General features: G+C 36.1%; 7 protein-coding genes, 1 long non-coding RNA gene and 2 pseudogenes across 14 annotated transcripts in view; 7 read left to right on the top strand and 3 right to left on the bottom strand.

Moving 5' to 3' along the window:
* The first annotated feature begins 1,266 nt into the window (after positions 1 to 1,266).
* LOC120492079 (protein FAM177A1) lies at positions 1,267 to 4,188 on the top strand. Its single transcript, XM_039690185.2, has 5 exons — positions 1,267 to 1,701; positions 3,326 to 3,436; positions 3,530 to 3,596; positions 3,725 to 3,819; positions 3,930 to 4,188. Exons 1-5 carry the CDS (start codon positions 1,690 to 1,692, stop codon positions 4,095 to 4,097), a joined length of 453 nt encoding a protein of 150 aa, XP_039546119.2. The 5' UTR covers positions 1,267 to 1,689; the 3' UTR covers positions 4,098 to 4,188.
* A 94-nt stretch (positions 4,189 to 4,282) lies between these two features.
* LOC120492078 (uncharacterized) lies at positions 4,283 to 8,566 on the top strand. The gene is made up of 2 exons (XM_039690184.2): positions 4,283 to 4,976; positions 7,926 to 8,566. The coding sequence occupies exons 1-2, from the start codon at positions 4,835 to 4,837 to the stop codon at positions 8,405 to 8,407; spliced, it is 624 nt and encodes a 207-aa protein (XP_039546118.1). The 5' UTR covers positions 4,283 to 4,834; the 3' UTR covers positions 8,408 to 8,566.
* Positions 8,567 to 10,916: 2,350 nt separating this feature from the next.
* On the top strand, positions 10,917 to 74,771 carry disp1 (dispatched RND transporter family member 1). 4 transcript variants are annotated; one of them, XM_089118930.1, is made up of 9 exons: positions 10,917 to 11,327; positions 20,592 to 20,805; positions 50,695 to 51,134; positions 63,629 to 63,658; positions 64,933 to 65,056; positions 65,883 to 66,010; positions 68,425 to 68,522; positions 69,158 to 69,255; positions 69,355 to 74,771. In XM_089118930.1, exons 3-9 carry the CDS (start codon positions 50,719 to 50,721, stop codon positions 72,844 to 72,846), a joined length of 4,386 nt encoding a protein of 1,461 aa, XP_088975056.1. In that variant the 5' UTR covers positions 10,917 to 11,327; positions 20,592 to 20,805; positions 50,695 to 50,718; the 3' UTR covers positions 72,847 to 74,771. The 4 variants fall into 4 exon arrangements, with proteins under 4 accessions (XP_088975056.1, XP_088975055.1, XP_088975057.1 ...); XM_089118929.1 differs by lacking the exon at positions 20,592 to 20,805 and having other exon boundaries at positions 10,918 to 11,327; XM_089118931.1 differs by lacking the exons at positions 10,917 to 11,327; positions 20,592 to 20,805 and adding an exon at positions 45,044 to 45,346.
* Positions 18,625 to 45,704, top strand: LOC148976886 (uncharacterized; annotated as a pseudogene).
* Positions 71,909 to 77,801, bottom strand: LOC148976885 (toll-like receptor 5 pseudogene; annotated as a pseudogene). Its single transcript, XR_016146100.1, has 2 exons — positions 77,535 to 77,801; positions 71,909 to 76,626 (listed from the first exon to the last, which is right to left on the bottom strand). The product of XR_016146100.1 is annotated as a toll-like receptor 5 pseudogene (transcript).
* A 1,761-nt stretch (positions 77,802 to 79,562) lies between these two features.
* tlr5b (toll-like receptor 5b) lies at positions 79,563 to 83,862 on the bottom strand. The gene is made up of 2 exons (XM_089118933.1): positions 83,429 to 83,862; positions 79,563 to 83,232 (listed from the first exon to the last, which is right to left on the bottom strand). Exon 2 carries the CDS (start codon positions 83,220 to 83,222, stop codon positions 80,586 to 80,588), a length of 2,637 nt encoding a protein of 878 aa, XP_088975059.1. The 5' UTR covers positions 83,223 to 83,232; positions 83,429 to 83,862; the 3' UTR covers positions 79,563 to 80,585.
* Positions 83,863 to 84,120: 258 nt separating this feature from the next.
* Positions 84,121 to 103,286, top strand: LOC120491981 (uncharacterized). Of its 2 annotated transcripts, XR_005625376.2 has the most exons (7): positions 84,121 to 84,272; positions 89,719 to 89,781; positions 92,990 to 93,040; positions 93,190 to 93,242; positions 93,357 to 93,418; positions 94,658 to 97,520; positions 103,091 to 103,286. It is a non-coding gene; the product is annotated as an uncharacterized LOC120491981 (long non-coding RNA). The 2 variants fall into 2 exon arrangements; XR_016146101.1 differs by having other exon boundaries at positions 93,357 to 97,520.
* Positions 84,188 to 86,499, bottom strand: thbd (thrombomodulin). Its single transcript, XM_039690212.2, has one exon. It carries the CDS (start codon positions 86,360 to 86,362, stop codon positions 84,878 to 84,880), a length of 1,485 nt encoding a protein of 494 aa, XP_039546146.2. The 5' UTR covers positions 86,363 to 86,499; the 3' UTR covers positions 84,188 to 84,877.
* A 5,070-nt stretch (positions 103,287 to 108,356) lies between the features above and the next one.
* si:ch73-91k6.2 (alpha-1,6-mannosyl-glycoprotein 2-beta-N-acetylglucosaminyltransferase) lies at positions 108,357 to 113,563 on the top strand. The gene is made up of 2 exons (XM_039689980.2): positions 108,357 to 108,486; positions 108,619 to 113,563. The coding sequence occupies exon 2, from the start codon at positions 108,728 to 108,730 to the stop codon at positions 109,970 to 109,972; it is 1,245 nt and encodes a 414-aa protein (XP_039545914.2). The 5' UTR covers positions 108,357 to 108,486; positions 108,619 to 108,727; the 3' UTR covers positions 109,973 to 113,563.
* A 2,325-nt stretch (positions 113,564 to 115,888) lies between these two features.
* rnf8 (ring finger protein 8, E3 ubiquitin protein ligase) overlaps positions 115,889 to 120,686 on the top strand; it is an 11,050-nt gene continuing 6,252 nt past the window's right edge. For both annotated transcript variants that reach the window (XM_039690291.2, XM_039690292.2), the window contains exons 1-3: positions 115,889 to 116,146; positions 116,478 to 116,606; positions 118,109 to 118,801. In XM_039690291.2, the coding sequence (XP_039546225.2) occupies positions 116,018 to 116,146; positions 116,478 to 116,606; positions 118,109 to 118,801 (951 nt within the window). In that variant the 5' untranslated portion in view covers positions 115,889 to 116,017. The remainder of the gene's footprint in view (positions 116,147 to 116,477; positions 116,607 to 118,108; positions 118,802 to 120,686) is intronic.

The raw sequence follows: 120,686 nt of genomic DNA, 5'->3' as shown, positions 1-120,686 counted from the left end.
TCAGTAGCGGACAGCCAATCACATGCTGAGACTGAGTTTAGGTGTGACATCAGTAGCGGACAGCCAATCACATGCTGAGACTGAGTGTAGGTGTGACATCAGTGGCGAACAGCCAATCACATGCTGAGATTGAGTTTAGGTGTGACATCAGTAGCGAACAGCCAATCACATGCTGAGACTGAGTGTAGGTGTGACATCAGTGGCGAACAGCCAATCACATGCTGAGATTGAGTTTAGGTGTGACATCAGTAGCGGACAGCCAATCACATGCTGAGACTGAGTTTAGGTGTGACATCAGTGGCGAACAGCCAATCACATGCTGAGATTGAGTTTAGGTGTGACATCAGTAGCGGACAGCCAATCACATGCTGAGACTGAGTGTAGGTGTGACATCAGTGGCGAACAGCCAATCACATGCTGAGATTGAGTTTAGGTGTGACATCAGTAGCGGACAGCCAATCACATGCTGAGACTGAGTTTAGGTGTGACATCAGTAGCGGACAGCCAATCACATGCTGAGACTGAGTTTAGGTGTGACATCAGTGGCGAACAGCCAATCACATGCTGAGACTGAGTTTAGGTGTGACATCAGTAGCGGACAGCCAATCACATGCTGAGACTGAGTTTAGGTGTGACATCAGTGGCGAACAGCCAATCACATGCTGAGACTGAGTTTAGGTGTGACATCAGTGGCGGACAGCCAATCACATGCTGAGACTGAGTTTAGGTGTGACATCAGTAGCGGACAGCCAATCACATGCTGAGACTGAGTTTAGGAGTGACATCAGTAGCGGACAGCCAATCACATGCTGAGACTGAGTTTAGGTGTGACATCAGTAGCGGACAGCCAATCACATGCTGAGATTGAGTGAAACTGCGATTCGTTTCTCCCGAGATTCACTTCTCTCTTCTGCAGAATATTACAAGATTGAAAAATACAAAAAAAAAATGTAAACAAATTTACACTAAAAGAAAAAGAACTAAAACAAAAAAGTCTTGATATATCAGTGCAAGTTAAAGCCATGAAGTTTTATAAATTTATAAAACCTTTAAACTGTGCGCAATAATAATTGATAAACTAAAATTGCACACGTGTGATCGATTAATAATTACATGAACATCTAAATCAGAGTAACTAAAAGCCGGACGATTTTGTCTTTGAAAATCATTTATTATTATAAACTTTATTTAACCAGGAGAGAACCTCACTGAGATCGCTGAATATACCTCACTGAAATCTCTTTTACATGAGTGTCCTGGCCATGCAAACACACATATAACAATAAAACAATAAATTCGTATAAAAATGGGCCATGTAGTGATCTTTAGTTTGGAGTGGAAACACGTGCAGTGACTTTATCGCATCAGACATGTGACGCTTTGCTCACAGCTGATTGGTCCAAGTCCCGGACCGGGTTAGCCGTGGAGAGTTAGTTACTATGGCGATGAGCCAAGCCACTTTCATGGTGCCTAAAACCCAGGGTAGCGCCAACTAAACTAAAACAAGTCTTTCCACCTAAACCGGCTTCTTGCTACAGGCTACAGAAGTACTTAGACAAACAACATCCGTGTACATGAAACTGACGTCCTCCTGCGATGAAGGAAACACGATCGTGTCATAAAAACTCTTCCACTCTTTCTTAAGATATTCTCAAAGAAACACGAAGATTCTGGCAGGAGATCCACAGCATGCACACAGACGTAAGTGACATCTTGTTAACCATGCCTTTATTGAATGTGCACACACACTCCCTCGGTAAACACCTTCACACTCCAGATATGCACGTTTAAATGAAGGTTTACTCGGTTAATGTCACCAAAGCTGCATTTATGTCATCAAAAATACTGCAACATTGTGAAATATTATCACAGTTTTCTATAGTAAAATCATGTAATTTATTCCTGTGATCAACACTGTATTTTCAGCATCATTACTCCAGTCTTCAGTGTCACATGATCCTTCACTGTAAAAAATATTTGCAAGATTTGTTATCATAACATATTTTCTTTTGTCAAATCAACTTTATAATAATTTATTTAGTTGAGATAACTTATTATTTGAGTTTCTGATGATTAAATTAATCTACTTCATTGTATTAACTCACTTTTTCCAGTTCAATCAACTTCAAATTTTAAAGCAACCCAGGTTACTTACTTTTTTAAGTTAAACCAACAGTATTTTTTTTACGGTGTAGTAATCACAACATTTTTTCTTTTGTCAAATCAACTTAAATAATTTATTTAGTTCAGATAACATAATAATTTTGAGTTTCTGATGGTTAAATTAATCTCCTTCATTATATTAACTCACTTTTTCCAGTTCAATGAACTTAAAATTTTAAGGCAACCCAGGTTACTTACTTTTATATGTTAAACCAACAATATTTTTTTACAGTGTAATATGAGGATTTAATGTTTAAGAAACATTTATGATTATTATCAATGTCATATTTTTCATGTGGGAACTGTGACACATTTTATTTTTCAGGATTCTTTGATGAATAGAAACATCAGAAGAATTGAAATAAATTATAAATGTCTTCACTCTCACTTTTAATCGTTTTAATAAAGACTTGCAGAATAAAAGCATTAATTTCTTACCCCAACTACTAACCCCAAACTTTTGAACGGTTGTGCATATATTTGAATTGCATTGTAAGATTTCTAATTGCAACATAAACTAATTAACTTAATGTGCAATTTTGGAATATTGCTTCGCTAGCCATATTTCAACCACATTTATACTTTTTAACTGAAAAAAAAAAGTTTTCCCAATGAAATAAGCAATTGAAATCAAACAAATGCATATTTCGTAATAAACTGTGCGTGCTAAATGTTAAATGTACTTGTTTCACTTGTGTATGCATCACTATTAGTGTATGTCAAAAGTGTGTCATCCAAATGAATGGAAAATGCATATGCTTATTCAAATACATAAATCTTAAATTTAGGCCTAAATGAGTGTAAAGGGGAGAACGAAACAATGCTTAAATGCTCAAATGCCCTGTGTCTGATATATAATATATCTGAAAAAAAAAATATGAAGAAAAATACAGCTGCAACATTGTTTTTAAGTTAAAGTCAGCATGAAACTGAAGTCACGCTCGTCTTTGCTCTCCTATTGTGTCGTATAAACGAGTGAAACCACATTTGGAACAAGAATGTGGGCGGGGCTTGATTGGATGGTTGTTGTTTTCTATTGGCTGATGTCATGTGAGTGACAGATTGCCCCGCCCACATCATCAGAGAAGAGAAGAGAGAAGATAAAGAGAATGCATGAATTCAACAAAAGTAATAATGTGCACGGATCAATCATTTATTATAGAATAAGAGTGGTGACGTCAGACGGTTGAAGGTGATTCACTTCTCCAGCGGAGAGACTCTGACCGAGGAAGAGGAGGATGATCTTCATCAAGAGCCCAGTGCTGCCGACCCGGTCAGTGTGGATGATTATAATAATAACAGACCGTTTCTAAAATCTGTCCGGTATGAAAGTAATCAAAGGTTGTTTCGTATTTTGACCGTTTAGAGAAGCTGGACGTGGAGGGATTATTCTCGGTTTTGGGGAACGCAGATTTTGAGAAAGTCTTTGAGACGTAAGAAGCACTTTTATTTCAAAGCTCATTGTGTATTTTTAGCACAATACATCCCAGACACAAATGTTAAGTCACAAATGTTGTGTGTAATCATATACGTCGTAGTAAATCACTTCATTTCTTTATAGTTTGTGATTTTCTTGGAGAGAAAATGGCCGGTTTACTGGGACTGAATTCTGCTAAATATCAGTATGCTGTTGACCAGTATCACAGAGAACATAGGGTAACATATACACACACACTCACACACAGAAGAGGCTACAAGACTATGTTAGTTACAAATGTGGAAATGTTTGGTTGTAAATGGTTAACTGGAGTGTTTTGTTTGTGCAGAATGAAACGGAAGAAGAGGTTTTGTCTTCAAGCACCAGCGTGAACGAGGAGAGAATTGATCTGTCAAAAATAGAGCGCAAACAGTATGGAGCCACAAATGAGCAGGACCTGATAGAAACACTACAATATGAAGGAGAGCAGAATGAAGGATACAATTCTAACGAATAATGGATCTAAACGAATGAGATTTGTAAACATTTTTTTTTTTGTTTGTTTAATATATGACCATTAAACTAAATTTGCTCTCTCTTTAAAGAGACCATCAGCTTAATTGTTTTCATTTTCAAACACAATATAGCTGTTTTAATTTTACAGTTGTGCACCTCTTTCCATTTTAGGCTGCTTACGCGTACTACATTTCCCAGCTTGCACTGCGGTAACTCAGTATGTGACTGAAGAGTACGCATGCGTGAGCCTCGCGCTACTTCTATCAGCCATAAATCGCTAAGAGATACTGATAGATAGGCTAAAATGGCGGGAACGTTATTTATGACTTGTCTGGTAATCCTATTATTTTAAATCACTTTTAAATTCAACATTCAGACGTAAATCACCGTCAAGACGCAACTGAAGCGAATGGGTGTCACGTGGCACGCGACACGTTTCTCAGCGCTGGTTGTTATGAACCAATCACAGCCGTTTGCGATTAATAGATAATAATTATTTAACAAAATCGTATATGGAAATAGCTTTAACCGATTACTTATTGTGAAGCGCTGGTCAGCTATTATAAAAAAAATCATTTAAAAAGATTATACGACTTTTTGTTCAAATGCTTCCAATAAGATAAAAAACGTGTTGAAATTTAAATACAAATCAATGAGAAATCGGAACTGTGGGCCATCGAGCGCCCTCTGGAGGAATAACCGTTAATACAGTCATTAGCTAAGAACGTTTGCCGCTCAATGCTAACAACAATGGAGGAGAGGTTAATAGCAGCGGTGTCCGACTATCCCGAGTTATACAATTCTACAATAAATTCATATAAGGACGCTGCTAGAAAAGCCAAAGCATGGAGAGCCGTCAGCCTGCAAGTTGAAATACCGGGTAAGAGTTGATATTTCTAAAGTCGTTTCTTGCTAACTAAACTGCTAACGTTAGTTATCTGCTGTTAGCTTGTTGCAGAGTAGGCTAACAGGAATCCAGGGTTGAAGATATAAACTATATCTCACGGATACTGTTTCCATATCATCATACAACTAACACAACGTGTTTTTGAGTCGCAAATACATTTCATGGGATAATCGGATAGATTTGACACTTTCCCACGGGAAAAGCTGAGTTGTTTTGAGTTTGTTGATGTGCACTGTAAACTAGTCGTGTGTTTTGATTTCATCCAAAGTTTGAGTTGCATAACTGCTCATTTTGATGCACAACAGATTTTAAGTTAAACCAGAGTTGCATCAGTCATATTTGTTTTTGTGTAACTGTTATTCAAATATAATAACAATGTTCAAAGTGTTACATATTTAGTGATTTTTCTGTCAAGTATGATGTACATGCATGCATGTTTGTTTGTTGCTGTGTGCATATAATAATGCCAGGTTAGACCATAACTTACAAAAGTACATTTCTGAATGATTTTTTTTTTTATATGCTGGGAAAGTTTTACATTTTCATTATTACATTTCGTAAATTATGGTCTAAAGTCATTTTCCATGCAAGAAACTTTTATTTCTGTTCATTTTAATGTCATTTTAATTACGTATTATAGATAATGTTTTAAGTGACTGTTGAGTGATTATAATAAAATGTATTGTTACTTATCAGGAAATTAAATATACATTCTTAAATCCCTGTTTTTTGATTATTGTAGAATTTATTGCAAGTAATTTAATACACATAAGCTTAAACCATGTATGTATTTATTTATTGTTAATTTAATATATAAATATAAATATAAAGATATATTTAATAATATATATATAACATATTTAAATATATATTTAAATATATATATTATATTTAAATATACTTGTGCTAAAATTACTACTTTTTGATTATTGTAATAATTATTCTTAATTATATTAAATAGAGACATATGTGTTGTGCTTACATCACTATTGATTATTGTAAAATGTAATATATTGTTAATAATATTATTACTAATTAAATATCCATTAACTTAAATGACTGTTTTTATATATTGTTAATTATATTATACATATGCTTCAATTGCTACATATAGATTATTGTAAAGTTTAATTATAATTAATTATACTTGTGCTTAAATTACTATTTTTTGATTAATGTTATTTGCATTATGCATAAATCAATATTGATTATTGAAAGATTCATAGTTAAATTAATAATTAAATATGCATGTGCTTAAATTACTATGTAAAATGTATTTATTTTTTGTTAATTATTCATTTAATATGCTTTAAATGTTACGTATTGGTTATTGTAAAGTTTAATTAAATATACTTAAATTACTACTTATTGATTATTGTAAGATTTATTGTTCATTATATTAATTAAACATATGCATAAATCACTTTTTTATTGTAAAATGTATGAATTATATTATTAAATATCCATGTGCTTAAATCGTTACATATTGACTATTTTAAAATATATTGTTGATTATATTATTAATTAAGTGTTCATATGCATAAACAGTAAAATGCAAAAAACCCAAATAACCATGGTCTTATTTAGTGATGATGATTAAAGTCATGTGACCCTATATCCTTTTTCTGCATCATTTCAAGTTCATGTTTATGTATAGCGCTTTCCACAATACACATCTTTTAAAAAGCAGCTTTACAGAAGTCTATACTGTACATTTTTTTTATTGCATTTTTAACCCAACATTTGGGTTTGTCCATATTTGACCCACATTTGGGTTGAAACAACCCAGCATTGTTTAGAGTGTGATGTAGAACTGAAGCCCTGCACACACTGATGTTAATAACAGTAAAACACTGATGTTCTTGTCACAAAAACAGTGTGAAACACATATTTAGGTTATATAATTTTAAATATATTTTTAAGATAATTTAAGTTTACACACTTTAAGCATTAACGTCACGTAATATCGAATATTGCATTATTTCATGAGTTATCGCATTTTTCTTTAATATTTATGAATGAATCATTATGATTCATCCACCCAAACGATTCATTTAAACACTGAACTGAACGGACGAGTCATTGAATCATTTACTTACTTTCGTTGTTCAACAGGAACGAATGAGTGAATCATTATGATTCATCAAAAACAATATATTTAAACACGCTGAATCATTTAGGAACTTAATGGGCGAGTCATTGAATCATTCACTCACTTTCATTCTTCAACAAAAGGAATGAATGAGTGAAGCACCCTGGCAACTTATTTGTGTCTGTGTATTTTGCTGTAATTTTTTTTTCTTTCTTTTATATATGTTTGTATGTATTGCTTAAATGTTTAATAAAAAAAAAATAAAAAAAAAAAATGAATGAGTGAAGCATTATGATTCATCCACCCAAACGATTCATTTAAACACGCTGATTCATTTAGGAACTGAAAGGGTGAGTCATTGATTTGAATCATTCACTGCCTTTCGTTCTTCGACGGGAATGAATGAGCGAATCATTATGATTCATCCACCCAAACAATTCAATTACACATGCTGATTCATTCAGGAATGGAACGGGTGAGTCATTCATTGAATCCACTCACTTTCGTTCTTCAACAGAAATGAATGAGCTAATCATTATGATTCATCCACCCAAACAATTCAATTAAACACGCTGATTTATTCAGGCACTGAATGGGTGAGTCATTGAATCATTCACTCCCTTTCGTTCTTCAACGGGAATGAATGAGCGAATCATTATGATAGCGAATCATTATGATTCATCCACCCAAACGAAGCATGTTTTGTCTGTATCTGGTGATGAAAATGGAAACGTCTTTAGACATTTTACGATCAATCGATTCATTGAACACTTTTGTCTCAAAAATCGAACCGTGACAGCCCTGGTAAACGTGTTGCCGTCTCTTCACAGAGGAGGACTGTCGCAGACGATGGAAGAGTTTACGGGACATGTTCATCAAAGACAAGCGTGCCGAGCAGCGCAGGAGAGCGTCGGGAACGTCCCACCGGAGCTGGAAGTACAGCTGGCAGATGTCCTTCCTCACGCCCTTCATCCAGTCCCGATCGCTAGCCGTAGACGAGCCGGAGGAGGACCGAGACGAGGAGGAGAAGGAGGACGAGGAGGAGGAGGAGGAGAGGACGGCGCACGGGAACTCCTCCTTCCAGGACTTTGAGGCGGATCACGGGATGCTGGACGGATCCTCGCATTACTCCGCGTCGGGGTCGCAGGGAACGGGGCGCAAGAGGAAGTGGCAGATGGAGGCCAACGAGGACTTGGAGGACGAGATGTTCTTGTTTAGTTTATTACCGTATCTCAGACGCTTGCCTTACGCCAAGAAGAGCGCCGTCAAGTTAAAGATACACCAGCTGCTGTACGAGGCCGAGTTCAAGTGACGCTCTCTGTAGTTTCTAAATATTTTTCTATCTTTTATTGATATCGAAATTCTATCCGCTGGATTTTTTTTTTTTTTTAACATTGATAACATATTGTATCGATGCTGGTAGATGTTTGTTTTGATCAGAGGTCCGTGATTAAACAGACAAATGCACACACTCTTCTATCAAGCTCTGTGAATGTGAAACACACACTTCTGCTGTGCTCTTATAATGCAGATACTACTGTAGTTTTATACATATTTTGAATTCCTTTTGTTTTAAAGGAGTAGTTCACTTTTGCTGATAATTTACTCACCCCCACATCATCCAAGATGTCCATGTCTTTCTTTTTTCAGTTGAAAAGAAATGAAGATTTTTGATGAAAACATTCCAGGATTTTTCTCCATATAATGGACTTCAATGGGGACCAAACGGTTCAAGGTCCAAAAGACAGTTTCAGTGCAAATGGCAAACTGTTCAAAGGGCTTTAAACGATTCCAGATGATTAATAAGGGTCTTATCTAGCGAAACGATCGCTCATTTAATAAATAAATAACAAAGTTTAAGTTTTATAAGCACAAATGCTCGCCTTGCTCTGTTCTGTGACGCGCGTTTGTGACTCTCCTGTTCGAATCTTTTTTCGTCTTATTTGGTTGATTCAACGAACAAAATGAACAAATTGACTCGGAAAAAGATGTCAAATTAAATTATTAATTTGACCCTTATTCATTGTCTGGTGTCGTTTAAAGCCCTTTGAAGCTGCACTGAAACTCTCATTTGGACCTTGAACCGTTTGGTCCCCATTGAAGTCCATTATATGGAGAAAAATCCTGGAATGTTTTCATCAAAAACCTTAATTTCTTTTCGACTGAAGAAAGAAAGACATGGAGATCTTCGATGACAATTATCAGCAAAAGTTGTTTTAAAAGTGAACTACTCCTTTAACATTATCATTCATTCATTTAGCAGACGCTAACTTTTATCCAAAGTTGAGGAAGTGAAGTGATTCATCCTAAGAAGTGCCGGTAATAGTGCAGCTGTGTCCTGAACATGTGACGGATTTGGCTTAGTTTTATAGTTTTCTATTAAATTTAAGTTATTTCTATGTAGCTATTATTAATTTTTAAGTACATTTTTTACTTAAGCTAAAAAGAGAAATGTCCACTCTAGTTATCATTTAAAAAAAAAAATATATATATATTTTACTCTTTTAGTTGAAGGAAACTTTTTTTGTTATGGTTTTATTTTTAGTTAAAATATTTTCTAAAAGCACTAGTAGTCTGTAGTGTTTGATAGATGTGATCCGAGGTTACATTTGGTTATAATATCCATTGAAAGCCATCAAATACAATAATCCTACATATTTCTGCTTTTGTTTATCATTTATTAACAAAGAAATTTCAAAGTATAATCAAATATTTTAACAACATTTAATTTAGAACCTGTCGCACAAACCAAACCTGTCGTGAGAGAGAGAGAGAGAGAGAGTATATGTGTGAGAGTATGTATAGAGAGAGAGAGCGAATGTGTATGTGTGTGTGTGTGTGTGTGTGTGTGAGTGAGTGAGTGAGAGAGAGAGAGAGAGAGAAAGAGTGAGAGAGAGTGAGAGTGTGTGTGAGAGAGAGAATATATGAATATATATATATATATATATGTGTGTGTGTGTATACGTTTTTCTATGCACACACACTCTAATTTGACTTGAGGAAACAAACTTATGAATCATACAGAATGATTTTTTAAAAAAATGTAAAATATGTGTGTGTGTGTGTGTATATATATATATATATGTGTGTGTGTGTGTGTGTGTGTGTGTGTGTGTGTGTATATGAAGAGTTCAGATGCAAAAGCCTCTATGTGCCATTTGAAATTTTCTTCTAGAATGATCATTTTTATCAAGCTTGTATATTTAAGTTCAGTAATTTCACTTAAATGGCAATGATAATTACCTATTAATTGTTATTTAAGTGGAATTACTGAACTTAAATGTACAATTTTGATAAAAATCATCATTAAAGAAGAAAATTTCAAATGGCATTTAGAGGCTTTTGCATCTGAACTCTTCATATATATATATATATATATATATAGTCACAGACCTCTCCACATCTATTTTGATGTATTAAATGTCACAATAAAATGCATTTTGCATGAACCATCAACTTTTTGAGGGAGGACTAATCCTCAACATCACTATATAAAACATTGATACTAGACATTTATCAAAACTGCAGTTTATTTGTGTTCAGTATGCATATACGAAATACTACCACTCCTACAATAGTGAGTGTGCACTGAATCACAACACTACATTCCCAAAATGCAATACGATAATTACTTACGATAATTATATATATATATATATTAGACTGCCAAAAGTTAACTCAAAATACATCATTATGGTAACAAGCCTTTAATGCATTATTTATAATGCATTAATTGTGCTTTAAAATGCATTATAGTCTTATGAATAATTATAAAACAGTATAATAGTTATCTACTCATTGAACACTTCTTCGGGAAGTAGGCTATAATACATTAACAGAATCTGCTAATAATGTATTTTAACTTTGGTAACAGTTTGCACATCATGAACAAATTTATAATGCTTTAACATAAGGGCTTTATGTAAAATGATTTCTGAGATAATAACTGCATCATGAACGCACAGGCTACCGTTTAATAAATAGCAGTCGCCTATTCGGTCAACTAGTAGAGCGAACATGGCTTTTGTGTGCATTGCGCATGGCAGACTTCTCGAAGGCTGCGTGTAGTGTGGTAGTGTGTGTTATTTGGGACACGGCCCGAGTGTTGTGTTGTGTCCGGCTGATGTGCGCAGGTCTTGCGTGTTCTCGGGATCTGCCCCTCACTTCCTGTAGTTCCTTCCCACATTCCCATCAAACCAGCCTGTCCCATCGCACATCGTGCTCGCACTGAGGTAAGAAGAATTTGGCGCGCCCGCCACTGTTAGTTTGTATCTTTTAATCCTTTATGACGTGTTGTCCATTATGACGCACACGCGCGTTCGTAAATCAGTGCGCGCGGCTACGAGCACTTTCTGCGCTGGCACCGTGTTTTTCACTCCCTGTTCTGTTGTATTCAGATTTTAGGGGGCGAAACATGTCTTGCGAGTGTATTAGGGCACAACTTTTCCGTTTCACCGGGTTGTTTTGACGCGTTGCTCTAAGGTTGTGTGTAGCCATGTTTGTGTGACCGCAGCTGGATGTGTATTGGTGTGTGTTAGTGATGTGAATGTATGGGATGGTTGTGTCGAGTTGTATTGTTGAAGAGGGATGCACTGCTCAGTATTGTTATGCAGGTCTCTCTCTCTCTCTCTCTCTCTGTTTACTCTTCCCACCAGAGAAAACTTGCAGTTCACTTGACCCCCCAATCTTACATGCATGTATCCCTTTACTAGATTTCACCTTTATTGTCATGATATATAGATACAATATCATATCGTCAAAGAGTGTGACGTGTATTGAGATGAGTTCATAAAACATGATATTTATATTCTGGATTATTAAAATATTTAATTGTAAATCTATCTTTATGAGTATGTATGACTATTTTTAAAAACCCTTCTCTCTATATGAATAACTGGAACAGTGCTAAAGTCATAGAGATGTGTTGAGGACTCGTGTTGACCTGATCTCCTCATCATGTGTCCTCTGATATGCTGTTTGACCCAGATTGTTAATGTTTCACTGAAATGCCCTCGTCTCGTCGCTTGATGTTGAAGCGTCCACTCAGGGATATGTATATATAGTGTTATGACTTCAGGAGCTGCTTGAGATCTGCTCATCTGTGCACATGGTTGGCCGGTTCATTTCCCCCATTGTTTGCTGTTATACTTCATCAGCGATTCCAGGACAGAGAAAAATGGGAATAAGTGGCCGAGAGGTTATAGACGCTGAAAACTCAGCCATGTTTCCCCAAGCTTTTCCACTGAAAACATGGAAATGTTTATATCCCTGTGCATGTCGTGAGAGTTCGCCATAGGCTGCCAGACGTGCTCGGAAGGAAAAAATAGCAATGAAATGGGAATTTAATTGAAGTTGACAAAATGATTTTTTCCCTCAAGCCAAAATTTTGTAAGCGTAGCCAAAACAGAAAGAGGAAAAGGTTCAGTTCCCCTCGATTTAAAACACTTGATGTGTGCAGAACAGTATACGGGAACTTGATTTGGGGATTTTCCGTTTGGGTCTTAATGCTTTTGTAAGGTGTTTCACAGTATATGTTGGTGAATCTCATGAAACTTGTAAAGAATATGTTCAGGTCATATTTGAATATTTTTTTATTGTAATGTTTTTAAATTAGCAAGAATATTGCAATAACATTGCAATGAAGTTTCAATACTATTAACATTTTATAATGTATATAATCAGGATCAGAAAGGGGGTTTATTCGCAGACAAGGAATTTACTTTGGCTGGAGGGTGCATACATATAACATACAACATATAGGGTACATGATATAAGAACACAAAAATGTGCACACATGGGGTACATATTAAGGCAATGGAGTGCAAAAATAGCAATCAACTAAGAATTTTTCATTTAAAGCTAAGAGTTTTTAATTTAAAGTGCGTCTGAGGAATGTTTAAGTTTATAATAATCAGTCTAAATACAGCATGAATAAGAGTTTATATGTATATATATATATATATATATATATATATATATATATATATATATATATATATATATATATATATATCACTAAACACTTGAGTAATACAGTTTGTGTGGAAAATGCCCAGTTAATGCTTAGTTAATATGACAATATTACAGTGAAAAAAACTCCTAATGGTTTTACAAAAGACTTCTTTATGAAAAACATTAAATATAATTTCTTGTTTGTGATTAATTATGAGCAGGACATGTTTTCGGTGAGCGCACCCACTCATCCACAAGAGGGTGCCAGTTTACTAACATGCCATGACGAGTCCGTATCCTTTAGTGACCTGGAGTAAAAGGTAAAGTTAGTTACCATTGAGGCTGAATGTGAAATATAGCCTGACGGACCAACTATACGAGCCTCAAATGTGTTTTTGCTGTATTGAGTCTTTACCCTGGACGACAGTAAACACTGGCAAACAACACAAAGACCTTGAAATCTTATATCCAGAGATTCATCCCTGCTGATTTGTCACTTGTGTCCCTTTTCATTGGCAGGATTCTGGCTGGGTTTTTCTTTCCGCTTGCGCAGTATGTGTCCCCTCGAACGGGACCTTCCAAAAGGGATAAAAACCAATAAGGAAAACAGATGTTGTTCTGTTAACTGTAGGCTTTCATGATAAGAGGCTGTAAAAGTGATCTGGGACAGAAACAAGTCCAAAGATTCATACTTCTCTTCTGCTGTAGTGCGTCTCCCTACGATCCTGCAGTTGAACTCGCCGGTTAAGATGCTCTGAGTTAAATCGTGGATGGTTGTTAGGGTGTTGCCGGGTGTTGTGGATGGTTGTTAGGGTGTTGCCGGGTGTTGTGGATGGTTGTTAGGGTGTTGCTGGGTGTTGTGGATGGTTGTTTGGGTGTTGTCGCTTGTTGTGGATGGTTGTTTGGGTGTTGTGGATGGTTGTTAGGGTGTTCCCGGGTGTTGTGGATGGTTGTTGGGGTGTTGTGGATGGTTGTTAGGGTGTTGCCTGGTGTTGTGGATGGTTGTTAGGGTGTTTCTGGGTGTTGTGGATGGTTGTTTGGGTGTTGCTGGTTGTTGTGGATGGTTGTTAGGGTGTTGCGGGTGTTGTGGATGGTTGTTAGGGTGTTGCTGGGTGTTGTGGATGGTTGTTAGGGTGTTGATGGGTGTTGTGGATGGTTGTTAGGGTTGTTAGGGTGTTTCCGGGTGTGGTGGATGGTTGTTAGGGTGTTGCCGGGTGTTGTGGATGGGTGTTAGATTGTTGCCGGTTGTTGTGGATGGTTGTTGGGGTGTTGTGGATGGTTGTTAGGGTGTTGCCTGGTGTTGTGGATGGTTGTTAGGGTGTTTCTGGGTGTTGTGGATGGTTGTTTGGGTGTTGCTGGTTGTTGTGGATGGTTGTTAGGGTGTTGCGGGTGTTGTGGATGGTTGTTAGGGTGTTGCTGGGTGTTGTGGATGGTTGTTAGGGTGTTGATGGGTGTTGTGGATGGTTGTTAGGGTTGTTAGGGTGTTTCCGGGTGTGGTGGATGGTTGTTAGGGTGTTGCCGGGTGTTGTGGATGGTTGTTAGGGTGTTGCGGGTGTTGTGGATGGTTGTTAGGGCGTTGCCGGGTGTTGTGGGTGGTTGTTAGGTTGTGGCTGGGTGTTGTGGATGGTTGTTAGGGTGTTGTGGATGGTTGTTGGGGTTGTTAGGGTGTTGCCGGGTGTTGTGGATGGGTGTTAGATTGTTGCTGGGTGTTGTGGATGGTTGTTAGGGTGTTGCGGGTGTTATGGATGGCTGTTAGGGTGTTGCCGGGTCTTGTTAATGGTTGTTAGGCTGTGGCCGGGTGTTGTGGATGGTTGTTAGGGTGTTGCCGGTTGTTGTGGATGGTTGTTAGGGTGTTGCGGGTGTTGTGGATGGTTGTTAGGTTGTTGCTGGGTGTTGTGGATGGTTGTTAGGTTGTTGCCGGGTGTTGTGGATGGTTGTTAGGGTGTTGTGGATGGTTGTTAGGGTGTTGTGGATGGTTGTTATTAAGTTGTTGTGGATGGTTGTTAGGGTGTTTCCGGGTGTTGTGGGTGGTTGTTAGGGTGTTTCCGGGTGTTGTGGATGGTTGTTAGGGTGTTGTTGGTTGGTTTCATACTCTGCAGACATATTTGATAAGTTGCATAAGTGCACAGAGATGCTTATTGATCAATCGTGTCGCTTTATGCTTGACATTTGAAACAATAATTTTTTTGACTTGTTTATTAAATGTTCACTTGGCCTGTTTGGATTATATATGACAGAATTGATTGAATCAACCATAAAATAGTTCAGTTTGACACTCTCTTCTAGGTTTGGGATGATATTGATCTGAGAGTTGATGGAGGCCAGACTCGGGTCACTGGATTTGACCCTGGATGATGTCGTTTGACCTTTGCTTGTAGTAGCACCAGATTGTGTTACAAATGAAACCCAAACACTGGCAAATAAACGCCAAGAGAACGAGAGGAAATTAGTCATTAGCCAGAGTTTGCTTTCGGAGGGTTCGGTTTCAGGGTTAGATGTGATGCTTCGATTAAATACCCAGCCGAAATGTCCTCGGATTGTAGAATTATACCTGTCATAATAACACTCATACAGGGGCTGGCATGGCGAATTAAACTCTGTGAATATCACAATGATTCTCATGTGCTTTAATGCGTTTTCTGTTAACTTTCAGGTGCAGTTAACTAACGCAAACAATACATTTTCTTGCTAAAATTTTTTTTATTTGAAATATAAATATTTTTTGACATTGACATTTTAAATGGCTATAATGTCACTTTTGAGCGATTGAATGCTGAGAGGCGAGCCGTGACGTACACTAGCGGACGATCAGGTCAGTTTCCTCTGTCCCGAATCCTCATGGATATTGGATATCTATCACTTTGACAGTCCTGGTAATTGGAAGCAGTGCGTCCTGCAAACGTGAGCCTATAGATGGAGAAGTGCGTCCAGAAGTCATGTGTGAAACAGACGAAGCCTCAGGTTTGTCTCTCAGCTGTCACTGTGGGTGTGTGTGATATAATGGGGGCTGTTGAGGAGAAACAGGTGTTGTGTATTAGTTCCACTTGTTCCCCTGAATGTCACCATGCTGGATAGAGTTGTCAGAGCGCATTATTGGGATGTACAGCTATTGCCACAATATTTTCTTTCGGTGTGTGTACAGAGAAAAGATTTACCTCAGAAGTGAAATATGGCATCGCTTGTTACGCTTCGTTTTGCTGGTTGTCCACATTATAGTAGTAAACGGGTCGCAAATTCCATTAGTTATTGACTTTACAATGTTTATTATTATAAATATATATCTTTATAGCTTTTATTCCTATTTTGAATGTTTTTATTATCATTTGTTAAAGTGCCTTTGTCATTTTTATTACTTTTACGTTTTTATAAATTATTATGGAACTTTTTCATAAAAATATATATATTTTTTTTCAATATTTTTTATTCATTTATTTTTAAATATTAGGCCTACTATTTAGCTTTATTTTATTTTAGTTCAGTTTGTTTTTATTTATTTCAGTTTATTTTATTTTAGTCATTTTTCTTTGTGCTTTTTATATTTTTTTATTGAATTAGTATATTTTTAATAAATTAATTTTATTAAAATAAAAATATTTTTTGTTTTTAATATTTTTTTATCAAAGTTTCTTTCTTTCTTTATTTATTTAAAATTATTTGTTTAACTTTATTTCAGGTTTAGTTTTCTGTTTTCATTTGAATTTTAGTTCAGATTTAGTCATTTTGGTTTGTGCTTTTGTCTTATTTAAATTAAATTATAACCTTTTTAAATAATAATTTTAATAACTAAGGATTTATTATTAATAGTTAAGTCATTTTATTAAAAAAAATAATAATAAAAGTTTGTTTTATGTATTTATTTCAAATTATTTTTTTATATGAAAAATCAGATCAGAACGTCGTATAGAGATAGGGATTGGTTTTATATCGTTCCCACTGCCTTTGGAGTTTCATGATTGGTGGCTGCCCTAGCAACTAAACAGAGTACCCTAGCAACCGTTTAGCAAGACCTAAATCTCTGCCGCAGAACATCGAAGAGACATGGGGGTTCATAGGCTCTTTTGACTCGTGCAGGAAAACAGCACTTCCAACATGCTAAACATGCTAGCAGTGAATAGCTACATGCTAATAGCAATTAGTTACATGTTAATATAACTAGAACATGCTAAGGACTCTACCAACCACCTAGTAACACCATAGCAACCAGTCATAACACCCTAGCAACCGCCTAGCTACACCAAAGCAACCACCCAGAACACCCTAGCAACACCCTAGTAACCACCTAGAATAAAGATTATAAATAAATATTCTGCTTTTGTTGATAATTTGGTGATATATTCAATGGGCTTTTTGCAGGGAAATGTTGGATCAGATCATGCTGTTCATGAGATGCAAATGCAAAAACATTACATCAGATCCTTTTCTCAAAACTGATCGCTCTGTGGCTCTGTGACCCTCTGCCCCGAAATTCAGTTTCATTGCACAACCTGTTCGCATTTATCATGTTTTCAGCTGATGCCTTGAAGACGGATGGCTCTACTCAAGGACTCGCTGCAGCGTCCAAAAGTCTGCACTCCTAATTCAATGAGATAAATTGGAAAAATGTGCAAATGCAAGTCATATTTACTAGCCAGCATTTGGACGCAGTAAATCTGGCCAGAGTTTCAGAAGGGCTTGAGAGATCATTAGCCTGACACTAACCAGAGGAACGAACTGGGACGACGAGCACCAAACATCCCGTCTGTGAAGGTTTCTGATGGCCACGGTCTGTTGGTCTGTAGCCTACTGAAAAATTTCCGAAATAAATGTTTGCAGAGGCAGTTTTTTGAACGATTCTCTTGAATTAATGATGTGATAAACACATTTTTAGCAGTACTGCTAAAAATGTGTTTCACCTATTTTTACATCGTTACATATTTTACATCATATTTTTACATTACATCGTTACACCAGTGGGTGGCGATAAGAGACGTCTCTTATCGCCACCCACTGGTGTAACGATGTAATGACACAATCTGTATTTGAAGCGTCAAGTTGCTTTCAAAAGGTGATTTACTCGATTTTGATCACTGCCGTAGACATCAGTGTTTATATCCGAACTATAAACTTATATCTCTTTTTTTATCGTCCTTTATAGCCTATCTTTTTTATGTATACTGTATGTGTACTGCTTTAGATTTAACTGGGAAGGGTCATGTAAGCCACTTTGGATAAAAGCGTCTGCTAAATGTAAAAATCTCAGTACTTCTGTGATAATATGAATATTTGTAATAGAAATAATGATACTGTGTGCTTGAAAAGACTGTGAAGCAGTTTCATACTTGCACATGAATGGATCAACACAGATCTGAATGTTCAGATTTTTAAGGACTTTTATGTCCTAAAAAGCTTGTTTTTGTGGGGCCACAGCTCATAAAAACTTATTTCTGGGTGTTTTAGCTTGTTTGCTGTCCACCTTGTCATATAGCAGCTTTTAGACATTGTTTTGTTTTTGTTATAAGTCATAAACGACGACGAGGAGGAAGCTTCTCGCAAAGCAGTCACTGTAGACAGTTGGATTGTGGGCGTGGCCTTCAGATAATGGCGCGTCTCACAGAATCAAAGAACGAACTCCCAGTGGTCCGCGGCGATGATGTAGTAGGGGGTGTGGCTCTGAGGCTCCGCCTTCTTTCAATTGTACTCTACTCTCTCTGCCTGGTCCATTTCTTCTGTTGAGTCGTCGAGGCCATCGTGAGTAATAACATCTGCTTTATAGTAGAAAATTAAATTGTAATTTTTATTGAAAGCGACAGTCACTTTTTCTTCCAAGTTTAACTGTAAAGCTGCTTAATTTGAAGCAATCTATTGTAAATAGAGCACTGGAGCAAGCATATCATTATCAGATGCTTTCTGAACCGCTGTTTTCTCACCGCTGTCATTTCTGTTTTTTATTTCGTTATTGAGAGGAAAGCAGCACATATTTACATATTCATCTAAACGTCTGGACGCCAGTATGTCACATATTATAACCTGTTTTTACCCCTAAGAACTTCGTTGTGTTTTCCTGAGAAGATGTTAGCAGAACAGTGTTAGCAGACGCCGGTTCTGTAGTTCTCCATACGGTCTTTCACTTTGCTTTATAAAAACAGCCATTAGGATTCTGGCTTTATGTGGAAAAAAGTGAAAAGGATATTTGAAAGATGGACGTGCTTCTGATGCCAGAGGGAGTTGAGATTGAACAGAGCTGTTTTGGAGAAATGTTTTGTAAGGTTTTAGGCTAAAGCGTTTTTATTACTTGGAAGTTTCACCATTTCAATTAAACGGAGTGGTTTGTTTAATTTCTGAACTTCGATGCTCCTCATGACCCGATGTCCTTTCATTTCTCCTGAAACACACTCTCTTGATTAAGTCCTGAAATATGCTTATTTTTTGTCTGAAAATGAATCGATTCAAGTATTTATGATTCTAAAATTGGCTTCATTTTTTAAAACTTCTAAAACTAATCTATTTGTTTTCGATTATTATAGACTTTATGTTCTGTAAGTATTTATTATAATTTAATTGTTTTTAAATTATGAATGGTCCTCAAGTAGGCCTAGGCTTTGTGTTCTTTAAAAAAATTATAATAATAAATTAAGCTTTTTAAAGTGTTAATAATTTAATTTTAAATTTACGTATAATCTTTATTTTCTTTCAGAAAAAATATGACATTATGTATGTATTTATTTATTTAAAATGATTAATTTTCCTAAAATTGGCTTCATGTTTTATAAGTAAATTTATTATTTGTTTATACTAAATTATGAATGGTCCTGATGTAGGCTTCATTTTCTATCCGAAACTAAATAAATACATACATTTTTAGATTATTAATGATCCTAAAATTGGCTAAAATTCTGTTGTTTATTTATTTAAAATATTAATAAAAAGGCTTAATGTTCTATAAGTATTTATTTATTTATTTTTAGATTATATATGGTCTTGAGTTTGATATAGGCTTCATTTTTTTAATCCAAAAAAAATATTAACTTATTAATTTAAAGTATTAGTAATCCTAAAATTGTCATAATTTTCTATAATAAATTATTTCTTATAAATTAATTAAAAGAATGTTTCTAAAATAGGCTTCATGTTACACATATATGTATTTTAAATAATTAGTGATACTAAAACAGGCTTCATTTTCTATATGAAAATGTTATTTATTTTAAATTATGTCTTATATTTTTTATCAGAATTTCTTTTCATATTATCTATAAATGTATGCATTTTTTATTCATTTAAAAGGCTTAATGTTCTATAAGTATTTATTATTTATTTATTTTAGATTATTTATAGTCTGATATAGGCTTCATTTTTTTATCCAAAAAAATATTAACTTATTAATTTAAAGTATTACAGTTCCTAAAGCTTTGTGTTCTATAATTATTTATTTATTTATAAACATATATATTTATTAATTAATTTCAAATGAGTAATGCTCCTAAAATAGGCTTCATGTTCTATAAGTATTTATTCATTCATAGTCCGGATTAAACACATTAAATGGTGTGTGTTTTCCTCTCCAGAAGAAGCTGTTTGTGTATTCCTCCTGTGCTCGGATGCGCTCATGTTTGGCAGGACGAGACGAGACTGATCTCACTTTCTCCTCACACACACTCCTGCTGATTCACTTCTCCCGTCTCTGCTCCGCAAACTCACGCCAGACTGAACCTTTTAAAGGGCAGAAGGTCAGGATCGATCCAGATTGTGTTGAAAATACATTTTCCTCAGAGCCGGACTGTAAGTGAAACAATACGAGTCTGTTTTATCCATATTTTGCACAGTCTGGTCTTTAATGCAAGACATTACTTGACCTCTGACCTTCACTACATCACAGCATCTCAGCAGTAACATATAGAAATCGATATTTCTCAGGTTTAATTCATGCAACAGAACAAAAAACGTTTTTTGACCTTCCAGAAAGAGACTCATTTTTGTTTTCGAGCGCAAACACAACTTCCTCTTCCACTTCCCGCTAAACAAGCCAATTATCCGAGACCGTTCCTAATGAAGGGGATTTATGAAGTGAATCCGCTCTGATGTGAATAACGCCTGTTTGTTCGCCCACATCCCAGGTGTCCCGACACATTTTCCCACTTCCATTTTCTCCCGCTCTCCTCATCGTTATTGTTCTACATGTGATGCATGACTCTTGCAGAAACACAGTGGTGTCTTTACTCATGTTTCCAGCATCATTACTCCAGTCTTCATGTCACATGATCCGTCAGAAATCACTCTAATATGATGATTTGATGTTGATGTTGATAACTTGAGATGCCCGATATATCGGCCACCATATCGGTATCGGCCAGTATATGTTAACTTTTAATGTTATCGGTATCAGCGTAATAAGACAGATATATTAAAGCTGATAAATAATGTATTATTTCCTTTAATTCAACATGATGGGTTTAAATTGCTTGAATTATGATTGGAATCACTTCAGAAAAGAAAAAATGTTTAACGACAGTCTGTCATATCGGCTAGATACAATTATTATGAGAACATCATTATAATTGTGTTTTGGATAAAGATAAATTTTTTTTTTTTAGATTATTTATAATTTTTTTTTAATTTGCATTTCTTAATTTACACAATGAACAAACAAACAAAAATAAAAATAACAGCAACAACTAGTAGGGTGCTACAAATACAGGTTTTCCATTTGTTTCATACATTCGAGTGAGTTACATAACAAGTCCATTTCTATTGGATAAAGATTTTAATGTTTTTGTAATCAGGTTCTCAAAATTATATAAAAATTTGGATTTAGATTTATCGGCCAATATATCGGTTATCGGCTTTCAAGAATTATCGGTTATCGGTATCGGCAGAAATGTTCATTTTGTTGCATTCCTAATCATAACTTGTAGAAAAATTCACACTCTTTTCCCTTGTCTTTGTTTTTGCTGCCTGGACAACAAAATAGTAATGTGGTTTTGAGCTGACAAGGTGTGTGTGTGTGTGTGTGTGTGTGTGTGTGTGTGTGGAGGAATGGAATGTCTCTGTTTACTAGGCAAACGTTGCTGTCAATCCACAGAGACGGATTCTCTCAGGAATGGGAGAAATGCAGACATCAATCACAGGCGTTTCGCTGTAGGCTGGGGGAGATGATGATATTATGCCACATTGTGGAAACTATAACTATTTTACAGTGTTTTTTATTGGCTAATACGTTTCCTAATGTATGAGGTATTCCTAATAATGTATTCCTAATCGCTTCAGTAGCAGAAATGCTGATAGACTGCGATTCATTTTGTGAGTCACTTCAACATGTTCATTCGAATAAGTCAGTGCCAATCTCTGAATCTTTGACTCGTTTGCATCATAACTCAAACATGTGCTCAGAATTCTCTCCCTTTTCCATATGAAGAGTTCAGATGCAAAAGCCTCTAAGTGCCATTTGAAATTTTCTTCTAAAATGATCATTTTTATCAAGCTTATATATTTAAGTTCAGTAATTTCACTTAAATGACAATGAAGATTACCTATGAATTGACATTTAAGTGAAATTACTGAACTTGTACAATATACAAGCTTGATAAAAATGATCATTCTAGAAGAATTTGCATCTGAACTCTTCATATATTGAGTTGTTTTAGTAAACGTATGTAAGGAATAATTGACTACGGCCCGTTGAATTATTAGAAAAATAATGATAGTTACACCTCGGGTGTGCATTATATTTAGGGTTGGGTATCGAGAATCGAGTATCGATTGGAACCGGGACTAACTTTTCGTTTTTCCCGGAATCGTTCAAAAGTTAAAATTTCGATTCCTAGTTTCGATATTCACAGTCCGCCGAGCGCGAGCGGAAGAAGAAACCGCTGAACAAAACGAAGAAGCGTCTACCGGAAGTGTTGGCATAACCGCGCGAGTCGAACATGAGTAGCTTACGTCGGCGGTCCAAAGTGTGGTTTCACTTTTCTAAAAATTAACGAAATCTCGGCAAAATGCAAAATTTGTGACAAGTATTTGTGACAGAAGGAGTATTTCCTTCAGAAAGACCGTTGGTTAGCAAGGTTAGCTAAACTTTTTTGACCCTGCCTCTTAAAAGAATCGGAATCGAGAATCGTTAGGAACTGGAATCGAAACAAGGAATCGGAATCGGAATCAGAATCGTTCAAATTCAAACGATACCCAACCCTAAACAATAATTCAACGTCCTTGAGTCAATTATTCATCTTATATGGTTACCACACCTCAAAACATTGTTCAGATGATGCATTTCAAGACATTTATCTGGTGTTTGTCCTTAAAATGCTCTTGTGTGTGGGACGTCTTCATTGCTAGTCATTTTAGATCTAGTAACAGCGGCTTTAGCCACTGATGGCAGTTATGAGAGAGAGAGAGCTTAAGCATGTTTAAATAGCCTGATTCTGCTAATATTAAAACTGTAAGTTTATCTGCTTCAATAACAGCGGCGTTATTCCCTCGCTAGTGAGAAATGTCATGTAGCTTTTAAGTTTCTATTTTACAGATAAAATCATCAGAGCAGCGCTGATGAAAAGTGTGTGTCCTTACTGTGTGTTGAGCAGGAGAGAGAATGTGCTTTCTTTTCAAAATAATGTGGCAAAAAACATGGAAACAGTTTGACATTTTTATCCTATTGTTTACTATTTATTTGCTTGGTTGTGGGTTTTGGTTCATCTGTTGTTGTCGGCTGTAAGGACATTTGAAATCACTGAAATCATTTGGCGAAGTGATATAGAACTGTAACGCGGTCAAAACCTGCTGGAACTACTTTATCCGTGCATAATGGCACACCTTAGAACATGCGTCAACCAATCAGATTCAAGCATTTAACTTAGTATAGTGTAGTATTTAACCCCGTAGTATAAATGTAGATTAATATAGCTTTTTATTCGAGCCAGACCGATATATCGGCATGCAGATAATATCGGCCGATATTAGGCATTTTCTAAAATATCGGTATTGGCAGTTATAATGGCCGATAAATTAATATTTAAAAAATAAAATAAAAACGGACGAATTACGCTTCAACCAGGTCATGAGTCTTGTCAAAAAGTGCAGGTAAAGGGATAAGCAAGCTGACATTGTAATTATAAGGTAGCTTAGTTATAACTATAAGGCAATGTAGGGAGTAATTATTATTTTATTTATCAGAACTTTAATGATGTTAATAACTTTTGATGTTCATCCGTTCTGTTGTGACAATAGAAACAAGTTTCTTTTTAAAATGCATTATCATATTATTTTAATTAAAACTTATAAATGAATAACTAATGTTAGGGAAATCTGTTAATATTTTGTTGCGGGATTCTGAAATAAAAATAATAATAATATCGGCCGATATATCGGAATATCGGATTTTAAAACCAACAAATATTTGTATCGGTATCCACCTTCAAAATCCTTCATCGGCCTGGCTCTCCTGTTTATTGCTATATGGTTTGTTATATTTGGCGCATATAAATGCAAATTATTATATATTTTGTTTTGTGTATATTTAGCAAAAATCTGTGGTGAAAACATTAATTTTACAGTATTTTGCATTAAACATTTTGAATGTAGGAAACAAATCACCTGTTTAATGTATTTCATAACAAATACATATGCATCGACATATATGTTTTTCAAAGGCTTTTTCAAATGTTTGGGATCAGTAAGATAAAATAAATACTTTAATTCAGCAAGGATGCATTAAATTGATCAAAAGTGACGGTAAAGACATTCATGTTACAAAAGAGTTCTATTTCAAATAAACGCTGTCCTTTTGAACTTCTATTCATCAACGAAACCTGAAAAAATAATCAGAAACGTTTCTTGAGAATCAGATCATCATATTAGAGTGATTTCTGAAGGATCATGTGACACTGAAGACTGATGCTGAAAATTCAGCTTTGATCACACAAATAAATTCAATTTTAATACATATTCACATAGAAAAACGTTATTTTACATTGTAAAAATATTTCACAATTTTACTGTATTTTTATTTATTTATTTTTTTATAAATGCAGCTTTGGTGAACAAAAGAGAAACATTGGAAAAACTGAACCCAAACCTTTGAGTGCTAGTGTTTTAGCCATGCAGCTCCATATCTATACATTAAGCCATATATTAACGCCATATGTCTATAGTGAAGAATAATCTGGCAGGTATCTGAGTTCTGGTCCTGTAAACACATGTGGCGTCTGCTGGCGATCAGCGCGTCAGACTTCATTGCAGTAATTGGCCTGACTGCAGGGGACGCGAGCTTCAAATATTTTCTTAGCGGGATATATGCGATTTAGACTGCCAGGTCTTATTTAATGTAAAAAGACACAAGTTAAATGGTTTCTCTGCGTTTGTTCTTTGAGGAATTTAAGCTTGATCCACTTTGAGTAATTCTCCGCAGATTTGACAGCTGGTGTTTAATATCTGTGACTACAAACATAAGAAATGCGACTCAAAGTCTGTAAATATGATTACGGGTCACGATTATTATGGAAACTGTTAGTTTAGTCATATTTATTTTAATGTTTTGTTTTTTTTTCGCTGTCAAATGCTAATAATGTGACTTGCCTCTGTAATGTGGACCACATGCTTCATGCCGTAAACATCTGCAAATGAATCTTGGATGCTGTTGTAAAGAAGGAAATGGGTTCCTATAGGAAAAATGCATTCATGTCTTGTAGTTTGGATGAATGACGTATGAATGTAGTTAGTTTAAATTGCTAAGTCAAGCATTACTGTTTGTGCTACTTCTTGAGTATCGTGCACTAAAAATAATGTAGTTTTAATGTTGGAACCATTTTCACACAGAAATTGCTGGTAATTTTCTGACGGCAAGTATAGTGAATTAAACATAACCTTTTTCTAGTTCAAATAAATGCAGTTCTATTCATCAAAGAATCCTGAAAAACAAAATGTGTCACGGTTTACTAACTGTTTTTAACATTGATAATAATCATAAATGTTTCTTGAGCATCAAATCATCATATTAGAGTGATTTCTGAAGGATCATGTGACACTGAAGACTGTAATTATGAAAGTTGAAAATTGAGCTTTAATCACAGGAATACATTACAATTTACTATATATTCACATAGAAAACTATGGAAGCTTGTTTCCGCCACAGAATGAAAAATAAAAAAGGTAATTGAGACTTTTTATCTCGCCAATTCTTTATAACACACAATTGCGGCTTTATATCATGCAATTTTGGATATAAAAAAGATATAAAGTCAGAATTGCGTGATATAAAGTCGCAATTGCGTGATATATTTGCAACTGTATGTTATAAAGTCAGAAATGCATGATATTAAGTCGAAATTGCGTAATATAAAGTCAGAATTGCTTGATATAAACTATTCTGAGGGAATTGGCCTGATAACTCGCAATTGCCGGTTTATATCTCACAATTCTGAGAAAAGATGTCAGAATTTCGAGATATAAAGTCAGAATTGTGAGATAAAGTCTCAATTCTGTCTTTTTTTTCTCACAATTGCGACTTTATTTCTCAGAATTATGACTTCATATCTCCCAATTGTGAGATAAAAAGTCGCAATTATTTATTTATTTTATTCAGTGGCGGAAACAAGCTTCCATAGAAAACAGTTATTTTACATTGTAATAATATTTCATGATTTTTACTGTATTTTTGATCAAATAAATGCAGCCTTCAGATATGAAAAATTTAATTAACACATTGAATTAACAAAAATGTAATTAACCCTTCAGACACATTGAATTAAACGTGAAATTTAGAAAGTCTGGAATAATGTTTTCTTTTAAAACTTACTCCAGTAATAAATTTTTTGTTACAATGTGTGTTGTTGAGAATGTCTGTTCATATATATATGATCATTTTTAATGTTATCGGTATCAGCCTGATAAGAATATTTGGCTGATATATTAAAGCTGATAAATAATGTATTATTTCCTTCAGCTGAGACGCTTCAGATGCGACTGTTCAACATGATGGGTTTAAATAGCTGAAATCACTTCAATAAAGGAAAATAGAGTTCATCGCAAGTCTATCATATCGGCTACATAACATTATTAAAATTGTATGTTTGGGTCATGGCTTTAAATATTTTTTTTTTGTTTTTTTTTTTGTTTTTGCAATCAGGCTCTCAGAAACTAGCCTATATAAAAATGTGGATTTAGATTAATCGGCCAATATATCGGTTATCAGCTTTCAAATATAAAGAATTATCGGTTTCGACCAATCGGTGCATCTCTCGTGGAAATGACTAAAAACGCTGTGTTTCTGCTGCCAGGCCAGTAGTTAGCAACGTCACTTTCTACTTTGTAAAGAAACTACGCGTCTGAACACATAATACACATGACGTGACGTTACCGTTTTCACAAATTTGCATTTTCATAGTTTTACACATAGACGATAACAGTATCGTTTTCAAAAACTTGCACTTTAAAACCAATTTTCAAAAGTTTACGTTTTCAGGCGCCCAAACGCAGTTGTCGTGTACATACATTTCCGAAACGCTTACGAATGTTTTCAGTTTTTAGATGAAACATACTTTTTTTTTTTTTTTTTTTTTTACATATTTGTCTGTGAACTTCTAAATTATTCTCATGCATGTAACATGATGTTTGTGCATTCATCGGTTGGTTTGTGGGAAATCTCCCGTGTTTTTAGGAGACGTTCAAGTGTCCGCTCGGTTTCTGTAATCTTCACTTTGACCCTTTGAAGCCTATTAGTGGCTCAGAAGGGCCCTGACCCGCTTCGGCCCTCGAAGGAGCTCCATTATAATGCAAGTCTTGAAGTGGCATTCGAAAACCCCGGGAGGTGTGTAACACTTTTTTCCCCCCTTTTCTTTCCAATTAAACTCATTTTTACTCCCAACAAGAGGCCTGTATTAGTGAAGACTTTGTTTTTTTTTTTTTTTTACAGAAAAGTGCAGTTAAGAATACAGTTGTGCAGAGAAGAATACAGTACATAAATATGTAAATATCACCGTTCAGACGTTTGGGGTCAGTATTTTATTTTTTAAGAAATGAATACTTTTTATTCAACAAGTATGCATTAAATGAGCAAAAGTGACAGTAAAGACACTAACGTAAAACTAGACTTCATAACGAATATTTACACTGTCTGAATCGTTCCCGATCCTCTATATAGTGCACTATGTGCAGTAAATGTGTGAAAAAGTGAACAATTTCATCCGCAGTATCTATTTATAATGTAGGGGGCGGAGCTTCAGATTGTAGAGCGTTTGATTGGACAGAAAATCTGATGAGAAGCTGAATGCAGTGATGTCATCAAAATCATTGATCCATAATGGCGGAAGTGAGAGACTGTAAAGTTTTGGACGCTTATATTTTCTTAATGTGATTTGTGTCATTGTTTTGGAGCACACTAGCTTCTAGATAACAGTAAGACTAACATTATACAGACTCTAAAGGTGAGACGCCTGTGTTTAATTGGAGGACGAGACGAGAGGATTGGTCTCGTCTCCTGGTGTCACACAGCTGTGTTTGAGGCGCAGTCGTGGATTACTAACAGCAGTTTCCAGTGTTTCTGCGCGAGGACGAGCTTTGATCATCCGCCGCCGTTAAACTTGGCGTCAGATAAAACTCCTGATTACTGTCTTAATGACAGGGTTGAAGTCCGATGGAGATCCCATGATGCTCAGCTTTCAGTGTTTGTTGTTTATGCCAGTAATAACTCCAGTGGCTTAAAGTATGTAGTTAAATGTTTTAGTTGAGAGATGTTGCGTCAGTGTTTGTGCTGCTGGGCAATATAAAGCTTTTCTTGATCAAAGAGCGGTTGCTTTTTTCCACACTGGTTTTTACTAAATCGGTGATTTTTTTTAATCTCTTCTGCTCACCAAGTATGTGAAAATACAGCAAAAAATTTGAAATATTATTATAATTTAAAATAACTGTTTTCTATGTGAATATATAGTAAAGTGTAATTTATTCCTGCGATCAAAGCTGCATTTTCAGCATCATTACTCCAGTCTACAGTGTCACATGACCCTTCAGAAATCACTCTATGATGATTTGATGCTCGAGAAACATTTCTCATTATTATCAATGTTGAAAACAGTCATATTTCTGTGGAAACCGTAATACATATTATTTCTCAGGATTGTTTGAAGAATAGAAAGCTTAAACGAACATTTACTCGAAATACAGGTGAAATTTAAATATCATTTATTTCAGGTGAAACTTCTTATATCGACTCATTACGCAAAGTGAGATATTGCAAGCAAAGGCTTGTTATAATTGTGATGAGATATTCAGATCACAATATTCTAATTTTTAATTTGGGGTTTTCATAATGTGTGAGCCATAATCATCACAAATTAAGGCTTGAAATATCTCACTTTGCATGTAATGAGTCGATATAATATATTCGTTTCATCTTTTAACCCTCAGGTGCTCTTCGTTTCGGAGTCACACTTGTTATCTTCCCGGTCAAAAGTGACCGGACACCTAAACAATAAATTTCCTCCATCCCAGTAAAACCAATGCAATTTTTCTTTATTCTATAATATTTATTCGTTGTAATTTAGTATTTTGAGACAGTTTGATTGAATTTATTAATATTTATGCAATATTTATGGTCTATTTTAGCCATGGAAAAATATATATATTTTTCTATATATATATTATTTTTTTCCAAAAATTATTAATGTAGTATTTTAGTTTAATATAGAGTCTAGGCTTTCAGAAAAAAACATTTTTTTTTTGAAGAAAATTAGCACCATCTGGTTACAGTATAGAGAAAAAGCGTATAATAATGGTGTAACCATACAGCTCTCTATGGAGAAGCATGTGAATTCCCCAGATGTTTATGAACACTTTTTTTTTTTGTGGTGGTGGATTTGAATATAGTTGAAACAATCTCAAAAACTATTTTTTATAAATTAAAAAAAAAATGTAAAAATAAATAAATAAATAAAAATTTGTGAATTTTTGTGTTTTTGTCAATTTCCCATTCATTTTCTATGGGGGTCATTTTTGACCAAAGACCAGAAGTGTGACTATTTCTTTTAAGACGTGTGTGTGTGTGGGTGGGTTTGTCTGTTTTGCACTCTAGATGTTGTAGAGTGTCACCCCTTTGTAGAGTGTCACCCCGATTTGTAGATTGCACGTACAAAAATTCAGATAATTTTTTTCTTTTTGTCAATTTCCCATTCATTTCCTATGGTCGGTCATTTTTGACCAAACACCACAAGTGTGACTATTTTTTTTAAGACCACTTAGCATGCTCGGATCATGACCTCATTTTTTTTTTTTTTTTTATTCACATACATAATGCCATAAAAGTCACCAAGTTTCATAACATTCCGATGAAGCTGTGATTTTTAGAAATTCAAAACAGAAAATATTTCGGTCAGAAATGACCGAAGAGCACCTGAGGGTTAAGTTGAATTAGTGGAATAAATTAACTTTTGCACCATATTCAAATTTTTTATTAATATAGATGTCATATTTTATGTTTTTTAATTTAATGCAACACTTTTGAGTGTTTTTTGTGTGCTGTTCTGTTTTGTTTTTCCATCCACCGAATTGATCGATGGAGGTTTGCTCAAGCTGTTTTCAAAGAGTTTCTCACTGAAAAGAGTCAAAGCTTTCCACTAATTGAAAGAGTGTAAGTGATGGTTGAAGATGCCGAGATCTCCGGTTTGGTCCCAGGAAAGCGATCGAAGGCCTTTGACCTCTCGCCACAAAGAGGCTCTTCTCATCCTAACATCCTAAGCTGGGAAGAGCAAATATTTAGCAGCCTCACAACAATGACAGACTGGGAAAAATGGATGGCTAAGTGTGTTTCATTCTTCAAGCCCTCTATAGCTCTTCAGAACGGGCTGGAAAAAGTGCTAAGAGTAATTATTGAGGTTTCCTCTGTGCTGGATTTGCTTTAATAGCCAGTGCATTATAATGGCGATTTCTTTACTTTATTGAAAAAGTGTGTTGGGTTCCTCCTATAAATCTCTGAGGTGGATATTCGACTCAGCGCTGTTTGGAAAACTACTTAAAGCCCATTATATGCCACGAAACGTCCCTCCCGTCTCGGACGTTAACACTGACTTGATTGTCTGACACACTGGTACTAGTTTTATGGCTCTGGTTCTGCTTTCAAAACGTCCCTTCCCGTGTCGTCCACGTTAATTGCTTGTTCTGTTCAAATATGCGACTGTGCATCAAAAGAATGGCCGTCTTACAGCACCAGGAAGCCTTTAAACAGAGCTAAGCTCATTCGTTGGGTCAACGGGGTGATATATTGAATCTTACACTCTAAAAAATGCTGGGTTGTTTTAACCCAACTTTGGGTCAAATATGGACTAACCCAGCCGTTGGGTTAAATTTTTACATTACATTTTTAACCCAACATTTCGGGTTTGTCCATATTTGACCCAAAATTGGGTTAAAACAACCCAGCATTTTTTAGAGTGTAGTAAGATATTGCTGCATTGGTTTATGATTAGAATATCCCAAATCCAGCTTTCTTTAGAGTATAGCAGTTGGGTTCAGGATGCACAATGTTTTTTGTTCGAAAGTTTGGGGTACAGTAAAATTGTGAAATATTACCATTTTCTGCATGAATATTTTGTGAAATGTGAAATTTATTTTCAGCATCATTACTTCAGTCTTCAGTGTCGCATGATCCTTCAGAAATCACTCTAAGATGATGATTTGATGCTCATGAAAAATTTATGATTATTATTATCAATGTTGAAAACAGTCATATTTCTGTGGAAACCGTGATACGCTTTATTTTGAAATAATCTTTTGTAACATTATTAATGTCTTTACTGTTATTTTCGATCAGATTAATCAATCATTACTGAATAAAAGTTCTTACTGACCCTCTTTAGTTTAAGTTGGAGTACTAAATTAAACTAAAACTAACAATTTCTTTTATAAATACTATATATATATATATATATATATATATATATATATATATATATACGTAGGTGGAAATCAAAAAATTTGAATATTGTGCAAAAGTTCATTTATTTCAGTAATTCAACTTAAAAGGTGAAACTAATACATTATATAGACTCATACATACAAAATGAGATATTTCAAGCCTTTATTGATTATGGCTTATAGCTTATGAAAACCCCAAATTAAAAATTAGAATGTTTTGGAATTTCTGAAATAAATTAACTTATTTTTCTAATTTTTTCGAGTTCCACCTGTGTGTATATATATATATATATATATATATATATATATATATATATATATATATATATATATATATTAGAGCCTTTATATATATATATATATATATATATATATATTTATTTATTTATTTTAGAGAGCCTTTATATATATTAGATTATAAATATATATATATATATATATATATATATATATATATATATATATTAGAGCCTTTATTTTTAAGCGAGTACTGAAAAATATACATACAAGACAGATTCATTTTGAATGAATTCTGCATAAATGATAAAACGGTATTACTTCATGCAATATTTCTATCCTTATTTCATCAGTTCAGATTATTCGAAGTAATAAAATGTTAATTTATCTATAAACTCAACCCTCTTCTGAAATGCCTTTTCTCTCAATTCAGTCAGTTCCTAATGGATAAACAGTAGGGCTGTCAACCGATTAATCGCTTTTTATAATCGTTTAAATAATTATACACAGTGCACCCACTTATATTATGTAAACACAAACTTTTATTTTGGATGCGATTAATCGTTTGACAGCCCTAATAAACAGTCCCACCCTTCGTTTTCTTCTTTAATATCTTGTTTCTGTCATGAGAAGATTGGGTGCGTCTGAAGCGTCTCAGCTGAAGAAAATAATACATTTATCAGCTTTAATATTTCGGTCAAATTTTCTTATCGGGCCGATAACAATAACATTAAAAGTGATCATATATCGTCCGTTACCCTCTAAACTGTGAATTCAGACATGCTTCTTTTGTCACGTATTGTTTTTCCTCTTCTGATGTGATTGTGAATGCAGACACAGTGTCCTATGAGTTTTCTCACACCACACAGAGAGTTTGCCTAAGATTCGTTGAGTTCTGGAAAATCAGTCAGGATTTTTCCTATTTCTCAACTTCACAGTTGTAGTTTTTCTTCCTGGGAAAGTGTCACTGATCGTCCGCTGAGGTTTGCTCCTGTCAGGTCGACTCCTGATGTCATGGATGTTAATGTGTTTTGAGCTCATTTAGCAGATGAAGGATTAATCGCAGGTTCAGGGTGGAGAACGTGTTGTTGTCGACTAGTCATTTTTACGGCAAGTTCAGTTCAGCGATCTTCTCGCACACACTTGTATAATCACCTCATAAATCCAAGTATGGCAAGAGCGTATGTGTTTCTCGGGTTTAGGGTCTCGGATATCAATATTTAGCTGCCAAAAGCACTACACACACCCTGATTATTGTGAAAATTAGTGTTTTGGAAGGACCTTCGCCTGTTCATACAAACAGAGAGGAAGATTTAAGATGGACTATATACTCACAAGTCAACTGCATGAATAATCATTACAAGATCGCGATCTCGTTTCAAACACAAGCGATCTTAATCCGACAACGATTCACCTCTTTCTATTGTCATGTAACGTTACAATATAGGTCCTTCTTGCAGTTTTTCAACATAGTATCTTTATTTTGTTTGTGTTTGTCTATGTTTGGGACCACGGATGGAAATTAGCATTGTGCTAAATCCGGCGTATATGTTCAACTTATATGGATTGTCCCATATAAAATAAAGACAATATTAATATTAATTTCTGTCTTACAATAATTCAAATGATCACAGAAGTACTGAGATAAAGGTTTATAGTTCGGATAAACACCGATGTCAACGGTAGCGTGAGTAAATCACCTTTTTGAAAATAACTTGCCACTCCCTGCGTCCCAATTCGCATACTATCCATCCTAAATAGTATTCGAAAATAGAATTAGTACGTCCCAAATCGTAGTATGTTGAAATGAGTGTTTCAAAGATACCCGGATGGTCTACTTTTTCCGGTCAGAATCCGAAGTGTAGATCGATGCACACTCTAACGGCTGATAATGCCCACAACCATTGCGCGTTGGACGAGGATTCGGTTAGAACTACAAACACGAGTAAAAAGTGTTAAAAAAAACTACAGACACGAAGTCGATACGGAGGACGCGCGAGTCCCCGCGGTTGTGTAGAGAGGTTTAGATAAAGAGCTTTGAGTGATTAATTATCAGTATCTAACCTGACGAAAATGAATTTATTAAATCTTGTCCACATTATATTGCATTTGCAGCAGCACTGTGAACTTTTGTAAAGACACGTTTAGCTATTACGTTTTAAATGCATCATTATATTCAAATTGCAAACACGAGGAGAGCATGAAAGGCCCACAACTGGCAGATGAACGTGCTCTCCGAAACGGTAGGAAATAAAATTAGATAGAATGGAGGATTTTAACTGTGACAAGATGATTGACAGGGCAGTTTACGGTGACAGGATGCACGCAGCACGCGACAGAGCTGTCCATTAAAGATGACGTGATAGTATGTCCCAAAGCTTGCCTACTCTTTTGCTACACACTCAAAAGTATGTACTTTTTCCTCACAAAAAGAGTACATACTTTTAGGGCGTAGTATAAGTAAGCGAATTGGGACGCAGCAACTTATTGGCATACAGATTGTCATTACATCGTTACACCAGTAGGTGGCGACAAGCGACTGCTAAAAATGTGTTTATCACTGAATCATTTATTCAAAAGACTCGTTAAAAAACGCTGAATCATTGGATCATTAATTCAATCCATTTAAAAACGAATGATTCAAAAAAAATAAATATGTATCTTTAAACACAGCATTAACATTTCATCCAAACTTATAGTAAGTTTTAATTTTTTAAACTTACTTATAGTAAGTTTTAATTTTAGTTTTAATTTTTAATTTTTATTTTATTTTTTTTCTCTCTCTCTTTTGTGTTACATGATTTATGACATGATTTCTAAATGACTGACCGAAGAAATAAATAAATACAATACAATACAAGTTCTACGTTATTGTTATTATTTTTTGGTTTAGTTGTCTGTTCAGAGTTGCGCGAAAATCACGATCTCTGTTTGAAAAATTTATCCAGAATTATGCAGCTCTACGCAGAAAGCGAGACAACATAGTATAACAGTGTATAGCCTATAGATAACACATTTTTTTTAACACGACTTTTATTTAGTGTGATTTCCACTATGAGGGCAGCTGTCCGTTTTGTCCTGTACTGACACCTGATCTGTTCTTTTGAATTACCCAGCGTTGCACATTCATACACATCCGGATTTCCCATTTCCTAGCCTCTATTACTGTACGAGCGTGTCGTTCTCCTGCCTCGGTATCACCTTTCTTACATTTATTTGTCGTTAAATAGAGGAGGAAGTGAAGGCAAGACCCTGGGAACCCTCCAAACACGTCAGAAAATCAGACTTGTGTGTTTTAAATATTGAAACAATGACACACACTCATGAGTGTGACAGACAAGAGTGCACACATGTTTGTATTTATAGGACACGTTTGTCAAAGCACACATTCATCATTCGGCCTGCTCGTGTGTGTGTGTGTGCTGGTACCCTGATGATACGCTTTAATTTAACCAATTTTACTTCCATAATGTGACTTTTCTTTTAATATTGTGCATTTATGAATCAAAGGCCCGTTCACACACGTATATTGGCGTCCACAAATGCGGACAATATCGCCTGATATACTATATATTTCGGAGATCTGACTTCCCCTTCTTGATTGTAATTTTTTTTTCCTGATGTTGTAAATAAAGCAACGATTAGTGTTAGTATTAGTTTGTTTTTACAAGAAAATACTCTATCAATCTTTCTGCTTCAACATTTGTATAAAAGATATACCATATTCATATTCAAGAAGTCTAATTCAATGCCATTTCTTGAATCATTTGTGAAAATAGTTTCAAGGGAAATCCTGCAACAATTCATTGTTCAATATCCTGCCGCCCACTGGTGTGTGTGTGTGTGTGTGTGTTTTGCATTGTCAGCATGCTTGGAAGCGATAACAAATATGCGATAATAAATCTCATTTTAATCTTCTTTCCCCCCAGAAGGACTGTTGTTTAAGGGTGACTCTTGGAACAGGAAAGTGAGGATTATGAAACACTATATTATCAGCAATACATTAAAACACACTGTTATTAAAAAGAGAATCGAGAACATCGGCGTCTGACACTACCGTTTCAAAAGTTTAGGGTCATTTTTTAAAAGAAATTAATACTTTTAATCATCAATCATAAGAGTGACATTTGTAATGTTACAAAGGTTTTCTATTTAAAATAAATGCTGTTGTTTTGATCTTTCTATTCATCAAAGAATCATGAAAAACAAAATTTATGCTGGTTTTCACAGAAATATGACTGTTTTCAACATTGATAATAATCATAAATGTTTCTTGAGCAGCAAATCAGCATATTAGAGTGATTTCTGAAGGATCATGTGACACTGAAGACTTAATGATGCTGAAAATTCAACTTAATTTTTATATTTAAGAAAAATTAAAATGATAAATAAATTAAATTAATTATACAGAAATGTAAATACAAATGTTTATTTTGGATGCGATTAATCCCCAGCACTAATTTTAACATAAAAAAAAAATTGTGTTCAATTTACGGTAAAATACCGGCAGCTGTGGTTGCCAGAAATTTACCGTATAAAATACGGTAGCAAGATTTTACGGTAACAAGGTTTTACAGACTTAACTTAAAATTTACAGAAAGAAACCGTATTTCATTATCTGATATAATGTAAAATTATCGACCAATTGAAGTGTTAATTTCTGTTTTGTACCATTGTAATAAACTGACATCCAGCAATCACAGAAGTAATGAGAGTCACATGATGGAAGCTCATCACATGTAGTTTAGGGCTGTCAAACGATTAATCGTGATTAATCGCATCCAAAATAAAAGTCTGTGTTTACATAATATATGTGGGTGCACTGTGTATAATTATTTTATTTATATAAATACACACACATGCTTCTATATATTTCAGAAATATTTTCATGTATATACTGTATATAGATTTATATATAATTTATATTATATATCAATATAAATATTTTATCTATAAATAATATGTTTTCTTAAATATACATGCATGAGTGTGTATTTGTATATATACAAAATAATTATACACAGTGCACCCACATATATTATGTAAACACAAACTTTTATTTTGGATGCGATTAATCGCGATTAATCGTTTGACAGCCCTAATGTAGTTCTTCCATAAGAAACTTTATATTAATATATACAAGTGGCACAGTGTCATTCATTAAAACATTAAACACCATCATGGCAACACACATGAAATTTTAAAAAGGTAACATTAATTTAACAACATTAAATGTCACATAAAACCCTAATGCACCTAACTGATTAGAGAAAAAGACTAAGCAAACTATGAAGAAACAACTTATTTCAACAAAAATACATCAAGTGGAGTGTCACGCAGGGAATTGTGGGAATGTCAATTTACGTTTTTTCACTGTAAATTATACAACGAGTTGTTCTTTTTCACTTTCAAAAACTGTAAATTTAACGGTATTTTGCTGTAATTTACCAATACATCTATTTACCGTATATAGTACGGAAAGGTTCTGTTAACCAATTAACAGTTTTTCACAGTAGCATTTTTACAGTTTTTTTACCATTAAAATCACGATCATTTTTTACAGTATATTTAGATAGAAAACTCTTATTTTAAATAGTTTTTTACTGTTTTTACTGCAATTGATCATAAAACTTAGTAATTATGCAACGATTCAAATGCAATGCAAATATGGGTTAAAATCTTGAAATAACTTCAGCGATGAATTCATATATATATGAAACTCAGCACAGAGGCAATAAAGGGTTTGTGTGTGTGTGTGTTGTTGTGTTATTTTCTCATTTTTAATGTGGCCAGCAGGTGTTGGTTCCCGATTCTCATTGGAAACATGACACAGGCATGAAGCCAGCAGTCTTTCCCCAGCCGAGCGCTGTTAGTACGGGCCTGTTCATTAAAATCAGACCCAGCACACACACACACACACACACACACACACACACACACACAGTTTCCTGGAGCCGCTGAGTGAAATCATGCAGGGTGAGGTGATTCGGTTTGTGTTGGCATGAGAGCGGAGCGAGACACAGTCCAGGCTGCAGGGTTGCGGGTGTAACCGCGTGGCAACAGCTGAAATTTATTATGCACTTATAATATTTTTGTGTTTTGTGGTCATTTATCACAAATGTACTCATAATTTTTTAAGAGCTTTTTTTTGCGTGGGGTAGGCTTTCACAAAAGTTTCAGTTAGGGATTTATGATTGAATTCCGCTGTGTGGAATCAGCTTTATTAACACCGTGTGATATTGGTTTTTAAGGCTAAAGTCGTCCCTAAAACGACAAATTGATGTGTAGAATTTTTTGTGTGTGTGTGCGTGTCTAATTTGTCCATTTAGGGACTACTTCATTATTTATGCAAATCCTTTTAATTGAAGAAGTCCTTGTATTTGTAAAGGTTTAGCAGTTTTAAATGGCCATGACACACTCACCGTCACCGTCGCCACTTGCTAGTATCGGTTTTGTCTTCAGAACTGCTTTAAAGGAGTAGTTCACTTTTGAAAAAAACGTTTGCTGATAATTTACTCACCCCCATGTCATCCAAGATGTCCATGTCTTTCTTTTTTCAGTCGAAAAGAAATTAAGGTTTTTGATGAAAACATTCCAGCATTTTCTCCATATAATGGACTTCAATGGGGACCAAACGGTTCAAGGTCCATATGAGAGAGTTTCAACATACAAACTGTTTTCAACATTAATAATAATCATAAATGTTTCTTGAGCAGCAAATCATCTTATTAGAGTGATTTCTGAAGGATCATGTGACACTGAAGACTGGAGTAATAAATTACAGTTTACAATATGTTCGCAATATTTCCCAATTTTACTGTGTTTAACTGTATTTTTGATCAAATAAATGCAGCCTTGGTGAGCAGACGAGACTTCTTTCAAAAGCGTTGATAGAAATATCGATAGAATTAAACCCGAAAGATTCTTTTTAGGGGAAAATAATTGATTTAGTTTAAAATTGGATTGAGTTTGATATTGAGGTAGAAAAGTGTATTCTTAGTCTAAATGTTGACATAAAGCTCCTGCTAATACAGTCAGACTGCTGTTTCTCTTCATTTTGGCCTTGAGACATCATGTCAGAATCCTTCTGGCCCCTGATCCTCCTCGCTCTGGAATCTGAGGCCCCCCGAGATATTTCACATCCACACTCCAAAAAGTGTGTGTAAGTCCAGAAGACTGTGTGTGACAGACGCAGTCCTCCTCCTCCTCGCTGTTTGCTGATCCGCTGCCAGATCTCAGACGGACTCGATGGCCGGCGCAGCGTTTGGGACGTTCCTCAAAGGAAGAGCCGAACAAACGCTGAAATAGATGGACTCTCTGATCTCTCGTCTGTCTCTCTATCAGTCTGTCTGTCTGTCAAGCCGGACACTTTTGTAGGGAACATGATCAAACTATCTATCTATCTATTTGTCTGTCTGTCTGTCTGTCTGTCTATCTATCTGTCTGTCTATCTATCTATCATTTTATCTATCTGTCTATCTATCTATCTATCTATCTATCTATCTATCTATCTATCTATCTATCTATCTATCTATCTATCTATCTATCTATCTATCTATCTGTCGTCCTGTCTGTCTGTCAATCTATCAGCCTGTCTATCTCTCTGTCTATCTATCGGCCTGTCTATCTGTCTGTCTGTCTTTCTATCTATACATCTATCTGTCTGGCTGTCTGTCTATCATTTTATCTGTCTGTCTATCTATCTATCTATCTGTCTGTCTATCTGTCTATTTATCTATCTATCCATCCATCTTTTTATCTCTCTGTCTGTCTATCTATCTATCTGTCTGTCTATCTATCTGTCTGTCTGTCTTGTCTGTCTGTCATCTGTCATCTGTCTGTCGTCCTATCTATATATCTATCTGTCTGGCTGTCTATCTATCATTCTATCTGTCTGTCTATCTATCTATCATTTTGTCTATCTGTCTGTCTGCCTGTCTGTCATTTTATCTATCTATCTGTCTGTCTGTCTATCTATCTATCTATCTGTCTATCTGTCTGTCTGTCTGTCTGTCTATCTATCTATCTGTCGTTCTATCTATCGATATATCTATCTATCTATCTGTCTGTCTGTCTATCTGTCGTTCTATCTATCTATCTATCTTTCTATCTGTCTTTCTGTCTGTCTGTCTGTCTGTCTGTCAGATAGATAGATAGATAGATATCTATCTATCTATCTATCAGTTTGTCTATCTATCTATCTATCTATCTATCAGTTTGTCTATCTATCTATCTATCTATCTATCTATCTATCTATCTATCTATCTATCTATCTATCTATCAGTTTGTCTGTCTGTCTATCTATCTATCTATCTATCTATCTATCTATCTATCTATCTATCTATCTATCTATCGATCTATCAGTTTGTCTATCTATCTATCTATCTGTCTGTCTGTCTATCTATCTGTCGTTCTGTCTGTCTGTCTGTCTGTCAGATAGATAGATATATAGACAGACTATCTATCTATCTATCTATCTATCTATCTATCTATCTATCTATCTATCTATCTATCTATCTATCTATCTATCTATCTATCTATCTATCTATCAGTTTGTTTATCTATCTGTCTGTCTGTCTATCTATCTATCTGTCGTTCTATCTATGTTTCTATCTATCTATCTATCTATCTATCTATCTATCTATCTATCTATCTATCTATCTATCTATCTATCTATCTATCTATCTATCTATCTATCTATCTATCTATCTATCTATCATTCTTTGTATTGTTCCATTGTTCTATCTTGTTCTTTCTATCTTTCTGTTTATCTATCTATATATCCATCTATCCATATTGCACAAAATGTAGCATAACTAAATGATCATTTGTCACACACAGGACAGGGTTGTTGCTCTCGTTCGCACCTGAGAGCCGTTAGGCAACACTTGTATGAGGAATGTAAATCAGGAACACACTCCTATATTTCAATTCCAGCCAAAAGTCCCATCCCTCCCTGCTTTTATGGATCTACATTTTTGCAGCATAGAATAAAAGGCTGCATATGAATTAACTTGCACGAGCCGCTGGATGCACTAATGCTTGCTAAACAACAACGATTAATACAAATGCTTTGAGTAAATTAAACGCTACTGTCAATATACTTTTCTTATTAGATGTCTAAATATTTACTCAAGTCCTCAAGAGTTCCCGACTGTTCTGCTTTGATCTGCTCCATAATTTGGTCAGCATGTATTGATCTTTCTCCAGCGCAGTAAAACACATGTGGGACTCAAAGGGCCCGAGGAACCAGCCAGGACTCGCCCGTCCCATTCAGAGAGGCGTCGGAGAGATTTTGGTCCCCTACAGTTTCGGATAAACCTCAGAGACATGAAAATTCACAGAGAAACTCATTGAGAGTTGCAGATTAGGAGTGAGCATGTACAGGGGTCCCAAACATCACTCAAACCCTTTATGTATGGTTCAGTTACGATAATTACGATAGTCACTGAGCCAGATTATGCGATTTTGACTCCTAAACTTTTAGTCGATTGACCATTCGCAAAAAGACCCGCCCCCTTTAGTTACTGTTGCTACGTCCAACAAGCCACGCCTCTCTCACGCCACACCAGAAAGTGTTACGTTTGATATGAAACAGTCTCAACTTTCAAATTTTGTCTTTTAAAAAAAATACATTTAAACAATTAATATTGCTTTGTGGCTCTTTAAAGTTTTGTGACAGATCGCTTCAGTTAAAGCTGCTCGTGAACTGATCACCTCTTCCTTCTTGTTAATTTATATCGTCAAATAAACACGAATGAACCATACAAAGACGCCAGTACACACAGTTTTTCAAGTTCAAGTCCACCGACGTTAATCTACTAATTCTCCTGACTGCTTTGTCGGACAAAATGGCGGATTATGATTGGTCAAATCGCCTGTCAATCAAACTCCCGAAGGGTATATCTATGTCAGACCACATGTTGCTTCCCAACCAATCATCGCTTATTGTCTGTAACGACATGTGTGATGTCATCGAAGAGGCGGAACCAGTGTAACGGAAGCAAGCTAGTAAGAGCTGTGTGAGTAAATGTCACTCCCCTGGCTTCAAAATGTGCGCTGGCGGCTAACGCTAGTATCTGCGGTCTTTAGCGTCTTTGTTAGTGCCCGCCTCCCATTCCAGAGATGCTATCCCGCTCGAAACGGGGCGAGTAGGACCGGTTTCAGGTGGTGCCGTGACCCGAGTGGGAGTGAGTGAAACGTAGGTCAGTAAGAGCTGTGCATGTAAACCTCACTCCCCCGATCTGATTCAAGCGGCTGCAGCCTTTAGCGTCTTTGTTAGCGCACCCGCCTCGCATGCCAAAGATGCTGGTAAATGTGTTTGTTCTGTAAATGTGTTTCCATTGTGGTTTATGCGCATGTTTTCTTATCGGATAAAAATGTATCTGACTCAAAGGAGTGCATGCATGTTTTTTTATGTGTGTTTTTTTTAGAATTTATGCACATCTTGGCATTTCAAAAAAAGGCATTAAAAAAGTTCCACTTTCCTGCTAACTTTCAATTTAAACAGACTTTAAGCTGTTATTGTTTTGCATTTTGAAATAGAAGGTAGTATCCAGGGCTCAGACAACAACATAACACACCCTTCCTCTGTGACCCTCAGCCTTCCGTGATTTTCTTTTCTCTTCCCTTCTTTTTTCCTTCTCTCCCGCTGTGTTGTTGGCTGACCTTGTCAGCTTTGATGAACTGCTGGCGATCGATTGAGGCTTGTCCCGGAGCGCTTTGATTATGGTTGATCCAGTTACAGTGCCCTCTTCTCTTTGAAGCTCAGCTGCTGGTGTTATTTCAGTGGAGCATCTTCACTCAGACCCTCATAGTCCCGCAGCTGAGCATGAACATGTGTGGCGCCCTGTTTCTCTTCATCTGTCTGTCCGTTTATCCATCCGTCCATCCATATATCTTTTTGTTCGTTCTTTCATCCATCTGTCTGTTCATCAGTCCTTTCATCTATCTATCCATCCATCCATCAGTCTGTCCATCCATCTCTCCATCTATCTGTCCATCCATCTGTCCATCCATCCATCCATCTGTCCATCTGTCTATCCATCCATCATCCATCCAACTGTCTATCCATCTTTCCGTCCATCCATGCGTCCATCTATCTGTCTGTCCATCCATCCATCTGTCCATCCATCAGTCTGTCTGTCCATCCACCCATCCATCTGTCTGTCCATCCATCCTTCTATCCATCCATCTGTCCATCTATCCATCTGTCCATCCATCCATCTCTCCATCTGTCTGTCCATCCATCCTTCTATCCATCTGTCCATCCATCCATCCATCTGTCCATCTATCCATCTCTCCATCTGTCTGTCCATCCATCCTTCTATCCATCCATCTGTCCATCCATCCATCCATCCATCCATCCATCTCTCATCTATCCATCCATCTGTCCATCCATCCATCCATCCATTCTGTCCATCCATCCATCCATCCATCAGTCTGTCCATCCATCTCTCCATCTGTCTGTCCATCCATCCTTCTATCTATCCATCTGTCCATCCATCCATCCATCTATCCATCAGTCTGTCCATACATCCATCCATCCATCTCTCCATCTGTCTGTCCATCCATCCTTCTATCCATCCATCTGTCCATCCATCCATCCATCCATCCATCCATCTATCCATCCATCTGTCCATCCATCCATCCATCCATCCATTCTGTCCATCCATCCATCCATCCATCCATCCATCTATCCATCCATCTGTCCATCCATCCATTCTGTCTGTCCATCCATCCTTCTATCCATCCATCTGTCCATCCATCCTTCTATCCATCCATCAGTCTGTCCATCCATCCGTCAATCCATTCATCAGTCTGTCCATCCATCCATCCATCTCTCCATCTGTCTGTCCATCCATCCATTCATTCTGCCAATCCATCCATCCATCCATCCATCTGTCTATCCATCCATCATCCATCCAACTGTCTATCCATCTTTCCATCTATCTGTCTGTCCATCCATCCGTCCATCCGTCCATCCATCCATCCATCTATCCATCTGTCTATCCATCCATCATCCATTCATCCAACTGTCTATCCATCTGTCCGTCCATCCATGCGTCCATCTATCTGTCTGTCCATCCATCCATCTATCTGTCTGTCCATCCATCCATCTGTCTGTCTGTCCATCCACCTATCCATCTATCTATCCATCTGTCCATCAATTCATCCATCTGTCCGTCCATCCATCTATCTGTCTGTCCATCCATCTATCTATCCATCCATCATCCATCCATCTAACTGTCTATCCATCTATCCATCTATCTGTCTGTCCGTCCATCCATCCATCTATCTATCCATCTGTCCGTCCATCCACCCAACCATCTACCCATCCATCCATCCATTCGTCCATCCATCCGTTCGTGCATCTGTCTATCCATCTATCCATCAATCATAAAATGGGGGATGTGAAATATTGTAAATAAATGAAATCGTAGATATGCATCCTTTGTGAACTTTTCAGGCGTGTCTTGGAAACATCAGTTTCAGAAAATCCATCTCCTATAAATCACCACTCACATCCTGAATTTGCAGAACATATCACTGTTGTCAATTTATAACAGCAACGATCCAAATATTTACCATAATATTAAATAATTTCATTTGTAAGCTGCTGTATTACAGGCTACATCACCTGAGTTAATGTGTCAGTGAAACAAATGGAGATCTGTGTTGGAGATTCATTTGAAGCTAGAAAGGAAAATGTCCATGGTACAGATTTTTGCCTCGTGTGTCATATTTACTGAGGTGTGCGACTATACTAGAACGCTTTATTATAATCAATGCAGCTCCGTCCATGATTATAATGAGAGCGCTCTGGTTGGTCAGCGAACCGATGACGTCAGGGACTCCGTCGCTCGCGCTGTTGGCTCTATGGACGGACGCGCGCGTTGTAGTTTGTTTGTGTCGCGACGCGTAGATGGAGTGTTTGAATACGCTCCGTTGTTCTCGGCAAACGTGTGATATAACTCACTCCTTTCGAAAGGATTACCGCGTTTTATTGTGATTGAGGACTATGACTCTGTGTCCGCTCATAAAACGGCTCTTATAAAGCGGAGTTCACGTTTGTTTACGGAGTTTACGGACGCCGTTTGTTTGGATGTTTGTGGCGCAAAAGTTTGTCGAGTCCAGAAGTAAATAACGCGGTTTGGAGACACATTTGGCGCTTGAGCAGAAGATAAAGGTATCTGAACATAATATATGAGTAAATCTTAGCCTGTCTCACCAAAAGGCTCTTTTAAATCAGTTTTGAGTGTGAAAGTAATGGAAACCTGGAATCTGTCCTAACTGTAAGTGACCAGAAATGTGTCTTTTATTTTTGTGTAACCGTTATGACTGTCTATCTATCTATCTATCTATCTATCTATCTATCTATCTATCTATCTATCTATCTATCTATCTATCTATCTATCTATCTTTTTTTTCCTTTAGCCTCTTCATGCAGTTGTGTTGGGATCTTCTATTAATTACTGTCTTTTAGTTTAATTAAAGGACTGAAAGAATGGGTTTTTTTCAGGTTTCTGCTTGTCCTGCTCTTATCCTGCCAATTATGTAAAAAGAGTGGTTCAGTATGACTTTTTTTGTTGTGCTTATTCAATGTTGGTCGTCATGGTGCAGTTAGCCTATACAGTAAGTTACAGTACCAGTCAAAAGTTTTGAAACATTACTATTTTTAATGTAAAGTTTATAAGTCTCTTATGCTCATCAAGCTTGCGTTTATGTGATCAAAATACAGAAAAACAGTAATATTTTTTAATATAATATATCTCTGTGATCAAAGCTGAATTTTCAGCATCATTAGTGTCACATGATCCTTCAGAAATCATATGCTGATTTGATACCTGGTTAATATCAGTGTTAGTAATAGTTGTGCTGCTTAATATTTCTTTGGAACCTGTGATACTTTTTTCAGGATTCATAGATAAATAAAAAGTTTTAAAGAACAGCATTTATTCAAAATACAATCTTTTTTAACAATATAAAAATCTTTACTATCACCTTTTATCAATTTAACACATCCTTAGTGAATAAAATTATTCATTTCTTTCATTTCGGTCGTTTCGGTTCTTTATAATGTTGCAAAATATTTCTATGCTGCATGTCTTTTTACTTTTTATTCATCAACATTCATCATAACAATCACAGGTTATAAAAAATACATCTCAACTGTTTTCAACATTGATAATAAATCAGCATATTAGAGTGATTTCTGAAGGATCATGTGACACTGAAGACTGGAGTAATAATGCAGAAAATTTTGCTTTGATCACAGAAATATATTATATTTTAAAAAGTCTATTAAAATTACAAAACCATTGTTGAATTGTAATAATTTTTTTCCCAATATTAAATTTTCTTTCTGTATTTTTGATCAAATAAATGCAGGCTTGACTAACTTAAAAAAAAAACATTAAAAATAGTAATGTTTCCAAACTTTTGCTTGGTACTGTAGGCTATTAAATATTTTTTTAAGAATGATATCACATACACGTATAGTTGTATAATTTGGATTGAAAAACAATACATCAAGTGTTGAAAATGAAGACAAACAGTTTTGTGTCCCTTTGTTGCTAGTTAATGATGAATTACAGCTGTGCTTCCTCACCTGTGTGAACTTGAGGAGAACCGACTTCACACATCCACTAAAGTCTGGGAGACTTCCCGATGGAAACTGATTTAGATTCAGATCATTTATTATTTAATGCAGTGGCATTCATACACACTCATAAGTGCGACTTTAAGGCACAATATGTAATATTTTTGATTGAAGTGAGAATTGTGAGTTAAAAAGTCACAAATTGTCTTTTAAAATGTTTTATTCTGTGGTGGTAACAATAGGGTGATATTAATTGTGTTCATTTATTATTAGGGATGGAATGGATCGCAGTTGATCCATGATCACATGATTTGACACGCATTTGATTCGCGGATTAACTGCTAAATTTATCCATCATAGAGTGGAAGTTTATCAATTGGAAGTGTTTTGACTTCAGTTTACACATTCGAACGATTTTAAACGCACAAGTAGTGGCGAAAATCGTGAGAGAGGCGTGTTTTAGACAGCGCTCGAATACAGAATTTATTCGTCTTTCGCGTTTACTTGCGCTTGAACGGACATCTCAGCTCAGGGACAACATGTGCTATTCTCAGTAGTACACATAACCGGACTAAATTAATGCAGTGGCTTAAACGTGAGTGTTTTGAACATAAGCCTAAAACATAACATTCGCATTCGGTCTTAAAGTGACAGCAGCCTAATATTTCTTTCTGCGCATTAATGTTAAATAAACTGACAAAGATGAACCTATATTGAATTTGCACAGTGAACATGGTGTTATTTTACGTTTAGGCAGCTTGTAGGATAAGTACCTGGACCAAAAAGATTTTTAAATATTATGACTCTGAGCGTTCATAGTGCTGCGTGTGTTTGCCTCCCATGGGTTTCCCTTCTCAGAAAGCTCTCTCTATCTGCCTGCTTTTTAAATGGATGCGGTTCAACTGCGAACACAACCAGATTTGTTGGTGTGAGAAGGTATTTCGGACAGTGTGTTTACAGCACACACACACAGGGCCGTCAGAGAGGGGAAACCTGCTCACCACACTGCATCAAATGAGATCTTTCATGCACTTATTTTGGATGCTTCATGCAATGTTTCGCCCTGAGGTTTGAGACTATCTTCAGTTTCCGATGGAGTCTTGCAGGTCTCCACCTGTCACGCAAGAACGTGGGTGATTTACTTCACTAGAAAGCACTGACCATGGCGTCAGTGTGTGTGTCTGGGCAAAGTTCCAGTATCACAACTGTGCGTCGTTTACCTGAGTTAATACGCTTGGGTCTTATTTTACTGCGATATGCATGGCGTGAACTTTAAAACATCCAATGCAACATTTAATATCGGCCCGTGTCATTCCTCTGCAACAGTTTCCTGGCCATGGGGGCTGAAATTCAAGCATGCCATGAAACGTAGACGACTCTGCTGTCTGTCCAATGTGTTTGAACCTGTTCTTTTCAATCAGACAGCGCCTTTGAAATTCACTTTGTTCACAAAGCCATTCTTCCTGATATTCCCCTAGTGTTGGTAACCGAGAACCGGTTTGCTGTCTGAAGTGGCTCTTTTTTTTCTTCCTGAGATTCAATTATAATAACAAACCACTGTGTAGTGGAACTGCGAATCCCATTTAGCTTCTTCATAGAGAAAATTAATTTTAGCAATAACGTTATAGAAATACCCTCCTGTAGAAACTGCATGTCAATTGTTCCTTTTTTTTAATAGCATAAAGCATGTTAATAGAATAATTATTTAATAACATATAAATAATGCATGTTGTAATTTGCATTATTTGCAAAAACTATTATTATTATTATTTATTTACTTATTTATTTTAATCTTGGAGTTTGTTGGTTTTGGTAAAACTTTTTAATGAAGAATAAATAAAAAATAAATGAGCAAAATATTTTCAGAATCAAGGCTGTCAAAAATGACTCGGTTCTTTTTAATGATTCGGTCTCGAACTCCTGAATTATTGGTTTGAATCAATCTAATGATTCACTCATTATGTGAATAATAAAGGAGCTGGAAGGATGATGAGTTAATGACTAATTATATTTCTTATGTTTTTTTTTTTTGCAAGCGTTATTATAGTTAAAAATAATAAAACCATAAATCAAATTAATAAAAAAAAAATATTGAAATAAAATAAATTTGAACTCAAATTATTTGGAAAAAAACGTACAAATATTTTAATATTTTCTAGGGCTGTCAACTTTAGTCGTTTAGTCGACTAATCGGTCGATGCCGTCGTGGTCGACTGACATTCTTATTGGTCGACCAGTTGCATTTTTTTTTTTTTTTTTTACCAATAGAAGGAATTTTTCAATGACTTACTCCTTGATATTTATTCATTTATAATCAGTTATTTATTACTGTATTCTAAATATAATTAGCCTATGTTTTGTCCCCAACTTTAAAATGCTTTAATTTAGGCTATTTTTGTAACTGCGCCACAGTTTAGCGCACACACATAATACACTCGGGAACCGCACCTGTGGCTGGCTGCGCTGCTGCTCGCGCTCGGTAAGGGATGCTGTATTCATTCTGTTAGAACGCTGCTTGTTTTGGCTTTAGTCGACAAAATGTCCAGGAAATATAAATCTTTTGTCTGGCTGCATTTTAAAACAAAGACGACAAGACTGTGGAGGGAGGCGATCGCGTTGCCATTATGAGCGCGCAAGTCGCGCGCCTACATTTAAAATCGAACTTGAGCGCGCAAAAGCAGCCTTTTAACGGCTATATCATGCAAACTCAATAGATTGTGTTTTCTTAATGTTTTCGTTTTTATTTGTACACTTGACGCATTTGAAAATAGCCTAAATAATGCAACAAAACGAAAATAAACCTATACGCGGTACAGCCTATTATAGGATTGTTTTTAAGTTATTTGGGTTTTTTTGAGTGTTGTTTAAAACGCCTTGATCGTCAGGACTAAAGTTAACCCATAGCTTTGAAAGTAAAGAAGAATATAAAGCCTGTATAAACGAGAGTTTTTGTTGGGATTTTTCATTATGTGGCACAGTGGCAGATATTTTTTGCAGCGTGTGGTGTGGTCAGGTGCGCGATTGTGACTGTTACTATAGATCTAGGACAGAGCTCTTCACTTTTTGCAGTTAAAAAATCACTTAATTTTCAAAGAATTATATTATTATTATAGTTTTATTTATTTGTGATGTTTTTTCGTTGTTGTTTTATAAATGCTCAATGACAATTGTTTAAAAAATGTTTAATCAAAATATCACGTTTTTTTATTTTTATTTTTTTTTTTAGTCGACTAATCGTCGAGCAGGACTCGACTTTGGTCGACTAAGGATTTCTTTGGTTGAATACAGCCCTAATATTTTCAAGGCAACATTTCTCATTTTTATTTACTTTAATGCGCTAAAATATAAAATGTCAAAAAGATTTGTGAACAACTGACTCTGAGTCGGTCGTTTTAATGATTCGGTCTCGATCTCCTGAGTTATTGGTAACTAATGATTCACTCATTATGTGAATAATAAAGGAGCTGGAAGGATGATGAGTTAATGACTAATTATATTTCTTATGTTTTTTTTTTTTTTGCAAGCGTTATTATAGTTAAAAATAATAAAACCATAAATCAAATTAATAAAAAAAATTATTGAAATAAAATTAATTTGAACTCAAATTATTTGGAAAAAAAAACGTACAAATATTTTAAAATTTTCAAGGCAACATTTCTCATTTTTATTTAGTTTAATGCGCTAAAATATAAAATGTCAAAAAGATTTGTGAACAACTGACTCTGACTTGGTCGTTTTAATGATTCGGTCTCTCGATCTCCTGAGTTATTGGTAACTAATGATTCACTCATTATGTGAATATTTAAAGAAATTAAATGATAAATAATAAATAATAAAATTAAAAATGAATAAAAGCTAAAGACACTGATGGATTTTTAGTGGTTATGGTGTGTGCATCTGTACGTGAGTGACCGTGATTGTGTGTTTATCTGCAGATTAAGTCCGGATCAGGAAGGATCATGACTTCCGACCTCCGGCCCCTCAGCAACGGCGGATCCGCCACAGGTTTCCCTGCCGCTAATGTCAGTGAAGACCAGGACCGGGACCAGGGAGTGTCCACGCATCCCGATGACCAGACCCGGTCGAGCCAAAATGGCGGACTCAAAGCCAACGGAAGCGCACTCCCGTCTTCGCCGAGCTCCTCGTCGCATGATTCTCCGAGGTTGGCCGTTCTGTTGCCCAACTCCCTGCCTCCGGCGTGTTGCGTGTACTGCTCGCCTCGGCCTGCCGTGTGCTGTAACGGGACCCCGCAGGACCTCGCGCTCTTCCAGAGTGCCCACATGGGCTCCTGCTGTGTGCAGGGCGTGCGCTGTTTCTGCATGCAGCATCACTGGCAGGAGCATCTCCAGAACCAGCCCAACATGCCCACGCTGAGGTGAGCATCTCCTCCGCACTGTATTTGGGGAAAACTACTACATTTTAACATTAATGGCGCTTTTCCACTACACAGTACCAGCTCGACTCGGCTCGGCTCGCGTAAAAGTTGTACCTGTACCGGGTAAATTTCTTTTAGTGATGTTACGTTCGTGAACGAATCGTTCTTTTTGAACGAATCTTTTAGGTGAACGAATCATTCTCGTTCACGTTATCCATTGACTCATATTTCTCGTTCACTGAAATTCCCCCTTCTACCACTGCGCGCCGCTATTGCGCGCATGCACAGCTCAATGAACCGTGTAGCTCTGTGGCCCGTTTCATCTGTCAAAGACAAAGAGTGACTAAACCTCGAGCCAATAGCCGTCGAGTATGATACGAGGACGGAGCATGTGATTTGTTGAATCTAGTGAACGAATACGCCCTTTATTGAGTTGCTTTGAGTTTGAACGTGTCCAATGAACTGTTACATACATCTCGTTCGTGAATGAAAGAACCAGTTGTTTGAACGTCAAGATAATAATGACGACGACGTTAACAGTGCAAGCTGATGGTTTAATTTAATAAAAGACAGCTTAAAATTTTCGTTTGTACTAAAATCTACAAACTACATCAGGTAATCTGCTAACTTCAATATGAGTGGCACCACTAGCACTGTTGTTTTGTGTGCATTTTGTATTATTTATTTTTATTATTGTTGTTTTACGTTTCAACAGTTTTATACTTTAAAAAATAAATATATATGTCATGTCATGTACTTTTGTTTGTTTAAAAACTGTAAAACATTTAAAAAAAAATAGAGTATTGATTATTTGCGTCACGTCATTCCAGCTCATTTGCGTCACTTGACTCACGTCAGCTAATAGCATTTCAGCTTGGGCTTAGAAGGCGCATGTAATTGGTTGGATCTACTCTGCTGAATGAGTCTGAACGAGAGAGAGATCTCCCGTTCGTGAACGAATTGAACGAATTGAACGAACTGGTTGCTATACCCAGTTCGTGTACCAGGTCGGCCATTCTGTCAATCTAGTTCATCAATCAGCAGAAAGTGAATGCAAAGCACAGGTATCCGTACTGTGAACGCGCAATTCATAACTTACATACAGAAAATAACTCCTCGTTTAACTCGTTATGACCAAACAAATAAAATGTTAACTAGCCTGCCTAGTATGCAAACAGATTAAAAAACACTTGTGATTTGGTCATCCGAAAAGAGTGTAATTTAAAAGATAAAAAGAGTGTTGAGACTTTGATCGCTTATTTAGACTTATTTTATCAATTTAATGAGTAGCCTAGGGCACAATTTTTAATAAAGTCAAATCAGTTTTTATTTTGTAACAAGTAAATACGTTGTTAACACATTTTGCCGCACCTGCTGCTAATGTATATGGAAAAAAAAACTGAACGAATCAGTGAACGAGTCTGAACGAATCAATTTGGTGAACGAACTAAAAATGAACGAGTCTCTGAAAAGAATCAAAATTTCCACCACTAATTTCTTTGTATCACCTCCACTGAGTTTATGAGCGAGCTGAGCCGGTACTAAAATGTGACGTGAAAACAATGCCGACTGCTGATTGGTCAGAGAGAATCGTCACCATTCACTGCGTCGTCATTGCACGCGCCAGATGGAGTACCCAGAATATCCCTGCCATTTTTAAATAGTTTGGCCAGAGATACTTACTAAACTTACTACTATTATTAAGGAAACTTGGAAGAATACGAGGAGGTGCAGACTTTCCTTTGTTTGGTTGCGCCATTTGTACGATTTTTTACCTTAAAATAATGTTCCCAAAACGGTTTCAGTGGTTCATCGAGTCGTAACAGGGTGATAGGCACCGATATCTGATTGCCAGATCGGGTCGTGGTTCTGTAGTTCTAATGAGACATAAGAAAACTACAAATTCGACTTGCTTTACGTCAAGCGTTACAATAGTCATTATTTCATTAATCGTTTCACAGCCCTAATATCATAATTAGATTTTTTTTAGTAATAGACACATTTATTTTTTGAGCACGTTGAGATTATCAGCATCACCGTTTAACATCTGAAGCTGATCAATTTGTTTAAAAAAAAAAAAAAAAAAAAAAAATATATATATATATATATATATATATATATAAATGAAGAGTTCAGATGCAAAAGCCTCTAAATGCCATTTGAAATTTTTTTTCTTGAATGATGATTTTTATCAAACTTGTATATTTAAGTTCAGTGATCTCACCACTTAACTGTCACCGTCCCACAGGTGGGACGTTTGCCACTATATTTTTAAAACAATAATATCTTAGTAAATACCTTAAATAATATTGACAAACTATATATCATTTGAAAGCTTACAATCTCTAGTTTCCATATTTGGTGACTGATTTTCAAAATATATTACAGAGGAGCCATAATTTATCAATATACAACAAGAATATTATCATACTCGTAAGGCGTGTTCAGACCTTTATTTTAAAATAGCAGTAAACATGAAAAATCATGAAAAAATGGTAGATACCTCAGTTTGTTTTCATGCCAAAAGTTCAAAAGATAGAATCCATTCAATTGTTTTGGAAAAAAAGGTCTGAAAAGTTTGAAATATCAAGAAAAAAATAATAAATTCACCATTTGTGACGTGTCAGCTAGCTATGACTTACATGCGTGTTCTTTGTATGTGTTTCTTAGAGGTTCAATTCATATCAAAATCTGCCAAACTTCCCATGCTACTTCTGAATAGGATCTCTACTTCAGAAATTGTATGAAAATTGTGAAAATAATGGTTCATATCACTCAAAACACGAATGGAAATGCAGACGCCCTTATATGGGCAGTAATGGAGTCTGATTGTGCCCTAGTGAAAAAGTTTGGTACTGCGCTCAAACAAAATCTCACTGAAAGCTCATTTTTTGAGATATCAACCTAAAATTTGAAACACAACTTGTTCAGATTTTTGGCTTTGATCTTTCTGCCATTTTAGAGTAGCCCAGGTTGTAAAAAAAATATATATTTTATGTAAAATATGAATAATTAATATTTTTACATTGTACATTTCCATAAACTTAAACTTCTATAACTTTTTTTCTGTTTCACTTTCTTAATTTATTTCACTTCTACAAAAATCTGCCAAATGTCTTCTTTAAAACAAGACCAATCATATGTCTATATTCCAAAGCGTTCTTGAATTACAACCATTTAAGTTCGAAATGTGCATTTTCATGTCTATTCAAAAAAGGGGGGGGGGGTGACAGTTAACAGGTTAAATGGCAATGATAATTACCTATTAATTGTTATTTAAGTGAAATTACTGAACTTAAATATACAAGTTTAATAAAAATCATCATTAAAGAAGAAAATTTCAAATGGCATTTAGAGGCTTTTGCATCTGAACTCTTCATATATATATATATATGCGTATGTATTATAATAATTGCCCGTACCCACAATGTTTTGGGCGAGATATATTGAGCCTCCCTATTGTCAAAGCACCTGCAGATCCTCCAGGCCGAGACTGACGGCAGCGGATCTTCCCGAGGAATGATTGATGGTTTCGTTGACTGAAAAAGAGGGAGCTGACATGTAGCCATCTGGGGTCATGTGACATGTTTAACTCTTCCTGACACGCTTCATTTACCTGACCCGAGGTTCTTCGTTTCTCCGACCAGGTGCAACACAGAGAGTGAGAGATCTGGATGTGCCGATGACATTTAGTTTGTCATTTCGCATCTCCTGATAATTAAACATCTGATATGTTCTGATTAGTTGATTTTCACTGAGGACAGAAGCCAGGCTTGACGCAGGGAACTTGTCTTGTCGTGACTGGTTAAGTCAACAGATGCTTCAATCTGCTAGTTCAGCAAGATGTTTAATCAACGTCAGAAACAGAAACTTTGATCAGTTCGGCCCAGTGTTGAAAGATTCACGTGAAGCTTCCAGGTCTTTGTTGCAGGACAGCCAGGCCTGGAAGATACTCACAAAACGTGTGTGTGTGTGTGTGTGTGTGTGACAGCTGCAAGCCCCGACCAGCCAACTAGCCTGAAAATAATCTGTGTTCTCAGTTTCATGGTATCTTTTCGAGAAGCCTTTACATGTTATCGGGAACAACAACTGTTTAGCTCGTGTCTCTCAATCTTCTGAACATCAGTTCTCAGTCTGATTTCTACATTTGATCTAATCATTGAATGCAAGCAAATTCTCAACTAGACTAAATGCATACAGAAATCTTTCTAATACTGTTTTCTGTTGAAAACCATTGTGAACAAATTTTGTTCAGGATACTTTGAGTATAAAGTTCTATTTCATTTATTTGTAATAGAATCTTTTGTAACATTATAAATGTCTTTACTGTAACTTTTGATCAAATTTAATGCATCTTTGCTGAATAAAAGTATTGATTTCTTTACCCCCCCCCCCCCATAAAAACTGTAGTGTATAATGTTACAAAAACTTTCTGTCAGATTTTTTTTTTCATCTATCATAAATATATCATTAAATCTATCATTAATAATCATACATATTTTTAAACATTAAATCATCATATTAGAGTGATTTCTGAAGGATCATGTAACACTGAAGACTGGAGTAATGATGACTTTGATCACAGGAATAAATTACACTTTACGATATATTCACATAGAAAACAGTTATTTTAAATGCTAATAATATTGCACAATATTACAGTGATAATCACTGAAATTAACAGATTAAACTAATTTGCAGATGAATTTATCTCTAAAATCATTTTGGCTATTAAAGTTTAAATCAGAGACTTTTTAGTATTGGGGAAAGTTACTTTTAAACGTAATGCAAAAATAATTTGAAATTATAATTTGAAATAATAAATAATAATAATAATTTTTATTATTAATAAAAAATAATTAAAATAATAATTATTCATTATTATATTAAAATAATAATTTGAAATTCATCGTGATAATTATCGATATTGACTGACATTAAAAAATTGTATTGCGATAATTTTTTTTTTTTATCCGTATTGCCCAGCCCTACTCTCATTCGAGTTACAAATCCGCAATGGATTTTTTATTAATTTTTTTTATTACATTAATACACTTATTGAAAGTGTTATTTAACTCATCTTCAATATACAGGTGAAACTCAAAAAATTACAATATCATGCAAAAGTTCAGTAATTCAACTTAAAAGGTGAAACTAATATATTATATAGACTCATTTCATGCAAAGTGAGATATTTCAAGCCTTTATTTGTTATAAGTTTGATGATTATGGCTTAAAGCTTATGAAAACCCCAAATTCGAGAATAGTGTGAAAAGGTTTTCATATCTGTAAGCCATAATCATCAAAATTATAACAAATAAAGCCTTGAAATATCTCACTTTGCATGTAATGAGTCTATATAATATGTTAGTTTCACCTTTTAAGTTGAATTACTGAAATAAATGAACTTTTGCACGATAGTTTCATCTGTATTGTTGTAAAAAAAAAATGTCTCTCCCAGCCTTAGGCTACACTTGTGTTTTTGGAAGCTGAGTTTTGCTTAAATGCTTTATTAATGCTACATTTGTTTTTTAAATATGTCACAGGCCTAGAAAGATTTCCAAACACTACAAGCGTTTAATCCCTAACCGGCGTCGCTTTAGCTCTAAAGTCTGCTCAGAAACGCATGCAGTCGAGCAGAACCAGTGTTTCAAACCCCCTCGCTGCTCGTGATCCACACCGCCAGTCACTTACATTACTTTTGGCAGCTCAATTGCACTGTAACACCAGCCAAAGGATGTTTTTTTTTTTTAGCTAAATGGTGCCATAAGCATTTCTATTCCATTATTCAGTGTATGCATAAATGTCAAAGTTTTGGATCTGCTTTTTAGAGGTCTTGTCAGGTTCTCTTCAATGTTAAGAGGTTTTGAGATCTTTGAAGGTTGTTTTGCATTGAATGAGCATGAATGAAACATTTTCTGGTGATGCATCTCAGGTCTTTTCGTGTCTAACTTGGTCCGGGTGCGTGAGGAACCCGTAGAGCCGGTGAAGATGCCCAGTGAAGATCAAAGCCCACCTGATAAACCCATAAACCATGATCAAAGACCCAGAGCAAGCAGGACCCAGTCATAACCTCAAATTAGGCCGATGTCTAGCTTGCTTATTCTCGTTTACTAAACAGATTGAAGCCTGTAGAAGGGTGAGGGAACAGCTGGAATGCATTAAGTCGATCTTGTATTTGATGCTAACGCTACAGGTGCAGTTATTATTATCCCGATCAAAGAGAAGATCCTTGCAGCAATTGCCCTTCAACATTTTTTGGTCCACTTCTAATAAATCGTGGCTTTATTCAAAAATGTTTCACTAGGCACCGTCGCAGCACGTACAGTTTTCATCCTGAATGTACAGATATGCAGCAAGGGAGTCGAAATCGCGGAAATAACCGGTTTCTCACCAAATCAGGCCAAAACGAAGTTCTTCTGGAGTTGCCAAACATTTCCTCTATTCAGTCCGTCGAGATCCGATGATCTCAATGAAGACACTGGAGAAAAGGAAGTTGTATAAAGCTAGTTTTCCACTAGTTTTTTTTTATATATCGCCTTCCCGTAGCTCAAGGTTGCTTTACATTGTACATTACAATACGTTTACACACATTACAAACAGTGTTGGGTGTAACTAATTAGTTACTGTAATTTAATTACTTTTCTCATGAAAATGTTAAGTAAGGGATTACTCTTCATTTATCAGTAATTTAATTACAGTTACTTCTGATGTAATTGAGGTAAATACTGTGTATAGATCAATCCGATCTCGCAGCGATTCGTATGCATTTTATGAGGTGTCTAAATCGTACGACCACACTCGTACAAATTCGTATGAATTATTGTAAAATATGTATGAAAAAAGTGTAAAATGTCATGAGATCAGACATAAAACAATAGTGGGTTTAACATCAAAATGTCTTGTCTGATGTTAAAAAGTATGTTTTTATAATGTAACCTTCTCCACCTTGGTCAGTTTAAGGATAATTCATGCAATTTTATAGTATTTATTTGAAAGAATTAAAATAGATTCATGTCTATCCTTGTATTATTCAGCTGGTTGAGATTGATATGGGATTTTGAAAGTAATTAGTAATTAAAAGTAATTAAATATTTTTTAGAGAGAGTAATCTAATTACACTGTTGAAGAGGTAATTAGTAACTAGTAATTAATTACTTTTTTAGAGTAACTTACCCAACACTGCTTACAAACACATTATTATAGTCACATTATCCAAAATAGATGTCCTGTTAAAGGCCCGTTCACACCGATAACTATTAAAGTCCCCCTGTAGTCAATAATTGTATCCCTTAAAACTCATGTTTAATCTCTAAAATTATATATTTAAATGTTTCCTTGAGAAAATCTAACTTTCTTAACGTACTTTGCGACCGTTAAAAAAGTACGTTAGTATAGTATGAATTTGTCCGGACGTACTACATGCGCCATCGCCGACATGTTGTTGTCGCGTGACATACGCTGTCACAACAGTGCGAAAATTTAAAGCGCCGTGAACGTGAACTTTCTGGCTCGTAAGTAAGTAGCTAAACTGAACGGTTCTACGAGCTTAGCGGACTATAAATATCTCCGGTTGCTAAATAAACCACCAGGCGAAACCAAGTTATTGTTTGTGAAAACTTTAGATTTCGATTGCAAAACGAATTAAAATTCAAATTATAATTAAAATTATTAAAAAAAGGGATCTAATATTACTAAACTAATGTGTTATTTGGCAAGTGACGATAGTATAAGCGGGTTAATGCCCGACGAGGTGTCCATCGTCTAGGGATTAATGGGAAACCGTCCGACGCACGTCATCCATTAATATCTGACAATGGACACCTCGTCGGGCATCAACCCTTACTTCACCAAGTCAAGATTTCAGTTTCATTTCCATTAAATGTTCCGGTTAGGAATTTTCCATAGAAATCCATCTTGAAATCTCTCAAAGTTTCGCTATCTTGTCTGTCTCCTCAAATTTCCTGGCTTCTCCTTTCATTTCCTCTCTTTTCCTGTCCCATTCACACTCAACCTTCTTTCTACCTCGAATTGCACACCCTCTTTTTAGTGGAGCTTGTGACGATGTTGTTTTCCCCGAGTGTTGTGTTGCTAAGACTCATGGGAAATACACTAGTACAGTACTGTCTGGCTTTGCGTCTGGGGTCGTGAACTTCTTTCTTAGATCCTGTGGCCTGAAAAAAAAAAGAAAAAAATGAGTGAGAGAATCGAGCCCAAGCCTTTGAATCTCAATCAAGCTTTGGTAAAAGAGATGTTTTGCAGGATTGCCTGTCTGATGTTTTGCTGAAGCTGAATCTGGATGTTGTACGCAAACAATGAACTCTGCCTGCGGTGCGCTTGCTAAATGAGTTTGGCCCATGTCTAGACATGCTTGATATTAAAGGAGAGTCCGTTGCTATTCACACACTCTTAGAGTTGAATGAAATGATTCTTGAGGCTTTAAATTGGACCTTTTTTTTTTTCAAAGTCTTGTTGTTTCTGCTTCAATGTTCATTATTCTCCTCATATTCTCCATTGTTGCGGCTCCTCTCTTCCCAGTCCGTCAGTAACGCTCTGTTTAGTTCCTGTCTCTATGAGGCTCCTCCTTCTGAAAAGCACACTCTGCTCTGATTGGTCAGCTGGATCAGTGTGTTTTGATTGGTCGAGTGCTTGGAGTATATTTGGGAAATGTCCCGCCCCTTACCGTAAACGCCAGTTTAACACACTACTAACTAACTCAACCAGGCCCCGCCCCTTTTATTCTGCGCATTAATTATTATAATGAGGAATATTGTGACGTGTTTGTTCCTGGTTCATTCCTGTATTGAGAAGTGGTTTTATATTTACACTTCCGTTTTTTATAAATAGTGGAAAAGAATGGTGTAATTCGATTCCAAAAGGCAATTCTATTCAATGAATTGAAAACATACAGTGATTGAGCCATTTCTTTTAAGTGAATCCAACACATACTGCTTGGTGTTATGTTGTATTTAAAGGGACAGTTCACCCCAAAAATGAAAACACTGTTATCATTTACTCTCCCTCATGTTGTTCCAAACCTCTATGAGTTTCTTTCTTCTGCTGAACAGAAAAGAAGATATTTTAAGGAATGTCTTTAACCAAACAGTTTATGGACCTCATTGACTTCCATAGTGTTTAACTATGTGGCGCATCAGCAAATAAATGGCACATTTTAAAAATTATTTAAAAAAAAAAAACCTCTTGAAAATAAGTGCAACAATCACTTATTTCTTTGAAACGATGACGTTTTAGCCATCTCAATGTTGACTTTGAGTCGAAACCTCTACAGTTAGATAAACATCATACATTTTTTTGGTTTGATTTTGGTTTCAGAGACTTTTATCCAAAGTGGCATTTCTTCATCAAAAGCACTAAAGTTATAGTTATAGTAATAAAGAACTGGAATCAGAATCGATAAATTCCTTATGATTCATATATTTATGTGTTCATGTTTAACTGCTGATCTCTAGCGATTCAAATCATTTGATAACAATATTCAAATATGAGCAATTGGGTAGTCATAACGATATCACTCTAATAAACAGAGGTTAACGTTTACATCAACTGAACAGACATTTATTAAATGTGCTGTAAATAATCGTTAATTAACCAAATATCTTGAGTTTAGTACTTTATTTGGGTATTTTGGTCAATTTAGATGCATTTTGCCCATTTTAAGTTGAAATGTGTTAATCGGGTTATTTCGCAATGCATGTTTTATTGTGCGTTTTGTATTTTGGCGTCTCAGCTGTCGAATACTTGCAGTAGGAGGCCAGTAGATAATGAAGATGTTTCTTGGACAGCTTGTAACTGTTTGCCACAGTGTTGAAATCCAGCCTGGAGTCCATAAATCCACATATGTCAAAGCAGAGAATGTGGAGATATCAGGCGTTGACCTCCAGACCTCGTGGATTGAGCCTTCTCCATTTCTGCACACGTGTGCACGTCATTCACATGTGCGTTGTGGTTTGTTCTCAGCTGTTGTGTGATTATAGTTTCAGCCATGACAAATAAAAGCTGAATTTCAGCCTGAAGATTATTCAGATTTGCAGTGTTTTATACACTGAATGCTGCATGTTAACCATTATAATATATGCAGTATATGCATGTTTTTGTTTTTCATCAAGTGATTAAAAACTAAAAATTATTTTAAAAATAAATTGTAATTTATTCCTGTGATGAAAGCTGAATTTTCAGCATCATTACTCCAGTCTTCAGTCAGTGTCACATGACCCTTCAGAAATCACTCTAATGTGATGATCTGATGATCAAGAAACATTTCCTTTAAGAGTGAAAGACACAGCATTTATTTTTATTTCCTTTGTGCAAGAACTTTCCGTAAACAATTGAATCCTAAAATCGAGAAAAAAAAAAAAAACACAAAAGATTATTGTTGCCACACTGTCACTTTGATCAATTTAATGTATCATTACTGAATAAAAGTGCTAATTTCTTTAAAAAAAAAAAAAATCTTACCGACTCAAACTTTTTGAATGGTAGTGTATAGATGGCTTACATAATTATATCTAAATATTTGCTAATATTAAGTACATATCTAAATATTTCAGTACTTTTGGCGGGGTTTCTCTTAACCCTCTTGTTTATTTCAATGAAATAAATTAACCATATTTTAGTTTAATCTTTTTTTATTTAATATTTTGTATTTTTTATGGGATTTTCTGGTGCTATGCAATAATCAATTTGTTCACATTTTGAACATAGACTTGAAAATTTAATATTCAACTTAAACAGTCATAAATCTTGAAAGTTTGGTCTCTTTTTAAAGTTTAAAAAGAAGTGAACCTAAAAAAAGTTAAAGAATTTAACATTTATAATTGTTATAAAACAAATGCTGTTTTATATTTTTATATGAAAAATATATTTTCTAAAACTGTGAGAAAATCAAAGCCACGATCTAAACAAGCAGTGTTTTAAATTTGAGGTTGATATCTCAAAAAAATGAGCTTTCAGTCAGATTGTGTTTGGCTGCAGTACCAAACGCTTCCACTAGATGAAATTTGCTTCCCATTGATTTCTAATGCAAGTAAATTTAATTTATAAAGCACATTTACACACGGCATAAAACTGACCAAAGTGTTGTACAGTGTGAATAACTAAAAAGACAAATAATACAATATTTAAAAAAAAAAATTAAAACCTTTTCGTTTTGGGTGTGTTCACCTATCAAGTGCCAAAGTGTCACACCATTCTGATGAAGTAAATAAAGAGAAAAATAAAATGTGTCCAAATTGACTGTAGATCACCAAGTGTGCATGTACTGGACTCTTTCAAGCCTCTACACTATTTTCCATCTTCCTCGTTTGACCTCTGACCTTCACTCCCTCCGCAACCGTTGTTTCCTCATTTTCTTTAGTTAATTAACCTTTTTAGCTGTAAACATTTCTCCACAAAGCAACCAGGCTGAAAAATTCCTATTCAACCGAAGCAAATGAACTACACCTAATTAAATTTTTTTGTTTTTTTTCTGGCTAACCAGAGAACAAAAGTTGCATACATCCAAATATGAAATCACACGGCTCACTCCCAAATAGCTTTCAAGAACTGTTGCACTCCAGTGGAATAATCCGTCCCGATATCTCATAGACGTTATTCCACTTTGGACCATCTCTCATTCACGCCCTTGAATTCCTCCGTCCGTGGCCCAAACATGGAGCGTTCGCTGATAGCGCACCTTATAAATCATCGCATTGGTTTTTCCCCTCGTCCTCGCTACGTTAGCACAGGAAGCGGAGGAAATCTGGTCCTCGTTATTTACTCTTGGCTTTGGTTATTTGATTATGGTCTGTCTGCATGTACTTCTCTCTGATTGCATGGAGAAGGACGCGCACCTCTCCGTTTTTTTCTTCTTAAAGCCTAATGGGACTCACCTTGAGCCGAATATGCAGATGCTTCAAAGTCTGAGTGCTTGCAACATCTGGTTGTTGTATTAACGTGTCCGTTGAACTTTCAAAGGGATTTACGGCTGCTCTAGAAGTCGCCCTGTGGTGAAAAATTCTTGCCAATGGCTTTTGTTCATATGTGCCTCCCAGTGCCATAGCAACCACTAATTATAGCATTCCTTGGATTCCCTTTTAAGACGACGAGGAAGAAAATTACAGCCACCTCTTGGCCCTGTGACCCCACTGCTCACTATGTGATATAGCAATATTGGTTGCCTTCAAAGATGTCCTGCCTTATGATTTGTTTGTTTAGGCAGGCTTTTGCTCATATTTAGAGTATTAAAAAGCATCCTGCATCTGTGTGTGTGCATGCTGATGCCATTTTGGTCCTCTAATATGAACATCCGTGATGGTTTTGATTCAAAGGAAAGGAGACTGCTGTGATTTCCCTACAGGAATGTGTATGTGGTCTGGAGATCGCTCTGTTCAAACACTGTCATGAAAAAACATGTCTCTCCACGCAGGTAGTTTTAATCCACTGTTTGGCTCTTAAATCTAATTGATTTATGTTTTTTTTTTACTTGTGTCTTTCAGCCCTCCGAGGCCTTTTCGGTTTCCCAAAAGGTAAGCTCACTGTTGAACTCGATTTTTTTTATTTATGAGATTTTGCCAAATTTAGCAAAAACATTATTAGTTCTTTTAAATTATTTAATTTTATTATTTTGTTTTGCATGTATTTAAGTGGTAATGTATGGAAGTTTGTTTCCACCGTTGGATAAAGCATTTAAAAGGTAATTGCGACTATTTTTTTCACAATTCTGACTTTTTTTCTCGCCGTTGAGTTTACATCTGTTTATTCTGATTTTTTTATTCTTCAGAATTGGCCTGATAACTCGCAATTGTTGAGTTTATATCTCAACATTCTGAGAAAAGAAGTCAGAATTTCAAGATATAAAGTCACAATTGCAAGAAAAATGTCAGAATTATGAGATATAAAGCCCAATTTTGAGTAAAAAAGTCAGAATTGCGTGAAAAAAGTCAGTATTGTGATATATAAACATGCAATTGCCAGAAAAAAGTCAGAATTGCCTGAAAAAAAGCCAAAATTGTGGGAAAAAAGTCAGTATTGTGAGAGAAAAAAACTCAGTATTGTGATATATAATCATGCATTTGCCAGAAAAATTTCAGAATTGCCAGAAAAAGTCAAAATTGCAGGAAAAAAGTCAGAATTGCGAGATATAAACACGCAGTTGCCAGAAAAAGTCAGAATTGTGATGTATATAAAGCCCAATAATGAGGAAAAAATGTAAAAATTGTGGGAAAAAAGTCAGAATTGCGAGATATAAAACACGCAATTGAAAGAAAAAGTCAGAATCGTCCTAATAAAAGTCAAAATTGTGTGAAAAAATTCTGTATTGTGAGAAAAAATTATCAGTATTGTGATATATAAACACGCAATTGCCAGAAAAAATTTCAGAATAGCCAGAAAAAGTCATAATTGCAGGAAAAAGGTCAGAATTGTAAGGGATAAAGCCCAGTTTTGAGAAGAAAAAAAGTCAGAATTGTGAGAGATAAAGCCCAGTTTTGAGAAAAAAAAGTCAGAATTGCGGGAAAAAAGTCAGTATTGTGCGAGAGAAACTCACAATTGCCAGAAAAAAGTTAGAATTGCAAGACATAAACACACAATTGTTAGTTTATATTCTGTTTATATTCTGTAATTCCGACTTTATTACCTCACTATTCTGACTTAATAGCCTCACAATTCTGAGAAAAGTTTGAATTCTGAGATAAAAAGCAATAATCTTTTAAATCGTTTTTTTTTTTTTTTCCGTGGCGCAAACAGGCTTCCATAGCAATGTGCATTAAATGCTTGATGAATGAATCTTTCTCAATTGCAGTTATGCAGAGCTCATTGCTGATTGGCCGGTGGTGGTGTTGGGGGTGTGTACCGTTCTCATCGTGGTGTGTGCTCTGGTCGGGATTCTCGTGCCTGACCTGCCTGACTTCTCAAATCCACTGCAGGTGAGCGTGAGGAACATTGGCAGCGAAATGTTTTGGTTTTGTCCTTAAATAGTTTTTCGAGGGCCGAAATCAGGACGCATTTACATTACATGGTTCAAGTGACCCAATTCTGATCAGATATGACCCACGAATGTGTACACAGGAAAAATCCACACATATCTTGATATTTTTAGATCGGTTTCAGGCCTCATTCATATGTGTAATAGAAAGGATATAAGTGGACAGATTGGATATTCCCATCATTGAAAAAGCGACGGTGAGGAATGACATCAGCTCTTGTTAACTCCGCCTTAAGAGACCAATGTTTTGACCTTTAGAGATTGTGCATCCATTTCAAATTGTTTTTACTTCCTTTTTGGCTGCAGTTTTTCCCGGTTCAGTACGTCTACCTTGGCTTGTCGGATAATGGGGCACTTTTAAAAGATGATGTAAGCTGGTCGTGAAATCTGATATAGTCAACAAATCAAAATTGGGCGTAATTAGCTCTTCTCTAATGGATGTTTTGACCGTTCAGCATCTATTTTGTGTATCTAGTTTAACACCAATTAAACTTGTCAGCTGTGTAGACACAAGCTCTGGATCGACAAAATCAATTTCTAGATTTTAATCAGCATTTATATGCTTTTCTAAAAATCCCCCTGTAGTCAAAAAAAATTATTTGATCACCAAAATGTCATATTTTTGTAACTTTTATTTGATGAACTGTTAATTGACATCCCTGCTCTTATTGTTGTTATTAATCCCTACATGGATCAAATCCTGATGGAAAAATGTCTACAGAAGAACGGCAGTCTGAGTGAAGATTTGTTGTCATTTGTCTTATTAGGGATTTGAACCGAGGGGCACTGCAATAGGCCAGCGACTTGTAACATGGAACAACATGGTGAAAAACACGGGATACAAGGCGACGCTGGCCAACTACCCCTTCAAATACGCAGATGAGCAGGCCAAAAGGTAACAGAGTCCACTTCTTTCTTATCCGATAACCATATTTTCCTTCGTATTAGTCATATTCATTATGTGAGGATTAGAACTCAGACTAGGATTGGTTGAAATAGTTACTGGATTGCAGTGTCTACAGGATTTTGGTTTTGTAGTAATGGCCTTTATTTATGTTTAATTAGAAATATGCATCTTTAAGGAGTAGTTTTTAAAAAAAAAATTTACTCACCCTCATGTCATCCAAGATGTCCATGTCTTTCTTTCTTCAGTCGAAAATAAATTAAGGTTTTTGATGAAAACATTCCAAGATTTTCTCCATATAATGGACTTCAATGGGGACCAAACGGTTCAAGGTCCAAATGAGATTTTCAGTGCAGCTTCAAAGGGCTTTAAACGACACCAGTCGATGAATAAGGGTCTTATCATGCGAAACGATCACTCATTTAAAAAAAGAACGAATCTTTCCGTTCATGGAATCAACCAAATGACTCGAAAAAAGATTCGTTCATTTTGATGAACGAGTTCGAACAGGAGAGTCACGAACGCGCATCTCAGAACAGAGGCGACCATTTGTCCTTATAAAACTTAAATGTTTTTTATTTATTGTTTTTGAAATGACCAATCGTTTCACTTGATAAGACCCTTATTCATCGTCTGGAATCGTTTAAAGCCCTTTGAAGCTGCACTGAAACTCTCATTTGGACCTTGAACCGTTTGGACCCCATTGAAGTCCATTATATGGAGAAAATCCTGGAATGTTTTCATCAAAAACCTTCATTTCTTTTCGACTGAAGAAAGAAAAACGTGGACATCTCGGATGACATGGGGGTGAGAAAATTATCAGCATATGTTTTTTTTAAAGTGAAATACTCCTTCAAATGCATAAAATTCTGCACACCAGCGTACTAATTTTATGTATCTGTGAAATCTAATACATTGACAAGCGGTCCATGTGACTACTGGAAATACTGGAAAACTTTTTTGCTCCTGAATTTAATGAGATGTGTGTTGGCTCATCTGATCCGGATCATTGTAAGTTGGATTAGAGATCATGACAGAAGCGAGTGTGTGTATGGCACGGCTCCGTCTCAGCGTGTGTGTATTAGGCGTCTTCCCTCTGATTAAAGAGACTTCCTGTCTGTGGAACAGGATGTGCTGTCAGAAACAGTCCTGCCCTCTGTCAGTAATAATGATAACGGGCATTTCAATCGCGGATCTCTAATGGCAACAACATGAAGAGGGTTTCCTGTGGCTGAAATTGTTCTGGAATTAATAATTAGCGAGGATTTTCGGTTCCACTTTATTTTGATAGACATTCTACTTGAAAGTTACCCAAATAAAACCTCAACTCCCTGTCACACGAAACCATAATCTAGCGGTTCTTAACTTGCGATCTGATTCTTGTCAGATTTAGACAGCTTTGATGAATTAAAAATCATAACACTTTATTTTAATAGTCCACTTTAGATATTCTGCTAACTATAAGTAACTTTGCAACTGCATGTCAGCTAACGCTCAGAGTATTAGTAGACTGTTAGGTTAGGGTTAGAGTTCGGGTTAGTGGAATAAAGCATGCTGTTATGGGGTTAAAATTGTTGCATTATTCCAAATAAATAGATTGAGATTCACAAATAAATATCAAGAGATTCACAAAAAATATATATAAAAGTCACAATTAAATAAAATGAGATTTTGCAAACAAAGTTTTATTTTTATTTTTTGCAAATGTGTTTTACATCACAAACACAACTCTGCTTGGCATTTATTTGTGAACTGCTTTCTGTGCATTTGTAAATCGCTGCACACGTTTGTGAATCTCTTCTTGTGCATTTGTAGTGCAGACAAATTCACAAATAAGCGGACTCCACCCCCTGTTTCCTCGAGCCAATCAGATAACGGCCTCATTGAGCTGACCAACCATAGCATGTTTTCGCTACAACCAATCCTGTGTTTGTGTTTCAAAATCTACAAATAAAACCCATTTGTGAAATATATATATATATATATATATATATATATATATATATATATATTTGCAAATCTTATTTAATTTATTTGTGAGTTTATATTTTTTGTGGAACTTTTTACATTTATTTGTGGATCTTAATCTATTTATATATGAATTTGATACATTTTTGTGAATCTCTCTACATTTATTTGTGAATCTCAATCTATTTATTTGGAATAATGCAACAATTCTAACCCCATATGTACTTGTAAAGTTACTTATAGTTAGTAGAACATCTAAAGTGGACTATTAAAATAAAGTGTTGTGATTTTTCATTCATTAAATCTCTCTAAATCTGACAAGAATCAGATCGCAAGTTAAGAACCGCTAGATCATGGTTTCGTGTGAGGTTAATATTGAGCCATATTTTGAAATGCATTGATTTAAGTTGCAAATACTCTCCTTTTCTGTGTTTTAGTCACCAAGATGACCGGTGGCCCAAGGATCACTATGATAGAAAAAAAAGACAAGCGGAGTGGGATTTCAGTAAAGACAGTTTCTTCTGTGATGTACCAGGTGAGTTTTTACATTCACTCTTATGATAATAGAAATTACCACACTCCAAAACCATTGGTTCGGTTTTCAAAAATACAATAAAATCAGTATTTCAGATTGTAAAATGTTACAATTTAAAGATATTACTATTATTTTCTATTTTATTTATTTATTTTGAACACATTTTCAAATGTAATTTATTCCAGCATCATTACTCCAGTCTTCAGTGTCACATGATCCTTCAGAAATCAGTCTAATATGCTGATTTGCCGCTGACAAATGTATTTTGGAGGCAATATACGTCAAAAATGAAGCACAGATCTATGACATACGCTATTGGAGATGTGGTGACATGTATCAAATCTGCCACCTAGTGGACCAATGAGAGGTTTTTCTTAGTTTTAAGGGTCATGAAACCCCAAAACACATAGGGTTATATCTTTAAAATGCATCAAGATGCCCTAAAATCATTTTTTTTTTTCTCCGTGGTCATATTTTAATATTCATCTCTGTATAATGTGTTTTATTGGTTGTTTTCTCCCCTTTTCCCACCTTCTATTCTCCCACTTTTACATTTTTTGAGACTTTTTCCAACTCAGCCAGACTAAAACAGGTTGCATTTGATGACACTTTAATTAAATGTTGTCTCTCTACAGGTGACAGCTATTCCCGAATCGTATTTGCCTCTGCAGAGGGAAAGAACTTGTGGAATATACAGGCAATAAAGTCCATGTGCAATTTTGACAATACACGGGTATGTAGCATTGCATTGCATCTATTGGTTATACCATTTGCAGATGCATGATGTAGGAAATGTGTTTTATATTAGTGTTTTTCATGTCTGATTCTTCAGGTTCGCTCCCATCCCCAGTACTTGGATCTGTGTCAGCGCACAACTGCTGCCTCCTGCTGTCCCAGCTGGACTCTTGGGAACTACATAGCCGTGCTTACCAACAAATCCTCCTGCCAAATGATTACTGAGCGAGATGTTTCCCACACCCTAAAAATCCTGCGCTCCTGTGCAAAGTATTACCACAACGGCACCCTTGGTCCTGAGTGTTGGGACATGACCACCCGTAAGAAGGACCTCAAGTGTGGCAACGTGCCGCGAAAGTGTACAAAATACAACGCCGTCTATCAGATGTTTCACTTTTTGGTGGATAAAGACTTTCTGAACCCAAAGAACACCGAGTACCTTCCACCTAACCTCAAGTATAGCATGCTCTTCGCTCCCACGGAGAAAGGAGAAACGATGATGAACATTTACTTGGACAACTTTGAGAACTGGAACTCCTCGGATGGGATCACGACCATCACAGGAATCGAATTTGGCATTAAACACAACTTGTTTCAGGACTACCTGCTAACAGATACCATGTATCCCGCAATAGCCATTGTGATTGTGCTGGTGGTTATGTGCGTCTACACAAAATCAATGTTCATCACCCTCATGACCATGTTTGCCATCATTAGTTCTCTGATTGTCTCGTATTTCTTATACCGTGTGGTCTTCAACTTTGACTTCTTCCCCTTCATGAACCTCACCGCGCTCATCATATTGGTGGGAATTGGTGCAGACGATGCCTTCGTCCTCTGTGACGTCTGGAACTACACAAAGTTTGACAAACCCAATTCTGAGCTCTCTGAAGCGGTTGGCGTCACGCTTCAACACGCGGCACTCTCAATGTTTGTCACCAGTTTCACCACAGCCGCTGCCTTTTACGCCAATTACGTGAGCAACATCACCGCGATCAGATGTTTCGGTGTATACGCTGGTACTGCCATCCTGGTGAACTATATACTGATGGTCACCTGGTTGCCAGCTGTGGTGGTCCTACACGAGCGCTACCTGGTCAATGTCTTTACATGCTCTCGGTCACAACACCGCCAGACGTTTTGGACAAGCCTTTGCCAAATGGTCAACAAGTGTCTTTTTAGCATCTCTGAGGCCTCGCGGATTTTCTTTGAGAAGGTTTTGCCTTGCATCGTGATCAAGTTGCGCTACTTGTGGCTCTTGTGGTTCCTGGGTTTGACGGTGGGCGGCGCCTACGTTGTTTGCGTGAATCCCAAGATGAAACTGCCTTCCCTGGAGCTGTCGGAGTTCCAGGTGTTTCGTTCCTCCCATCCCTTTGAACGCTACGATGCGGAGTACAAAAAACTCTTTATGTTTGAACGGGTCAACCATGGGGAAGACCTACACATGCCGATCACCATAATTTGGGGTGTTACTCCAGTTGACAGTGGAGATCCCCTGAACCCCAAAAACAAGGGTAAACTAACTCTTGACACAACCTTCAATATTGCGAGTCCTGGAAGTCAGGTTTGGATTCTCAATTTCTGCCAGAAGCTCAGGAACCAAAGCTTTGTGTTCCAGTCGGAGGAGCAAGACTTCACCAGCTGTTTCATGGAGACTTTCAAGCAGTGGATGGAAAACCAAGACTGTGAGGAAGCATCCGTCTATCCCTGCTGTAGCCAGTCCACGTTCCCTTACCGGCAAGACGTCTTTGAGTTGTGCATCAAACGAGCCATCATGGAGCTTGACCGAAGCACCATCTACCACCTCGACAGCAAGACCCCAGGCCCAAGGTTTGACATCAATGACACCATTCGAGCAATTGTCCTCGAGTTTCAAAGCACCTACCATTTCACTCTGGCGTACGAGAAGATGCATCAGTTTTACAGAGAGGTTGATGCTTGGATTGAAGAGGAGCTTAGGGATGCTCCTGAGGGACTGAACTACGGATGGTTTGTGAGCAACTTGGAGTTCTACGACCTACAGGACAGCCTTTCGGATGGGACTCTCATCGCTATGGCGTTATCGGTGGTGGTGGCCTTCAGTGTTATGCTCCTGACCACCTGGAATATCATCATCAGCCTCTACGCCATCATATCCATCGCAGGAACCATATTTGTAACAGTTGGGTCGTTGGTGCTCTTGGGTTGGGAACTAAACGTGCTTGAATCAGTGACGATCTCAGTTGCTGTTGGTCTCTCGGTGGACTTTGCTGTTCATTACGGCGTGGCATACCGTCTTGCCCCGGAACCAGACAGGGAAGGAAAGGTGATTTTCTCCTTGAGCAGAATGGGCTCGGCTATAGCTATGGCGGCACTCACGACATTTGTAGCCGGTGCAATGATGATGCCATCCACAGTTCTGGCCTACACCCAACTGGGGACGTTTTTGATGCTAATCATGTGCATTAGTTGGGCCTTTGCTACGTTTTTCTTTCAATGCATGTGTCGCTGCCTTGGTCCTCAGGGCACCTGTGGACAGATTCCTTTGCCAAAGAAACTCCAGTGCTACTCCTTCACGGAGCACACGCCTGAAAGCCAGTCTAATCCAAGCCAAGGTAAACTTGGTGCTTGCTACACGACCAAGTACCAAATAGATAACTCACGAAGTGAGGGTCGACATGAACACTACGAGCTTGAGCCCTTGGCGCTGAATGTCAGAAATGAGGAAAAGGCTTCCGACGAGGAGCAGGAAGCATGTACGCAGTTGCACAATGGCATCACTTCTCATCATTCACCAAAAAGCAATACCGACTCAAGAGAACCCAATCCTGAGCTTGAAAATGTCTCTGAACTTTCTCAGTATGCTTACAGTACAAGGTGCACCTGTGAGAACTCAATGCATCAATATATGGAGCGACAGAGGACTCCTTATCATCCTTGCAGCCAGTCCCGAGAGACCCAATGCTCCGCTAATCAGACCAATCGCTTACCTGTGGGTCAGAACTTTCAGTCCTCATGGGATACGACGCACGCTCCCACTAATTGTGGCCACTTTTGCTCTCAGAGCCAAACATCAAGACCAGTCCCTCACAGATGTTTCCCTGGAGGCTACAGCATGCAAACAGTCCATCTTTTGCATCAGGCACTGTTGTCCGATACTGCCGTGCACGACGAGTCTCACATCAGTGCATGTGGCCCCAATTCGCCTCTACCAGAGAACCAGAACTTTCCAGCTCACATTCACTTTCCAGATGTTCAGCGATGCTCTTTGCCCGACACAACTGTTAATCATGATACTCAGAAGACAGGAGACCTAGGATTAAATTCCCAGACCCCATTGAACCATGTAAAAACAAAAGTAAATGGCACTTGTGTTTTAATACAGGACAGTCGTGAGATTCGCGAAGCGATTCCAGTGGTACCGGAAGAAAGTGTCAAATTCAATCAAGGTAACGAAGACAATAATAAAAGGGCAGAGCCTTTCTCTCCCAAAAAAAACTGTTTTAAAAAGACTGTAAAAGTGAAGTGCAATTCTGCAGAGTTTCACAAGCCAAAAACCAGCGTGCCTACTATTGCCATTAATTCGAAAGAGTCTGAGAGTTTATGCTAACGTGTAAAGACTGCGATATCAAAGCATATTGCTAAGATTTAGCACAGAAAAGCAACTAGGAGAGCGTTCCTTGTGAATGCTGACATGACGTTCAAGTAAAACATTTATATTTGAGAACAAGTCTTATTTAAGAAGACACTATTTTAACCCACTGGCTGGTTTTTGTGTGACCTCTCATATTTTTTTAATATCTGGCTACAGGCCATCACTTTTTCATGAGATCAAAAAAAAACTTATTCAGAATTTATTTTCCTGCACATTTCATATGAGCTTGTATATATATATTTTGTGTGTGTTGTGTATGTATTTGAGTCATGCACTTTTTTTTGTTGTTGATTTGATTGTTTCGCCTGTAAAGTAAACTTCAGTAGTTTATGTGCTGGTGAATTGAAAGAGTGATTGTGCTTTCTTTCAAATTTGTCGTTTCTTCCTAGTTTATTCGATAAAAATGCCCCCTTCAGCAGTGTGCAAACATTTACATTAGCCTCAGGACATCAGGATAATTTAGTCAGGTTATGACTTTACACTGAAGAATGTTTTGTCAAATATACTAAGTGTGAATTTAAGTGTACACGTCATATATGGTATGTCTCACCCAAACATTTATTTATTAGTTAGGGAGTTTTTTTGTTTGTTTGTTTTGTTAAAGAAAGATGATCACCAATTTTACATTATTATTTATTTTATATACAATTGGTTTTGCTTATTTAATATTGGGTCTACAAAGAAAGGCTGCAATAATAGTAGCAATAATAATTCAAATTTATAATACAGTTGTAAAGTATATGAACGTGTCACCCGAAATGTGCTTTTTTTTTGGAGTAACCATCAGGTTTATTTAAATAAACTAAAATCAAGTCACGTTTTAACAAGTGGTGTCACACAGATATTTGGACGCTTGGTACAAATTATAAGACTTGCCAAATCCTGGAACACTATGAAAAAATAAAACGTGTAGCTGTCAATCGAGAATTTACATAATAGCTAAAAAGAACATACACATTATGGATTATACAAAAGTCGTTGTCCAAAAGAGAGAAGGTCAACACCGTAGGATGGATGGATGGAGCAAAGCAAGGTATATACCATAAACATTTGTGCAAGAATCATACACAAGTCCTTCATAGTTACACTGCAGTGTCTGCAAGAACGTTTGCTTCTTCAAGATGTTTTTCAACCTCATTGACTTTAGTATTTGTTTGTGTTAACTTGGTGTTTTTTCTAATTTTATGCAGAAGTTGGTCATAAAACCACTCCAAGTCCTGGATGTCATCGGGCCACAGAAGGTATCTTCTGTTCTCAATGTAGGATCTCACTTGTTCGTACTTCAGTAACCTGTACTGCGGTATGTTCCCTACAACCAGCACCACCAGAATGTCCTTTAGCTCCAATAGCATCCTGCACTGTGCCAGGGTGAAGGTTTCTAGGCACCAGCCGTCCTTCAGGAAACGTTCAGACACCACACAAAGGGTTTTATGACTGTTCTGGATTGCATTTCGCATGTTGGTAAGATGGTCCTCCCCGGGTATGAAGTCTCGCTCCTCGAAGCAGCAGCGGAGTGTGTTCTGCTCTGAGAACTGAGAGTCAAGCCTGTTCAGCAGCGCTCTTTCTACCCACTTCATATCACTGGAACTAAAACAAAGATACACGTCGTACAAGAATTGTTCAGGATCAGGTTCCTCTCGCTTTCCATCCACAAGTTTGCCAGTGAGCTTTTTGTAAAACTTGAAGATGTAGCCACGTCCATGGACATAAATGATGGCGCTAGCAGTGAGTAATATGACAAGTGTGGAACAAAAAATAAAAAGTACAAGTCTCAGTTTTTCAGATCGCCTCTCGTCCTCTTCATCCTCGCAGTGTATGTTGGATCTCACAACCGGAACCATGTACTGATCCTCAGGACTGGCACATGTCACATCCTCAATGGGGTGAAAAATGGTTACGTTGGTTTGATTGAGCCATGTTTGGAAATCCCTTAGCTTGCAATCGCAACGGAAATCGTTTTTGATCAGGCTGATGTAGTGGAGGCTGCTAAAGAGATTTGGATCTACTGAATAAATAGAATTATATTCAAGATTAAGTATTCGAAGACTTTCAGGGAATACACCGTTTGGAAGGTACTTCAAAGAGTTGAAGGACAAATCCAATAAGAACAAAGAGGCAAGGTCTTTGAAAATGTCTTGGGGAAGTGACTGTAGCAGGTTGGAACTCAGAAAAAGCTGTTCTAACTGGTGAAGATTGTTAAACACATTTAAACATTTTCCTTCTGACCAGATAACTTCCAAACCTGCAAATGCAAGATCAAGGATTTGCACTTTTTGTGAAAGCACGTTATGTCCGTCATTAGGGCAATAAACAAGCTCGTTACCTCGAAAAACAATTTCCACAATTTGAGGAAATTCCTCTAGTATTGTGTAGAGTTCAGACATGGAAGAAAACTTGTTAAATTGCAGGTAAAGGGTTGTTAGATTTTTAGAAATGTGGGGTAAACTATACACGGATGTAATTTTGTTGTCACCCAAGTAGAGTTTCTCCAGGTTTGGTAAGGTTGCAAATCTATGTACTGCTTTGAGAGCATTTCCTGTTAAGTTCAGGTTTACTAGATTTGGAAGCCCTAGAAATGACTGAAATCCAAGGATCCATATATGATTATAAGACAAATCAAGCACCTCGAGCTTCTCTAGGTTCTGAAATGTATTGGCATCAATATTACCTATGAAGTTTTTGGACAGGTTTAGCTTCAGTAAATTTGTCATACCCCAAAAAGCACGGTTTTCAATCTTATTGATATGACTTTCTGCCATTGTAATTTGTTCTAGACTTGACAAATAACTAAATACTGAATTTGACAGAGCAAAAATGCTTGAATTGGTGAGGTCGAAAATCTTAATACCACTCGCCTCAAGACCCTTGAATGTAAATTTGTCTGGATCTTTTGAATTATTACCAGAAGATTTGCCCATGCTGTAGCTGTTACTGAGAATGAGACTTTGGATTTTGGTACCAGTGATTGCATTAAAAAATCGCTTTGCCATGTTAACGTTAAAGCCGTTTCCAGACAGGTCCAATGAGGTCATGGACATGTTCTTAAATGGCTTTCCACACTTGTCCCATCCTGACCAGTACTCGTTCATGTCTTGCAGATTCACGGAGGACATTTTCAGAAGAGTGAAATGTTTGCCCTGAAAGCCGAGGAGCTCTTCTTCACAGATGCTCTTCAGTTTGTTGCGAGAGAGATCGAGCCAATGGAATCTCCTCATGTTTAAAAAGAATGACGCCGGCTGGATTCTTTGAATGTTGTTCTCCCGCAAGTCAAGCATCTCCAGAGACACCAGAGGTTTGAGGAAGTCACCAGACAAAATAGCTTCATTTAAACTGCACTGAGTGAGAGTGAGATTTTTAAGGTTGAATAATCCATTAAACGCTCCTGTATCCATTTTCAGGAAGCGGTTGTAGTCTAGCCGAAGTGATGTTAAATTAGCTAGTGTTTTGAATGTATTGTTTCTGATCACAAGTCCTGGTTTTTGGTGCATCAGTATAAGGGCTTGTAGTCCATCCAGAAGAGAAAAGGATGTTTCGTTGAGTTCAGCAATACTGTTGTTACTCAGATCTACTTTATTTACATGTGTGGAAAGCTTTGGCACCTCTTGAAGACCTTTATCGATGCAGAAGGCGACAGAGGCGGCAATTGAACACACTGAGGTGCATTTCACAATTTGAGTGCTGATGCATAATCCAAGGAGGATCAGAGATAATCTGTGTTTTGCCATTCTGAGATCCCTGTAGAAAACAAGTTACAAAAGTTACCCAAACATTTGTTTACTTTTGATCATTTACTCTAAGATACTCCACACAGCAGCATACAGGTTTGGTACAACACAAGAATAGTTATGTAAACATTTTCAGTAACACTTTACTTAAAGCCTTTATGAATTGTGCACTATGAAAAAAAAAAAAAGATTATTTATGCCTCGTAATGCATGTCATAATGCATAGTGGTTTCATGCATAATTATTGCCACACATGTATAATACATTTCTTATATTATTTATTCGCCTGTAGAAGGTATAATGCATTAAAACATGTCAAATAACCAATTTCAGATGTAACAATCAATCTGCAAATATTATAATGCATTTTAACTTTGGTTACAATGGTTTATGAAACGTTATAAAGTACACTATGCAATACATAAAGGCTTTCAGTAAAGTGTTACCAAATTGTCATTGTTGGGTAAAGTATCCCTTCCGAAAATGACTACAAATAATAATAATAATAATACAACCTATAGTTAAACCATGACATTCACAAAATAACAATGGCTTTTTTTTCTAACCTAAACACTGACCATAGTTTTGCCATGGTATAGTATTATACAAATGGTAAAAAAGCTTGAGTTTCTAAATCCAGTGTGGTAAGTAAACACGGGTTTCTGAATATGAAATGCAAATCTTATATGTAGCCAAGTTCAGACTAAAACTACTGGATAAGGCATAAACAAGTCAGGACAGCCACGTCAGTAGAACTAGTTTATCTTAGGCTACTAATAGTTTTAGTTCAAGGTTCAATGACTTACGAGAAAAACACCACAAAGTAGATTTAAATGTGGTATTCATTTTATGATACAACCATATATCGAGATTTGCAACAAAAGTAATGGATAATAATAACTGATAGATTGAGTTTACCTGTTCGACCACAGTTTCTGAAGTCATTTGAAGGTAAAGTTTCAAACGTTCCTTACGGTGATAACGCGGAGTTGAGCTGCCCTCTCTCTTCCTTCGTTTCATTGTGTTTCCCAATGTTTCTGAAATAGGAAACGACTTTCTGACCCTGCAGTGACTCGTTTTCCGGTGAAGAGTCCTTCAGTGAGAGAACAGAAACTCTTACAAACTGTAGATTCAGCACAGCAACGTAGTTTCATTAGCCTTTCCTCCCCACAAAATGTGAAGTATTCCTCCGCCAGCTCTGTGCTATGTAAGTGTGTTCAGTCTTGACAGTCTTAGCCTAACTTACTATGGTAAGATCAGACAAGCAGCAGTACATAGGGGCAGTCATTATTTATACAATTATGTTTTATGTATTAAAGAAACAGATCTAGAACAGCGACTGATGCAGTCATATTTCGTAGCTATTTTAATACGTTATAGTGCCTGTGAACTGTTCCACTGTTAATATAGGATACTGACAGTGACTAAATTAAACATAGTGGAGTTCATCATATAAATTATTTAATTTAGATCCACGTTTTTAATCTAATAATTAAATCGATTTAGACTATGCTTTAAAAAAACTGCCGCTCGAAAGAACAAAAAAGCGCGGGCGCAAACAATTCAAAAAGTAACGGTCATTGTGGAGAACAACAGACACTTTATTCTCCGGGCGATTTCTTTAATTTCCAAATCTCTTGTTTGTGGTTTATCAGATTAAAAAAAAACCTGGTAGGCACATCACATTGTTAGATAAGTCTAGCTGTTTTTCTTTATTGGAAGACTGAATCTGGCCCCTGCAAACAAAGCTTAAAGGTAAGACAAGACTAGCATTGTTAAGATTCGTTAAAGTGATTTGTGCATTGAAACAAATATATTTGGCTGTATATGAAAGCTATAAAGTTATTTTAATGTCAGGTTACATAAGGGGCCACCTGAAGGTAGTTAATTTATTTTCAGAAAACTTATTGGAGAAAGTTGTATTTCTCTTTTATATTAAGGAAATTGTGTCACAAAGGTTCTAGAAACTGTAACTTATATATTTATCGTTTTATAATTTATTAAAATATTTGATGTATTTATATGATGGCCTATATTTTTATTTTTTGCAAATGTTCGTCACATGTAGTTGCCTAATACACGCAAGGTGGAGAGATAACAAAGAGTCTTTTTAATGAAAAAAAGAAAAGTGTGTGTAATGGTCGAAACTAGTCCGAGACATAAACACAAACAATACCAGACAGTTAACTAACTCAAACTGAAGGATTAATACACAACAAACCAAAGCGCTAACAAGATCATGAGAACACAGGTGAATGGGTGATTAATCAAAAAAAGTGATCCGGGTCAAATGAAAGGCACAGGAAAAAACATGTCTGTCAATCAGAAACAAAACAGAGCTCTTTTCAATATAGAAATCTATGTTAGCTAAAAACCTGGCCATGTTAAAAGTATTATGTTAATTTTGCATAATATATGACCATAATTAATGTACTTGTGTGTTTGCATATTATAATTCGAATAATAAGCGGTCATTTATGTAACAGCAAAATTAAATTGTGTACATTAGTCATTAAATCACTGTTATGTAAAACGCTGCATCCAATTTAATAAAGTTTTATTAAAGTTTTATTATATATAAATTGTTTCATAAATGACTATAATGTGAGGGGGAAAAAAGAATGAGTTTTTAGATATTAATTTACTTCTAAGTCATGGTCTTTCATGTTTAGTTATCAAAAACAGAAGAATTACCATTCAACACCATGGTGTAAGATGGGAGTTAAAACAAAAAGTAACTCTCAAAGCCAAAACAATGAAAGTAAGAGGGTTTTCGATTGCACAATGCCTGACATGGGGATGTTTTTAAAAGCAACTTCCTGCATGTGCCTAAAGAAAGATACGAGGCTTTCAGTCTGATGTCACAAGTGAAATAAATGAAATATGAATTCAAAACAGTTAGTGGGTGACAATTAGATTTTATTTTTATTTTTTTCTGGGAACAGGAAATGAATTTGAAGGCTATTCTATGGGCAGCTGTTTACACAAGGCACTGAGAGATTGCTTTCTGTGTAAAGCAGAACGGTAATATAAGTTTTGCAATGTTGTCTTCTTTTTCAAACTGCCTTATTACAATGAAGGGATCATAACAGGAAATTTGGCCAGATGGCATTCTGAGGTCAACTAAAGATATAATATTATCAATTTTTGACCACAGAATAGTTGACAACCATGGTGAGATTTCAATTCAATATTTACTTAATCAGACATGTGACCCGGGTTGTGCTGTGGGGCCTTGTTGTACTATACTATTTCCTGTTCAAAGTACACAGGCCATGACCAAATGTGTCAATACTGAGGTTTCTTTACAAATTACATTTACAATGTACAAACTGAGATTGCTCAAAAACACAAGGCCAGATTGTGTCATCATGTTTTTTCACTACTGGCTTCCTAGTTTTGCCATTTTGCCTGTAGGACATAACGTCCAAGTACACTGAGTGTCTTTTTATTCAGTTACCATTTTTAGGTTGTACATTTATTTACAGACTAAGCAGGAATTTGCTTAATTTCTTCATTTCTAAGTCACATATCATTATGAATTTGCAAGCTCCATTTGGAAGCGGTTGAAAATGTTTAGGCTTTGCAAATTTAGTGCACACATTCTGCTATAATTAGCATTTCAGACATTTAATGAAAATAGCAGCAGGTTCACAGACAATATTTTATATCAGCTATTTTGTGAGAGAATACACATAGAAGACACAAGATGCATTCTAATTACTAATTTACATTGATTCATTTAGCTGACGCTTTTATCCAAAGCGACTTACAATTGCTATATATGTCGGCCGCACGCCTCTGGAGCAACTAGGGGTTAAGTGTCTTTCAGGGACACATTGGTCTCACAGTGGATTTGAACCCGGGTCTCTCACACCAAAGGCATGTGTCTTATCCTCTGCGCCATCACCACCCCATGATTGGAAACCATAGGTGATCAGGTAAGGTTTTACAAAATGCATACAATAATTATACTGCGGTGTTTGCATGGACATTCAATGCTTCAGGCTTTGTTTGGTTGGTTGGTTGATTTGTTTGATTAACCTTGGTATCTTTTCTTATTTCATGCAGAAGTTGGTCATAAAACCACTCCAAGTCCTGGATGTCATCGGGCCACTGAAGGTATTTTCTGTTCTCAATGTAGGATCTCACTTGTTTGAACTTCATTAACCTGTACTGCGGTATGTTCCCTACAACCAGCACCACCAGAATGTCCTTTAGCTCCACTTCCATCAATCTTTGTGCCAGGGTGAAGGTTTCTAGGCACCAGCCGTCCTTCAAAAAATGTTCAGACACCACACAAAGGGTTTTTCGACTATTCTGGATTGCATTTCGCATGTTGGTAAGATGGTCCTCCCCGGGTATGAAGTCTCGCTCCTCGAAGCAGCAGCGGAGTGTGTTCTGCTCTGAGAACTGAGAGTCAAGCCTGTTCAGCAGCGCTCTTTCTACCCACTTCATATCACTGGAACTAAAACAAAGATACACGTCGTACAAGAATTGTTCAGGATCAGGTTCCTCTCGCTTTCCATCCACAAGTTTGCCAGTGAGCTTTTTGTAAAACTTAAAGATGTAGCCACGCCGACGGACATAAATGATGGCGCTAGCAGTGAGTAATATGACAAGTGTGGAACAGAAAATAAAAAGTACAAGTCTCAGTTTTTCAGATCGCCTCTCGTCCTCTTGATCCTCGCAGTGTATGTTGGATCTCACAACCGGAACCATGTACTGATCCTCAGGACTGGCACATGTCACATCCTCAATGGGGTGAAAAATGGTTACGTTGGTTTGATTGAGCCATGTTTGGAAATCCCTTAGCTTGCAATCGCAACGGAAATCGTTTTTGATCAGGCTGATGTAGTGGAGGCTGCTGAAGAGATTTGGATCTACTGAATAAATAGAATTATATTCAAGATTAAGTATTCGAAGACTTTCAGGAAATACACCGTTTGGAAGGTACTTCAAAGAGTTGAAGGACAAATCCAAAAAAAACAATGAAGTCAGATCTTTGAAAATGTCTTGGGAAAGTGACTGTAGTCCATTGGCAGTCAAAGAAAGCTGCTCCAACTGGTGAAGATTGTTAAACACATTTAAACATTTTCCTTCTGACCAGATCAGCTGCATCGTTGAAAGTCCAAGATGAAGAAGTTTCAGTTTGTCTGAAGCCACTATTAGTCTTTGATTATAACAACTCGAAAACTTGTTACCTTGAAGAAAGATTTGTTCTATTTGTGGAAATTCCCATAGTATTGTGTACACATCTGACAAGTCCTTTAATCTGTTAAATTCCAGGTCAAGGGTTGTGAGGTTTTTAGCAATGTTGGGTAAACCAGACAAAGATGAAATTCTGTTCTCACCTAAATAGAGTATCTTCAGGTTTAGTAGGGTTGCAAATTCATCAACTGATTCAAGTGCATTTCCTGTTAAATTTAAGATGATTAAATTTGGGAGACCCTGAAATGATTTATCTCCAAGAACCCTGATATGGTTATAAGACAAATCAAGCACCTCAAGTTTCTCTAGATTCTGAAATGTATTGGAATCAATACTACTCAAAAAGTTTTTGGACAGGTTTAGCTTTAGTAAATTCGTCATACCCAAAAACGCATCAGTTTCAATAATGTTAATCTCGTTTTGTGCCAATGTAATTTGTTCTAGTTCTGGGAAATTAGTAAATACTGAATTTGACAAAGCGAAAATTTTTGATTGGGACAAATCGAAAATTGTAATACCACTCGCCTCAAGACCCTTGAATGTGAATTTATCTGGATCTTTAAAATTGTTATGACCAAAAGAACTGCCCATGCTGTAACTGTTACTGAGAATGAGATTTTGGATTTTGGTACCAGTGATTGCATCAAAAAAACGCTTTGCCATGTTAACGTTAAAGCCGTTTCCAGACAGGTCCAATGAGGTCATGGACATGTTCTTAAATGGTTTTCCACACTTGTCCCATCCTAACCAGTACTCGTTCATGTCTTGCAGATTCACGGAGGACAGTTTCAGAAGAGTGAAATGTTTGCCCTGAAAGCCGAGGAGCTCTTCTTCACAGATGCTCTTCACTTTGTTGCGAGAGAGATCGAGCCAATGAAATCTCCTCATGTTTAAAAAGAATGACGCCGGCTGGATTCTTTGAATGTTGTTCTCCCGCAAGTCAAGCATCTCCAGAGACACCAGAGGTTTGAGGAAGTCACCAGACAAAATAGCTTCATTTAAACTGCACTGAGTGAGAGTGAGAATCTCAAGGTTGGATAATCCGTTAAACGCTCCTGTCTCTATTTTCAGGTAGTTGTTGTAGTCTAGCTGAAGTAATCTTAGATTGGACAGTCTTCTAAACGTGTTGTTTCTGATCACAAGTCCTGGTGTTTGCTGCTCCAGATTAAGGACTTGTAGACCTTCCAAACGAGAAAAGGATACTTCGTTGAGTTCAGCAATGCTGTTAAAACTCAGATCCACAACGTTTACGTATGTGGGCAGCTCTGGTACTTCTTGAAGACCTTTAAATGCGCAGAAGGCGGCATAACCGTTAACTGAACACACAGAAGTGCATTTCACAACTTCAGTGCTGATGAACAATGCAAAGAGGATCAGTATGAATGTATATCCCATTCTGAGAGCACTGTGGGAAAGAAAACCAACATGAGAGGCTGCACTAGGCTATTTAAGTTAATATTATAAGTCAATCTAGTCATTGTTTACTTAATGTAAAGGTTCACTGATTAAAATATATAAAATAAAAAAGCATAGGCTATACAATGTTAAAATATAGTCTAATTTAATAATAAAGCTGACAGAGCTATAATTTAGCGTCTTACCAGGTTCGGTCGCTAATCCATACAGCGTTTTCTTAAGTGTTGTCGTGGTATTAAATACTGGGAACGTTTCAATAACGCAATATATTGTCAAATAAAGAACTACCCGTCTTCCTCTCGCGTGAGTTCCGGCAATATTGAAATCTTCCTCCGTTCTCTCTCCCTTCATTTCATTTGTGCTTCTCAACATTTATGAAATAGGAAATAACTTTCTGACGCAGTGATTCGTTTTCCGGTGAAAGGTTCTTCACGTTTGAGTGCTGTAACTCTGGAAAAACTAGCATTGTTTCAACTTCATTCATAAATTCGGAAGTTTTCAACGGTAGCATGTTTTAACCAGTTACAGAATCGCCGTTCATTTATTTACAAAAACATACAACGTAGTCGTAGATATATACAATTGCACAACTCAGTACTAATGATCAAGGATTAGCCAACAGAAATGACTGAACATTAACTCTTGCCGCTCAAAGAAAAAAACACTAGCCTTTACTCCGGTTTTAAACGTGGCTATGAAGCCTAACTTGTTCCTTACTGCCCACTAGAGAGCGGTATTAACCAACATCACTAGGAAAACCAGCAGAATCTGTGGGAGGGCAATAACATTGGCCCATACTGGAAATTAAATAACTGAACGTTTAAAAATAGTTTATTAATGCTGCACTGCGCATGTCTTTTCTAATCTATCAGCATATTTGGACAGAGATGTTGACGAAGCAAGAGAGAGCGAAACAGGGTTCTGTAAATGAAAATTGCTACATGTTGTATTAAAATATAATATTTATTATCTTCAAACACCACCATTTAGGAATACTGACATTAATGAGTTATTCAAACTTGTGCAAAGGTAAGTTTTTCTGACACTCTATAATAGGGTAACACGAGGGAAGAACAATGTGCATTTATGTTTAAATTGTAACATGTTTAGATATAATTTTAGCATAATGGCATCAGCCAATGTGCTATTATAGGAAATAAATTAAACATTTGCAGATTTAGTTATTATTACATTTTAAAACTAAAAACAACAACATGCAACTTTTTGCCAATTCTGGGTGGCGCATCTTACCCCATTGGTCTCATCTTTTTACTTCAAAATAAAAAACTAACTTTAACTCGACAAATCTTAAAACATTAATGTGCAAATCCACCATTAACAAACAGACACACTTAAAAAAAACTTTGACATTCAACATACAGTAATAGCAGCACAGATCGCTATTTAGATACAAAATTAGATAAATTAACATCAAAACTCTTTTGACAAAATCTCACAAATGTTGATATTCAGATGAAATTACACAATGTTGTGTCATCTATGGTCAAGGAAGAAAAAAAAGGGGGGGGGGTCTTAATTAGGCTACTCTATAGGCTAGTTCATTTCTAAAATGAAATATATTTACTTTCTATTCTAGGCTACTATTTACATTTCAGTTCGCGTGACGTCCGACTTTAAACGTCTCTTTTTAAATACCGATTTGGGAATGACAGTTCTGTGCTGTTTTTGTCAATGATCACCTGTTGAAAGTCGTAGATTTCATCTTGGCCTTTGTGTACATCATAATTGTGCATTGGACAAAAACGTCTCAATGTGCAGTGAGCGAGGCCGACCAGTAAGAGAATACAAGCTACAATGCAAACCATTATTGCCAAAAGACTGCCCGATGTGATTGACATTGGCTTGTTGGTTGGGGGTTTACTCGTAGATATAGCAACATCAAAAGGTGTTGAGCTGCCTGAACCATCAAAGTCTTCTTTCTCACATGTGCCATCTTTCAAAAGCAAGTATCCTTCCCTGCAGGAACATACATACCCTCCAGGTGTATTATTACACTTATGGTCACAGTAATCACTCGTGCATTCATCAATGTCAACGCACATGGTATCTTCAAGTAGGAAACCATCGGGGCAGTTGCACTGGTCGTTGTTATTGGGGTCACATTCAGCTGGGCACTTTTCTTCTGTACAGTGCATCACACATGTGTGCATGTCATCCTTCGACTGTATGAATCCATCATAGCATGCACATTGATAACTACCTATAGTGTTGGTGCATATGTGCTCGCATGGTGCAGACGCGCATTCGTCTTCATCAACGCTAATGCCACTTTCTTTGTGAAAGCCGGGCTTGCAATCTTCGGGCGACATTGCATACGCAACTTGAATCGCCGGTTCGCATTCCCCGTGCGCACAAGCGTCCTGTATGCTGCATGTGACTCGGTTACTGTCGAGCTTATATCCATGCGGACAGATGCATGTAATGTTAGGAATGCTCCCTTCGCACGCATATTCACATCCACCATTAAAAAACTCACAACTCCAAGGCGCTTGAAGCCAGTCGCCTTCGAAACAAACGTGTTTCGTTCTCAGCGGCTGTAATGTCGCTATTGTGCCTTGAGGAATTTCCTGGAGGAGTTTGTTTGTATTAAATCCAAATGGAATTTCATATACGACTTCTGAACCGTTGCTCAGTGCCTGACAATATTCAAGGATTTCATATTCGCACAAATAACCATCGATTATGTCATCGCAAGGTCTTTCGGCCCATTTCGGAACTTTTTGTGACACTGAAGCACATCGTGGAGAACAAACCGGTCGGTCGCTTTCCCAGTTGATGTAGTGGCTTGCGTTGTCTCCAGTGACCCATTTGTATCCCTTTAACCCATCGTTCGCGTGTGCACACTGATATTTCAGGCCAAGCCAAAAGTTTCCAGAAGTGCCATTTAACAATTTAGCGAGAATATTGGCTGATTTTCTGTAGCGTACGGTCATCAAATGTCCTCCTCTCTCCTGACAGACTCGCTGCGCCGAATCAAAACTCAAACTGGTGGTTTGGATGGCGAAGCATTTTCCTTCCTCACAATGACCGTCACTGATTTTCCCCGCGTGAACTTTCAAAACAACGAGCGCCAGCGCCATTCCTATGATCCCTCTCATCTCTGCGGAACCGTTATCTACCGATATTCACCAAGTTATGTGTGGAGAAGTGTCCGTGCTGATAGAGTCCGAGGTGTGCCGTGCCGTATTTATAATGACATCCATGTCTCCAAAAATGAAAGGAAGTCCGTGTTATCCCCCCCCCCTCTCTCTCTCTCTCTCTCTCTCTCTCTCTCTCTCTCTCTCTCTCTCTCTCTCTCTCAGTCTGCGCGCATGTGTCTACTCTGGATACACGATATTCATCCTGAGGATTTAATTTCCAAATTAGTTGCCGAGAATAGGCTAGATGTCGCCTTTTCGCCTAATGTTTTGGTTAAACTAGTCCACTCATAGTTAGATAGATAGATAGATAGATGATAGATAGATAGATAGATAGATAGATAGATAGATAGATAGATAGATAGATAGATAGATAGATAGATAGATAGATAGATAGATAGATAGATAGATAGATAGATAGATAGATAGATAGTTGGGAACACCTTACAAGACGGTTAATTAGTCAACGGCTGCAGTCCATAATTTTTTGGGGGTTAAAAATGAGCCAAAATAAAATTGAGCAAGGCTATAACCAGCCAGTGTTTAAAACTCTCTGCTTGCCTTGGCTTGATTCAAAACGGTAAGCTTATAAAAGCTTGTTCAGATTTTTTTCGGTGAAAAACAAAATTAAAAACCAAAAAAAAAAAAAAAAACTCATTTTGGTCATCATACTTCTAAAAAGTATAATTTGGGGTTCTGATTGACAGGCATAGGCGTAATTTGCGGGGCTAAATCCGCGTCATCGAACTGACGCTAAAGGTAAAGCCTCAGTTATATGACGCCCTAGGATTGTCATCTAACTGCCGTTTAAAGTCTATGATAAAACGTCGGATATTGACGGATGGTCCCCACCACCAGGGGTGTTTCTATATGTTTTAAAAAACAGCAGGGGCTGAACCCGAAACATCAGGGGCTGGGGTGGGTAATAAGATAACATGATACAGAGAATAGTCTTATATGCAGGGGCAGAATGGTTAAGAAAAAAACAACATTCCTTGTAGGCCACTGTAATCACACCAGCCCTCATTACCACACAGTCACATTTCATTGGTTGAGGTACAGTAGGAGAGTTCGGGGGCATTTACTGAGAAAATTCGGAGTTCTCAGACCTACATGTGTGCTTTTTAAAGTGTTTGAAGGTCATAAAAATTGGATAACAATAACTTTAAAAGCATGTCAGTGGGCAGTAGCATAAATTATTCGTCAAGCAGCAGATAACATGGGAGTGAGGATAAACGTTGTAATGAATGATCCATACTTGGAAATGCAGGGACTTTTCAGCTTATTGTTGACAATACACAATCACATATTCCTAACAGGAATGGCCTTAAATGAGAACTCTTTCAAGGATTATTTTGCATATGTTACATTTCAATCAAATACCAGTGCAATCTTTTTATGTCCAGAGGCAAATGAGCAATTTATTACCATTAAAGATTGGTTTCAGCAACTTGAACCTCAAACACGCTTGGCACCATTTAAAGTACATGCGTGTAATTATCGGATCTATGTATTTCTTCACGTGAAACCAACACAGATTAGATCTCGTTAAACGACAAATTAAACACAATGTACTATTTAATGCGATTGCTGGACATCGGTATGTTATTGTATATAGCTATATCTGATTTATGATTTAGCATTGTATTAGATAGATAGATTAAACGTTAATTAAACATTCAATATGAGGTCATGTTTTATATTTGCATATCTTTGCACATACGGTATCCATGTTAATCAACCTTATTATACAGTAAAAACACAGTCTGAACATGAAAACGCCACCTTTAATAAGAATCTGCTTGTTCTGATTATGATACTGACAGCTGACATGACCAATTGTACAAAAAATAAATAATATGTTTTGTAAGATGTAATTATTAAATTGTGTAATTTGTGTTTTGAGTGTGGGATGTCACAGTAAGGAAAAGGAAAACACCATGAATTCAATACATCACTGTAAAAATGTATTTTCATGAGCTGTTATCACAACTTTTTTAACTTTTGTCAAATCAACTTAGATAGCTGTGGTGCAGATAACATAATATAATATAACATAATATTATCTCCATTGTATTAACTCAATTTTTTATTTAAATGAGCTTAAGCCAACCAGGTAACTCACCTTTTTAAGTTAAACCAACAATATTGTTTTCACATAGCCTATAGATTTAGACTTAGATTTTGGCGACACCAAAGGGTGGAAGCATTAATCAGTGCCATTGAAGTGCATTTTTTTCCATGACTTCAGTAAAACTGGGTGGATAACGGTGCTCTTAACAAAGGGAGTTTATTTATATTTTGATACTACTGAAGGCAGTAGGTGTGCATGATGACTGATAAAACCCTTTTCTTTGGTGTTGGTCAAAGAAAAAACGCACCCCACCCCGACCCACCCTGATGCAGACTTTCTCCTCGTTTCCTTGCACCATCCGTTACACCTCAAACAATCATGTTTAGTTTGCCCCTCCAACAATCCATGAAAGGAAGTCATAGCAAGAAGACTGGGATTGTTTTATTAGTGACAAAGACGGAAAACAGGCGGAGAGTGGGCGAAATGAAGTCGACTTTTGTAAGGATCGATGTCCTGATTGAAGCACGCATGAGAACAGGCCATTCTTAAATACTACACGGCAAAATCCCCAGTGTTAAATTAACACTCAAAAGTGTGAATTATTTAAACTCTGAGCAGAGTGTTAAATGGACACTGAAGCAGTAATTGAGTGATGATTGAACATTATTGAAGACACCCGATGTTAACAAGCAGATTCACTGAGGAGAAAACCGGAATGTTTAAGTCACCATTATGATGATCAGTGTTTGCTTTAGTTGGGCTCTTGACCCTTAATTCATTAACTTTAGATTTTGTTTGGCTGCAGTACATGAGTTAAAACAGCCAGATGAACAAATAGAAAAGGTGATCTGATGGTGATGGTTGTGTTTTAACATAATCATTATTTCACAATCATTTGACCAATATCATTTGATTACGCCCGTTTCACAATACTCTGTTTTTAAAAAATGCTGGGTTGTTTTAACCCAAATTTGGGTAAAATATGGACAAACCCTAATGTTGGTTTAAAAATCTAATTTTAAATTTTTACCCCAACTAAATTTTTTTAATTACATTTTTAACCCAACATTTGGGTTTGTCCATATTTTACCCAAATTTGGGTTCAAACAACCTAGCATTAATTGTTTAAATCAGCATATATATATATATATATTTTTTAAACTACTAACCTTTGTATTTCTCAATTCTGGGATGTTAGCGAGATGTTCCTGTTCTTATTTTGGTGACCTCTTTTTAATGGCAGGAAATTGGAGGGAAACGTCAGAGACAGTGATTCAGTCCGTCACCACTTTTCCATTTTTAATCGGTGAGTTATGCACGGTCAAGCACCACTCATATCATCAAAACGTATACTAATTTAGAAATCGTTCCTAAATGTGTATTAATAAATAATATTAATTCTTAAAAAGGGTGCAGTCAGCTTCCTTAGGTATTGTCAGCTTTCTTTCCAGTCATATCCTCAAGAAGAAAGAAAGGATGTCGTTATTCTTCTTTTTATCTAGTGAAATCTTTTGCACCTAGAAAAAAGCAAAGGGCTCCTTTAGATCCTATGCTTCAATATTTGACGTTTTAGGCGCCATTTAGCGTCACTTACATGACGCGATCCTACGGCGTCATCTAACTGACGCTAAAGGAAAGCGTCTGTTAGAGGACGCGGTTAGGTTTAGGTGTGGGGTGGGGGTAGGGTACACGCGATCCTAGGGCGTCATCTTACTGACGCTAAAGGGCGCCTAAAGCGTCAGATATTAGGCTTGTTTGAGATGAGCAAATTCTGCGCAGAATCGATCACCGGTGATCAGCGCGAGATGCATGCCGGTTAGAAATGTGTCCGAGAACGGTCCGCCTGGCTCTGATGTCATGCCGACGTATGTCAAAAAACTCTCGCGAGCGCAAGGCGGAAGGGTCGGATTCTGCAGTCGCGCGCAGTTGCTCTCCACCGACTGCGCTGATCAAAAGCATGATGGGAAACGACTTGCTGACGACACAGCTTAATGCTCATTGGTTTAAACAACATGATGAAGGTAAATTCCATATTCATTAAGCTAAATTCTCCAAATCAAGGCCATGTTTTTTTTTTTTTTTTTTAATTGAAACTGATATATATTGTGAATCTCTTAAACGGGTTAAAAATAAGAAAGCTATAGTCAGTAACTCAAATATACTAGGCCTACTCTAAAATGTTCAAGTGAAAAATAGCTCTCATTTTATAGATGATGAAGTTTGTAAGTCTGTCTATTTAAGCTAAGCTTATTTTGATATATTTATTTATTTTATTATTAATTTTATTCTGATGTTTATTTATTTGTCGATGTATAGGCCTATTTGTTTCACGAATTGGTGCTTGTAGGTAGGCTATGTTTGTAACTTGCATTCTAATAAAAAAGTAAAATAAATAAAAATAAAAGAACAACAGATGAATTGTTCTCTTTTAAAATGTTTGATTTTAAAACTGATATCATGTTTTATGTGTATACATATATGGGTGAATAAACTCTCTGACAGTGCCATATGGGTTATATTTCATTTTTGTTAAAACAATAAACACGTCTGTATTAAAGAAAGAAAAAAAGATTGATAAACACATATTTAACAAGTACTTTGGGTGTCTTGTTCATTATATTTATTTTTATATAAAAGCAACAGAACTTAAATCACATCCAGTTTATTAGCAACACGTGCACGAGCGTGAATCCCGTTAATCCCGCGATATCCGCCTTTGATCTCACAGGTGTCTGATTCACTGCGAGAACCGAGATCTGTCCGGCTTTATTGCGCTTTTTTCACTCCTCCCCTCACTGCAGCCGCCTACTCTCGACTACATTGCAGGCGAGGCGAGGCGCATCTCAAACAAGCCTATTGAAGCATGTCCAAATGCTTCCCAAGGCGTCGGTTAGGTGACGCCTTGGGGTGAGAATGCGTTGAATAAGAGAATCATTTGATAATGTTATCTTTTGTTGCACGGGGCATCACAGATCAATTCTATTCAATTCTATAAAATGCATTGCGTGACTTTAATCACGACAAGTCACAGTCGATTTATCATTAATAAACAAAATTGTTTGAAGACACTTTGTTCATGCATTGGAAGTGTTAAACCCGATGTAAAACTCGCAAAAGAGGCCTTCATGAACATTTTATGTTTCAATTGTGCTCTCACAAAAGCTGTTAAAAAGTCACGGGTCATATTTTAACCTAAAACCGAAAGAATAATTCATTTATGTGGTGCAATTTTAATTTCCTGAAGCAATACATATAGTAAAAAATATTATTGTAAAGAAAATCTAATGTAGTCATTGAATAATTGCATTTTTAAAAACAATAGGAAGAAGGACAAATGGAAGAAATGTGCGAAAAACTGAACAATTGTAAATGCTTACAAATAAAGGATAATGTTTTAGTTGTTTTTATTTATTGGCAGTTTTGTTTCGATAAAGATGTTGCATAAAATCTTTCCATTCCACAAAATGGAAAAAGGGTTTTAAAAATGTTCTCACACTTAAAAAAAGGGTTCTTTGGGAAACCTAAAAGGGTTCTTCGATTGGGTCTTTCCCTGAGGAACATGGTTTCTACAGCTATTGGAGGAAATACATGCTTTTTTGACATATTTGCACCACAGGAAGGATCATTTTAGTTATAGGCTTTAGGGGGACTAAACTCAGAGTAGGGTCTAATCCAGCACGTTGATTGGCCGAATGCATGCCATACAAAACACCGCCATTTTGAAAATGCCATGTGAACACACAGTTTACATATAATTTATGAAGACCTTTATTTTTAACTCTTTCCCTGCCATGGATGGAATTTTCCGGCTTTCCGTGTTTTCACTGTTATATTGGGGCTCTGCATCTTCTGAAAGAGGGAATCTCCAGATCAAAACAGGCAAAAAAGGAGACGAAACCAGCGATAAAAGCATTTCTTATGCACGTTGAAGTCGTTGGTGGGGGGAAAATGTGATTTTCTCAGCTTTTCGTTCAAAATGTTGCTATAATAAAATATGGTAAATTAAAATAGGGTCTTTCTTCTGATATATTAAATGTTCAGATATTCATACATCAAAATATTCTGAGGGCCATCAAAATTTTGTGAAAATGATTTTTTTTTTAAATGCTGTGGCTGTGGCTGTAATAGTATAGAAAAATGTATATATATAAAGCAATTGTTGTATTTTTCTTTCTTTTTGACTTTGCTTAAATTCACTTTCAAAAACCTTTTCCGTGCAGGACTGTACAACAACTATCCCTTTAAAAACAGCATTTACTAAATCACGCCGCTTCACCAGTTAACGTAACACGTCGTGCTCTTAGCAATGTGCTCTTACATATTTTTGTAAAAAGTCATCCACTCAAAAAGAAAAAAAAAATACGAACCTCCAAAGCTGTAAGTCTTGTCTTCTACCCCGAGACAGCAGATCTCTCCCTGCAGATAAAGCCGTAAAACACATCCTCCCTTTCCTCTCCTCGTGCTTTTGGATTCTGCTGACTTCTGACATGCTTTTATTGCTTTACCGTTCACAGATGACCTGTGAGCTGCCAACATCACTCTTGACGCAAATGCTTATCCTAAAGGTTTGCAACTTTTAAAATACCTTGATGCAGTTTCAGAAGAAATGATGAATTAAGATATAAATAAAGATATATATATATATATAAATGCACATGCAATCAAATATTGAAATGCATTTACTTGCATTGTTATTGTTTTTTTGTTTTTTTAGGATATCCCAGCATTCTTCTCACATCAATCCCATGTGTCAGGTCTTATTTTTCGGTGAGTATACAGTATGGCATGCAGCGTGATAGGGTTATGAAGAGCTGGATGCTTGACATTTTACTTTTTATTGAAATCATGTTAATGTTTATATATCTATTATTTATTTTTCAGGGTGATGAACCAAAACCCTGTCTACTGGTGCAAGAAATGACTCTGATCATTGTTATTGTGAGGTGAGGAGAAAAGCCACATTAATATATTTAGTTTCAATTAGATGCCCAAGTGAGTTGGAAATATAATAAAGAATATTGAAGTATGTTATAAAGGAAAATACTATTTTAGTCTGTCTAAAAAGTTTCACGTTTGATTCAGTGTGTCAGCATGCTATTCTTTGTGAAATTTATTAGGAATTGAATGGACATGTAACACTAATTTTTTGGGGGTCACACTTTAAATTAGGGTCCAATTGGGCTGATGTGAATTAGGGCTGCCAAACAAAATCTAAAGTTAATGATTTAATGGTCAAGAGCCCAACTTAACCAAACACTGATCCCCATAATGGTGACTTCAAATTCAGATTTTCTCATTGTTAACATCAGGTGTCTTCAATAATGCTCAATAATCACTAAATTATTTACTTGATGATCTCATTAACCTTAACACTGCTTCAGCGTTCATTTAACACTCAGCTCAGAGTTTAAGTGGGTCGCTTAAAATACGTGTACACAAATTATGGTTGTTTAACGTTGTGGGACCTGTTGACATAAAAAAGATAATTTATGTAACCTGTTAACATAAAAAAGTTAATTAAAGCCAACGTCATTTTTTTGAGGCAATATACGAGTAACATGCATGCTAAGAAGCAATTAGTTAATAGTGAAAAATGAACCCTGAACTAAAGTGTGGCATTTTTTTTTTTAGTGATGAAATACGACAAGGTTTAGTGAGGTGTAAATCTGCATTAATATAAACTATTAATAATCGTTTCAGTGTTTCGGACTGTGCCCGTGTGCTGGACAGACTGCTTGGCTCCGGGCTTGAAGGCTCTTTTTGTTATGCAATTTTAAAGCTATGAGGTAAAACTATGTGGTAAAAACAAGTGAAGACAGTCAGAGCTGCATAATTCACTCTAAATGCATCGATTGTCAAGTGTCTTGTTGCTCGCTCTGACGTGTGACATGTGTTTATTGCATTAAATGACTGATGGATTGGAAGAATTTGAAATGATGAGAATGAGATAATGCAGAATCTGATGTATGACTCATTTTACCCTGCAGTTTCTCAGACCAGACTTTCGTGATCGTCTCTTGATAGCATGCCATGGTTTAGTAAATAATATGCATCACTTTTTCTTACACATATCTAAATTTAATTTGCATGGTGATGTAATCCCTTAGAAGGGAGTGTAAAGAAGGGTTGATAGAATCATTTCCCTATAAAACATTTGTTTTCTCCATTTCTTCCATATACAGACTTGACTGATCATCTTCTGAAGAAAACAGGACTGTTTCCACATGCAAAAGTTGCCGGCACAATGCTAATGTGTTTTTGAGTTGTTCTGAAGAGGTTTTAATGCATTTCAGAGCTAGAGTAATAGTAAGGCACACACTCTTTGACTATGAAACATGACTGTCTGCTCTCTTCACTGTAAACAGTGAGGCCTCGACTGGGTTAAAGGGAAAACTCGATTATCCCCGGAGTCCAGCGATGTTTTTTTGGAGGACGTCCAGTCTGTGCCTGTTCCACTAGAGCTCTGAAAAAAAACATCCCGGCCCGATCGGCACACCTTGCATGATTCAAGACCAGGCGGTGGTCGTTTAGCATTGGTCATTTTGATATAAGATCTGTATATGCATGAGTGTTTACATTGGCAGGCGTTATGCACAAAATCCTTAAAGGAGGCGTTTCTGTTACTGAAACAAAGCTTATGTGACTTGAAATATATAGAGCATATGGAGTCTATAAATATAACTGTACTGTTATGCTAATTCCAATGTGTTTTACAGATTTACGAGAAATAACCGTTTGTTCAGAAATGGTCTTTTTGTGTTCAACATGAGGGTGAGTAAATGCCTGAAATGTTCATTTGATTCCTGAAACATCCTGTGTGTTTGGCAAGAGCTCCCCAGCTGTGATCATATCATGCATGAGGACATCAGAACTATCTCAGTGGATGAAAACAAGCTATCTGAAATAAAGAGGAAAGCATGAAGACTAATGGTTCCCTCCAGATTGTATAATGTTGCTTTTAAGTTTATGAGTGAAATAAGGTCTGTGCTAAACATAACTTGAGGAAATTTGAAGATTTTGTTCTGCAATGTAAACTGCACACATGCACTTTCTATCTAGTTACTTATTAGAAACTACGATTTAAATGGGTGGTAAAATGCCATTTTCATAAGATGTCCCCAGAGTGTGTGAAGTTTAATCACAAAAAATAAATTTCATCAAGATATTTTCATAAAGCATGTTGAAGTTGTCACTTTTTTGAGGGTTTGCAAAAACGCACTGTTTTGTGCCTGGCCCTTTAAATGCAAATGAGCTGCTGCAGAGGGCGGGGTTTCAAGTTGTGTTTACTATACAGACCTTACTCTAAAAAATGCTGGGTTGTTTTAACCCAATTTTGGGTCAAATATGGACAAACCCAGCCATTTTTTAAATGACATTTTTAACCACTTTGACTTATAGACAAATATTGACCAACCCAGCATTTGGGTTTGTCCATATCTGACCCAAAATTGGGTTGAAATTGGGTTTTTTAGAGCGATTCGAGAGAGAAGCAACAAAAACATTCCAGATTCTAAATGTATTTAATTCAAAAGAGTTCCTCCTGCAACACTCTAAAAATGCTGGGTTGTTTTAACCCAACTTTTGGTCAAATATTGACAAACCAAAACGTTGGGTTAAAAATGTAATTCAAAAATTTAACCCGATGACTGGGTTTGTCCATATTTGACCCAAAGTTGGGTTAAAACAAACAACCCAGCATTTTTACATAATAATTAAGATTTGAATAATTAAGTTTTTTTTTTCCTCGCCAGGGCTGCATTTATTTGATCAAAAAATGCAGAGAAAACACTAATATTGTGAAATATTTATTATAATTTTAAAGATACTTTTCCTATAGTAGACTATAATTTATTCCTGTGATCAAATCTGTATTTTCAGCATCATTACTCCAGTCTTCAGAGTCACATGATCCTTCAGAAATCACTCTAACATGAGTCATTATTCAGTCGAAATAACTGCACACATGTTTTCATCAAAGACAGACTTTTAATGACCAATTGCTCGTGAGATTTTTGAGGACATAAAGCTCATTTTATTAGGCATTATTAAACTGGAAATGCATCAGACAACTAATACCAAGACATCAAGCAATTCCCTTTCCAACATGTTTCGCAAACAGACTGCGGTGAAAGTGATGCTGTGATTTCTTTTCAGCAGAACAGCTGAACGTGTGTGTGTGTGTGTGGAGTGAGTAACTGTCTGTCTGTCCTGTTTCTGTCCTCGTGTGATGTCATCGCTGACGTGCTTCTTGTGACTAAAACACACAGAGCTGGGATCATCATCAAACATGTGGACCTTTAATAGTTTCAATAGTCTGTGCGTAGATTATAACTCATAACCGGTGTCTGCTTAGAAACGTCCCGCCTTTTCTACAGAATAATTCTACTAAAGATATTTGTTCTGCACTACAGTGTGTCACGGAAAGTGTTATTTTACTATTAGTTATATACTTTTTGGGGAGGGGATTTCATTTTTAAAATTTTAGCACTTTCTTTTTGGATTTAGTTTTTTTCTTTTTCTTAAATAAATCTGTTATTTCAGTTAATTTATTCATCATTTACATTTATTTTGTTGAAGATTTTAAGTTTAAGTTTATCAGAGGTCTTGTTTGGGTCCATCGTAATCTATTATTACCCGTCATTTTGTTTATTTTTTCATATTTTAATGATAACAACACTGGTCGCAGATCATATTAAACCAGAAACATTCCTTTCTATTTCAATGTTTCAATCATGCGCACAACTTTTCATCATTAAAAGATGGCATGAAGTTTTTTTTTTTATCAATTTGAAAATTCATATTTCTTTTGCATTTTTATCTGCAGAAATGTTTTAGGTTCTTAAACATTTACATGCAATGCACCATGTTTGTAAACAGGTATGTGAAGCCCTGTGAAGCTGCACTGAAATTCTCATGAGGATCTTGAGCCGTTTGGACCCCATTGAAGTCCATTATATGGAGAAAATCCTGGAATGTTTCCATCAAAATCCTTAATTTCTTTTCGACTGAAGAAAGAAAGACATGGACATCTTGGGTGACATGGGGGTGAGTAAATTATCAGTAAAAGTTTTGTTAAAAATGAACTAATTCTTTAATAGCAGTGTAACAATATATTTCAATGCAAAAATATGTATCAATATGTATAGTGACAATATATATGATTCACCCAAAATGAAAATTACAGCGTGAGGAAGAAAAATTCACGTTTTCAGAGTTTTAGTGTCAGTACTACATTAAACTATTATGTATAGTGTATAATAATGCAGCGCAGTCTCATCCCAAGAGGATATTTGTGTGTCCCGATAACGCCATTGTGGCATACATTATTTTAAATCTATTCAGGGAAAGAGTGCAAGCATATTCATCTAAAATAATTCTGTATTTTCATCTTCAGAATCATGAATGGTTTTATTCTGGTGTCTTTGTCTGTGCATTGGGTTTCCAAAGTCCAAGCATATTCATTTACACACACAATGTAATATCAAATTTAGTATTTCATGTTGTTAACCTTTTACCAAATGTCTTGAAGTATCAAGTGATATATCGAATCAAGACTTCTTCATGATCCATTGGTAAACACTTTCAACTTGCATTGCACTGCACATTGATCTGTATATGTGTGTTTGACTTTACCAGTTTAACCTTTAAATGGTCTTCGTTTCCTGTTTACACTTCTGGGCTTCGGGGTCTATGCGACCCCAACAATCGATTGAGTAATTGTACAAAAAATATACATTTTTATTAATACAAATAATATACCTTTTTTGTTTGTTTACTTCTCATCTATTCATTAATACTGTGTTTTTGGAGATATAAAGCACTTTTGTATCCACATACCACACAATTCCTCAACTACACCATTAGCTTGCATATGAAATATATATATATTTTTTTTATGATACATTGCATTTATGCTCTAGAACTAGGCCTTCATTTCTGTGTAAAAATTTTCAGATTAATGCCAGATTTTTTTTTAATTTTTTTTTTTTTTTGACATGAAGAAAATATATTAAGTTTTTTCACATTTCCCATTCATTTCAACACTGAAAAAAATGTGGAGTAGGATTTACTTGAAAAAAGTTAGGCAACTTTTTCCACTCAGAAAATACTAGTAAATTTACAAAGATTTGCCAAGTAAAAACCTAAACATATTTATCAGTAGCTTTAATTAGAAATCTTAAGTTAAAATTTACTTGGCATATGGAATTAAGTAAACTTTACTTTAGTTAAGTGAAAGTAACAAAGAATATAAGTAACTTGGCTAGTAAAAGGTTGATTAATATCGATTTAGTTAATATCCTTTGCATTACATTTCACTCAAACAATTTTATTGAATTATACCAGTCATTTATAGTATGTGTTTTACTTAGCCTATCTAAGTAATTTATACTTCATCATGTCAGATGTTAAACATGATGTGAATGAATGCAAAGACCTCAATACTTGGTAGACAATACACAATGGCGGTAACATTTGATGGGTCGTTTTTGTGTTTGAATGTGTCATGTTGAGCAGAAAATTTCCTCAAAATGGCACAAAATGGCAAGTTACTAATCCTGACAACAAAAGCAATGATAAAACAGTGTAAATACAGCTGGAAACCAGTGAAAATGAACCTCATTAATTATTCAAGGACCAGTGCATGATGGGAACCCCAGTATCAGAACTTTATTTTATTGAGTTCATATTTATGCTTTCATTTCTACTCGCTTGAACTAAGTACTGATATGGAATTTACTTTACTAACTTTTTCTTGTAAATTACATTGGGTTTTTTTCAGTAGTATTTACCTTACCAAAAAATCATTTTTTTTCAGTGAATGCGGGGTCATATTGAGCCCGACGACCAGAAGTGTAAACGTTTTTTTTTTTACCTTCGGTTGTTACCCTATCTCACGACCAATTCGTACGAATTCGTACGAGTGATTAAAAAGTGGCTAATTCGTACTAATTCGTACGACCTCACTCGTACGAATTCATACGATTTGTCCAAACCCACGTGACGGTTATGTTTAGGGGCGGGGTCAGGGGTAGGTCATTCGTACGAATTCATACGAATTGGCCAATTCGTAAAATATGTACGATTTAGCAAAATCGTACTAATTTGTACGAGTGAGGTCGTATGAATTGTTACGAATTAGCCACCTCGTAAAATTCGTACGAATTCCCGTGAGATCGGGTTGGAACAACCGAATCAAGCCCAGTTTTTTGTGTGTATAGATAAATAATGTATGAAAAGTCACAAAATCTTATTCCACTGAGATGAAGGGAACCTTTTTTTTATTATTAAGTAAAAGTCGATATTAAGTAAAAGTCGACCCCATGACCCAATTGAGGGCTAACAGGAACACAAGCCAAACACAATGCTTTCCCCTACAGACACATTTGCTCGGCTGCGTATGTACAATAGCTCTATACATTCGAATACAGGCAGTTTTCCTGTTTCTTGTTTGCCACTCGTGTTGCCATGCGCCGTATAAAGCCGAAGCGTATTTTTAGTCAGCTGTTCTCGAAACACCCCTGGATGACCTTACAGGCACGTCCATAACTTTAAAAGCACTTGGAAAGTGACAATAGATTTCCTTGATTCTTTAGTTGTAGTACTCGGGGTTTAGGAAATGACTCCTTCCCGGAGGAATCTCACTTCATCGAATCTATTAATGAGTTAAGCAGTTTGTTGGTTATAAATAATTGTACAGCATCTGCGAGCTCCGTCAGTCCAAGCTATTGTTTTTAATGATGTGTCCTCGGCATCGAAAACCGTGTCATTTCTCAAAAGTGCTGTAAAGTTCACGAACACCTTCAAGCTGGTGAAAGGTTGTTGATGTGAGCTAACACAAAAAACACTGATGTTCTTCAGGGATTTTACACTTCTCAGGGGTTTATATGATCTTTTTAGTAGAACTGCAACTTCAAGATTGTTGAATATTGAAAGTCTAAACAAAATGCACCCATTTTATTTTTGTAATGTGATATTTCTGAGTGAAATTAAATATGTTGTTTTATCCGTCAGGTATGACATTGGATGGAAAAGTGTTTCTGCAAGACAAATCTGCAAATGAATCTGTGGAAAGTGGAAAGCAATAAAAGAAAAACTTGAACATGAAAAATAGATGTTGTTGTTTTAATTTCAATTCAATTCAATTCAATTTTATAGCACACTTAAAACAACCAAGGTTGACCAAGGTGCTTCACAAGATAGATACACCACAATGCAATACTCACACGATAAATAATAAAGCACTAAAATATTCTATAAATGAGTAATAATATTTGCATAAAAGATTTAATCTGAAATAAAGGTTAAAAACTTCAGAACTAATTAATCCAATAAAATAAAAAGACTTTAAAATTGCTCTGAATTTGAAAAAGTAGCTTATAAAACTTTGTAATTTGGAGATCCAATGCTGTAAAGACTTTAACATTTACTAATGAAAGACACTTTTCATCATCTGATCAATTCCTGATGAGTAAAATCTTTTTTTGTTAATGCTACAAATTAAGTTCAACTCAATTTAGTTTGTTCACTCTAATAATGCTGCAAATTTGGGTAAAATATGGACAAACCCAGCCATTGGGTTACATTTTTGAATTACATTTTTAACCCAATATTTGGGTTTGTCCATATTTTACCCAAAGTTGGGTTAAAACAACCCAGCATTTTTAGAGTGTAGACTTAATTTAATTTAATTGTAAACTCAATCTGTTGTGTTAACCCAAAAGCCCAGAGTGCATTAAAGGGTTTAATTTGTATTTGTTTACAACAAATTAAATATTTCTTCACAGTTTAAACATCCAATAGGCTAAACCTCAGCATCAGGAATGTAATATTTCAAATTTCAATGTCAATATATTCTCAAAATGCATTTCTAAACCAGACTTCATGGGTTTTGTGACATGTCCAAGAGCAACACACAGGGGAGGAACATCCCATAGCCGTGCCATCTCCGTTTCTGGACAAAAAGCTGGCATTTCCTCGATGAGACTGTTTCCTCACTCAATCCATCTCCCGGCTGACACACACAAGGTCCTTTTCAGAGTTTGAAGGTTGACTTTAGTAATTGAGGATAGGAGCCGGCTTCACTCAATGCGTGCCAATCAGAATCCATGCATATTTCATGCATTAAAAGCGGCAGATGACAAAACCGCAGAACGCATGCATTGGTGTTGAGGAAAAGGCTATTGCAACTTCTGCCTCATGCAAACTTTAAGTATGACCAATATGACACAATGTCATTTCTGATAACACCAGTTACTCATGATATATTCATTATGACGATGATCTGTGCGCATTTGTGAAAGTGGACCATCTGCTCTGAAGCAAGAGGGATTTGCCAAAGAATATGAAGAGTTTATTGAGGAAACCATGTGTTTGTCTTTCTCTGGAAATGGAGATTTGTCCAGGATTTTGGTGGATTTGTTGTTCTTTTCCTGTAGCTCATCTGGTGATGGCAATGCCAAATCATGGTTTTGATTCCCAGTGAGCACAAACTGGTTCAATTTATACCCTGACTGGCATCTCTTTGAATAATAAAATATTGACCAGATGTATTATTGTAAATGAGGAAGAATAAGCAAAAATGTTATTCAACGCCAATGGAGACATTAGGAATTTTAGGATCATTGCACATCTCAAAATACAAATGTTTTATAGTTTTTAATGTTTTTGAAATAAATATATGCTCATCACCATTTATGCTTAATTTATTTGATCAAAGTACACTGTAAAAAATGTTGTTGGTTAAACTTAAAAAAATAAGTATTTAAGTTCATTGAAATGGACAAGAATGAGTTAATACAATAAAGGAGATTAATTTAATCATCAGAAACTCAAAATTTTATGTTATCTGAACTACATAAATTATCTAAGTTGATTTGACAAAAGAAAAAAAAATGTTGTGATTACAAATCATGAAAATATTTTTTTTAGAAACATTAATATTGTGAAATACTGTTACTATTTAAAATAACTGTTATAGTAATTTATCCCGTCGAATAAATCCAACGCATTCTCACCCCAAGGCGTCACCTTTGACCATGCTTCAATATTTGACGTTTTAGGCGCCCTTTAGCGTCACTTACATGACATGACGCGATCCTACGGCGTCATCTAACTGACGCTAAAGGAAGTCAGTTAGAGGACACGGTTAGGTTTAGGTGTGGGGTGGGGGTAGGGTACACGCGATCCTAGGGCGTCATCTAACTGACGCTAAAGGGCGCCTAAAGCGTCAGATATTGAAGCATGTCCAAATGCTTCCCAAGGCGTCAGTTAGGTGACGCCTTGGGGGTGAGAATGGGCTGATAAATCAAAGCTGAGTTTCCAGCATCAATACCCCAGTCTTCAGTGTCACGTGATCTTTCAGAAATCACTCTAATATGCTGTTTGATACGAAACATTTCTGATTATTATCAATGTTGAAACAGTCATATGTTTTTGTTGTTTATTTTCAGGATTCTTTGATGAATGGAAAGTTCAAAAGAACAGCTTTTATTTGAAACACAATCTTTTGCAACATTATAAATGTCTTTTACTCTCAATTTTGATCAATTTAATTGGTCATTGCTGAATGAAAGCATTAATGTTTTTCTTTTTTTTTTTTTTTGTATTTGATACAGATGTTTACTCAACGATTAGGCTACTTTAAAGAAGAAGGATTCTGGCAGAAGCTCCATGTAAATGTTATGGGAAAGAGCCAAGTTCGAGGATTATGTGGCGATAGCTGAAATGATCGGAATGTGAATGTGATTCATGGCTCAGTTCTTCCACTAGATACGCTGTGTAGTTTGGCCAAACATTCAGGTTTCAAGCAAAAACGAGAGAATCATTTTTCAATCAAGTAGTGAGGGACTATAATCATTTCATTTCATAATAAAGAATTAAACTACACTGTCAGTATTATTTCAATCATTTTTGTTGATTTATTACAAACTTGATCCAGCTGTCATGCCACACACTGACACGTGCTAGCTACTCGGTATGAATTGCGTGCCAGAGTAATTTCCGCCCATCGTTTCCAATCAGTCAAGACCCACCGGACACTCACTCACTCCATCCCGACACAGAGTTCAGACACCAGTGCTTTTCACTCAAGATGAGTTCAGTCACATCTTGTTCTCGCTTTGAGTGTTCAGACGTAAACAGAATGTGTTTGCTGAGAAGAGTCACGGAGATGCCAGACAGACTGTTATTCTTCTCTGACAGCAGATATATTTGCATTTTACTTACAAAAAGACTAGTGGCACTGGCAACTATGGTCGCAAGTTCCGTCGTTTTCCAATAGAGTTCAATGGAAATTGCGACCATAGTTGGCTAACGATGCTTTCGGGAAACGCACAGGCTAGTCTCCACCATGAAGAAATTAATTCATATTTCATTGCCCTTTTGTTTTGGTATTAAATGCTGTAGGCCTATTGAAATTATGCATCACTAATGAATGAGTGTAGCGTGATTTCGTAAAATGTGGGGACGTCGTCGTCGTCGTCATCATCATCATCATCATATTATTATTATTATTCGAATTCTCTTTGTTTTTGTGGTAACCTGGCAGCCAAGTGTGATCTCCACCCAAACACTGCATCGCCAACACGGACTCTCTCAGATGTGAGTCGTTGCTGTGATAGCATACGTAAATGGCGTATTACATAAGGACACGGACAGCGGTCATCCTCTGACACTCGTGCTTCATCAGTTTATGTCCCAACCCTGGGGAATACACACTGATTTAACCGTGTTTCCTTTTGTTTTCACATCCCACAGTCTTCCTCGCTGATGCACACTGCTGTTTCTGAGCTGTGATTGAGAACAGATGTTTTGGCCTCTCGTGGCAAGACACAGAGATTCCTGTGCGCCCCAGAAATCCCTCACTGTTGCACAACCTGGCAACCTTTATTACGTAAATATACATGTATAATGTCACACCACATGAGATGAACATCTAACTTTAGTTCCATATTTGCATTGCATTTTTTTCCATTATTGCTTCTGTTTTTGATGATTAGTAGCAGTAAAATAATCTTTCCAAAACCATCAGATTAAAGCCAGTGTTGACTATAAATCTTCTAGGCTCCTCAAAACAACACATAATTGCTATAAAATATTTGAATGAGTGATATTTGGCACTTTTTTTGTGCTGGCGTCTTTATACTTTTTTTTTTTTTTCAAGGGGAAAATGTTGGGAAATTTTGTTCAACAGTGATCTTAACTAAATCCAAAACCTCAAAAAACAAATGTTTTTGTTGCTTGAAATAAAATGTGGAAACACATACACTGTATTTCAGCTGGTTGTCAAAGCAGGATTTCTTATTTTTATTTTGTTACCTTAATGTACTAATACCAGACTTCAAAACAAATGTCAAAAGCACAACAAAATTACTAACTTAAAACTTAACTTAAAATAAACAAAATAATATCTCAAAACACTTTTTATTATTTAATTAAATCTCATGGATGTTGATTGTATATTAAATATAATTGCATTACTCAGTAAAGATTTATAAAGTGATGTTTTTAATCAAATCCACCCACAGGACTGTGAACAATACTCTACTGTCCAACAAGCTATGAAAATGTCCTGCCAAAAATTTGCATGAATTTTAAGACTTGGGCCTCATATAAAATGCTGGCAACAGCAATGCTAACACTTTATTTCGATAGTCAACATTAGACAATCTACAGTAACTTTGTGTCAACTAACTGTTAGTAAACTGTTTGGTTGTGGGTTATAGGGTTTCTAGAATACATTGACATGTACTTGCAAAGTTAGGTTATGACTGCAGGCAAAAGTGCTCAAATCTGATTTTTGAAGGTCTGAGAGAGACTGAAGCCTGGCGAACAGAGCTGACGTCCCCTCAAAAGACATGTAGTGTGCAGGAAACAATAAAATACACTATTAGTTTTGGAGCCGTCTGCACCATTGTTTCACATTTCTGTAACAGATTGTTAATCGTTACGAATATATTGAGCTAATCTGTCCGAAAGAGAAAAACAAAACAGGTGAACATAAGGAGATAAGATAAGTCTGAGGAAACTGATTTTGCACTGAGGTGGTTTGAGAAAAACATGAAAAACGTGTTGTGTGAGGAATAAAAGAATTGGATGTCAGGCCAGAATCAATCCATCCTTTGCAAGTTTATAGATGTTCAACACTCATAATAGCTGTCAGTGGTCAAATAAATGTCAATAATATTATAAAATCCTCATACTGTGCTTTATTTACTGTAAAAAATTTCTTGTCAAATTAACAGTGACTTACTGGCAACAATTATCCAGTACTTGCTGTATTTCATTCAACAGTAAAATTACTGTAACACTAACTACAGTACTGTTAAGCATACTGTAAAATCAAATAACATCATTTTACTGTAATTTCTTACCATATTAAAGTACAGTATTATACTGTTAATTTTTAATAATACTGTATTGTATTATACAGTTATGAAAAGTGATGTTTTCCTCACTTACCAACACAGGTTTCTCATCACATGCATTCATTTTTAATTAGGCCTAATTCAATTTTTCATCAAGTATAGCTTGAAAAAAAACTTTATCATAAGAAAAATTTAAATAACCCATTAAACATGAAAGTATTCTGCAAACATTCTAGGCATTTCTCCTCATAGAACCTTTTTTGGCATGAAACATTCTTTAAAAACCTAGAATTCTATTTAGAACTCCATTTTTCTAAGAGTGAGTTTTAGCAGCAGATGCATGATATCCACAAACTTTTTCACGTGGCTTTATTGCACAACAAGCTGATGAGTGTGTCGAGCCTTTGATTACTTCTGCATTGTGTTTCCTCAGATAGAAAACGAGCACAAGCTGTTTAATAGTGCAGAAAGTAAAAAAAAAAGTTCTCTTTTGTAGACATAAACTAGAAGATCACATCTATGTGAAACTCTTTCAAAAGCAAAGAACTAATAGTCCTACTTAAAAACGAATAAAATCTTATGGCCGACAATTGGAAACACTCGCGACCAAATGAACCGCGGGCCTCTTACACCATACCAGTGTGACCTTTGATTATTATCGGCCATGAACATCCTGGGATCTCTGTTATTAAGTTAAATTAAATCGACGAGTGTTTTTACGAACTGCAGTTCCACCCGATAATTAAAAAACCTCAGTTTATTGGTTTAATGGGCGAAACTAGGTCATCAATTATCCTGTTATACACCCACATATCGTTTACTGGATCATTGCAAATATTAAGTTCCTTTTATCATCCTTATTTTATTCGACTATTCTTGTCCCAAACTCTTTGAATGGTCAAGTAATGCATGCAAACATGATCAGTTAATGATTCCTGAATTAATAATGGCACCAAAAATTAGTTTGTTGAGGAAAAACTCGAAAGCCTTTTTATTTGAAATATGACGGTTCTCTGCTTGATGTTTAAGAGTAGCCTACTTTGCCAATGAGTCCGTCTGAATTTTAATGGTCTAAGAGTTTAAAAACATCTCGGTTTGGAAATTAAACACTTAATCTGTTTGTAAAGTATATTATTCAAATGCATATTCAACTGTTATTATAATTTATCCCCTGATTGGTGCTAAACTGACCTGTTGGCTTCTTGCTCGGTGTCATTTATATTAAGCAAAGCTATTGAGTTACATGAATTCTGTTTGTTTGAAAGATAAATGACGTAAGAAATGGGTTTAACACATAATATGATGCTCTTCTTTTGCCATCTAGAGGTCATCTGCATAATCAACAAAAGAGCTGCAAGGCTGGTTCCACAACTTTAACACACGCCTTTCGTAACTGCTAAAAAAGTCCCAGTTTCTGTATATCTGGATGCAAAAGGGGTTTCGTGTTTTTTGTCTTTTGATCTTATTCTCATGTAAAGGTTGCAGGACATCCCATGGATCTGGTATATTTCATATACACTTATAGCCTATATATGTGTCTAAAGTTATGGTGTATTCAATATTGTGTGTATTGTTTGTTTATTAATCCTAATAAATATGTATAAAATATAAATATTAAATATACTGTATTTATATAAACACACACACACACACACACACACACACACACACACACACACACACACACACACACACACACAAATTCCCATGAACAATAGCCTAACATATACTTATATATGAATTAAAGTTCAATAAAGGTAAAACATAAAAAAAAAACAAGTCTGCATTTTGTAATATTTTTATTTAGGCTATTTTTTTTTCTAAATTATAAAATAATCATCAATTGGTTAGGAATATAAACTTTAAAGAATGCATAATATATAGCAGATACTATTTATATGTTAAAAATATGGTAATGTAAAGCATATCTTAAGTTTGTCCTGAGCAGAGTTGCAGTTTGATCTTGATTATATATTAAAAAAAATAATAATGTAAAACATATCTTAAGTTTGAGCAGAGTTGCAGTGTTTGATCTTGTTTATTATATTAAAAATAATAATGTAAAGCACATCTTAAGTTTGTCCTGAGCAGAGTTGCAGTGTTTGATTTTGATTATATATTAAAATAATAATGTAAAGCATATCTTAACTTTGAACAGAGTTGCAGTGTTTGATCTTGTTTATATATTAAAATAATAATGTAAAGCATATCTTAACTTTGAACAGAGTTGCAGTGTTTGATTTTGATTATATATTAAAATAATAATGTAAAGCATATCTTAACTTTGAACAGAGTTGCAGTGTTTGATCTTGTTTATATATTAAAATAATAATGTAAAGCATATCTTAACTTTGAACAGAGTTGCAGTGTTTGATTTGTTTATATATTAAAATAATAATGTAAAGCATATCTTAACTTTGAACAGAGTTGCAGTGTTTGATCTTGTTTATATATTAAAATAATAATGTAAAGCATATCTTAAGTTTGTCCTGAGCAGAGTTGCAGTGTTTGATCTTGCGCGAGCGAGGAGGACCGATCACGTGCTCCTGTTGACTGCAAGTACACGTCAGCGCTAAAGACCTCCTCATTCTCACAGCACTTTCTCTTCCTGTTTGCAACTTTGTTGCACTTGACACTTTATCAGGGTGAGTAGCTCTCGCATTACAAACTACGACATTTTAATCGAAAACGACGAATTATAATCATTCGCTTCATGAATCGCGTGTTTATTTCGCGGGTTCAGATGTCAAAACTCATTGATGAACTTCTCTTGACAGAACCATGTTCGTGTTTCACCTGTGAAAATGCCATGATTATGCCCACCACAGACGTGTAACAGCAGCACATGACCCACAGTTTGCTTTCCATGCCGCTTTGACATTGAAAATGAGGTTACGGTTGTTGAAGAAGAACTTTATTGTACTCCTCGTCGTTTTAAGTGTCTTTATAATGTTGTTTTATTCCATCAAACGGACTAAAGAGGGCACAAACGTGCTGGTGACTGAAAAAGACAACACTCAGGATACTGTACCAATGGGGAAATTTGAGTACAGCAACATCCAGGATATGAGGAAGTCCATCTACGACAGCAACTACAAGCAGTTCATTCACAACAGAGACGAGTTTCCATTGGAGCCGGAGATGGTGGTCGTCGTCCAAGTCCACAATCGTCCGGCGTACCTCAAAATGCTCGTTCGATCCCTGGAGAAAGTCAATGGCATACAAAACGCGCTTCTGATATTCAGCCACGACTATTTCTCCGAGGAAATCTCGGACGTGGTGAAGGGAATCACGTTCTGTAGGGTCCTCCAGATTTATTTCCCATACAGCACTCAGCTGTATCCCAACGAATTCCCAGGACAAGATCCTCAAGATTGTCCGAGAGACATCTCGAAGGAGGACGCCGTTAAAAAGGGATGTTTGAACGCGGAGCACCCGGACTCGTACGGACACTACAGGGAGGCGTCCATCACGCAAACCAAACACCACTGGTGGTGGAAACTGCATTTTGTCTTCGAAAGAGTGCGGGTTCTCCTGGGATACAACGGATACGTCGTGTTCATCGAGGAAGACAACTATCTTCTCCCTGACTTCCACACGTTCTTCAAATCCATGACCGAGCTTAGGAAAACCAGCTGCGGGGACTGCGACGTCCTCGCGTTAGGAAACCACGACGGTTTATCCCGGTTTCACGAGTTTTCCAGCAAAACCGAGACGGCGTCATGGCTGTCCACCAAGCACAACATAGGAATGGGAATCTCCAGAGAGCTCTACTATAAACTGATGGGATGCAACAATGCGTTCTGCACCTATGATGATTATAACTGGGACTGGACCCTCCAGAACTTGTCTGGTACGTGCATCTCGAAACCCCTCAAGGTCCTGGTGGCTCGTGGAAGCCGGGTCCTTCACACGGGCGACTGCGGCCTGCATCAGAAAGAGGATTGCCGGCCCGAAATGGCTCAGGAGAGGGTGGATTCGGCTCTTAAAGAGGCACATTCGGCACTTTTCCCTCCTGCGCTCACGCTGACGGACCACGGGCCGGCGGAGCATCATCCTCACCAGAAGAACGGAGGCTGGGGGGACGTGCGCGATCACACGCTGTGCATCAACTACGCCGCTCGACTCTGAGCTGGACGCTGCCATTCAGAATATCAGGGTTGCATGTTGTGTGTGTGTGTATGCAAAAATCTCTTTGAAAGAAACAGGTCAACTTTTTACCCCAAAAATAATTGCTTCTTAATGTTTTACGGGTTTTTTTTTTTTTTTTTTGTAATGCCCATGCTGAATTTCTTTCTTTCTTTTTTTTTTTTTTTTTTTTTTGGGATAGGATTTACGATTAATACACAAATAATTACAAAGAAACGTTGACAAACATTTTTTTTAATGGAAAAAGACTGAAATAGTATCTATGTTCTCATTTGGGTAACACTTTACTTGAAGGGGTGTGCATAAGACGCATACATGCATAAGAAACATGACACCTTCATAATCATGACATGATGACATATGTTATGAATATGATGGATGTTTGTGACAACTGTCATTAAGTGGCAACGCAAATATGACGGATGTCTTTGTTGAGAACATAGATGCTATTTCAGTCTTTTTTAATTAAAAAAAATCATGTTTAAGTCAACGTTTCTTTGTAATTATTTGTGTATTAATTGTAAATCCTATCCCTACCCACATTATTTGTGTATTAATTGGATAGGATTTACGATTAATACACAAATAATTACAAAGAAACGTTGACTTAAACATGACTTTTTTTAATTAAAAAAAGACTGAAATAGTATCTTTGTTCTCATTTGGGTAACACTTTACTTGAAGGGGTGTGCATAAGACTAACATGACACCTTCATAATCATGACATGACATATGTTATGAATATGGTGGATGTTTGTGACAACTGTCATTAAGTGGCAATGCAAATATGACGGATGTCTTTGTTATGACACCAATACATCATAACCTGTCAGTGTCTTTGTCATGACAACTTCACTTTACTAAGACAACACGACCTGTCAGATTCATTATCAAACTTAAGAGAGCACCTAGGTTGGTTTTGACATTGGCTGTCATGAAGCCATTATAACTCTTTAAAGACAAATTCAATTAGTACTACGTAGTTGAGCTCATGAAAAATAGTTATAATAATGGCCTCATGACAGCCAATGTCAAAGCCAACCACATTACAGGTTAACTTCATTTAATTTCAAAGTTGTCATGACAAAGACACTGACAGGTTATGATGTATTTGTTTATGTCAAGAGACATATTTGCATTCAAAATGTCATAATAGAGCGAAAATGACAGTTGTCATAAACATGCATAAACATGTCATGTTTATGAAGGTGTCATGTCAGTCTTGCACACCCCTTCAAGTAAATTGTTACCCATATGGGCAACATTTTCCACAGTGCATCAACTTTAAAAAAAATATATTTAGATAAATATTAATATATAAATATTGCAACTGGAAAAATTTTGATGCATTTCAAGAAAAAAAAGGGCGACTTTTCACCCCAAAATCAAAGATTGTTTTACATACCACTTTACAATGAGTGTTTTTTGCTAATTCCCATACTGAAAAAATGTTTTAGTACAGGACTTACAATTTTCACTCAACACTTCATTAGTTAACATCTACATTCATTAACATGTCATGAACTAAGAATACTTCTAGAATTGATTCATTTCAACATTTACTAAAACATTATTCAAATCAAATGTTGCATTTGTTAACATTAGTCAATGCACTGTGAACTAACATGAACAAACATTGAACATTCCTATTTTAAATAACGAGGATTAACAAATGTCTTGTTCATGTTATTTAACATATGAGACCCTATTGTAAAGTTTTACTGAGATTTCTAGTACATTTCACAAATAATTACAAAGAAACACTAAATTAAACATGATATTTTTACGTAAAAAGATGTGCATCCACTTTTACAAAAATTAAATTAGCATACATTGAAGGAAGTACAACAAGAACTGCATGATGTATAAACAGTTTACAATTTAAATACGTGTAATCTATCACTGGTGTTTTGCATTATGATTATAATGAGTAGAAATGTGTTGAAAATAACGTCACAACACTACAATATATGGTGCTGCAAAAACTGGCTTCATGTTCGTGCATATTAGATATTAATATAAAACATCTCTTATTGATTAATCTGACTTTGTGGTAAAAAGTGAGCCGGATATGATTCACGACTTTAAATATTACAATATTACTGACACTATTCAAATTTATGAGGTCTAATTTGCAAAAAAACAAGCATGCATGCATATTGTGTATTGCAATTGCATGCATTTTAATATTTGTTGTTCGAATGTAACATTCCTTTTGTCTTTCTTTGGGTCGTTTATTTTTTATTTTTTTTTTACATTGGGACATGTTTTGGTGTTATGTTTAGATATGTGGCTAATGATTCGGTGATAAATTGTAATGTGCCTTACAAACATTCTTAAATTTGCACATGGCAGTTTAGATCATTTGCATTTGTGGTTTCCTCCTGTATTCCCCCTGTCCTTTCTAATCTGGGTTAGTTGTTCTTCACAGACAATCATTTCTTCTTTTTTCTGACGTCAAGCATTGTGTTTAACATGAATGTACATAGATGAAAGGAATGGTTGTGCAGAAATGTTGCTCAGTATTTTTTAAGTTTAAGGCCTGGTTTCACAGACAAGGATTAGTTCAATTAGGATGTTTATGTAGCTTTTATGAAAAGAAGAAAAAAAAAAGACATGCATCTTGAGGCAAAACAATGACGCTGACATAAGATATCTCCATGCAAGACAGCCCAAACGTTCATTTTAGTCTAAGACTAGCGTAAGCCTCGTCTGTGAAACTGGCCATTAATGGTCTGAGTAATGCAGTTAAACAGGTTTGGCTGCAGACTTTTAATTACCTGCAAGAGTCTCTTTATTTTCTCAGCATTTAAAGGGACAGTTCACCCAAAAATGAAAATTCTGTCATTATTTACTCACTCGCATGTTGTTCCAAACCTGTATATGTTTCTATGTTCTGCTGAACACAATATGAAGATATTTTGAAGAATGTTTCTAACCAAACAATTTTGGACCCCATTGACTTCCATAGAAAGAAAACACTATGAAGGTCAATTGTGCCCCACACATGTTTGGTTACGAACGTATCATAAAAAAGTGACAGAATTTAATTTTTGGACACAGCAATGCAAAATTTCCAGGGACAGTAAACTTCTAAGTTGTGAAATGCTGACATGTATCCAAAGATATTCACCGCTTGGAGAGTTTCCAGGGGTCAAAGGTGTTTTGCTATTTTTTTTCAGCTGACCTTCTCTGCGCGATCCTCTGTTTCCTTTCTGTGATTTCCGTTCTGCGTTTAAGGAGGAAAAGCTGACATGCTTAAAAGAGTTGCCAAATGTTTTTCAGTGGGAATTGATCTGAAATGCACTCTTTTCTTGTGTTATTGAGTGTCTGAAGTGTGTATTGCTTGCTCTAGTGACTGTTTCTCTTTTGTACGGGTAAGACAATAATGCAGATATGTTTGTACATCTTTTGTTTTCCTAAAACAAATTGTAATGCTATCTCTAAAAGCCATATTCATTTTTTTATCTTTTAGCTTTGAGCCAAAGATGCAGTCGGTCAGGAGATTAAATACCAAATCACATCTGTGTAATTCTGTGTTCTCTGATGTAATAAATTTATGAATAAGGGGTACTTTTTTTGATGACTTTGTTTCCCAAACATATTTTTAAAACTGAATTTGTATGTAGTGTGTATATATTAAACCTGTTAACATTTTTAATTGGCATTAAAATAATATATATATATATATATATAATTCAGAAAGTTTTTTAATGACATTTAAAAATGTTAACAGACACTGGCAGTAGAGGAAATTAATTCATATGAATTGTATCAATATTTTTCTGAGGAAGGAGTTTATTTGTGAGTCGCTTATAACCCAAAATTTCTTCAAAGTGAATCAAATGATGACTTTTTCCATTTGAAATGCTATATATTTCATCAGGATCTGTCTGAACTGTTTGTCTATCTGCTCAGTGAACAGATGCACCAGCTGGATGTCCGATCAAATAAACCTGCGTTTGTTTACTTTCAGAGACCTTCACACTTCGCTGGCAAACAACAATTTTATATGTACATAAGATCTGAAACAAAAGTAATATTTTAGTGAGTCTTATCAAAATAAAACAAATAAATAAATAAATTCAGAAGTTAACTACTGAGATCATTGTGTCTATGCAAACCAACCTGAAATATTAAATTGCAACATTGGAGTTCTAGTACTAGAGTAGTTTTTCACTAGGGGTTGCTCCTGTCGATACAGACTACCACATGTAAATATAGATAAACTAAAATTGACACTCACCAAGCACCAAATTCAAGAAAAACTGGCGTCAATTGTGTCAAAAAATAGTGAGTATCCTAGTAAACATAGTTGAAGTCTTAAGTGAACGTAAACAGTTGAGGAAGAAAACATGTGTAACCATATCAGTTTATCGGATCCATGCATTCGCTTTTAAAGTGGCAGCCTAATATCCCTGAGGCTGTTTATGATTTTAATGTGAATCAAACGAGAGAAAAAACAACAACACTGCTCTGTGTTATATTGTTCATTGTAATTATTTGGTCCTTTGCTTGTAATTTGACTTTGTTCTTAATTTATTTACTGTTTGTTTACTTTCTTTAGAAATGTTTTAAAATTATATTAGTTAGGTTAGTAGTTTTAGTTGTGATAGGGTGACCAACTGTCCTGTTTTTCCAGGTCCTGTTTACAAATAACAATTTAACAATTTTCTATCCATGAAGAGGAGGCATAACCTACTTTAAATGTATTGAAATTAATAAGGTATCTTTGAGTAAACTTCGAGTATCATTTGAGTATATAGGCCCATCTGTTTGCCGGGCCGAGTGTCCTGGTTTTTGGTAATCAAAATATGGTCACCCTAAGTTGTGATATCAAAATTGCTAAAAAGAGAATTGTGAATTTTCACTGCTATCTAAAATGTTGTTGTCATTACTGACTCTTTTTGCATAGGCCTAGTTGTATAATACAATATGAATCAGTTTACGTTCTTTCTAAATAGTCAGGTATGATAGAACTAAATAAGTAAGATATTTAAGCTTTGTGTCGTGTATTTTCAAATAAATATCCATTTGATTTAATTGATTTTGTGCTTCCCAGAAGTCAGATTGCTGATCGTTGTCACGTGATATCTGAAACTTTTCTTAACGTGTATCTGAATCATAGACATATACACTAGACATCACCTGGGGGTTCTAAGCATGCGTCAAAACCGCCGCCATCTTGGAACAGGGGTCTTGTCACAGGAAGTAGCTAGGTAACGCTGCTATCTATGCCTTTACTTCGAATTCATTGATGGTGGCGGACTTTTGTGCAGCGTATGAAGTTCACGGATGAAATCTGAACTAGGAAGAATGTTTTAAAAAAAAAAAACTTAAATTTTTTTTCTTTCTGGAATCAATGATAAATACATGTCTGACCGTTGGAACAAACCAAAAAAAACAAGAAAAATCGCATTCATGATGATTTATGGTGATTTTATTTGCGTTAGACCTGTCTACTACATTGACGCTGATGCATTAAAGTGGAGGGGCTCTCCTGTTTCAAGATGGCGGCTCTATTTACGCATTCGTTCTAATGAACTGCCGTATCCAAGGTGAAGTCTAGTGTATATATCTATGTATCTGAATGACCCAATCACAGGCGTTTGTGTTTACTCGATGGGCCTTTTTATAATTATAATTTTATCTAAATAGCTGCACTCGTTTCCACTTGTAAGGCGGGTACTAATCTTTAAAAAAAATTATACATTTAATAGATTAAACTTTTAGTGTATAAATCTGAAAATTAAGGCAAAAACGTCCCCTGAGCCGCCAACTGCCCCCTGTTGGAGAACAACCAACCGTCACTAGGCAAACACATTTGTCACTCAGCGAATTATCTCCAATCCTAAAACCCTGCAGCCAATCAGAGTTTCCGCTTGGCGTCACGTGACTCGCTCAGAAGCGTGGAGTGGAAGCTCTGTGGGCTTGTGAAAAACTCTTGCAGCTTCATGGCGGTATGTGGCGGGCAACAACAACACACAATAAAAACAATAGAGTTTCAATTTAATTAATGGCGCAGGAATGATGGAAAAGACTGAAGAACCCCCTTCCTTAAACACCGAGGAAGAGAGTTCTGAAAAAGACAAAATATGGTGTTTACAGCGCGTGGGGAGAGACTGTGACTGGCTGCATCTCTCCGAGGACTCTGAGGTGCATGTTTACAGAATAAACAGCATGAATGTATATATTTCTATACTTATATTCATATACTCAGTTTCACATTAAGATTTCTGAGGCTAAATTAAGCCTTACGTTGGGCTTTGTAGCTGTGAGTTTGTCGGATACAATCCAAATAAAAACAACACTGAACACCATTGATGATGCAGTCAAAACTGTGAATTATGTCCAGTTTAACTCAAACTGAATGAAATGTAAGGCAATTTTAAGAAACACAGCTGTTTGTCATAGGTTAATGGCTCAATATGATTTCATGATGTACATTTATGCTTGCTTACTGCTCTCCTGTGTCTTTTTTACTCAGGTTTCGGTTGGTCGTGGTCTGAATGTGACCCATCAGATTCTGTCAGCCAGCTGTCCACTGATGATATCCAGAAATCACTGTGTCTTCAAGCACAACGACGACGGACAGTGGACAGTGACGGACAATAAGGTGTAGTATGAGTCCGTCAGTCTATCAGTCTATATGTCTGAGTGTCCATTCCAGCATTTTATGGGCTCTGGTTCCATATCAATTCTCCAAATGATTTCAGTGATTTCAAATGTCCTAAAGAGATAAAACCCTCAATGGCAGTGATCAAGCAAATAAATATAGTAAACAACAGGATAAAAATGACACTATTTCCATGTTTGGCCAAACGTTTTATGTACAGAAAAGCACGTTCTCTCTCCTGCTCGACACACACAGTACGGACACACACTTGTATAGACCATTTCACAAGATGTAAACAACACTGGTCCAGAAGCACTTCCTGTTTCAGTTTGTAACTGTTTTCTTTATTTCACATGTAAAGAAAACATCTTAAAGATGTTTGTTTAACTTTTTGATTCAGTTTTAAATGTTCTGTTGGTTGTATTTTATCCCAGCTTTTATGTAGTGTAAAAAAACTGAAACAGGAAGTGCTTCTGGACCAGTGTTGTTTACATCTTGTGAAATGGTCTATAGAAACATGTCGTCAGCGCTACTCTGAGGATTTAATCAGTAAAATATTGTTGCAACTTTTAGTTTTAAAAAGTTTAACTAAAAAGTTAAAAACTTAAAGTTTTAGTATTAGTAGTAGAGATATTGCTGATGAACACTGTTGAGGGACACATAGACTCAGGTAATTTACACACGCTTAATATCTTTCTCTCTCTCTCTCTCTAACATCTAACCTTGGGTATGCATTATTTTTCTAATAATTTAATGGCCTGGTGTCAATTCTTCCTATATATGGCAAAAGTACATGACAAAATACCTAAAACTGAAACAAATGAAAATATAAAAATAAAAGCTAATTCAAAATATTAATAAATACTAAAATAGTTTATAAATGATACTATGATAATATGGCATTAGTGTTATTTTAGTATCATTTATAAACTATTTTAGTATTTATTAATATTTTGAATTAGCTTTTATTTTTATATTTTCATTTGTTTCAGTTTTAGGTATTTTGTCATGTACTTTTGCCATATATAGGAAGAATTGACACCAGGCCATTAAATTATTAGAAGAATAATGCATACCCAAAACCTAAATGTAAATAACACTAATAAAAATGACAAAAGTACATGACAAACTTAATAAAATGAGAATATAAAAAGCAAATTCCAAAATATGAATGCATTCTATTGTAGTATATTAATCATACTAAAATAAAGAAATAAAAATAAACCTCAAAATAATTATCTAAACAAAATCGATGATAAAAATCAAAACTTACTAAAATTAAAATGAGCTAATAAAGCTAAACTATGAATTAATATTGTTATAGAACAATCAAGTACAAAAAAAATAATTTTTTTAAATTAAAATGGAAAAAAATATGAATAATTATTATAATAGTACCTTATTATACTAAATTAACACTGGTGTTATCTATATAATAATAAAAAAGACCTGTAAGTGTGCTTGTATGTTGTTTTAATGTTTTTGTTTGTCTTTATACCCAGAGCCTGAACGGCGTGTGGGTGAACGGGAGCCGTATACCTCCAGCGAATCCCTTCCTGCTCCATCAGGGAGACTCTGTGAGACTCGGCGTCCCTCTCGACGGCAACCCCGTGGAGTTCGACTACACCCTCGTGCGGAAGAGTTACAACGAAGTCAAATCGTTCTTGTCTGGGAATCTTGACAAAGAGTCTGGCGCCGCTCCTGTAGCTCAAAAACTGAAAAACTCTAAGAGGAAGTTGGATGGAGGAGACGACGAGTCGGAGCCGTGTCCCACCAATCAGTCCAAACCTAAGCTGTACCGATGCTCCTCTTCGGATAAGTCACGTGCGCAGGCCTGCCCATCCGGGGAACGCCGGGAAACTGCCAAGTTTTCCTCTAAACCTCTGGAGGAGCGATGCGGTGATGCAGCGGGAAGCAGCTCGAGCGCTAGCACTGATAGCAGTCAGCAGCTGGCTAGCGTTCACCGCTACAGCAAGAGCCTGATGGTCCTGAAGAGTCGTGTTGGAGACACGCAGAAGCGCGCGGCGGAGCTGGAGCGGCTTCGGGATCAGACTCCGGAGAGAGAGCGGGAGATGCAGGAGCTGCAGACGCAGCTGGAGGTGTTGCGGGGTCAGCTGAGGTCGCAGAAGGAGCAGGCGCTCAAACGCATCGAGTGTCTGGAGAAATCCTTCTGTGAGGAGGAGCGGCGCCTGGAGGTGAGCGTCAGCTCTATTTATACAGCGCTTTTTACAATATAGAGTGTTTCAAAGCAGCTTTACCGGGATAACATGAAAATAATGCAAAGTTGTTTCCCGAAGAAAATAGCATCACAGTCCAGCTTAACTAAGCTCAGTTAGTTTTGTTAATTTATATATATATATATCCCTCAGGTGCTCTTCGTTTCGGAGTCACACTTGTTATCTTCCCGGTCAAAAGTGACCGGACACCTAAAAATGAAACTTTCTCCATCCCAGTAAAACCAATGCAATTTATTTTTGTTCTATAATATTTATTCTTTTTAATTTAGTATTTTGAGACAATTTAATTGAATTTATTATTATTTATGCAATATTTATGGTTTATTTTTGCCATGGAAAAATACATATATTTTTCTATATATATATTATTTTTTTCAAAAAAATATTAATGCAGTATTTTAGTTTAATATAGAGTCTAGGCCTTCAGAAAACAAATAATTTTTGAAGAAAATTAGCACCATCTGGTTACAGTATAGAGAAAAAGCGTATAATAATGGTGAAACCATTAGATGGCATGTACAGCTCTCTATGGAGAGGCATGTGAATTCCCCAGATGTTTATGAACACATTTTTTGTTGGTGGTGGATTTGAATATATAGTTGAAACAATCTCAAAAACTATTTCTTATAAAAAAATTGACAAACAAAAATTCACTTTTTTTTTTTTCTCTCATTTCTTTTTACAATTTCCCATTTATTTCCTATGGGGGTCATTTTTGACCAAAGACCACAAGTGTGACTATTTTTTTTTAAGACCACTTAGCCTGCTCGGATCATGACCTCAATTTTTTTGTGTGTTCACATACCCAATGCCATAAAAGTCAACAAGTTTCGTAACATTCCGATGAAGCTGTGATTTTTTAAATTTCAAAACAGAAAATTTTTCGGGCAGAAATGACCGAAGAGCACCTGAGGGATATATATATTTTAATGTCCATACTATGCATCCTAAATGCTATGTGAGATTAGAATAAGTGTTTCCTAATTTGTAAATGTACCCAAATTAGCCCGAGCACTAGTTTAGTTTTCATCGGAAGTCGCTTTGCCAGATGTTATTATTAGGCCTAAAACTAGACAGGAGGGTAAAACAATAATAAACTATATTGTATATAATTGTATATAAAATAAATATATAGATTGTTATGAGTTAATACTATTTTACTATTTTAATGAAGTTTTAAATAGTAACAATAGAGGAAGCAGCATTAACGTTTATTAATAGAATGGATGGTGTACATTAATCAACATTCATGAATGTAAATGTACCCAAATTAGCCCGAACGCTAGTTTAGTTTTCATCGGAAGTCCTTTTGCCAGATATTATTAGGCCTAAAACTAGACAAGAGGGTAAAACAATAATATACTAGAACTTATAAACAACTATTTAAAATACAATTAAACATATTATACAAAAAGACGATATGAAGACAATAAGAAAAAAAAAATATATATATGTATCTTTTTTTTTATTGTGTTCATATCATCTTTTTGTAAATGTTTAATTGTATTTAAACATGTTTAAACATATTATGCAACATATGTATAGATTGTTATGAGTTAAATAATAATATTTTACTATTTTAATTAAGTTTTAAATAGTAACAATAGAGGAAGCAGCATTAATGTTTATTAATAGAAGGGACGGTGTACATTAATGAACATTCATGAATGTAAATGTAGCCAAATTAGCCCGAACGCTAGTTTAGTTTTCATCGGAAGTCCTTTTGCCAGATGTTATTAGGCCTAAAACCTAACTAGACAAGATGTTAAAACAATAAAAACAATAATAGGACTAGAACTTGTAAACTACTCTAAAATAAAATTAAACATTATAGAAAAAGACG

Source organism: Pimephales promelas, chromosome 13, assembly GCF_988280905.1.
Source record: "Pimephales promelas chromosome 13, fPimPro1.hap1.1, whole genome shotgun sequence".
NCBI classification, from domain to species: Eukaryota; Metazoa; Chordata; class Actinopteri; order Cypriniformes; family Leuciscidae; genus Pimephales; species Pimephales promelas.
The sequence above is the reverse complement of the archived record's forward strand: the minus strand, read 5'-3'. Positions and strand labels throughout refer to the sequence as shown.

Bases quoted from the DNA above. Each gene is read 5' to 3' on its own strand.
- si:ch73-91k6.2 (XM_039689980.2), top strand. From the start codon at position 108,728: ATGAGGTTACGGTTGTTGAAGAAGAACTTTATTGTACTCCTCGTCGTT.
- thbd (XM_039690212.2), bottom strand. From the start codon at position 86,362: ATGAGAGGGATCATAGGAATGGCGCTGGCGCTCGTTGTTTTGAAAGTT.
- disp1 (XM_089118930.1), top strand. From the start codon at position 50,719: ATGACTTCCGACCTCCGGCCCCTCAGCAACGGCGGATCCGCCACAGGT. The intron at 51,135-63,628 runs GTGAGCATCTCC...TGTGTCTTTCAG, and splicing joins CCCAACATGCCCACGCTGAG to CCCTCCGAGGCCTTTTCGGT. The intron at 66,011-68,424 runs GTAACAGAGTCC...TCTGTGTTTTAG, and splicing joins GCAGATGAGCAGGCCAAAAG to TCACCAAGATGACCGGTGGC.
- tlr5b (XM_089118933.1), bottom strand. From the start codon at position 83,222: ATGGGATATACATTCATACTGATCCTCTTTGCATTGTTCATCAGCACT.
- LOC120492078 (XM_039690184.2), top strand. From the start codon at position 4,835: ATGCTAACAACAATGGAGGAGAGGTTAATAGCAGCGGTGTCCGACTAT. The intron at 4,977-7,925 runs GTAAGAGTTGAT...GTCTCTTCACAG, and splicing joins CCTGCAAGTTGAAATACCGG to AGGAGGACTGTCGCAGACGA.
- LOC120492079 (XM_039690185.2), top strand. The intron at 3,437-3,529 runs GTCAGTGTGGAT...TTGACCGTTTAG, and splicing joins AGCCCAGTGCTGCCGACCCG to AGAAGCTGGACGTGGAGGGA. The intron at 3,597-3,724 runs GTAAGAAGCACT...ATTTCTTTATAG, and splicing joins TTTGAGAAAGTCTTTGAGAC to TTTGTGATTTTCTTGGAGAG.